Source organism: Tyto alba, unplaced genomic scaffold (assembly GCF_018691265.1).
Source record: "Tyto alba isolate M040663 unplaced genomic scaffold, T.alba_DEE_v4.0 Super-Scaffold_18, whole genome shotgun sequence".
Classification (NCBI taxonomy): Eukaryota; Metazoa; Chordata; class Aves; order Strigiformes; family Tytonidae; genus Tyto; species Tyto alba.
The window spans coordinates 34,688,879-34,833,057 of NW_024881280.1; the positions used below are offsets into that span (position 1 = coordinate 34,688,879).

At 45.6% G+C, this 144,179-nt stretch overlaps 1 protein-coding gene across 5 annotated transcripts; it reads right to left on the reverse strand.

The window, feature by feature from the left end:
* Window positions 1–10,272: 10,272 nt before the first annotated feature.
* Window positions 10,273–107,158, reverse strand: BCL11B (BAF chromatin remodeling complex subunit BCL11B). 5 transcript variants are annotated; one of them, XM_042791150.1, is made up of 4 exons: window positions 106,286–107,158; window positions 92,141–92,509; window positions 64,078–64,293; window positions 10,273–17,475 (listed from the first exon to the last, which is right to left on the reverse strand). In XM_042791150.1, exons 1-4 carry the CDS (start codon window positions 106,341–106,343, stop codon window positions 15,464–15,466), a joined length of 2,655 nt encoding a protein of 884 aa, XP_042647084.1. In that variant the 5' UTR covers window positions 106,344–107,158; the 3' UTR covers window positions 10,273–15,463. The 5 variants fall into 5 exon arrangements, with proteins under 5 accessions (XP_042647084.1, XP_042647085.1, XP_042647086.1 ...); XM_042791151.1 differs by having other exon boundaries at window positions 92,141–92,506; window positions 106,286–106,462; XM_042791152.1 differs by lacking the exon at window positions 106,286–107,158 and adding an exon at window positions 103,522–103,565 and having other exon boundaries at window positions 92,141–92,506.
* Window positions 107,159–144,179: the final 37,021 nt, after the last annotated feature.

Below are 144,179 nucleotides of genomic sequence, written 5' to 3' on the forward strand. Positions count from 1 at the left end.
AGAGTACATTGAAATTAACTTATTTGTGCCCAACACACGTGTAGATATGCAATGAAGGTGTAACACAGCATTTCTGTAATAGAAGTGGCCTGTACAACCAGGTCAGGAGAGCCCTTGTTGACCTTTTTGAAGCCACATGTCTCTGAAGCAGCCCAACAGAATAGGCAGAAGGTGCCAGATCTCAGACCAGCCCTTCTTCCCTATTGCCTTACCACACTAGTTCAGGTTGCCACTGCACCAAAAGCTGAAGCCACTTAAGGATGGCAGCAAAATATGCCTTCCTCCTAATCAGCAGGATGGCATGTCTGAGCTACCTGGGCAGCCTCACTCCACCCCTTACTCTAACCATAAATTATTCTCAGAGGAGGTGATTTTGCACTGCCCTTATCTTAACCTCCATTAAACCACCTTTAACCCTACAGCACCCCTTAATTTTAGTGAAATCAACCACAGATTAAGACACTATCCAGTGCAGGAGTGACCTTACCCTCCATTTTTGCCTCTATGAATCAAAGCCTGGCCAACTATTTCACAGCTGATACCTGTTACCTCCCCCTCACAAATATTTAAGAGGCCATTCTATTTGTTTATAGTATTCATTTGTCCTAGTCTAAGCAATCAAGTGCTATCCTGCCTAGGGAGCACAGCCACACTGGCAGAGCACTAATGGACAAACATTTACAGAAAAAAAAAAAAAAAAAAAAAAAAAAAAACAGAGAAAACCAAGACAAAATGCTTGCAAATCCTTAAATTTTCAACATCACCTACAACCCGCTCCCACAAATGCCACAGTAATTGCTAACACTGTGGGTAGGGGCTCCAATTAGGCAATCTGCAGAGGGTAAACACTTGGGCCAGATCTTAGAGCTTCTGATGATTTCTAGCAGCTACAGATCTGGCCTGGGATCTGCTGTTTACCCGCAACAAAGGCGAGAAAGGGTATGTCTTATACGTCCTGTTAGCATTAGAGCAAACATTGTGTTTAATATTAGAAGCCAGCATGCATGTGGTTGCTTAGGAATGAGAAACATCCCTTCGATATGCCCTCCGATACGCACCAGGCTGCAGTGGGATGTTTTTGTGCATTCTACTTGAGCAGTTACCAGGGTCTGGAGTCCACGGGAACATGACATTGTAATCTTGGTCATGTTTTATTTATGGGGAGTAGTGCAGCAGATAGGGTGTGTTAACAAACAAAGATGATTGCTTCAGGGGCACTCTCTCGTCCTGAGGTAATTAAGACAAAGTAGTTTCACTGGTTGGGGGATTCATACTGCAGACAACCTTTCCCTTGCTAAAATGATCTGCAGCAACCAGGCCAAAAAGGCTAAATCAGAAGCAACATGGGTAGTGTTTTATCTTTGGCTAAAGGTGCATCATTAAATGGCACTGGCATAAATTATACTTCTTAAAAATCCATATAACATTAAAAACTACTGAGAAGAAAATGTCAGGCTCAGAGATGTGCAGGTTTTCAGATGGAGGAATATCTGAAGAATTGCTGCTGTGGCCCAGCATCTCTTTCATGGCCTGAACTGAAAACAGTGACTGTCACCAAGGCCACCCTAACCACAAACCCTGAGAGATGCTGGCCTGACAAAACGTGTAAACTCAGAGTCAGGCTCAGCTGTCAAAGAATCTCAGCATCACGAGGGAAATCTATTCCATCATCAAAGGTCACAACGCAGAGACTTATAGCTGCTCACGTTTGTTGGTTATTTGCAGACTGTACGGCTGTGATCACAGCCCTGCAGTACTCACTCCAGAGGAACTCACAGAAATGCACACAAGGCACAGAGCAGTTTTTGCCAGAACGTACACTCGGGCCCTCCTCCTTGCCTCTCCATCACCTCTTCTCCCTCCTTTTGCCTCTAGCCCCATCCCTTCCACTGCAGCAAGCCCAGTAAAAGAGCTGCCCCCAGCTCCTTCCTGCTCTCCATGGCAGGCCAGGCTCTCGCAGTGATGGGCAGGCGTGTTGGCCGGGTGAGGTCAGGCTGGTCCCTCGTGCTCCAGCACTGCTGTGCTGTGCTCCCCCCGAAAGCAGAGAACGGCCTTGTCCTTTGCAGTTTTTAGCTGACCCATCAAAACCAATGGGAGATTTTTTTCATTGACTTGGACGAGCTCTGGGTGAAACTTGTATGGAAAAACATCTTTACTTACGCTTTCAGATGTCGCTTGCCATGACAACACATCTACCAAAGGACAGGTGTTCCTTTAGGACTGAAGAACAAGATCAAAACCCACTAGAATTAGACTCAAAAGATCTGCACAAAACTTCTGGTTACTTCGCAGAGTTTTTTGTATGACCTTGGACAAATAACCTTTCTGTGCTTCAGATCCCCATTCATAAAGCTACTATAATAACAATTTTTTCTCTTCCTGTTTATATGTGCTGCCCAAAGATATTACGTCTCTCACAAAGCCAGAGGTAGCAAGTTCCAGCACTGCTTTTCAGAGACAGTTATAGGCATATGGGGTATTTCAGAGGCATCAACAATGAAGTATTTCATTTTCAGGATTCCCCATCTTTCACTAATAGGCTACATTTGCTGTGTAGGATGATTACAGCAGTGCTGCTGTCTTCTGTCACCATTAACCCAAAAGAGTGGTCTGCTCGAATGAGAGACAATTTGAAAGGAAAGAATAAATACACTTAATGAAACCTGACAGGTACCTTTCACACCTTTCCAGGGAAAGACATTAATTGCCCCCTTTGCTTTTAACTGTCCTACGTCGGTATTTTAAAATAGATCAATATAGTATAAAACCAGTATCTTGATTGCTTGAACTGTATGTTTAATTAGGCTAATTTGCATTTTTCTCTGAGTTAAATTAAGGGCTAAATTCGGGCCTGGCAGAAGAAGGAGACACTCTTTCAAAGGTTACGTTGCACTAGCTTACACCAGGTCTAAATCTGGTCTACGGGTCTCCACTTATGTTTGATAACTTCTGGGTGAAGGTAAGTGTTGCCATTGAACTTCCTTGTTTAGTAAACATTTCAAAAAATCGTTGCTCTTTTAAGATGCCAATCAAGGGAGCCATGACCACTGATTTGTGAGGAAAGGAAAGTTTTGCCAAGAAAAGGATCTGAGAAATGGGTAAGGTGAAATTCCTTGTGAAGGTACAGTGGATAACTTTCTTCTTTCCGGTACCATGGAGGCATATGAAACCATGGATGGGGAGAACATCTTTACAACATGCTTTTCTCCACTTGAGAAGAGTTATCTCCCTCCTTCTCTTTGGCTCCTTATTCTGCTCTTTTTTGGATAAAGAACACAAATTATTTCAGTATTTTCATCATCAAACTTACACTATAGACTTCTGATCAATTCCTTTGCTCCATTCAGGACAACCTTCCAACTGGCCTACGTTTTTCTTGAATTATACTGGATGTCCAAAGCCCTCACCAGTGTGGGCCATAGTGGACAGAGTACATCATGTCATTTGCAAGCTACTCTCTTCTGGTACATCCCATGGTGGTACCTGCCTGGTTTTTTCAGCAGCACGTTGTTGTCTGCCTATCACATGTGATCCTTACCCTTTATTTCTGACCAACAGCTATTTACTGAACTTAGTGAGATATTAAAATCACTTTGAACACACCCACCAACCTTCAATTTTGATCTCTCCCAGCTTGGTTTGGTGTGCAAATATAATAAGTGTTGGCAAATATAATAAGAGTTGTCTCCAGCCCAACGTCTAAGGTTTTAAGGAAACTGCACAGAACTGATCCCAGTACTGACCCCTTAAAACTTGTTCCGTTTTGAGAGTGGCTCCTCCAATATGGCTTTGTTCCCCTCAGGCTGTACGTCTCTTTCTGTCCCCGAACAGAAATGGTACTCTGAAGAGAAAATCAGGAGCATGTAGGAATTCAAACTGAAAAGTGATATGTGGCTGGTAGACACAAAGGAAAGCCAAACACGACTTTAGTTGTCGGTATGAAGGTTGTTCTAGTGTCCTTTGTGCTCAAAGGATCTGAATTCATTTTTTGCTTAAGCTCCTATTTTGCTTAAGCAGCTATGTATGGGAGAACTGCAGAAGCAGATCACCAGTCCTCTGGGCCAGGAGTGGTTCACAGGAACCAAGAAATTTCTCTTGAGACACATTTGCCTGTACAAATTAGTCGACATTAACAATTTAGGAAGAAGTCAATGTCCAGTCTTGCCTGGCCAGAGGAAGAATGACTAAAACCTCATCTGTGGGAAAACAGCATGATGAGGAGAAACAGACTGGGTTTACACTGAGGAGTCACTCATCACCAGTATTAAAGTGGTAGCATGAAATCACATCTGAATAACAACTAACAAAAGAAACAGCCTCTGAGTATGGAAAATCATGTGAACTCTGCGGCCAGAGTTTCTGCATATCAAGACAAGTACATATGTCTGGGAAAAATTGCTTGAGAGATTATGTCAGACTGAAAGGACAAAAAAAGCTACTTAATTCTTCTGGCTGATCATTCATATACATCACAGAAGTTCCTACTGACACGCACAGTCAATTTACCGAGAGTTACTGCTTTCTACTACTCTTTTTGAGGACTGACTTACTGGGGAAGTTACACTCAGTACCACAAAGTAATCAAGGTAATTTGGCTTCAAACACTTCTTGATTTAAAAAATCTGAAGAACATCTTAGTCTTTTTGAAAAACACATCAGATATTAAAACCATTTACCAAGCTGAGGCAGCTAGCACAAATCTTGAAATAACTCTCAGGTGATAAGTAAGCCTAGCTGCCTTGGCCCAACAGAGCCGTGCTGAATTTGCACCAGGCAATGTCCCATTTTGGTTTGCTCCCCCACAATGTAGAATTAGAAAATGCATTTCTCTAACTTGCTATTAAAAAAAAAAATAAAATGAATTTGTCTTCAGATCCACATCTGGGAAGAGAGTCCATCTTCACAGACATATCCCCATCGCCATTGGCGATTACCCCTGTTCTGCACGCGTCTGCTGTGGAGTATTGTAGCACCATGGATGGGCAAGACATTCTACAGCCATGGTCACACATCCATTACAGAACAAGATGTGCAAACTGACGTCATATTGCTGAGGTCCTCTTCTCAGACTAGCTTGATCTGTCAGCAGACAACTGGTTAATCTACCTGGTTTTGCACTAGAGTGGATGAGGAGCGCCCATGAGAGCTATCTAGCAACTCTTTTATAGAACGGATAAGCTATGGCAGAGAAATAAACTGCAAATAGTTCACATACCAAACTTCAAAACTAGCACATACGTAGAAACATTTTCATCAGTGAACATTTTTCATACAGAGACATGACTTTTGACTCAAAATGTGTTTTCCTCAACAAGAAAGTTCATGATGCTAGTCGCTGGTAGTTTGGACATTTTAAATAGCTACGATTTCATACTAGTATTTCAAGAGTCTTTGCAATGAACCAAATTACGGATCTAAATTTGAACCTCCCGCATGTAGAGAGGTTTCCACCAGATTGTCATTTCAAGAATTTCTCCATAGGACTACTGGAACATTTATGAGCTGCATTGATCTGGAAATAACTCTGCAGCCTTTCATATTTAGTGAACTGATTAGACCACTGTCCTGGCCATACACTGCTTACCCTGAATTTGTGCTATCTCTTGGGTACGGTGATTGGCTTCTACACCTGAAATAAGGGGAGTCAGGAGTTACGTCTCTCTTTAGTAAAGAAGAGGTTAAACTGAGACAGGATGAGTCTAGCATTTCAATTTCTCTATGTTCAAAAATGTTCAGACATTAAAAGTAATAATTTAAGCCACTGGAAGATGATCAGAATAGTATCTATGACAGGAGATTTTTTTTCTAAAATAAATTTGGATCACTACCTTATTTTCAGAAGTCATTTGGAAATGCAAGGCTTGTTAAAATTCAGTGGGTCTTAGAATTCAAGTTACCTCTAAAATGGGATTTAAACTCCCATTTCACTTAGGTATTTTGAAATGTCTAACAGGCTTGATTCATCAATGATCCTCCAACACATTCCTTTCTCTGAACATTATTACCATGTGAAACATGATTTTCTCTCTTGTTTACACCTCTTAACATCTCCTTCCCTCTCCTCCTCTAATTCTGTAATTGTATCATTTTGTTCTGTCAGTCATTTGGGGGTATTTTGCAGGAATGGTGCTTTTCTCAGCAAAGCTGCATTATGTTACATCATTGCTAAGAATTCAAAGCATTCTGTGATAAGTGCCTGGTTTCTGATTAGGTTGCTGCAGCCACATCCTGAATAGAAACTACTATTGCTATCTATATCAATTTTTCCTGGTTTTGCTGATAATTCACACTGGGAATATATCATGTGAAGACTTTACTCCTTTGGCCAACTTCTTCACTCCAAAAGTTCTTCTCACAGTCACATCATGGAGAGTTAAATGATGAGAGTTTGTTCCATGTCTGCTCAGCTTTTGTAATTTATCTTAGTTTCACTCATCTCTTCACATCTCACACCAGTGGGAAGACCCACGCACCATGATGAGTGAAGCCCCACATCCCTCAAACACACAGGTAGTTATATCCATCTTTTCATATAAATCAATAAGTATAACGAGAAAAAGAGTTATAAACATACCTCCTAGTGGTGCTTTGGTACTGTGGAAACTTCACATTCCCCAGACGAGTCTGGCTAATCACTGAACTTTGGTTTATGATCTATTGGTTTCTAGTAAAAAGCAACATCTTAAGGATTTTAATAGTGTCTACTAGAATGTTATATGGACGTTGCCCACATGCAATGACTACTCCAATTGTGATTTCTAGAAGGGAAACAAGGGGTCTTCATTTATCACTGTACTATCCATTTTAAATCAGCTTTGCTGAAGTAACTGGCAATCTTAAGGATATAGCTCTGTGGACTAAAATGAGCTCAGTTACACTTGTCTGTTAATTAGGAGAAATGAAAATGAAAACAATATTTTACTCTAGCTTTCTACATGTACACTTGAAATTTGATTCTAAATAATGTACACAGAAAGGTATGCATAGTTTTTGTGCACTCACACACATATAACTTGTTAGTCATTGGACATCCATTTTTTACACTTAAAACATTTTTGAAGAGCAATGTGTATTGTTTGCATTATTGTATTTCCTAGGCATTTTATAGGAATCATTAAAACATGATTGTTGTCCTTCACATTTTCATTAGCTTTGGTGTTCTCTGATGATACCTATGACTTCTACTTTAATCAGCACTGGCACTTGCCAAATCTACATGAAAATAAGTAAGTGGTCTTCACCTGCATAGGAGGTATTTCACAGGTATCCTGAAAGAATAAGAAATAAATAAACAGATACAGATAAAAGGAAACCTACGTCTAACTTCTGTGCAGAAAAAATAATCTGTAAATCAGTCCACTGTCTGCATAACACAACGGGCTCCTGATCAGTGTGGAAAAGAGAAGAATTAGAACATCTTTTGGAACTAGCCTCACCCTCAAAGTATAGTCCAAGACCCGAAGCATGTGCCCACTCTCAGTAAATGTAGTACCATGCTGCTATATCCTCTGGTTAAACCCAGGGGGAAATGGACAGTGCCAAAACTGGGTGAAGCATCTTTTCTTACCAGGCACATTTTTTTTTTTTTGATGGGTAGCTGTAAAATTATATTTGATTCTGTTCTGCGTAATGTCCTGTTTAGGAAGTGTACTGAAAGAAATAACCTTGCGTTGGTAGCGGATAGGCAAGAGGAGTGAACAGGTCTGTTCCATCTTTAACACGTGTGATCCCAGAGAACCGTCCTTCATCTGTCAGACAGTGAAATGCGTGTTGTCATTGAGTAGCTAAAGGTCAGTGTTTAGCTGAGTTAGGAGAATAATTCAGAGCAAATCAACTATTAGGCAAATATCGCCTCTTTTTTGCTTACAAGTTGTCTGCAAATAGATCACAATTTTCTCAAATATATTCATTATTCAGAATTATTTCCTGAATGATTTTGGTGCATAATTATTGGTCTGTTCACAAGCCTTTCACTTTGATTCCTCAGTTTTCAAGCTGTTTTAATTGGATATAGAGATCACATGGTATCTTTCTGTCCTTTGATAGGGTAAATGTAGCTCTTTGACTCCACTTTCTGGTGGAAATATCTCAATTGTGGAGTTAGAGTTCAATGGTCACTGCTATTCTGTTATATCTTCTTATCATTTATGTAAATTTTTGTATGTAAAACCACTAAATCAGATCAATCAGATGGAATAACGTAAAATGTAAAATGTACTGTAAAATTCAATCCAATGTAAATCTGGAGTAAATCTATTGAATACAAAGAAGCAATATGGTATAGAATCAGTCTGAGGAATAAGGCCCTTGAGAAACTAAATCATCTTTGTAACATGTTTCTTCATTATAATAATTACAATGCTGACTTAAAGTACCTTTCCTTTCATAATGAAGTTTGAATTCTATTGGCTTCATTTGGATTTCACAAAGATTTCTCTAAACCTTTTTCTTTCTTCTTGGATTACACAAGCATGTGTGAAACAGGAGTTTGCAGCATCCTCAGGTTGGATACTCCTGTTTCACACATGCTTGCGTAATCCAAGAAGAAAGAAAAAGGTTTAGAGAAATCAACCTGAGGATGCTGCAAAGAGACTCATTTGGATTCAGTTGTCTGCAGCCTTGTTTGTGTGATTTCTCACATTTCCTCTCTCAAAAGGGCCTAATCCTGCTTTTTCCCTCATCCCAACATGTGTGAGTTATCAGGGCTCTGACAGACAAGCTCTAGCAGCTCCCATAGCGGTGAGTTAAGGCATTACTACTTCCAGGAGGTCCTTGCTCCTCCTTGACAGGCAGATACCACCTCCCCTAGCAGAGGCAGAGGACGGAAAGTCCCCTCGTGCCCCCAACCCCTCCCGGCCACAGGCCAGGATGCACAGCAGCAGCTGTTGCCCCTAGATCTTTAAACACCACATCAACATCTGCAAGGCCTACAACACCTCTAAAGCTGACAAAATGACACAGCAGTGTAAAGCTCCGCTAGAGTGAAGTCATGTTTATGGGGTGTCAAAAACACCCCATTCAAATGCAAACTGTACAGAATTTAGAAGTAAAATGTAACAGCCTTTACAGCTCACTGCAGAAGGCATTCAAAATGAATGTGGCATTTTGGGAATTACAGCGTGAACTATTGCCCAATATAATTGTCAGTGTCGGGTTCTGATTTCATTTTCACTGTTTTTTCATGAGTGCAACTTTTCAAAGCCTGTAACTTTTATATCACTCTGAAGCCTTGATCCAGCAAAGCACTTACACACATACCTAAATTTAGATTGCAGATTCAGGGAGCCTGAGATCAGGAAGGGACCATCTGTAGGAGCTCTTCTGTAGCACAAACCACTTAGCCTCCCCTCCTGACTTCTGAGTTGAGCCAAATACTTTAAAGTCCAGGAGCAGTTCCTTTGAAATGAATTTCAATTACCCACCTGCTTTGAATCACAAGCCTGTTACATGGTTTGTTGGACCACGGCCTCCAGGAAATCAGAATCTGGTCTCTGACACTCCAAATCCTTCCTGAGCTTTCCAATAATGGTTTGAGTAACGATTCTCTCATTTAAGATTTCCATGCATTTGCTAACAGGTTGGCTTGATAAAGACTATCAGGACAGTGAACTGCCTGTAACTGTCAGCTCTTATCCTCAATCTGCAAACTGTGCAAAATTCTGCCTTTAACTGTGCATGCCTTTGTCCCTAGCTGAGGAGGAGGAGCAGATGTTTAGCTGCAGTTACATTTTGGTGCTTCTCACATAATACACAGTCCATGGCCCAAATTCAGCTCCTGGTTAAATTGGTAAGTGTTCTCACTATTTGCATTGGCATCCAAGAAGTAAAACACATTAACAACCTTAGGTGCATACAGCACACAGTTAAGTTTATGGGGATGGAAAGAAACACAAGAGCAAAGCTCTTCTCACCATCTTCGGAAAACTGTGCTCATTGCCCCAAATGTAACATCATTTCATATGAGAACTTTGACTGTTTCAAGCATTATTCCACCATACTCTCTCAAGACCCGTACTCAGGAAATACTTTACGTCATATTTAAGTACAAGGGATGTAGAGCAGGACTTGATCATCTCCTTAGCATCACGCAGGTGCTCACATGTGCTCCCCAAACAAGAATTCTCTCCTGATTGACTCCCACTAGAACTGGCAGAAAATAGGACACAAGCTATATCACATGTACTGAAGCTTAAACTCCTCACTCCCTTTATTTTTCCCTTTCCCACCCCTCAATTTCAAAAAACCAGGAAAGACAAGATTTGGAGATCAAGTCAAATGTCCAATTTATTTTTATAACTTGAAACTGGAACAAACGTTGTTTTGAACGAGCGTACAAATGAAATGGTAGACACATGCTGAACTCAACATTGTGACAATAAGGGAAAAAAAGAGGCCAAAAATCTTGTACAGAGAATAAAAGGAACAATAAATATTTCACTAAGCCATATTGAAATGACCTCCAGCCATCTCAACATTTTATCCATAAAAAAAAAAGTGCTCTTGTTTTTTAAACAGAGCACAAATACCAAGCAATAATAAATAGTTCCAAACTTGTAGTAAAAGACAAAACCTCCAAGTAAACAACAAAAGCTCATACAATAAGTAATAGAAAAAGGTAATAAAAATATTTTGCCTTGCCGGTACAAATGCAAACAACTTAAATCAACGTTACTTTGCTTTGCAGTTCTAAAATACAAAGAGCACCATAAAAATGAGTTTGCCTGTGATAAACAAAACCTTGGACTGTCTTTTACATAGGACTGGGATGAAATGCTGATATTTTGACCCTTTCCTTAAAAATAGGTATTTTTCTTTCTAAAGCCAGGTTCTCGGACCTGTCCCGTTGCCAAGGGAGTTGACTGGATTTTTTCGCTGGACTTCAAAGGCAGCAGGACTAGACACAATGAAAGCAACAAATTCAATCTTAAAATAATAACCAAAAAACTATTTAAATTGTGAAAAATCTGTGGCAGCATTCTAGCTATTTTATGTCTATGTTATATTGTGCTTATGGCCTAGTAAACTACAGTTCTTCTAAGCTAGAAGAAAAGGAGGGCCATTTCATTATCACTACAGTCTGCAGAAACACAACCCTTGTGCTTTTGGGTGACTTATTGTTATTTTCAGTGATCTAAGTCACAAAATTAGACAACTGCTGGTGTTAGCTATCCTGGATAATTAAAAACAACAGGGAGACTGGAGCTCCTAAGCAATTTACACTAAAATAAAAAGCGAAACTCTTTCTTAAATCAACGAATTGTGGATCGAAAATATGCGGGTAACTTCTGACCTTTGTTACACTGATGCACGTCCAAGGGATTCTGCTGAGTTCTGTGACATGGCTCTGGATTTATACAAAAGCCAGAGATCTGAATTTTCACCAAAAAGTGAAAATTTGCCTTTAAGGGACCACATTCCAGCTTCAGCTAGGCTGGAGTAACCCAGGAGTAAGAGCGGTGAATAATTCCTGATTTGTATCAGTTTAACTGAGATCCAGAATTTGTCCAGAAGTCTTAAGGGTACGTTGTTCAAGCCAGGAAGAAATATATCTATCTGTTAGGTAGCTGGACCAAATTCTCCCTGCTGTCACACCCATGCCTCTCCGATTGCTCCAGCAGTCCTGCACCGATGAAACAGCAGAAGAATTTGGCACGGCAAATTTTTTTTGTTGTTTTTGTTTTAAGTTTTACCGTCATCTCCTGCAAGAGCGGCGAGCATTTTCTCCTTCTCCCCTTCACTAGGGCATCAGTGCCTCTTCTGCCACTCGTCTTCCCCTCGACCCAAAAGGGAGAGAGCGTGAGAGAGAGAGAGAGAAAGAACAGCAAAGAAGAGAGAAATCAAAAGGCACAGGATTTCATCCCAGTCCTTCAAACATTCAGAGATTTATGGAATGTACAATTAGGAGTGAACAGCAGCAAAGCAGCGAATAACACGGACTGGCAAGACCTGTACATGGAGTAGGTCCTGTTCTGACAGGGAAGAGGAGGGCTGTGCCTGGACCAATTTTACTTCAACCCGGTTGCAGCTGTGCCAACAGCAGACCATTTCACCATTTTATGTCAAAGTGGACACAACAGCTCTCGCTTTTTGCTATAAAACCGCTTTCTTCCAGAGGGTGGTGACAGGGTGCAGGGAGCCGTGAGGGGGGTGGCCAAGAGAGAGAAGACGTCTTGAGCATATTTGTGTTTGGAAGGGGGGGAAAAAAAAAAAAAAAAATCTCCTCTCTCTCTCTCAATTCTGTGGGGAAGCTGTGGGATGTAACCCCTGACGCCCTTACGGGAACGGAATTTCATTTCACACAAATAGGCAATAACCATCCAGCCTGGTTAAACCATACCTGGGAAAACCTTGATGCAAGGGGTCCAGGCAACTTTGAAGTTATTTAGAGCCCTGTGGGAACAGCACTTTTTTGTAGGCCATTTCTGACAAAAAAAAAAAAAAATATATATATATATACAACTAAAATTATTTGTGAACAACAACAACAAAAAAATTAAAAATAAAAAAGCACTTAATTATTTTGTTTTGTTTCTTTTACTCAGAGGTCGTCTAACAACCCCCTTTTTTCCTGTACAATAAGGACTTCACATACAAATTTTTTTTTATTTTTGCAATATTTTATCCTGCCAAATTAAAAAAATATATTATGGCAGCCTGTTTGTTTGTTTTTATTTTTATTTCCAAATTCACTAACAAAAAGGTACATTAAATCCCTTTAAAAGGACAAGCGTACAGTTAAAAAATTACAAGCTTCAGTAAAAATACAGCAAGTGCCTACATCATATGAATCAACCAATATCAATATCCATTCCAGAAGGGGAAAGGAAGGGGGCAAGGGGAGAAAAAAAGAGAAAAATAGGTACAGGTCAGAAACGTGATTTTTTTTTTCTGCAAAGCAATAACAATATTAAGCACTTTTTTCTACTTACTTTTTCTACATGGTGTAGCAATCACCTTTTAATCCCCAAATACAAGATTCTATACATTTTTTGAAATAAAAATTCAACACCCAAGGCAGAAAAAAATTTACTAAAACTCAAGACTTTACAGTTACAGTGACAAGAACAAATTTATAGACCCACCATTTAAATTTTACTGCAACATTTTCAAGGAAAAAAGAAAAGGTTTTTTTTTTTTTTTCTTTCTGGTTTTGTAAAATGCCCAGGCATTCTCCATTATTACAAATACTGGTCCACTTTTACAGTAATCAAGAAATTTTAATATATATAATATATACTAAAACCCCGTCACCAAAAGAAAACAATATACACATGGCCATTATGGCATTTTTTTTAATAACCTATTAAGCAAACTTTGAAAAAAAAAAGATTGCTCAAACACACATACACACAATTTCTTTTTTACCCTTGTATGTATTCAATACTGTAAACGTATTTTAAGACAGAGTGCACTAAATTTAACTTTTAAAAAAAATTAGCCGTTGTTCCTGAATTGTTTTTTCTCATTCAATGATAACAACTTGTAATTTGTGTCATTTGAGTTTTAATTCAGCAGTAAATCATTTCCATTCCATTTCCTAAGCAGCGTTGTCCTGAAAAAAAAAAAAGGCTGAGAATAATTCAGCTAATGGATGTCCGAAGTTGTGCTGGGTATACATCTTCATTTGATTGGGTCTTATGGCATTTTCATGTCCACTATCTTCAACCAGTAATTTATTTTTTTTAAGTAAATGTGGCTCTTTTTTTCTAAAGAATGTACTTTTCTTGTTTTACTTTTTTTTTTTTTTTAAAGTCTTTTCATTTCACAAAAACGTTTTGCATTTGTCTCAAGAGACTCAAATAGGAAGATCAGTTTTCAAGGCACTCACGTCAAATTGAATGGCAGTAGAAAAACTGTCCAATAAATTATTTTTATTTATTTTTCTTTATAGTGCCAGTATTGTGAATGCCATGCTTAGCAACACTGACACTTAATCTCAGCTGTTCCCTTACAGTTTAACCCACCTTTGGGCCAAATAGAAGAATATGATGTAATTTCTTGTTGAGAAGCCATTTTTCTCTTAACCACAAAACAAAAGCTTTAAAGTGCGGGTCAACATAATTAAAATCCCTAACCATAATTGTTCACTGTTTGCTAATATTAGTCTTAAAAAGCTTTTAAAATTTTTGAATTTGAAAGCAGAGCAGGTGCATTTTTCTTTTCTTTACTTTTTTCTGTCATAATGCTTTTATCTGCATACAATTCCATTCTGTTCCCAATTAAGTCAAGGGGAAACCTCTTACCAACTTCAGTAGGAGCAGAATCTTGCCAAGACCGGTAAATCAACTAGAATTTATTTTTCCCTTCCTTATAATAACATCATTGTACATCATACAAGATAGCTCTAATATTTCTATTCGTAAACCAAATGCCTATGAGTTGAGGCTTTTCATTGAGAAATTCACACTTTCCCACCCTCTAGCGATTATTTTAACTACAGCAAATCTGGGCTAAAGTAGATGTCCTGAACTCAAATTTATGATTTTGCCGTTTAAAAAGAAAAAAGATGGCAAGGTTTGAAAAGAATATTACAATACTCGAGATGTACTTCTACTGTCTCTGGGATAAGTGGCAGGAGGGGAAGAAGCAGGGAAAGACACCCCAAAAAGTGACAAAATGACACCATTATGTTGCCATAGCTTTTAACGAGAAGAAACTATCTGATAATAATGCACAATTAAGAGTGTTTCTAGGTTTCGTATGTAGCTGCCTTCTGCTCCTATGTCTTTTTTGTTGCCATAACTTTAGTGATGAAATCCATCTAGAAAAGGCCTCTATCGTCAGTGACATTGTCAGTGTTACATATTCGATCCAATTCCAAAAGAAAGTGCTAATTTTAAAGATTGTTATCCGCTGTACAATTTTGTTTTCCCTAATCTTCAATGTTATTTAAGAAGAGGAAAGGGAAAAAAAAAAAAAAAAAAAAAAAAAAAAGAAAGAAAAAAAGAAAAAATAATAAAGATTTCTGTTCAAATGCTGGCTTCTTCACAAGAAATTACACATGCTTAGCTTAAATTTCAACAAAGCAGCGGCCCAAAATTATAATTTTAAAAGATATGTTTCTCTCCTACAATGCAAGTAATCTCAGGCTACGACTGGGTAAAATTAAAAAGGGATACCCAACAAAATTTTAAAGGAAATTTAAACAGAAAGAATAAAAAAAAGTACCTGCACATGCCAAAAAATTACAAAAACCCAATAAATACAGAAATTATTGCACAGTTAAAAGGCTCCACAATTTTTACTGCCTTAATCAACCCTCGGGTTTAATAGAACTTTGTAGACACAGGTTATATTTAAGTGCCAAAGTCTGGCACCTACCATAGTTATGCTAAGTTATGTTTACGGAGGCAAGTTAGGTCATCTTTTCTCAGTTGGCAATAGTTAAACTGTACAAATAAAACGTTACCTAGACCCCTGAAATTTAACCTAGCGGGGGTGGGGGGGGCGGGGCTGGGGGGCCTTAGCTTCTTTCTGCCTGCTCAATTTTGACGTCATTTGTCAGCAAATGTTCTCCATGCCACTTTTTCATGTGTTTCTCCAGGGTGCTGTAAACACTGAAGGGCATCTGGCAAATGTCGCAGCGGTAGACCTCCTTCCCTATCTGGCCATGCGTTTTCATATGGCGCGTCAGCTTACTGCTCTGGGCACATGCATAGTTGCAGAGCTCGCATTTGTAAGGCCGCTCTCCAGTGTGGCTCCGACGGTGCACCGTCAAATTGCTGCAGTTCTTAAAGACCTTGCCACAGTACTCACATGTATCGCTCCTGCGCCCTTCCTTCGAACTGGGTCGCCCGGGGCCGGGACCGCTGATGTGGGGGGTGCTGCCTCCGCTCGCCGTGCCGCTGCGCCCTGAGAGCCCCCCGTCCAGCATGTCCCCCGGCGGGGTGGAGAAACGCAGGCTCCCGTTCTCCGACGAGTGCTCGGAAGAGGTCGCGAAGGGGGATTGTCGGGAGTCTGTGAATCCGAGGAACGGATCCTTCATGAAGTGCCGCGATGCTGCGTACCCTACCAGCCACTGGGAGTAAACGTTTTCGGAAGGTATTATCGTTGCTGGTGGCAAGTCCAAATCTTTCTCTACCTTTATTCTTTTAGAGGAGTTGTTTAAACTGGGGCTCGTGATAGGCGTCGGCTTGCGGGGGAACAAGTTTGGGAAGGGTTCACCCGGGCCAAAGTTTCTTCCGTTGACCGTCCCTTCCTCGGTGCGGTCCAGCTCTCCTACCACAGAGTCTTCGTCACCTGGATCTCTCTGACAGAGGTCTCGAGGACACAAGTCTCGCTGGTCAGAAGACCTTTTCATGAAGCTACTCCTCTTCTGTTTTTCAGCTAGCATGTCATTATATTGCTGGATGGCACCTAGACTGACGTTCTCGATGACTTTTCCCAGGACAAGGGACTTCTCGTCCGGCAGCGACTTGGAGCCATTTTCTCGGTTACGACTCAGCTCCGAGTCCATACTGAAGCTTGACTCTGGCCGGCTCTCATTCTCGAGCTCCTCTTCCTCCTCCTCCTCCTCCTCCTCTTCTTCATTGTCATGGCCCAGGGAAGGATCGCTCTCGTTCCTGAAATCCGCCTCACTGGATTTCAGTCCCTCTCCAGTGAGCTCGCTTGTGCCCGGCTCGGGGGAACTAGTGGTGGACAGTCCATCGTCTGACCTGCCCGTCATGGAGCCAGCTTTGTGCATATGCGTTTTCATGTGGCGTTTTAGCTTGCTGGCCTGGGAGCAAGCATGGTCACAGAGCTGACACTTGTAGGGCTTCTCTCCTGTGTGACTGCGCCGGTGCACGATAAGGTTACTCTGGAACTTGAACGTTTTCCCACAAAATTCACAGGACTTGCTCTTGGCCTGAGGCTGGGGAGGAGTAGTGCTGCTGGGGGGCATGGGGGGCAGTGGCGGGGTGCTCAAAAAAGGTGATTTAGGACTTGGCTGGAAAGGATTCAAGAGGCGATGCATAGGGTTGGTGCGACTGGGCGAGACTGGCGGAGGGGTGGAACTGTTTCCTGCCAGCTCTCGAAGCCTTCTGGAGAAATCCATCGCTGGGGACTCAATTGCCATGGGGTTTAAACGCATAACTCTGTCAAAGGCACTGGGATGCTGGGCAACTAACCCCATTTCTTCGGCACTAAGGCGATGTGGATCCAGATGATGACGAGGCGGTGGGCTGAACAGCGGAGGCGTGTTTGGGAGCCGACCCTCACCAAAGCCGGGGTGTTCGCGCAAGATGGGTCCTGTCATCCGCAAGAGATTGAAAGGGTTGTTGTCTCCAAGGAAATTCATCAGTGGGGACTGTGCAACAGTCTCCGGTCCCAGAGGAGGAGGGATGGTGATGCGTGGAGTAAGGGAACTGTTTGAAGGGCTTGTTTCCAGGTAGATGCGGAATCCATGTGTGTTCTGGGCATGCTGAAGCAAGAACCAAGCGCTATTAAAAGGCTGCTTGCATGTTGTGCAAATATAGCTTGAAGGCTCATCTTTACCTATAAAAGAAAAACAGAAAGAACACTCAAAAAATAATACAGCAGAGAACATTTAAATACAGTTGGCATGTGCTTTATTTTGCTAACACATTTCCTCCTTGGCATTTCTGAAAGAAGGACTTAATTGCAATGTATTGACTGATATAAATTGTTGAACAGCACATTTACTCACCACGCTTATTCACTTAACATGTATGACAAATATCACACATACGCATTGGTGCTATATACGTTTATATCCTCTAACTCGCAGATTAAACCTTCCTTTATGACGCATAAAGATCCAAATACTTTCACGTGTTTAATCCACAAAAAGGAATTTGTTTCAAGGGATTTATGACTACAGACAAAAAAACAGGGAAAATGCAGTGTGGTAGGTTTTACAAGGCACCTGCGACGAGCTTCAGTGTCATTTTCACTTTTTCATTTTGTATTTTTATATACTTCATGCAGCAGTCCCCTGAGATCTTGCTGAATTTAATTTATACATGATTCAGTTATGCCAGCATTTCCATTTTTAAAATACTATGTAGGTATTTAGCTGCACAAGTCCTATTCTAGTCAACAGGAGCTTGGAAAACATACCCTTGCATAAACCACTTTTGACATTCTTTTTGCCAAAACACCGAGAAGCCACTCAAATGAAACATCCGGTAATCAAAGCCGACAGCACAGTTGCAATTAACAGTAACAAATGTCGGGCCGTGCTTGAACTGGGTCCCAAGAATTTCTGAGCCTGAGCCTGCCCTCCAATGCAGAAACACTCACCGGAGCCAAAAACATTGTTCTGTTTGCCTTTCTATCCTCTTTGAACGGCTGCATAAAGGTGGAAAGCATTCCTTTAACCTTGATTCAGCTTTACATAAAGGGCAGGTGTGGACAAGTCTGCACTACAGTCATAATTTTGCTAGCTAGAAAATTCCAGTCCTGGGCACAATATAAACTATGTACTGTCTTTAAAAAGCACTTCTCCCCCCTCCCCACTTCCTTTTTTCAGTGGCTCTGCAGGACTCTGATAAATTCATAAATATGTGTCAACTTGGATTTGTTTTGTTGTTGCTTTTTTTTTTTTTTAAATAAGGGGGATGTTTCCTGAAAAAACAACTACCCATTTCGGAAAACCTAAAATTAATTTCTTGCTTGTTTGTTTGTTTATGAAAGCAGATAATTTGGCTAACGATGGCACCGCTGCACCTAAAGGCACTAAACTTCCTGAAAGTTCAAAGCCTGAACCAAGCTTCCCACCTGACCCATATCTGCATCAGGCCCGAACAAAGCCCGATTCTAGACCCTCGGCAGGAGCTCAGATCCGAAGGCGAATGACATAACCCTTTTCTAGATGGGGGGGACTGCAATTCACAAAAGCTTGTTGCTTGAGCTTGAAAATGAAAGAGTTTATAATGTGAACAGAATCGTATTATCGAAACTACCTTTGTAAAGAGGAATGACTCATAACAGTCAAAAAAAAAAGAAAAAAAAAAAAAAATTTAAACTCGGGCACACCAGACAAAACAGGATTGCTGCTGACTGAATTCCCCTCTTCTGGCTGTTGCAGGAATGGCTGCTGCTAACAAAACCTACAAAACCTTAGACAAGGAGGCTAGAAGATTATCTGCCTCCCTATCAGCCTGTCAGTCTATCTAATCTTATCACCCAATGAACATCCATAAAGACATAAAGGAAAAAGCATCTATTATAGTGAGACTTATTTACAAAGGTAGACGATAAATGCGGTGCACCTCCTTACACTTTTATTGATTTAGTAGGGCTATTGCTTTGGATAGCAGCCTCAGACCCCGGGTTCAGAGAAACCGGCTCTCCACAGCCAAGAAAAAACACATACAACACGTCGGGCGTTTCTGCCTGTCTGACACAGCCCCTCTGCCCCAGCCCTGCACGCTGCATCGCATGGGACAGACCCAGCTGCTTTGAAATCAATCTCTAACGACTGCTATGAGAAAAAACACAAGTTTGGGAGCTATACTCAGCTTGGAAAAAGTGCCCATAACTGCTATTGACGTTAATGAATGCCACATACAAACATGGAAAGGAACTGATACATTATCCCTTAAAAATCTACTCAGCACGGAGGCATACAGGGAGCTTTATGTCAGCTCTGTAGCCAAAGCAACAGTAAATGCTCCCATTATTACTTCAAGTATTTAAATTTCTGTTTCTTACAGAAATATGATGAAAATGTCTAGACCTTTAACTTTTCTTGCATGGCAACATGTGTAGTATAAAAAGTGACAGAAATCACTGAAGCAGACTAAAGTATATAACATACTCTGTCAAAAGCTTCTTTTAACAATATGTTTTACCTCAGCTCACCCTAGAATAGATTTTAATAAAGCCCCTTCTGAAGTGTGATCTAATAGCAAATGAAGTGCAGCATCTTACAAGGTCATATATCTTCAAATTAAAGAGTGCTCTGCACCCTTCACCTTCATTTTATCCACTCTAATTAATCGATTTATTACCCACAGCTGTTCGATTCTTTCATTTTTAAAGTCACAGCATGCGTTCTTTTTTGTTGTGGGTTTTTTTTCTTTTAAAAAAATAATGTGTGTGAGTGTGTGTGTGTGCATGCATTCTCCTTGCTTAGCTCAAGAGCTGACAGGAGGAAGAAGGCAGCTGTGTATTAGACAACAACGAAGACAGCAACACGTTTACTTCAGCAAAGGCACATACGTCAGGAGAAAAATTCCTGAGCAGGCTGAGGATCAAGGCCAATCTAAAACTGAAATGGCTGATTAAAAAAATTACCCTCAAAATGGCAGCTGGCTGGATGCTTGCTACTACATGTTACATGGAACTGAGATGTTTTGTTTTGTTTTATTTGGTTCTCCAAAACTTCACCTCTGTGAAATTCAAGTGAGGAAAGTAAATCCCCCTCCTTTTTAGTTTTCTTTCAAAGACGGCAAATTAGTGCTATTAGTGATCTAAGATTTACAAGCTAGCAGTCATAAAACAGTCTTCTCTTCCTTTTTGTTTTGTTTCACTTTCATGCTCCTTAACAGTCCTTTACAGGAGACCCCAACGTGACGGCAAAATTGACTGCAGGCTACCTGGCTACCAATCTCTGACTGCTTCATGAGTGTTCATGTGTGCATGCCTGTGTGTACATATGTATTTTAACTTTCATAACCCTCAAAGACTCTCCCCAGACTCCCCGTTTAGAAAATTAAAAAAAAAAAAAAAAAAAAAGTTTATTTCCATATTATCACTTCATGGTTATCTTGCCTAGAAGTTGCCCTGAGCAGTGTAGATCTTCACTTTTAAGAACAGAACAATGTCAAAAAGTCTTTGAAGATCCACTCCGAACATTTTTATATTCAAAAACTTACTAAATATTTTAAACATGCCCAGAAACAGCCACGCATTGCTCAAGAACGATCCTTATATTTAATAATGCAGTGCACCTACACTGTAAAACTCTTTGTTATAAGGCTGCTTTTGATATATGGCTATCTTAATCCCTTGCTACCTGCACTGAAGTCTGGCTAAATACCCACTTTACGACAACTACCTATATAGGCTTTGCTATATGCAGTCTTTATCACTTTAGCATGTGCTTGACTTTGAGCATGTGAGTAATCAACATCAGTGAAACTTAAGCATAGGCTGAAGTGCTCTGTTGGAAAGTGATGAAATTATTCACGTGCTTAGAGTTAAGCACAAACCAAGACTTCGTTAATACTGTTCAATGAATTGCACATGGATTCAACCCTACAGTCTGAAACTAGGCAGGATTTTCAGGGCTGATGGCCTGAGCATAGTTTTTTATCTTTACATTAGCCGGTAGTTACAGTGTTTGCACTGAGATGAGACACCCAGGCCACCAGCCCTGAGCAGTCAGTAGTAGCTTCGAGGTTGCTCTAAAGCCAAACAAATACTACTGGGAGTCCACAACCTTCCCAAAGTTTGCCTCATTCCTTCTCTCCTTCACCATCATGTAGGTTCCCCAAATGCCTAGTCTAAATCTTTCTTCCTCCAATTTAAGATCGTAATATTTTGTCCTACCTACGTGCACGTGAAAAACATAGGAGGCAATTTGGTCTGCATCTCACATACAGGTATCATCCAGCCCAGCAACCTGCAGCTGAATGACTTCATGTCTTCTAGCACCCCCTTCTCCCAACCTGATTTGGAATTGCCAAGTGAGAGAGAATTCAGCCTGTCGGAGCAGTCTGTGGTATTGGTTGACTATCTTTAGCATTAAAAAAAACTTGTGTTCTTTCCGATTCAAATTGCTGAGTTCAACTGCCGACCATTAGATCTCATTACGTTTTTATCTGGCAGATTAAAAATCTCTCTCTAGTATCATCTCCCTAAGCAGGTAATTATAAACTATGAACTTATTGAACACTCTTGCCTTTCTGCATATTATGACAAAAGACGGTCTTTTCCAGAAATATTAAAATGTGCTCCCTCCATTACTGCATGACAGATTATGTTCCGTTCAAAATGTCAAAGTAATAATGAGCTTTTTTTTCTCTTTCATGAACAGCACAAAACAAAGCTAAATTCAGATCCTGCCTCCCAGATTCTGCCCTTCCAGGGGGTAGCGAGAAAAGACGGGCCGGTTTGCCCAGCCCAGAAAAAGAGTCACCTGGGTGTGTGGACATTCACCCTGCTGCACCAGGCAGCCTGAATCCCCTGACTTATCTGCAGGCTGGTTCGTGCCATTTAGTCATACACAGATCTTCCCTGCCCCGTTGGTACATGGCTTTCTATACACCCTGAAAGCTGAGCGCCTTTTCCCTGGGGAGAAGTTTCCCTCAAAATATCCTCAGTTATTCTGGAGACCATCAAACCATAATCAGTGTGAGATAAGAACTGTTGAGAATTCATTATTTTCTGCTGGGCTACAGTGACATCCAGTGCCTTACGAATCCTCTCCTCCTCATGCCTGAGTAATTTCATTAGCTGTAACAGAGAACGAACTCCCCACCACCACCCCTTTTAATCACCCACCTAAAACCGCTGCCAGGACTGTGGTGAGGACCTGCAGCCGGGTCCGCAGTACTGCTGCCATTCTGTACCTCTAGCAATATTTTCCAGATAATGTTTCTTGTTCCCTTTACAAAGTTACAACAGCAGCAATAAAAATGTTAAGGAATTTTAATGCTGCTTTACTGCACCTTTAGAAGTTCAGGAAAAGTAGAAACTTGCAAGCTCTAAAGAAAGGACACCTTTCATTGTAAAACTCAGGAACAGACATGTATCAGGTTCCTACAGTCTTTCACCAATGTTACTCTCTTCTCCACCACTCAATTTTTAATGAGCATTTAAATAATTACTCCTTGTTATTATGATGGTTACTCTAATAATACCAATAAAGGTAGTGTGGATGCCCCATAAAAAACACACCTTTAATTGAATTATTATTAAATTAAAATGCCATAATTGAGAACACTAGTTTAACAAGTCTTCTTATAAGACCAGCTGACATTAAAGGGCATTAAATACTGGAAAGATTTAGTGTTTCATAGTGAAGAAAATATATGGTTATACGTGGTTTGACAGGTCGCCTAGACAAGGGCCAAATAGTTTCCAGGTGTCTGCAGTGTGGATCTGCAGTGTGAACTATATTGGTTCATACCCAATGCTTGACTGGGTATGCAAAAATATCTCTAATATAGGTATTTCTGCTGAAGAGGTTTTATAAGCCATATTACTACTCTAAATTATCCAAGTTAGCAAGAATATTTGCTTACATATGTTTATGATTGAATAAACATATGCTGAACACACCCAGCATCGAGAGTTTCACCCTCCATGCACTCCCTGGGGTGTCTGGAAGTGCTGCTGTCTCCATTTCGGAGGGACCGACAGTCTCAGTAACAAACACAGCGTGGGACAGGGCCCGAGCCCAGGTGAGGATCACCACTGCCGGCCCAGTGACAGTCACTAGTGTTAAACACCAAACACAAAGGAACTACTTCTCTTCCTACTTCCCTCCATTTTAATTTTGTTTTGATGGCAACGTGAGATGAAGATGTAAAATAAGCGCAACTCCTCTATCCATCCCCAGAGCTGACACAGTTCGTCTATCCTTACACTGCCTTGTCTAAAGGAAGGGCTCAAGAGAGTCTTGCGGCACAACCCTGCCGAGGATGATGGGGACTATCACCAACAATTCATGAAGCAAGCTTCAGCTGGCAAGCGAAGTTGGTGTTCTACGATTTAGTGAGACGCCTGCAGTCTCACAACCTCAGCACCCTCGGTTCTCCACTCAGATAAACAGCCACTCTCTCTTGTGAAGCTCGGCTGACCTGACGGGCACCTGGGTCAATAAGAGGACGGGAAGGTTTAGGTGCAAAAGCCCAAGCATGAGGGGCCACAGAGCCTGTCATCACCTGGGAATGGGGAATCTCGGGGTGAGCGTGGTGAAAGGAAAGAATGTGACGGGGAAAAAAAAAAAAAATGAGATGCTTTTAAGAAGTGGATGGAAAAATAAGGGTGTCTGAAGAAAGGAGAAGTAACTGAGAAGAGTTTCTTCTCAGTAACAGACCCTGTTTCCTCCCATACTAGGCCCTGTTCCCTTCTTCTGCCTTGCCTCCTGAACAGCCTAGCTCCCCCAGTGCCGTCTTCAAACAGAAGAAAGATCACCACTTCATGCAATGTTCTTCTCCCACACACTGCCTGCGTGTTCTACAGCTTTCCCACTCCTGTTTCTACCTTGACTAGTGAGACTGCAAGTTCTCTACAGAGATTATGCAAGAAACTTCATGCCAAGAGAACCTACAAACCCACAAGACCCTCTCATTCCCAGCACTGATTTTAATTAGCGATGCAAAAATTCTCAAGAGCATTTTCTACCTGTTGAAAAAGATCTACATTAGCACTGGTTGACACCAATATTAAAATATATTAATACTACACTACTATTAATAATGTACTATTAATTCTTTCTATGCTAAAGCCAACTGCCAAACTCTGGTGGATTAAATGCTGTCCCACTTTTGGGAGCCTATTTTATTTTCTGAAGCCACTTGTGCTTTTCAGCAGTGTTCCTTTTCTATTAGGCAGGACTGCAAATTGTCTGTTTGTCATTCTTGTAATTGAAAAATATCTTTTTTGTCAAATTAACTATTTTATCATGCGAGTGGAAAACCAAACAGATTAATTACCAATCACATAGCTGAGAAGTCAGACTGCCATGCTCTCTGTCTACAGCCAATCCTTTCATAATTCCAAGAACAAAGAGCATGAAACCGTGTAAGACAGAGATATCAACCTGGTACCTTAAAATCATGCTCTTAGTCAAACTCTGAATTGAATTACTCTATTACAAACTCAAAGTAGCTCCGATGATCTCCATGACAGACTTTGAATTTTTCCAGATAAGCGATACCAGGTTATCACAAGCAAGGATCTTAACTAGGTTTACATGCATATACCAAGTTCTGATATTTTTTTTTTTTTCATTAAACTTTCCCCAGAAGCATTTTATATGTTCTCTCTGGCACTTAGACTTACAAAAAGGAGACTGCAGGCAGACTATAGCCACGCATAACACAAACAGATGCTTCCTGCTTCTTAATGGACATAGGCGACCTTTGGCTGAAGATGCAGCTTGTGTTCAATAGTTCCATTTTCTGTGAGACTTAATCATACCTCAGATCTGTACTGCCAGATTCACATAAATGAGCCAAATGCACAGCTCAGTTTAATTTCTAGTGCATTACAAAATGGCAATATTATATTTTTAGGTATAAAATGTCAATAGTCATTTTGGGCAACTTCCTTCTGGATGTCCAATTTCTCATTCCTTAAAAGAGCTTGTGGCTTACTGGAAGTTAATATTCAGCCTACAGAAGTATAGGAAGTGCTTTTACTTAATGCAGAAAAAGAAAGAAAAATGCATAGCAAAAATTGGAACTTACAACACAGGGATTCAGACCCAGAAGCACTATTAAAATAGAAGATAAAAAACATGTTTGTCATCTCAGAACACCTTCTTCTAATTGGTGTTACATTCTAAAATACAAAGGCAATTTATAAAGCAGAGAAAGGGAGAAGTGTGAAAAGTAAGGAGCAAACAGGAAAATCAATTTTAAAAGATCAATAGTGAATGAGTTAACTTTTAAATTAGCCCTTTGTGATACAACAGTTTCAACTGACTCCACCTTTAGCACCTAAACAGCTTTGTGTCTTTTAGGTAGTTTCTCTGAACCTAAGACCTCGTCAGCTAGCAGACTGGAAGGATGCTGTACAAACCTGCTGTATAAAATAGTGAAAATTATCAGTGAAAATGGGGAATTTAATACAGAGTGGGGAAATGAACCCACTTGTGAGATGAAAAGACCATAGGACTACCCATGGCTGGTGGCTGAATATATAGGCTCCCATTGACAGCACTCATGAAAAACCCTTGTAGTGCTCAAGGACACTTTTAGGCCTTTTCTTTGCATAAGGTATTCAAATGCATTTAAAATAATGTCAGTCTTTTCTACAACGTATGAAATATGCCAGCAACTTCCCTTTAAACCGGTTTCCTGTAAGTAGTTTTGTTTGAAAACTGGCAAGTGCTGGGATTCTTTTTCCCCACAGATTTGTCTAAGGTGCCATTTTCTCATCTTACAACCAAGAATTTTCAGTAATCTGAATAGGAACTTAAAGGAGGACACATAAAGGAAATTGTCCATGTCATATAATGGAAAAATAAAGAGTAAATTAGGAAACAATAAAAAAAGCCGAAGGGTGAAAACAAATTTTCCTGTTTTTTTTTTTTTTTTTTCCCCAGGAGTACTTCAGTCTGTTTTACTACAACTATTTCTTAAGGGTATTAGGTGCCTATTCATAGTTAGTAAATGAAATAGCATTTTTGTTTTAATTCATTGCTTCTTTAACAAATGCTAACTCCCATCTCTGCTTCTTTAAATCCACAAAATCTCCACGTTCAATCCTAAGAAGTATTATAAAGGCTGTAAATCTTGTTTTAATGGAATGTACATTTAGCTATGAGGAGATAATTGACGTTATGGAGGGCCTAGATGCTGAATTATATAGGTTATCTAATACAAAGGGGACTCATTACTGAAGCACTACAAACAAGTAGTAATATATGTATATTGTTCTGAGTGGCGTTATAGCAAAAGTGTTCGGGTCTGCAGGGATTTATAAAACACAAGAAAACAGCAGACATGCACTTGTAAATTTGTCTCATTTGTCTCTGAAGTTAAAGGTTATTCCCTTGATCTGAATTTGTAATAAAAACATGCTAGACTAAGGTTTGTAGAGAATGTTTGAATATGTAAATTGTGTATAATGATAGGCAATTATAGGGTAAAAACTGGACCTTATGAATGTTACAGAATTGCATGGAGCATCAAAGTATTTTCCTTCAGATGAAATATTTATCTTTTATGCATGTTATAAGCACTTTTTCAAAGGTATTCAGCAACCTATTTGAGTGGAGAGTTGACAAAAATCAAACCATTACAACCGACTAAGACTGTGGGCTTATGCACAGGAGAAGCCACAGCTTTTTACAGAATATACATAATAAATCTCTTGAACTAATGGTTCCGGAGATGGATCCTCAAGGACAAGTTCCACTGATTTTCAGTCCCTTAGATGAAAGCTGGTTTCTGGATTTTTTTTTTTTTTTTTTTAAGAAGATGTGGGGGTGGAAGTGTGGGGAGAGAGACGGGCAAGAATAACTAGGTAAGAATGTGAATTTTCTTGGACTGATTCAATGAAGTCCCATTTCCTCTTCAGTTCATTGGCTGCTGTTTTCAGGGAATAATAGAGAGGGGAAAAAAAAAAAAAAAAAAAAAAAAAGATGCTGCATTGAGATAGAAAGGAGTAAAGCTGGGATATGATACTGTAGTTTATGCTACTGAAGATAAGGTTTTCTCCTTCTCTGAGCACGACAGTCTGTTCAGGTTAACCAACTGCAGTGTTAGAATAACTCCAGCCGACTTGTCACAGAGTACAAAAGTCATCAGCAACTGAATGTTCTTTTCTGCACCGCAATTAAGACGAATCAATACGACGTGCCACAAATGGTATTTTACTCTCAATAAGAACTCGGGCTGAGTTTATTCAGAATATTTTAGCGCTTCCCCAGGGGATTTTGGTCCGACGCAGATGGCAAATAAAGTACTCAGCCTAGGGCTAGAGCACATTATGCTAATTCTAATGTCAGATGTACTTTAATATACAGCTCTATTTAATCACCCCATTATTTCACATTTCCATATGAAAAACCTGCGGCACTTCTGCAGAGCTTTCACTCTGCGACAATGCCAGCTTCCTTCAACTAGCTCACTGCGAAAGAGAAAGGAAGACTGGTCATTCTCGCCAGTCAAAATGTTACAGTTTCAAAGTTTCAGTATTCCTGAATTTAAAGTGGGTCTTCCAGTGCAATTAGCAAATCGCTCAGCTAGAATGCTGATATGTTCAAAATGCTAAGGAGGTGTCATTGAAAAAAAAAAAAAATAAAAATACCAGCCCTCCCTCTCTACCTCATCCGCTTGCGCACACAGACATAGATAGGCAGGCACATATCTCAAATCTGCTTACAGAACAGTAATAATAAAAATAATGAAAATATTTTCATAGTGCAATTCAACCAACATTCTCAACACTTGTCACCAAAACACTGCTATTCCCGGCTGCGTGGCTTCTGTTACTTAGAAGAACAGACATGGCTGGCACAGCTGCCAACCTACAGATGTCTCTGAATAAAACCTTCCTTGTGTATCAATAATTTTTGCCTGCAACAAACTACACCTCTAATTAGGTTTAGAAGCCACACACCTTCAGATTGGAACACTATCCAAATTATCTGCAAATTTACCTTGATGCCTCATCTCTGGTGACCACAGAATTTGAACCCGTGGACTTGAAAGTAAAATGATTCAAAAGGGCATTTACATTGAAAGGAACAAATGAAAAAACTTTTTTTATATGGAGCTCTTTTTCAGGCCATGTAGGCTCTTGATGTGCAGACAGGGAAAGCAGAAGCGGCCCTTGGAGCACCTCTTCAGCATCCAAGCTCTCCCTTCAGAGTGATTCTGTGAAGGACCCTTAATTCTGCATCTGTGTACAGTCACCAGTGAAATGAGTTTCATGGTCTCAATAAAATCTCCCCCCCAGTTCAGCATAATTTGGGCTCCATGACAACTGTTACTGCACATCATGGGGAGCCAGGTCAGGACTGGATTACGCCAAGAAGCTACAAGAATAACGTACGAAGCTTGAGTCGGATCATTTTTTTAATTACTGGATTAAGCCTACCACATATTTCACAAGAAAATATCTATTTAGAAAAAGACCTACTTTTTCCTCCTCCAACCACCCGGTCTGCATCCTTTAAAAATTGTTCAGCAGTGCATGCAGCAGCCAGCACCTGGGGCCAGATCTCACCTGGTCTCAGCGTTACGCATCAACATTTAAAGATACAGAAGTGCCCTGTTGTGCCTTGACACGGCATATGCCACAACTTCCGTGTCCTAATTTGAACACAGTGGATGATATCCCTCATGTTCGAGGCACAAACAGATGCATTTTCAAGCTCGCTTTTATTTTTACATATATGCCTATATACGTGTGTGTACGCCTATATACACCGCTTGCTCTCTGTAGGACTGGCTGTGAAGACAACACTCTGCACAAAGGGGAAAGGGAGCCGAGCACAGGGCAGACGTCTGTCCTTCCCCAGCTATTCCAACTGGACCTCCAAACCCACAATCTTATCTTGGGAGAGGTATATACAACAGTTTCACCCTACTGGAAGTTTTGCCTGAATAATAAATACAGCAGAAGTTAATTTAGTAAATTAGGGCAACTTTAAGATTTGTTTAAAGTAGAGAGTAACACACTCTGAAAATGAGTAATTAAATACAAAAGAAGAAGAGGAAATGAATGTATAATATCCCAATACAAAGCCCACCAAAGTCAAAATGAGTATTTCCACCGGCTTCAACGGGTTCTGGATGAGGGTCTCCTTTCACACTGGGATTTGTTAGTCTCCAGACACTGCCTTCAATGTAGGGATAAAGCCGGTTTGTGATGGTGTAGTTAAAAGAAGAGAACTGAGTTCAGAGCAGCTATAAGCCTAAGGAATTCAGCTGCTAATATTTAGAGCGATAAATGGAGACGTATCTAGTAAGTATCTTTTGTATCTTTAGTTAAAAGAAAAACAGCTGAAATAGGAGAAATACATAAACTGAAATTAATCCTTGACAATTCCGTTGCTTTTTCTTATGCTGATATTACGTTGGGTTTTGCAAGTAAAGAAGAATAATAATAATTCTCCGTAGATCAATCCTATTTCTTTAGCTCACTTTAGATAAACTGACTGCATTCTTAAACTCTGTTATTAAGAATTCTCTGAAAAAAATTGTAGCTGAGACTAGCAAAATTATTTTTTTTTAATAACATATTTATTCTTGGCAATACACAAATTTGTGGAATCCCATTCAATTTCCATCATTATGGAAATTTTTTGAATGCCAGAATGTCTGCCGACACATCTTACACTAAAAGGTTCCTACAAGAGTCAAAAGTCCTGTAACAGAAAATCCCAGACTCGGTGAACAAAGCAGCAAAATGAGCAGAAGCTTTAAAAGCCTAAATATGGGGGGGTAAGGCAGGGACAAGGGAATGAGGAAGGTATAAAATCCTTCAGATGAAAAATAAAACCAATCAGTTACAGAAGCAGGGATCTTGGAGGCTGCTCTAGATTAAGCAGTTAAATTGCAATCTATGACTATGAAGTTGAGAAAGATGAATCTCCAATCATACTTCCTGAAGTGCAAAGATAAAAACACAATTTTTGCTCCTTAAATGGGTGGTGTTTTATGCCCCTATAACACTGCAGAAAATAATGGCAGTGCTGGTTTAAAAGAAGATCCTAAAAACTTCCTATTTTATTTCCATACAATCCAGATGGATCACCTAAGAGAAGCATAATTAAACAATGCTAAGCATCCCAACCCCTTTCAGAATGTGCTGACGGAAAATATTTTTAGAACAATCACTGTAGTAATTCTTCTTAGTTGTAGAAACACTCCAAATCAGAAAGTCAATTTTTCCTCTATTTGCAGAAGTGTGCTGGTTTTCACTGGAAAGGCGCCTGTGTTTTGTTTGGCTGCTGTTCATATACTGCCTTGGCAGGGTTTCCTTGGATTGCTTACAGTGAACATTGCTCTTGCATACAGTAGCACTCCCATTTTAACCGTCCCAGCCACACGTTTTCTAATAACACACGGAGAGCTGCAAAATCCCTATAAGCACAGCTCTTTAAAGCAGCAACAGAAGGGGGTGGAGGCGGAGGACTGGAGTGGGGGGAGGCTCTGCCCGTTCAAAATCCAGCGCTGCAAACAGAGGATAGTCCTTTTAAAAACAACCAATGTGAATTGTGTTTAAGAAGCAGCTTTCCAGGAAAAGAAAAAAACATCTCCGAGAAGAGGGCCTGATTCAGCTGATTCACTGAATCTGATCTGTGCTGGCTGGGCTCCGAGCATCACTGAACTGGGTCCTAAGCGCTGTTTATTTTCTTTTCTTTCTTTTTTTTTTTTTTTTTTTTTTTTTTTTTTTAATTTTTGCTGCCCTTCTCAGGGGCATGCAGATAACTTAATAATTCCTGGTATTACCTTGTACATTTGAGACCCTGCACCTGAGCCCGTGTTCCTTGTGCATCCAAATTTTCCACCCCGTCAGTGAGAGGCGGGGGTACACGGGGAACACAGGGCTCCACTGTGGGAATCAAACGGGCAGGCAAGATGAAAGAGGAGGACATCTATCTCACTGAAATAGTCACAGGAAACAAATGCAGCATTTCTACCTACGGCTGAGAGAGAGAGAAAACCAATAACAAAACCGTTATTCAGCTCCGTGCCCTTTACAAATAGGACTGACTTGTTAGTGGACAGCTGCGGCACAGCCCCCCTCCACGCCATTCCAACTTGCTGCCTTTGCCACCCTGCTTTTGGAGATCGACAGCAATTTGCATCTCCATGCATCTCATTTCTCGTTAAGTAAGTTGATTAATTTGGGCGAGGGAAGTTGTCATTCAAAAAGCCAGAAATTTCCACCGGCATTATTTCTGCCTTTCAGAATTCACCGACCTCCCCCCATCGGTCCAGCCCCCACTTCACACCTCTCTTTCTCCCTGTCCCTTTCTCCCCCCTGCCCGCTCCCTCCCTCTCTCTCTCTCTTTCTCCCTGTTGTTTACAAAGGTTTCATTATGTTTTCAACTAATCAGAAAGGCCTACTAATACACAATTAACATGTGACTATAAAAAAAAATAGCTTCCAGAAGAAGGAAAAGTAATTAAGTAGAGAATGCTTTTCTGTAAGTGCTCGCTTTAACCCATCGTCAGAGAACAGAGTCTAGGTTAGTCCACAATGGATGGAACAGATGCCAAGGGCGAAATGTTAAAAGCAAATAAAAAAGGACATTATTTTCTTTGGGAATAATAACCATCAAGGCCACAAAAACGAACATCAGACTGCAGTTGTTTTTATCTGACCTCCTCCTCTTTCCTCCACTTTTCTGAAGTGTCTTTTCTCTGTGTTTCAATAAAATAAATACAAAAATAAAGATATCATTTATTGCATCTTTGCTTCCCAGGTGACAGGAAGCCACGTGTCCTGGGTTTGGCTGGGATAGAGTTAATTTTCTTTCTAGTAGCTGGTATAGTGTTGTGTTTTGGATTTAGGATGAGCATAATGTTGATAACACACTGATGTCTTAGTTGTTGCTAAGCAGTGCTTACACCAAGTCAAGGACTTTTCAGCTTCTCATGCCCTGCCAACGGGGAGACTGGGGGGGCACAAGAAGCTGGAAGGGGACACAGCCAGGACAGCTGACCCAAGGTGGCCAAGGGGATGGATACTCCGTACCCTGCGCCCCGCATATAAACTAGGGGCAAAGCCTGGGGTGCCACTGCTTGGGAGCAGGCTGGGCAGGGGTCACTTTGTGGTGGGCAATTGTTTTTCATTTGCATCACTTGTCTTTCTTGGGTTTTATTTATCTTTTTTTTTTTTTTTTTCCTTTTCATTATAATTTTTCTTTATTTTATTTTATTTAAATTATTAAATTGTTCTTATCTCAACCCACGAATTTTCTCACTTTTACTCTTCTAATTCTCTCCTCCAACCCACCAGGGGGGAAATGAATGAGTGGCTGTGTGGTGCTTAGTTGCCAGCTGGGGTTAAACCACGACACCAAGTAATCAGCATCACCATCGAAATTAAAAAGATTTTGCTTTAAAATTGTTTAGGCCTGAACATACACATCAACTAAGCTCCCAGAAAAGTCGGTAGGAATTCTGCCCAAGCAGTGACAAGGGGTGTTGAACCCTCTGCAAGTTGTGTTGCGTTATCATAACGTATAGGAACTATAAGAGACAGTTCTAAAGGTTGCAGCACTTCAGTTACTATCTTTGGATCTATCTGATGATGCTGCCCTGAGCCTGAGAGTTCTCACACAGGTTAAGAGCCTGATGACACTAGCAGATATATAACATACACCATATATATGTGTGTGTGTGTGTGTGTGTGTGTGTGTGTGTGTATTGGGGGATACGTAAACTAAAATGGGATCTAAATAACCTTTTTTTTTTAATCCAGGGATTATGAAAATATGTCCAAATGCTCCTTGTGTTCTTGATGCATTCAGCCAACCTCCACAACAAAAACGGTTCCCTTTGGAAAAATATATTTTCCTCTACATGTCTGTCCTTGGAGTGGAACGTTTGGAATATTTTTTATTTCTGTTCTCATCCCTCAGATGAATTCTAAAACAAACAGACACTTAAGTGTGTATTTTGAAAACCAAATTCTGCAAGGAGCTCAGTGCTTTCAGCACGATGCTAAACACCACTTGGTCCCACTGAAATCGAGGGGGAGCTGAGGGGTGTTGGGAGGAACGGGTCCTCCGAAGTCACAAAGGACCATACATACGCAGTAACAGCTCCTTTTCCTTACATTCTCCCCACCCCCGATGAATTTACATTCCAAACTACGTATCGCATACAGAGTATTTTTTACTACCCAAAATCCCATTAGTTTCATTGGCACTTTAGGTAATAAGATTTGCATGGTAAAAATTCCGTTTCTATTAGATTGGGTCCATAGGACTCACCAGCCTGATATGATTGTCAGAGGAAAGGGAGGATGTGTGGGTTTGTTACAATATAAGGATTTGTCCACACAGAATTTGGCACCAGTTTAATCAAAAGGACTCACTTTAACCAGTGCAAACCCCAGTGTAGCCTCCATTTCTGCCAGCTTAAAACTGGCTATATCAGGAAATTTCTCACTGTAAATTTATATAGGTATGCTAAAACAGGTCAGCAAAACTGGGGTGGTAATCAGTTAAAACAAGCTACACCCTGAAGTATTTTGGATTATCTGTCTGAAAGACGCCTTTAGTTAAACTAGTGGAGAAGAGCGTTCAGGCCAGACCCCAGTGCTGCATTGGCTTCACACAGGAAGCCTGTAAGAGCAAGGATGGCACCCTGACAGGAACCTCGGGGTCTCTTTCAGGACAAGGTGAAATCGGTGAGACCCCATCAGCCGGACACTACTGCTCTTGCTCGTATGAAAACACAGAGCCCCTTGATCACTCCCACGGGCAGGACCCTGTTTTCAACCGCGGCCATCACCAGAAGTTGGGGAAAAGGCATGTGAATCAAAGTGATAAAAATTTCACAACTGGGCCTTCTGCAGACCTGCCAGCTGCTAGCAATCAATGATTTAGAGACTTTCAGTGTCAGGGGTTGATCCAGATCAGATTAACGTTTTCATTAACCACCCATCGAATCTTCCCGATTTTGCCTAGTTCTTTTCTGAACCTGTTTGTTACTTTTAGCCACTGCGACATCCTTCAGTAACGAGCTCCACATCTGTGTTTAGCGTGAGCAAAACATTTCATCAATTTTAGGTCTTCTGCCTGACTCACAGGGCATGTAACAGGGACACTCGCACTGGCGAGCGCAAGCCTGCCAGTGTCCCGGCAGCAGACCATCGCAAAACACTCCCTAGCACTACAGACAGCAAAATCACACTCCGCTTTTACACAATTCTTACTTCAGCCAAATCCTTGCTGATTCCACAGGAGACTGACTTCTAACTAACAGCAGATGGAAAACTTTAGGATTGGGCACAAGTCAGATATGGCAGCTCCTTCCCAAACCATCCTTCCTTTAGTTCTCTCTTGATTTCTGATGGACTGAATAGTTTCTTGTTCTGTTCCTAGTCTAGATTTAACATCTAATCTAGGTTTAAATGCCTCAAACAAAGGACACATTCACTAAATGTTAGGAGATGAGTTTATAATTACTTTACTGAAACTTGGCATTTTTCCACCTTGAAAACACTCTACAACCTGAAAATCAGTCATGGTCTGGAAGTTTTTCCTACTGCTTATTTCACACGTAGTTCAGTTTACCTATTATTCATGGCTGTAGCTCATTCTGGAAGTGCCCCTGGTGTGTAGCATCAAGCTGATACCAAAGCTCCATTGGCTTCAAGGACTTCATAGCCTCACTCCAAAAATTCTGGAAATGGGGCCTGGAGGGGGTTGTCACACTACTGAATCACCCCCAGTGTTCCTTGCAACTTGAATCATATTTCCTCTACCTGCTCCTTATTTAACTTGCTGATATATTTTTAGTTCTTTTCATCTTTCCCTATGAAATGGTCCTGCCAACATGTTAATCGCTTTTGTGATTTTATTCTCTGAATTACCTCCAATTTGACAGCACCCTCCAATTAGCAAGGTGCACAGAATTATACTCAGTCTTGGGTCATTGTTCTGTGGAAAAATAATTTCCCATTTAGTCTTGCTGTGGATCGGATTCTGACTTCAAGAACACCCTGGAAAGGTGAAACTGAGGACTGAATTTGGCCCATGTGCATAACAAAGGCTGACTGAAGCATACAAACTGAGAAGTAAGTGTTTTCCCCAGCTCGGTGACACTGTCCCTGGATCAAGCAGTGATCAATAGTCTATCCTCCCCTGTGACCCCTGAGACCAGCAGACGGGGCTGGGTGATGGAGGGATTAATTAACAACCTTCAGTTTGGACTGTTTTGCCTTTATCAATCTCAGGCAGATGCTTAACTCTATGGAGAAGTTATTTTCTAATCAAAACATCATGGCATGCCAGATTTGCAAAAAAAAAAAAAAAAAATGTGACTGAGGGACATGGGATGTAAAGCAGCAAGAAGGGCCCTGGACATACACAGAGCAGACAGCAATCGGGCTGACTTATAGCCAGAGTTTGGCAGGAGGCTCCAGATAAGCATCTAGGAGTGTCTGACAGGGGACAGATAGTGAGGATACCAAGGAATTGTTTGGGGGATCCCACTGGGGTATAACAAGAAGTAATGGGATTTAACTGGGCCAGTGATAGTGCAGGCCAATTATCAGGAGAACGTTTCCTAACTCTGAGGCTGGCAAATCCTTCAGAGAAGCCCTGAGCTGGTGGTATCTCAGACAAGGAGGAGCACTTGAGAGTACACAACAAAAATAATGTGACATTGCCAGAGTCAGGGCAGCATTATGAAACAGGCGTTTTCTGCTTTCTAAATTTACGGCCGTGATTCACAAAAATGAATCGTGTTGCTCCAAGTGCCCCATTTAGAAACACTGGACTCAGCATGAGCTGCACACACCCCCTCCAACCTCAGCAGAGGCTGTGCCTTATGGGAGCCTCAGCGTGCTCTAGAAATGGGTATTATCAATATCAGTCACTGAGACATCAGGTCAAAACTGTTAATAACTCATCAGTCACACAAACTGCATCTCTTTCCCAACACACACCTACAGATTTATTATTAGGGTACTTCAGCTCTTTTCTATTTTTAAATCAAGTTGATTCATATACTTTAACGTCCATTATACAATTAAAAACATATCACCGTAAAAGGTTTTTTCCTGACTCATTAGGAAATATATATGATATGTATTTATAAATTACATATTATCATCTTTCTAGACCTATTGATGTGTGCTGTCTCATGCAAGATGACCTGTTACTCAGACTAATTGATTCCGTTTCATATCTACAGGCACCAGGTATTTTTATCTAAGCTTGATCATTTGGCTCTATCCATAAAACACGTTCTTTGGGTTTTGCCGGGAGGGGGGATGGGAGGGAAACAAGACTGAACACTTGAGTCAATATTTATCCCTTTGTCAAGATGGATGAGGAATGGATAAATCTGGTGTATATGCTTTGTCTACTGAACTTGGCAACATGGACTCTGCTCAGCAGACCCATCAAAGTCAACAAATACTCCCCCAAATAACAAACAGTGAATGCTAGGTACCAGGCAAACAGAGAAGTCCTGACTGTTTCAGTGGATAGCATGAACTTTCCTGATGACAAAGCAAGCAGCCATATCTACTTCTCCAAGAGGTGAGATAAACACTCAAGGTCATTGAAGTGTTGGGAGAAATAACAAAATAATTTTTGAGGTACTGATTCAAAAATGCCCACTTCTAAGCCACTTTCTCCACCTAGGAAGATCCCATACATTTAGTGGCTTTCAATTCTTCCAAGCTCCAATGCATGCACAATTGTTCTCAACTACACGCTTGTGTTTGAAAAGAGAAACTGGAGTAATGATTAAACCTTGCCTTCCTGAGGACTAAAATGGGACAGAGGCATGAAAGCTCCCCCCAATTCTCTAGCCCTCGAAGCATGAAAAGGGACTTGCATATTTTTTTTCTTCAAATCAAAATGGTCACTCCTGCTTCAGCCTACGGGCCTGACCTTCCTTGGAGATTTGGAGCCGTTTGCCACATCTCTTTCACAGTGTGGGGTGCTCTGAAAACATAAAGCACCAACCAGCAGAGGCTGGACCTGTATCCCACGTGGTTCCACAGTGCCAGTTCTCTCCCCTGGATACACTGACGTGTTTTTGTTAGGCTTTGGAGCTGGAGGCGCACCAAACGCAGACCAAGTTCCTCTGCACCTCGGCCACCCGCTGCCCACCTCACAGCCATGGCCAGCTCTGCGAGGAGGAAAGGCTGTGGCCATGGAGCACACGATTTCAGCAGGACGGGGCAGGTCTGGGAGACAGCATGGGGGCCGTGAAAGGCAACCAGAGGTACTGCCTGCAGCAAAGCACAGGGCTCTGATGAGGGGATCCAAACGGAAGCAAGGGTGACATCTGAAAGCTGCCCACAGGAAAGGACCATGAAGTTCCACTGAGGCTACAGGGAACTTGAGATCTGAATTCCTCCCTTCACATCTCACTCTGTGACACACACGCTCCATTCCCATCTTTCCCCTCACTAATCATCCTTCCCTCCTTTGCCAAATTCCCCTTTGCTTTACCTCCTATCACCAAGCTTTCTTCTGGTGGCTTCTGTTTATTTTTACCACTGCTGAAGTACCGGTCAGAAACTAAGCAGATCAAAGTTTGCCCTTTTGTAAATCTACCAGAGCCTTTTACCAGAGATAAATGTAGCCCTGCAGACACAATAGGGTGCAACGGAGTGGCATATGGAGAGATCTGATTTTCATTACTTTAAGGATACAGACAATGCAGTTATGTGGCGATTATTATATAACCCACACCTCTATCATGGACAAACAGGAGTCAAACTTGTGCACTTAAGTAATAAAAGGTTTACAAATGGGCCTCTTCTATTAATGTAAATAGTCTTCTCTATTTTATTAAGATCCATCTACTGTACAGTGCACTGAGCTAACAAGCAATCTTCAGTTGCCACCTCGCGTGTCTGCATTGCATAGTACAATTCCTCCTAGATAAACATCTCGAGAGAAGCAGGAAAACAATTAAAACTAGAAGGTAATAAATGATGAAGCAGCCTATGAACAGCATGCTGGCCCCCTTCCCAGTCTTCATTCATGCATCAAAAAATCTCATAGCTCTGAGGCTTTGAGAGGGCAGCTGGGCAGTAGGGATGTCCACAGTAATATAAATGGGAATTAGATATGATCAAATGTGCTCATTGCGTTTTCAACAGCACATGTAATCTTCTCCCCTCTTCCCTCCAGTTTCCCCACCTCTCACCCTGCTACCCAAATAAATGACAAATGATCCTGTAACCAAGCAAATGGACAACTGAAGAGTTACGAAGTTCCAGTACATCATAGTTCAGCTGTGATCGTTTGGGTGATCAGGCTCTGACTGGAGATGCCATCCCTGAGTTAAATACCTTTGTGCTCTCCAAATAGTTTTACCCTGGCAAGGATTTTCCAGGGTTGGTGGAGGTAGAATTCTGCCCTCAGAGCTTAGCAGCTCTGTCCATTACTTCTGCTGCTCCCTGATACATGCGAAAGGATGACGACCACAGAGGAAATTAAGATGCACCTACTTGACAGTCACCTGCATGGCAGCAATGGAGGCAGCCTGGTTACTACAGCCTTGGTGACACCCTATCAGCAATACCCCAACGAAATTTCATCCCCAGGTAGCGAGTGCTCAGACAGAGTCCATCAGTAGATACACCTAACACAGTTTAATCCACCACCGTTATTCTATTTCTTTGCATAATGCAATAACATTATTTATAAGAATTAAGTCACTGAAAACATTTTGAAATATCTAAATCTTTTTCATGGGTCTATTCTAACTGCAGTAGCCCTTTCCACTGGGGGATGGATTGTGAGATAATTGATCTTGATGCCACCACGTGCGCCCTTGCTTTAGACTCAGGACACATAACTCACGCGGAGGTCAATTATCTCATAGCACAGTCCCCAGTGGCAGAGTCTATGGCTTAAAAAGATCCTATGCTAGAAAAAGTATACCATTATCACAGGCTGGCATTTGTTTCCAAACAAAAATTTAATGGCAAAATTGTTTATTGCCTACCCACATATACGTGCAGGTACATGTGTGTATATAAAATATATATTGAATATAAAAGAAATGTGTTGAATATATATCTATTTGTACAATTATGTCTATAACTCTTACCACTATAGTATCTTTGATGTAGATGTAGAAAAATGTACAGCAAGCATCTTTAACTCTTGCATTGCAAAGAGAATGACTATAGCAAGGATATTCAGTTCTACCGATTCGAATAAACAAGGCAAATAAGTGTCTTGAAAAGAAACACAGCCCAGAATCTGCTAATTGTTTTTTAAACTCTGAGCTGCATTAAGCCTTCGCAAATCCTTGAGTATCCTGGCAATAATGAGTCAGCATTCACATATCATCCATAATTGTTAACTAGCCACCGCAGATGAAAACTATTAGTAATAAAACTCAGCTCTATTAGGTTGACCCAAGATTAAGTTTTCTGGCTGATCACTGAATGAGGGTGGTCAGACATGCATTTGTACATCTCCATTTAGCAACAGAAGAATGTGGCAGTATTCTAAAGAGAATTAGTCATAGGTAACTAAACCCCCCAGAAAAGACTTGACAAGCCACCCTGAGACCACACTGCCAAATTCCAAAATGGGGTTAGTGCTTTCCAATCCCCAGCAAGCATTCAGGTTAGACTCTTCAGTGGTGTGGAGGTTAAATCAGTACCGGGTAGAGATAATTGGTGCAAACCGTGGCATCTTTACCAGGCTGGGATTCTAGGCTATGCAGTAAGCGGTGGCTTGCAGATCAGCAAGGGGATAGGGCAGCAAAATCAGACAACTGGAAAATATCCCATTCCCTGTCTTCAACCCAGCTCCTCGGTGCCTCTCCGTATGCACATTCTTCCAGTCTCAGTTTTTAAGCTACACCCAATTTCTGACCCCAGGTGAATGTTGAAAGTATTCACACCTTATCACTTACAACTCCATTTGTTTTTTACCACCTTAAACCCGCAGAACACAGCCTCATCCATCCGAATATCAAGCCAACAGTCGATGTCAGTCCCAGTGAGAGGTTTGCCAGAGGGACTGAGCCTCAAAGCGAAGACAGTGAAAGGCATCGGGAAAACTATCTTGGGAATGTGCATCGCTGGGACACTTTAAAACTAAACGGGATCTATGTTCCTTTTCCAAATCAGGTTTAAAATCAAAGAGCTTCAAGTAAGAGAGCACACACTTTGGGAAATTAAGAGGTTAGTGTAGCTGTAGTTTTTCATCACTGCTTCTTAGTGTAGGTTTATTGGCCACTTTTAAGTAGAGAAAAGAATACCTAGCAAAGATCATCTCCTGCACACAGAGCTTCAAACCTGGAACTATTAGTATCCTCTTCAGGGTGAATAATTATGGTCAATAAATTCACCCTCTTTATCCATGTTAGAATTATTGTGGCCATGGATAATGCAGATATGCTGGATGGATTTGGGGAGTAACCCTCCTCACTGCACTCCTCTCACTGAACTTACTTCTCATGGTAATTAACAAAAACAAAAAGAATAAAGAAAAAATATATATTAAATATATATATATATATAAATAAAAAACAAAAAGACCACAAAACCAAAAGAAAAACCCCTCCAGATCTTGTGAACTATGGGAGTGCAGGAGGCCAGGTCCCTGTAGAGTCTGGCTGGTTTAATAACACTAGTAAGAAAACAAGAGTAGTAAAAAGAACGATCAGAGCGTTCAAGAGCAAGGAACAGAATATCAATCACAGCGCAACTGCCAAACTGCTGCCCGTTCTCCCTGCCGAGACACTAACTCCAAACAATTTGCTGCAGCAAAGGAGCAGATTTAATGAAACAACATGGCCAGAAGGGCTGCGGTGGCAGGGCGCCCAGCAGGCCATGCTAGGCAGCACACAGGCACCGGTGCGGGGCCCCCACCTCCTCGCAGGGTGCTGATCCCCCCCCTCGCTCCCCAGCGGGACGGCAGTCCCAGAGCAGCCACGCCAGAGGCAGAGCCACAAAGCCACCCGCTCCTGCTCTCCCTCCAGACTTCCTCCTCCGGAGCAAACCCCGGGGACGCAGCTCGTGTGCTCCAGGGTCAGGCTGGCGTAGGAAATGCTGGGGTGAGCTGAAGCAAGAGAGGGATGGGGGGACGCTCTGCTGCCCGCTCAGCGATGCTGGGAGGGGCCTCGCTCTTGCCTTACCAAAAACATTCAGAAGCCTCCACAGATGATGACTTTGCTCCCCCAGAACTGCCCGCTGATGGTCAGGAAGACTTGTTCCTTGCTGGCCCAGAAAGCCCAGCACAAGTCACTGGAAAATCTTAATCCTTCGGCTTTTATCCCAAGCTGTGCCCACCTAAGTTTTAACACAGGTGACCAGCACGTCCTACACCTACTATTACAAGTCCCGCTTGATTTACAAACTGCTTGGTCCCCCTGAGTGAGCCCCGCCGCCCCGCACGCCGCATGGGGAACACCGCGGGCACATCAGTTCAGCGTGACACAAATTCTCACAGTGGAGTGATGTTTTGCACTGGCTATTGTCCACAAACCATTATTCGTCGAAAAAAACAAGCAAAAGGAGAACATTGGAGATACTTTTACATGATACTTTTTTGGTTCCTGAAAATGTGACATAATGAATAAAAATGTTCATTACAGAATTATTCACTTTTCTCCATGATTCACGTCCCAGTAATTACCGTGACCAGCCTAATAAAAACTGCTACAAAACGAAGGTCAACTAGCAGTTAGAAGTGTTCATTTTCATTTCAATGTATTCATCTCTGGCTCCTAATGGCCTCATTTTCTCCTATGCTCTTTAATAAATACCACTGAATTACAGGTTAAATAGCTAAATTAAATTATTGCAATTACAGCATGCGGAGCACTGAAACTGGTTTACCTTTCCCAGTTCAATTAGAGGGGAAGTTTCAACAGCCTGAGACTCCTGATTGCTGTCAATATTCTGAATCACTAGGAATCCACACTAAAGGCCAGGTTATTTGGTTACAGGCTGGGTAATTTCTACACCCCTTTTCCCTCCTTTATAAAGAGGAATGACTTGAGTGCTCTCCGCTAAAGCAAAATGAGGCAATCAAAGTATTTTGGGGGAAAGCAACCGCAACGCATAATTGATTCTTTTTGACTGAAGAGAAGGAAGCCTTGAAGTGACTCAGGCTGAGGGAGAGTATAGGAAACGACAACCTTCTTCCTCTAAAGAAGAGGCAAGTACATTTTAATAAATATGAATGCTTAACCTGCCATCGGCCCACAATTATTTTACATGTACAAATTAAAGATGTTCTTCATTATTTAAATATATTCCAGCATTTGTTGATGTTGCCCCTTCCACAGGCTTAATTATTTAACATCTCTTCATAAGAATGAATATCTTAATAATAAGGACTGTTGGAAGATAAATTTAAAATAAAAAAGGTTTGTTTCCAAAAGATCCCAGAGCATGCAGCGATATTTGTTGTGGAAGAGCTCCCCCTTACTTCTTCACTCTCATGTTTGCAAAAGGCACCAAAAAAAGCTATCAAGGATGGGGATTCTTTCCTGCAATGGTTACAGGACATGAAACACAGGCACACTTACATACAGTTAGAATGAGAGACTGAAATATTTTGACGGCTGTTGCTATTTCTAGCATTAAGGGGAGAGAGAATCTGTTTGTCTTCCACCAAAATCCACATGTTCAAAGTCACATGTTCTGTACTGCACTTAAACAGAGAAATGATAGTGTCACTGTCAGAAAAATGAGGTGGACCATGCAGATAAATCACTCACAGGCTTGGATTATTCCTTCTTAGGACAGCTACGGGAAGTAGTAAGAGAGGGAGTTATTTTGTGCCAAGTTGGGGAGCCACATTAAAACATCTCTACAGCCAAAGTAAAAATACATATACTCATTAAGGTAATTGGGAGCATACACAAAATCCTGTTCTTTTATTATCTCATCTTTAATATGTTCTGCCACTCCAAGTATTTAATTCCTGGTAATCAACTAAGTGTAAGCAAGACCAGAATACAGCCAACATACTGAAACAGAGCTGGGATTAATATGAATGTTCAAGAAGGGGGCACTGATAGTGACACAACCGTGAACTAAAAATGCCACCAAGTCCTTGCACGTGCCACATCAAGGCTATGGCACACAAATACAATTTTGCCTACTGGATTTGAGGTTGGGGTTTTTTTTTCAGATGTGGATCCTGCTGCAAAGAGCCTTATTAAGCCACAATATTGCATCGATGTTTGATCTCAGTAACTTGAGCAGAACTGTATCTATCATATTTTCTACAAATTATAAACCACATATCTCATGAACTTGGGCAGAGAGACAGATTCCACATATGAATTACCAAGAGAAGATCAAATCTGCAATGAGGTAACCTACAGTGCGGGGCAGATCCTGAACGTTCTTTACAACAGTGCAAGAGCTAATTAGTGGCAGCACTTAGAGCCCTGAAGGAGAGGAAAGCACTGTATAGTGCTTTGGGTGACTCAGCAGAGAAAGCCAGGCACACAAATAGAGAGAAAGTATTAACAGGATCAGTATGAAGTCCTGAGTAAAGAGCACTAAAGGGCTCCGTGCACACGTGAGTAGAAGAAAAGGCTGAGGAGTTCTGAAGGTGTGCATTTCTCAGACTCTTCCCTCTAAGCAAACTTGAAAGGTTTGATTCTTCGCTCACCTTGCTCAACCTTAGAGCAGGGTTCAGTCCACATACAACCTTGTGAACTGAACCTTGCAGGGCTTGACCAGTTCTAGCCAAAACTGTAGCAACGGAAATGAAATGAGTGTATTGTGATAGCTGACAAATTAGGTTACATCCTTCAAACTGTAAAGTACGTCCATTCTACAAGGTATGTTTCCACTGCTTTCCTCCCAGGTCTAAGAGGTCATCTGTAACACCCCAGGGCTTAGTGACCCATGTCTGGACTTTCAGATCCTATCTGAAATCTAGCTGGGATTTGCAGGACATGGAAGAGACAACTGGAAGGCTTTTCTTATGTCTACCACATTAAAAAAGCTCTTGGAGGATAACTGTACCAGCCAAGCAAATTAGTCAACGTATAAAGCCTATAACTTTTCACAGGACAACACAGATCCTAACTTACAGATTTGACTTATGTGGTTAAAGTTAAAACAAGTTTGAAGACCATGGACTAGAGCTGCTCATAACACTTTTACCAAAGGTTCTTGACAGCTAAGACAACCTGTGTTAAGAGCTAAGTTTCAGTGAGGCTTCATCGGAAAGACTGTGCAAGAGAGAGAAAGAGAGTTGTCTAGTGGTCAGAGACCTGCCCTAGTAGTCATGAGACCCATAGTCAACCCCTTTTGTCAGACTGCAAGTGATTTGGGAAAAAGATGCTGAAACAATACTGATACTGATTCAGAAGCTATTGGGTTTCAAGCAAAATACCATTGTTTTGCCTAAAAAATGGAAAAAAAAAAAATCTATTTCTCAGAAATCTTTAAGTTTGGTCTTCATTCCAGTAGGAAGAAAAACACGATTTGAAACTTTAATAATTGATGCAAAGTGAACATTTGTTATTCTCAATTCTTAGGATGCAAATCCTTGTGAGAAACCTGACAGAAGTCACCACAAAATTTCTAGTGGGTTGAACAGACCACAGTGTCACACCTAGGTCATAGGGGTTTTCTCCATAACACCAGGGCTATCACCAAAAACAGTGAAGGAATTTTTCTGGGCAATTTCAAGTTTTCATATCATTATGAAGTTCAAGTTTCCTCAGCTAGAAGCAAAGTAGGAAGGAATACTAGTGCGTTAGTAACAGACAATATAAGGAAATATAAAATGTACTTCTACAATTCCTTGAATTATAGGAACCAATCGAAGCTGAGACAACTTCGAAACATGAGCCAACACCAACGTCTCATTTACTTTTTTTATTTTACTCTGTGAAGCACAGTTTGTACCCTCTAGGGTGAAACCTTTATTATACTCCCCAGGGAAGACACACCAGCTTTCCAAAGTCACTCATTCTCTTATGGATGAATTGCCACTCCTGCCTTCAACTGAAGAGAAAGGGCAATATCACCATAACGCACTACAGAGATCTCAACAATTTCAAGAGACTCCAAGCCAGCCTCTCAGAGCTGGTGGCAAACGGCATTGCCTGAGGGAGGGTAGCGATAAAGTCTAGAGACTTCTCCAGGGCTGACAACTGTATCACTGCAGTCAAATGCAATTAAGGGCTGGAGCAGCGAGCAGGAAAGGGGATTGACAGTGACCAAGAGAGTGGAAAGGCCTGGGAGAAAGCAGACCAAACATTACTAATGCAAAGTCAATGCGTCGATTGCTAAATCTATGCGTTACACAAAGGACCTCCTTTGGCAACCGTTACTCAAGATGACTAACGTTTGCTCATGCTGACTTCAACGAAAATTAAGTGCCTGAGAAACTGCTACCTAGGGTGAGGAAGGGTATGTCTACACGGTATTTGGCAGGCTGACAAAGGCTCACCCTGCCTGCACTCCAACCCGGCCAGACGCAAGCCAGCACCAATGCAGAGGACGTGTAGCTGTGGTTAGTCCAACCCCAAACCCCAACTAACAAGTCCTGCAGAGAGCCGGGGCTGGGGCTCAACACCCTCCCTCGCCCAGCTGTACGGCTGCCGCTGCACGGCTGGCTTGTGTCCAGCTGGCTTGAAGCATGGGCAGAACAAGCTCATGTCTGCTTGCAAAATACCACGCACACCTACCTTCACATAGCTCTGACTTTCGCCCAAGAGGTTGAAGAAATTAAGAAATCCCACATAAAGCAGCCTTTCTGGATTCTTGGCTTCTTCAAAACCCAGAGATTCACACTGCAGAGCCAGCTCTGGTTTCCTTTCCTAGCGGGCTCCAGGTATAATGTACTTAATCTCAACAAAATAAAATTAGTTGTATTTAAATCGTTCAGGTCCTCTCTTTTTTTTTTTTTTTTTAATTTATTTTGCATGTTCTCAGTTACAGTAAAAGTTAAAAGCCAAGCAGATCCCATGATGTGCTCAGAAATCCTCCAGTATCTCCATGCATAAATTTTAGCCCGCCTAAATAGGAATTTTAGACATACGTTTGTTATGTACTTCCAATTCTGTCTACCTTGGGCCAAAATAGTCTTATCTTCCTCAAGATAATTTGATAACTGCTGATCTGGATTATGGGTCTAATCCAAACCCAAAGCAAATCACTTTCAACCGTACATTCATTTTATGCCTGTTGTTCATGTAGCAACGTGACCAGACCAGATTTCTAGAGGCCAGGAACTTATTAACCAAGTCTGTGCCCAAGCCTTTTTTTTTTTTTTTTTTTTTTTTTTCCCTGCCTGTAAAATGGTCATACTCACCTGTGAGGGCTGGTTAGGAAAAACCACAAAGGCGAACTATGCTACAAAAGCTCAGGAAAGTTGCAGCACTTTTAAGGATAATCACTCCATTTCTAAAGCACCAAAAGACTACCCTTCAGAGAGCAGAGTCAAGAAACAGTACACGCTCTGACCCTACACATCTTAAATTCTTAGGAATCTACATGTCAACATGATGGCCACTGTTCATAAGTAACAAAACTGGACACAGTACCCTGGTGCTTTCCAAACAAACCAGATCACTACACCCATTGCCAAAAATAATGACTAATGAAATTACTAAGAGGGATGGGTAACTGCAAAGTAGAGGCCGCAGGAGTGACACAACACTGTGAGGTATTAATTCTGTCAGGGAACCTGGCACTGTTTGAGTATTTTATATCCTTTACTCTTTGGGAACACAGTGCCAACCCAGTCTGGTAATTTTATTACACGGGAGAGGGGAATTCCTCCTTGCAGCAGGACCCTCATTGTTGCAAAGGAAAAAGTAAAGTCATCCAGAGGAACAACAAAATGTTAAAGCAAGACTGTGTATTATGAGCTTAAAGTCAGACTCAGAAAGGTAGCAAATGACAACTAAACCAGAATCTTCTCTTGCCACTTATGGTACACAGACATAAGAAGAGAGAGAAGTGAGACAGGACCGTGGCAATGGCAAAAATGAGCGGACTGTGCCAAACTTTCTCTTACTACCCTTGCCAAAATGCCCTGGTGTCTCCTGAAATACAACTTAATAGCAGTCAGGGAGCAAGAAGCCTGATCTAATGCTCACTGAATCAATAACAATTGATTTTTCTGATAACTCCCATGGACTTCGTCTATGTCCTGCCCTGAAAGATTCATTTGTTCCCTCGCTATTTGATCATATTTCTTCCTAGAGTGGATCTCCAAGGGTTGAATTTCTCTGAACATACAAGTCTATTCATAATAACCCTGTTTAGGTTCTTGCACTGCTTTCTTTATCCACATACCCGTTTGCCTGAGATTAAGCCACACAGGTCCCCACTACAGAGACACAATGGGGGAAAAGGCAGTTGGTCACGTTCACAGAGGGGCTGTGTGGTGGGGCCAGCATCAAGAAGCCCCAGTTTCCACTGGCTTCCCAGTTCAGCATTTGAGCTGCAAAACTACCCTTGCTGCAATGACTCGAATTTCATTGTTTGCGCACTCTTCAAATTAGAACTGTTCTGGGCTCCTTGGGATGAAAGGTTCTAGCTAAGCACATATTGTTGTTGCTGTTATCATTAAGATTATTCACAAGTGGAAGTGTCGAGGTAGATTCAGAACAAGTTCTGCTGAGGCTCATATATCTTGCAGGCATCTATCCATGCTGTTCTATAGTATTCAGGTGTGACCAGGGAAAACCATGTACCCAGTCAGCGCTGTGTTTAAGCGGCCTGCCAATTCCAGCTAATCACCAAGTTATTTACTTCCAGTTTATTAGGCCGAAACTGCCACTAGCTGTTGGCAGCCTCTAATATTTACACCTTACTTTCCTGGGGTCTCTTCAAGCACTGCTGTAATAAAAAAGCCATTTCTTCCAGGTTTAGACGCAAGAATTAACACACAGAGCACCACACAAGGCCAAGCCAAATCCTGATCTCAGTTACAAATGGGCAACCCCATTGATTTCCAATGGCTTAATTTGCAATGGTCTTGAGCTGCGGTACCTGAGAGCACAATTTGATCCACCGTTTTCACAGAGAGGAGTAACAGCAGTACCTCTTATACACTTGTGAATATTTTAAACACAGTAACAGTTGGACAAACATCAATCACTATCAATGGCTCTCAGTCTCATTTCCATCACATCCAGTAAAACCCAGGAAGAGCAATTCCTCAAAAATTAGCATAAATGATTCTTGTTCATTTCATATATTTCTGTAGCTTTTTATTATTTTAGTATTTGAGCACCTCAGAAACTTCTGCATCTCTATCCTCATACTACTCCCATCAGAGAGTAAAGAGTTGGAATTCCTTACTGAATTGGTGGAAGACTTACCGTGGAGAAATTAAGGGACTTTTCCAAGATCACAGGGAAAATTCAACAGAGGGTTGGATCTAGATTTCCCAAACCATAGGGAATCGGGCACGTAAGACAAGAATCTCCTTCTCTTATCAATACTTTTCACTGGATAGCAATAAAAGCATACAGAAATTCTCAAATCCACTCACAATATTTTTCAACCTGGATTTTCCTTTTTAGCCATAAAAACGAGGTCCTTTCATTGATATCACTGGGGGCCCCTGGACAGGAATGCTTTATTTTCTCCCACATGTAAACAGAGCCTGCTGTTGGTCCCCTAAAGCTGCCTTTTCCAAGGAACACTCCCTATGTGGGGCTCTCCTTTGATTTTAGATGCGTGATTAAAACTTACAGCCATGCCCTCAGTTGTGTAAGGCCAACAGAGTATCTGCCCATGCAGAGCAAACATGAGATTCCTGATGCTGAGCCTCTGATGTGCGCTGAGCTATGTGCTCCACTTGAAGTTCCCAGCCCCTTTACGCCTCTCTGCAGCCAACACAAGGGAGTTCCACAATTTGCTCAGGGCCAGGCACACCTTTATTCATAGGAAAACCTGCTAAGAAGCAGCCAGAGCAAACCAATACTGACTCACAGCACATGTCTACTTGCACAAGTGACCACTTCCAGAAACAATAAAATACTTTGGACAAGCCCTGTCCTGCAAAAATTACACATTCACAGCTCATTCAGCAGCCTGAGTTCATTGTAATGAGGAAAGCCACCATGTTACAAAGGCTAGCTTTCTTTACACTTTTTCTCAAGGATGTTTTCTCCAACCTCTGTCAGGATGTAGAAACCACCAGTCAGGAAACTACACCGGGAGAAACTGCAACGTATTTTGCTGACTGCACTGTAAACCGTGCCCCAACTCTTGAATTCAGTCTTGGCTTTTCTCCACGGAAATTAAGTCTACCTGGAACTACAGACTGACCGGTAATGGTATCAGCCACATGAGCATCTCACCAGCTTAATTTAGGATAGTCATATTTGCATCAAATACATTTCTTCCCTGGAAGAAAAGAAAGCTAAGGAGAAAGTGGAGAAACAAAGAGAAGTCAAGGGAGACAAAAAGCAGGTTTGGGGTTTTAATAACTTGGAAGTATGACCTGATAAGGAGAGAGCTACCGTTTCGTTAATTTTGGTCCACTTTCAGATTTCCAGTCACTTTGTGAGGTATATCAGTTGGGAACTGTTGATATTATAGCACAGTCAGGTAGATACAGGTCAGGAAAAACCATCAGAAACAATCTAAAAGGCCAGGTTTTACCCCAGTAGTGTAGTTACTTTAACTGAAAAAGTCTTGCTGCTCAGTTCAGTACCAGCTATGAAACAAAAAACAAAGATTCTAAGAAATACTTACATTTGAAATTAATGTCATTATAGTTACATCTCAAATGGAAAATCCAGCTAAATGTAAAACCATTCTCTCCTCTCTTCTCACCTGCCTGCTGTATGTAGAGTTCTCTTCGCGTACCAGGGGAACCGAAGGTCCCACTGGAAGTACTCTGCTGTAATTTTGACATGACTGCAGTACAGAAGCTGATGCAGCCAGAGTTCTGGGATGCCAGCACCTATCCTTCTACATGACTCCAGGTCCTTTCTCCGTCCCTTTTATCCTCCCTCTCTCCTCCTCTCTCTCTTTCCCTCTCTTTGCTGCCATACACACATCTCAAGGCAGCCTGATTTATAGACAACAAAGGAGATTTGTGTTAGCATTTACATCTCCGTCTGTCCGTCTGTGATATCATTTTATAGACATAGGCATTACCTGAATAACAATTTAACAAAAAGTAGAAATGCAATGGGTATTTCACCAAAAAAAAAAAAAAAAAAAAAATCAAAGTGACTAAATCTGTTAACTATTTTTTTCTCTTTTGTTCACAGTAATACTGGTGAACATGTTTAAAGTACAGGAAAGATTTTTAAAAGGAGCTTTAAAAGCAAGCACTCTCAGTTTATGGGAAACACTGACAATCCTACTGCCATTATCAGAAATGCCTGCCCTTGGCCAAAATTTCTCCTCCTCCGCTCTGACACGCACTGGCTGCTAACCTGCTGTTCCACACTGGCTGGGAAGGCGTACTCCAATGGCCAAGAGAGCACCACTTGGGAAAGGACTGTAAAACATCTCGCATTACTAAACTGGAGAGCCGATGCGAAAAGATCCTGCTTGTACCTGCTTTTATCTAGAAAGCTGTTGCACTTATTGCGTGCAGGTGTACGCCAAAGTAGGCTGGACACTGCAAAACCTGATCTCATGCCCAGGCAATTCAGTCTTTTGCTCCTTTTGCTGTCTGCTCTCCACAGATCTGAACTCTGAAAAGCATTTGGCCTGGCTTGCCAGAAATGCTCGAGCACCTAGCCAGTCCACAAATGGAAAAGAGAATATCAGCTGGTTTTTGGGTTTTGTTGGTTTGGTTTGGTTTGGCTTTTTTTTTCCATGCGTTGAATTAGCCTCAGAATCAGCACTAAGCATGCAATAGTACTGGGAACTGAACTCACCTGCCCTCGGACGACATACCAACACTGCTCCCTGAGTAAAATCTGAGAGGCAAAGTCCTGGCTGAAATCAATTCACAGGACATTCTTCTGAAGTGGAGTTTGTCAAGTACTTCTGACAATTTGAGGATAACACTGCCTTGTGTATAGATATTTCACAAGCAGAGAAACAAGTACTTGGGATACATTATTTGTTAACTGTTCACTCAGCTCATGATAGGTGTGTGACTCTGAACTGTATTTGGCTTCTAACATCTCTCTTTTGATAGATAGCGATATCTCAACAGCCTGGTCTCTGAGCCACTGCAGACAAGGAATGGGCAGCACACGTTCATCAAACTAACATCTGCTTTCAATTCTCATTTATAGATGTGGAATCCTTTCAACTGGACATTAATCATTCTCTACAGCAGCAATTAGATACTTGAGACAGATCAGAACAAATCGAATTAGCCTTATTTATTAAACAAAAAAATCCTGAGGAGTAAATAAAAAAGACACCAGACCATCCTGTGTGCAGCAACATAAAAAGAAAATTAAGCTACTAACACACAGGAGTCTAAAAGCTTTCAGGTGCTATTTTCCAAGCCTCAACTGTAACCAAATAGCAGAGGGCTCTACTGCACAATGCCTCGTGGATTATTTTAGCAATAAGATATAATTGAAAGGATTATCGTGAATGTAATGTTTCCCTTCCAAAAATTCTAGGAATGCAAAAATGACTCTCATCTGCACTGCATGACTCATGTTTTTAATGCTGGAACTTCATTTTCACTCATGAGGAATTCAAGCTCAGGGAAACGTTACCACAGAAATCCTCATTCAGTCAACAGAGGAAGATCTCTCTCTCTTTTGCTGCAGTTAAGCACAGCCTAAGATGCATACCTTTGGAAAGCCTGGCTTGGGTCAGCTTCAGGCACTGGACATGGAGGGGAGACACCACTCCCCCCCGAGGGGCCACGCAGATCACCCCGAGGAGCTCAAGTTCTCCAGACGAGCTTGAAGCAAGCCGAGTGGCTTCCTCTGGCTGGGCTTCCCCAGCTTAACGTGGCAGGCAGCCTTCAGCAAGCAAGGTGGGGCACAGTGGCACGGCTGCGTGGAAGTTAGCGGCAAAGCACCCGTAGGTCACAACGCCAATCTGCACGGGTTCACCGGGAGGCGCACGGCTGTCCACCACACACCTAATACTCTCTCCCCCTTTCCTTCAATTGCTTTTTCCAAAAATTGCTTTTATTTTTTAATGAGGAGACAACGTAGCATGTTTGTCACAGAAAACTGGCAGCGCCTGAGCGAAGAAGAGCTCTCGCCATCTAGTCGACATGTACCGGCAGCATTTCAGGGGGGGAGCTAAGTGTTAAGCAGAAGAGAAGTTTCACGAAACAATCCATCTGAGAACGGCAAGCAGGGTTTGCCCATCCGTCCACACACTAAATGCCCCCCGCCTGCCTGTCCCGTAGATCGTGAAGCCGATCATCGGCTCCCGCCCAGCCCGTCCCATCCCGCGCCGGGAAAGCACCAAGGTGGGGCGAGCAAGTCCAGAGGAAATGTGGTTCTGCTGCGCAGTCTGGAAAACCGTGCAGCTTCATCACCTTTCCCCTCAGCATCTATTAAGCATATCTACAGGTGGGATGGAGGCTTGCGTGGGAAGGAGCAAGATACTTTTTCCAGTGAACCTGTCAGACCTCTCCTCCTCCCCCTTCTCCATCCACAGCCTCCCATGCCGATCCTTCCCTCTCCCTTCCCCAGCTTCCCATACACCTGACTGCAATAACAGCAGAGATACCATCTGGGGTTAGCTCATTACAGGTTTATTACTCCTTTGTTTATTTCTTCATAAATATAAACTGTTGTTACCTGTGCAAGCCTGTGCATCCCGCCCAGTTCTGGTGAGCCTTAAAAGCCCCAAATTGAAAATAGCCTAAAGATGTGAAGAATCACGGCTGGCACTGCAGCCCAACAGGCAGCCGGTTAGCTGAGGTACGGAGAGAGAACCATTGCAACATGCAGCACGTAGGGACGGTTTTATATTTAAGATTTCCTGGCTCGGAGGTACTGTGTTAGCTAGTTAGATGTAGTTATAAATAGAAGTGCCTGCTGACATTAATCACAATAATTTGGCGATGTGGTTACTGATGTGAAATTATGAAAGGGACAGGTACCTTGCAAGCCTAAGCCCGGTTTATCGTTGGCCAGATCATTTAGCAGCCAGGGAAAATAACCTTTCCTCCATGTTCTGTGATCTCATGCAAATGGGAATCTGAGCGAGAGAGGGAAGAAGGGGCCTTGTTTTTCTATTCGATTTGATTTTTCATTTGGTTCAATGTAACTTTAAGAAATATTAATCTGCTCCTTCATTTAATTTCATCTGTACCACTGGCCAAGAGAAATGCACTAATTTATAAGTTGAAGCAAGCCTTGAGATAATGTCACCCACCATTCATCCAAATTTGTCACTAGCATCCCATTAAAGCCGTAATTATTTTTTAATTAAAACTAAGGAAGCTGGCATGCGTGTGCCTACTTTATACATCTGTTATGGGTTAAAATAGCTTTTAAAAAATGTTTTTTTAGACCGCAGTCTTTTGTGGCCATGGCCTATGCCAAAGAAAACGCAAACTTGCTTATTTTCTCCATGGGGCGCAACACTGCCTATGTGTGCCTGAACAGATTCGACTGGCCGTGAAAAGAATTCTAAATAAAACACAAACATGGAATTTGGCAATGCCACAGAAGCGAGCTTAAGACTAATTCCAGCATGCGGACGGCTCTCACACAGCAAGTCTGGCTCCACTATAAATGAAACCAGGCTCTGTAAAATCGCCAGTAAAGTTTGAGTTAGGATTTAAAGAGACAGCATTCTTATTCCAGGGTTTAAGGGGGGAAAAAACACACGCACGCGCACGCACACACGCATACCCCAGCTTATTAAGGAAATTCGTGCTGGCCCAATAAGTCTGTACATTGCAAGCTGTGTTTACTTTCAGCTTTCATTTCCATTTAAAAAAACGTGATGTTAAAAAATAAAAAAAAAAAAAAAACACACAAAAAAAAACCAGCACATTCACTTTGGACTTGATTTTTAGAAAAAAATTCCGTAATTATTATTGCAGGGACCACTGGCAGTGACAGGAATGAACGAAGGACCTACCCGATGGCAAAGTTGAAATGGTACGTTTAAAAAAGAAAGAAGTAAGAATGCTTGAGAGAGGGCAGGGGAAGGGAAAGGTGGGGATGGGGAGAAGCTCTGTGGCCCCGCTGGCCACGGACAGAGCAGCCTGTTCCCATCAGGCAGCCCAGCAAGCAGGAGGGCGACTCACTGGGGTTGGCTGGGAGGAAGCTATGTGACATACAGCCCCGTGCCACCATGCAGAGGGGCCAATCTAACCCTTGGGCAACGAAATCCCCTGGGTAATACCTCCCCGGCAGCCCCAGCCAGCTCCAGAGAGCAAAGACATCTGTGAAGAAAGAGTGAGGAGAAAGTGAGAAACAGCATTCGCTCATCTTTACCTACTAAAGAGAAAACAAATTTAAGAAATCTGTTTATAATCACAAGGCATGGTCTGGCAAACTTAGAAGGAAAGGGCAAAGAGCAAATTATTCAAGGCAGGGATGGCACTGTCTCCCACACACTCACTTACAGCTCCGGATGATACTAGGACACAGAATTAGAATTATACCTCAAGTGCCCACCTCAAAAACTGACCGTTGGGTTTTTCCTTGAAAAGGGGAGAGCAGAAGGGCAGATTTGCTGGCTAGAGGGCTCTAAATATGGGAAGAGCTCAGACATTTATGGGTGTGCTCAGCTGCACTAATGAACACTGACAGTGGAGGCAGGGTCTAGCATCACTGCAGCTTTCACACTGCTCCTCATGGAAGACGTGCAAAGTACGAAGGAAATTGGGAGAGAGTTTACAGCAATTTCACAGGATTATTTTACAACTATTCTAGATATCTATTGATAATCATCGTGGTGTGTTTGGTTCCAATGGGCTACAGAGTTTTTAAGATTCTACCTCAAATTTACAGTGGAGGTATTAGTTCAGTTTAAGGAGAAACCAAAAAATACAGAGAAAGAGCATATTTTTTTTTATTACTTTCGTATTTTATAAGGTTTTGCAAAAAGGTGAAGTTACTCACTAATCTTGTCCTCACTGTAGGCAAAACCACAATGATGCTATTCCCAGTTTAATCAACAGTTCACACATTTTTATAAAGGATTTGGATTAATCAATCCGTAAACACTCAGACCTAATTTTAGACAGACTTTGCATCAGAAGCCTGTCCGTGTCACAATAAACGAACTTACTTTCTCACTGTTCAACCAGAGGAGAGGAGAAAATAATCCAAATCTCTGTTAGAAGGTCCAGACTGAAAAAACCATTCCCCCCACAGGCAAAGGGCGCTGGTGCTATGCTGAGGTCTTACCAGGTTCCATGAATTTTTATTTTTCACCTTGATCGCCATGGACAGTTTTAAATGGTACGTATTTCCCAACAATACTCTGATTCTTACTTAAATCTCTGTACATCCCTGAATTTCACAGACCACGTCCACAGCTGGCACAACACCACAATGCCACAGAAATCAGAAAACACCTCGCAGAAAGATGCTCAGCTAAGTGTCCCCAGGCGGTCCCTAACCCATCCCTCGGTGGACTGCTGGAGCGGTCCAGCACACCCTGGAAGCACCACGCTTGTCAGGCAGCCACGGGAGGGGAGTGAGGATCGGGTTCAGATCTGGGTCTCACGTGAAGTAACCTGGGTCAGCACGGGGCGTGTGAGGAGACAGGCTGACACACTACAAGGACAGGATGCTCCCGTCGAATTGCCGGGGGATGTACTGAAAATAATGCACTTACCGTTGGCTCCAAATAGCCAAGTGATGTTTAAACAAGCATAAAAGCTGCAGGTATGTTGTGCAAACCGGCCTCTCTCTAACCAGAGATTCTTTATGTTAATAGCAAAGACAATAATTTAGACAGCACCATTTCACGGCATGACTCCAGCGCCTGTGTCTCCCCACCGCCTTGCTTAGTGCCTGCATTAACCTCATCCCAGAAGTCCCAGGACCTCCGACTCTTACAGCTGAATTCATAAAAAATGTAAGCCCTTGCTATGTGGGATTTTTGCCTGCTCCCTTCCAAGCGCACATTTGACTGACTCATGGAACCTGGCTTCCTCAGCTTCTGCTATGGCACATTGTGTTAGCTGGAACAGGGACCCGTAGAAATGGTTTGATTAAGACAAAAACAAGAGGGAAATAAAGATAGCAAAGGCATGTACCATCCTCTAGCCTACCAGTTCTGTATGTACTACAGAAATGCCTGGAAAAGCCTGTCCAAAGGAAAGCAAACAGCATAAAAACGTATGTTGCTAACAGTTGCTCAGCTGTTTACTGCTCAGCAGAAAGAAGGACCCACATGCAGCACAGAGGAACCCAGTGGGGCACACGCGAGGTGCATCAGCACGGCTTCTTTGACTCAAATCCCCTTCTGAACATAAAGCGTCCCATCGGAGCACAGAACTTCTCCTTTCATCTATTTTTATGAAGCACTCAGAAAAGAAAAAAAGAACCCAGGCAGCTCTGGAGGGACACGGGGTAATTTTTTTGCAGTTCTCTGGCCTAAACCTGAGCCACCTCAGGAATATGCGATCCAATTCCTCTAAAAAAAAAAATAATAATAATAAAACAAAATAAAATAAAGATATGTCACTACAAAATGTACAACACCTCACTGCTGCCTCCACCTTTCCCACTCTGGCTTGTGAACTAAAAAGCAGTTCTCATCACAGCTACCTACACCATACACCATGGCTCGCCCTACTTTCTTTGACTCTGAGCATTATATTTGTGCACAAGAGATTTATCTCTGTTCTCACAAACTGAACAGCCCGATTCACTTCCTGGCTCAGACACACAAACACATCCGCATGTATCTGACAGAAAGCGAGAAGAAAAGTGATGACAAAAAGCTACTGCTGAAGGGGCAGGAGAAAACTCCATCCTGAATATGCCAGGTGAGGCTGTACAAGTGAACTGTTTAGCATACGCTATGTACAAATGAATGGCAATTTACTGAGAGAAAGAAAGAATAATTGCAAACATTTATGCCTCGTGCATGTGTATTAAAAAAGGAAAAAAAAAAAAAAAATCAGCTCTTAGAAAGTTGGTGCGTTGCCCAACCAAAAGGCAAGGCACCTGACAAACACTACCCCTAATTTTGTCGCTTTGGAGGTGATTGCTTCCTTCCTTCTCTTCCCGCAGTTGATTTCTTCTCTTTTTTAGTAAGCGTTCACCAAGAAGCATTCAGCTCCCTGAAAGGGGTGGGGAGGAGGTAGCAGCGGGGAGGGGATGGTCCTATCCTGCACACCGTCCCATGTGCTTACCCTGCTGCAGAAACATGACAGCCATTCCCGTCCCCTTGCTGAATGCAAAGACACACCATGATACAACTTCAAAAATAGGTCTGCTCTTCCTTCGGATGACCAAGGTGCTCCTGGGCATAACAGCTGCAGACAGCTACAGCGCTGCCCAAACCTTGCCTGCGGCGCCCCGTTACTGCAGTCTTTATTTATGCTGATGTCTTCTGGAAAGTACTGCACAAACGCCAAGGAAAAAAAAAAAAAAAGAAGACTCTGTGATTTGTTTGGGTCTTCCGTCAGAGCAGCAGGCACCTTGCCATCAGTGGTGCCTCTTTCTAAGCAAGATACTCTCTCCCTTCCGAACTGCTGATGCGCCCAAATACTGAATGAATCGGGGGGAAAAAAATGGGGGTTATTACTAATGAGAACAAGAAGGCACAAGAAAGGAGCCCTGCAAAAAAAAACCTGCTCAATGAGACAGAACAGATATGGCCTTCCCTTGCTTTCCCATAACGTTCCCTTTTGCCTCCTCTCCCACCTGATACCACCAAAGCCTGTCTGTGCCTTAACAAAGAGGGATCGGTTGCTGTGCGGTCCCCCGGTGCTTACCTATACTCTGAAGTCACCTACGCCTAACCCAGCCATCACTCAGCAAACTCTAAAAGGAAATAAATTCGTTCATTCCAATAAGCAAATTATAAAATCACCTTCATCCATCTTGTTCCTATATTTTTAAATTTGATTGTGGCCAGAGGATTGCTGGCTGGGAATTACCCTTCCCCCCACTCGCACATACACCCTTTAAAAATGCAAAATCTAGCCCTCTATTTCAATATTTCTGATGTCAGTGACCGGTGTCGGCTCTCCCCATACAGTAACTGCTTTAAAGCGCTGCATACAGCACTGCATTAAAAATTAATTACACATGCTATTTTATTGATAGTGCATAATGTAATGAGCACCAGCTGTGCTAAACATCCAAACTCCTTTTTAAGACAGCTATAAAAAAAGAAAGAAACTGCACTTCCAAATGCTTCTCCTGTCAGAGGAGAAAAACAGCAACATCTTGGATGGATTTGAAACAGGATTCTTTGATTTAGCTCTCCATTTGGAGCGTTTGAAGAGTTCAGACTCTCGGGCTCAGCGTAGTGGTATGCGATCGAGTTAACTCTCTCAATGTTGGAGCCACTGTCTTTACTTCAGGCAACGTTGCCTTGAACCCTTTTGTCCCAAGACTACCGGATTGGGTTCCACCCGTTAATACTGCAATTAAGGGCTTTTCTTGTTTTCCTGGGATGTCTGGAAATGGCAGGCATCCACTTTAAAGCACCTTTAAATATCGCTATTGCTCCTGCTGGTTCTTAACTTGACATAATTAGGACTTACAAAGTTTTAGTGACCAGGGATCTGTCTAGAACAAAGCCTCAGCCACGCTCAAATTGCCAGCACCGCTGCCCCATGCAGCACCCTAATCTCAGTTGCCTCTTTGCCGTCTTAAGGTCTCTTCGCTGCCTCTTGACAAACACACCATTCAGTCAAAAAATCAGTTTGTGATTAGATCCATCTATTTTGAGTTTGGATCTGATTTTAATATCTGGTGAGACAGAGAGCTGCATAGACAGACAGGTCACATATGATTTTAATACTTGGATAGATGGATGAACACGCAGATTGATAGATAGATGGAAAGATGGATGCACACACTCAGACTGATGCATTACTGGGTTTAGTATATACATCTCTCACACATCCCTGCACTCTGTAAGTACTGTCCACAAAGTCAATTCTAGTATAGCATGCATTAAATATTTCACTAAAATAAATAAATACATGTAACCATGACTAATAGGGACATCTCTCCTGAATGTTAGCCAGTACTTTATGCAAACCTCTTCTTTATGCAGCAAAATGAAAAGATATATTTACAAAGAGTCTCAGGGTCTTTGTCTGCCCTCAGACACATGTACCCAATTCCTCTTTCTCCTCTCAAAAAGGCACCCAGTGCTGATCAGAAATCAAGTTTTAGTGGATGATTTTTTTTTTTTTTTTTTGAGATTCCACTCAATAAAAAATTAAGAGTATCAGCCATAGTCCTGGGACGTGATGAGTTAGGAGGTTTTTGCTGGATGAGTTTGCATTCTCTGCTCTGATTACTGTTTTGTTTTCCATTGATCCTCCTGTGTTAATAAAACCCAGTCTGGAGTGAACAAAAGCTTGCTTCTTGTTCTAGTAAGAAATCTGCCGAGTGCATACCATATCATTAACATAAAAGTTTTTGAAATAATACTGCTTTCTAAACAGACTGTATTAATTGCATCAAGCTTTTTAAAGCAGGGTGGTCTAATCTAGCTCTTCTTATTGGCTGACTCCAGTTATAAAACCAGCACAAAATGAATACAGTGATATAATTGAAGGAGGGAAAAGTATTCTTTTAAAACCTATTATTTACTTACAGGTACTGCTTTTATCTTTACTGTCACCTTGACATTTGCCAAGAAAACACCAGACTAGTTAAATGATGCAGTAAGTAGAATTTCAGTAGCCAAGTAAATTGATATTAGCTTTACAAGATGCCTGTGTGATTTTCAGAATGTTCTAATGACTAATACAGCTGATTCCTTGAATTAACAGATGCTTGTTCCTCTCTTCTGAGCTGTGGCCCCATGCTTTCCTCTGGTTTAGACCTTAAACTTCACAGCCCTGTCCATTAATCACTGCTGTCCATGCCCACTTGCTGTTTTTATACACGCAACTAAGTATCGTAATTGCTTTCCACCTCCTTCCATCAGCCTACATGTGGGAAGGAAGCAGTTTCACCCGTTAGCTGAATATATGTGCACTGGACAGATTTAATTATCTTTACAGAGGTATATAAAACCCTCACTTGTGGGCCCAGGTCCAAAGATTTTGGATCAGGTATATATCTGAATGCAGGCATAGGGGATAAATTATTATCTGTGTCATTACAATCCCCTTTGTCTTATGCCGATTATAATTCCATTTCTGGGGCTTTTGCACTGTAGGATCTTCAGGGCAGGGACTTTTTTCTTTGGAGAGCACACTGTAAAGTGCCATGCATTTCTGCGCTGAGATTTTCAAAGCTCATTTCTCGTTAACTTTAATGGGAAATGGGCATCCAAATCTCTTAGGCAGCTTTGACAATTTAGGCCTTAATGTACAATATTAATAAATCAGCATCATAAAAAGAGCCTTATGAAGATGTATTGGGAAAAAATAGCCCCACAAAAGGCATCGCAGTGTATGTGTGCAAGCATACAGTCATATACTTTTCTTTACATAATTGCGTCTCTCAACAATCATTTGCATGTCTCTGTTATGCAGAAAAAACTCTGTGTGTTTTACACTTACTCTGAGCAGTTGCAATTCATTGAAATGAAATAAAAAGCAGGCTCAAAAAAGCACCCTAATCTGGCAAGGGGTAAAGCAAAATGAATGCTTTGCCCATTTATATTTTAGATCCAAGCTACACAACCCTGTGAATTTCATGACTCTATTCCAACTTCTAATTAAATAGGCACTAAAAACATTTAAACGGGAGAACCCAATTCAACAGACAGAAGCCTCTGAGGCAAAAAAAAAAAAAATAAATAAATAAAGAGACTGAGAGGGAGATTGTTCCAGTGGTAGATTTTTTTTTTTTTTTTTTTTTAAATCACATGGAAAAACATAGACCTTTACTCGCAAATCCCTCGCCCTGTGGCGCCCTGAACACAAAGGACAGAGGGGACCACCCCTGCACACCCAGGCACTCCCCGGCCCCCTCCCCCTGACTGACACACTCCCAGCAGTGCACTTGCCAAGGAGGGCGAGCAGCGCGGCTTCCCCTGTGCACGACTGAACGCTGCTCAGCGCTCCGGGAGATCGCTCGTATCTAGGTCGGAGATTTCCAAACGCAGCCTCACACGTGTGTGTAGCCCAAACCCCACCAGCGGCAAGAAGTTTTGATTCCCCAGCACAAAGCTGATGGGACTCTTGAGGGCCCAATTTGTGAATGCCCAGCAGAGACGTGGGAGTACCTGCAACTTCAGGCCTTCAGAGTGGAAGCCTGCTTGAGAACTGCAGGGATAAAACTCCGGGTCCTGAATTAAATGAATGCTGAAAAACAGGAAAGGTAAGAAATGATGAAGGAAGAGGAGAGGAGGGAACTGTTGATGGCTTTTGCTCAAAGAAGGAAACGATTCCTCAGAAGCAAGAACAGGGCTGACAGAATAAAAGGCTAATCAAGTCGAAGAGACAAGCAGATCGCTAAAGCTGGAGCAAGTGGCTGTTGTAAATGTCTATATTAAAAAAGAGGGCACAATGCAGGGATCGTCACTAGATTATTAGTCAACACAAAGAACTCACTTTAATTTCCACAAGACATTTTGGGGGCTAGAGAGTTCCCACAACCCCTGCCGCAGGGTTTAAACCGTGCCCAGGCTCATAGACAGTAAATACTGCAGGAGCTAAGAAAGGGTTAAGCAGACATAATCTCCTTTTTCAAGGGAAGAAAATGTTTCTTTCAAGAAGAACTTGACCAACTACTGTCATAAACATGTAGCATGCACTTTGATGTAACCTATTCTCTGAGTGCCGCAGACTGCGGCGGTAATTACAGGAAGCCATGATAACAGGTCTCTCTCTCCACAGAGCTGGCATCGCTCTCCCCACAAACAGGCAATTCGCAAAACTTACAACGCACAACTCCAAAGTGAGGGCTCAAAGTACGCCGAGTACAAAAGCCTCGCCTTCCCACGTTCTTTAATAAGTTATTCCTTCCTTCCTTTTCTATTTTTAGTTGTACTTGCTTCCCTCCCCACTAGCTGCTGGCATAAGAAGCAACAGGGAATCAGGGCATCCAGTTCACTGCTACAGCTGCCTGCCTGCCAAAGACACCTGTGTGCCTACTGCACCAGTGAAGACAGAGAACAGCAAAACGTGAGCTCGGCTCCAGCTCGGTTGACAGGGAGGAGGGAAGGTGGGAGGCAGGGGAGCTATCTGGCTTTCTGATCCATTTAGATTCACCATTTAGGAGAGTCAATCTCTACAACGATCGCATGCCAGGTTTATCAGTCTGCTGAGGCTGATGAAGCAGAGCCTGATTAAAACACGTGTCCCCCCCCCCACGCTGCTTACGGTAGCTGGGCTTAGGAAACCTGACCAAAGGCCCCGGGTGCACCGACTGCAGCGCTCCGCAGCGCACCGCTGCGCGCCCGGCGCCTGCACCCCGGCTCCAGCAGCCTGCCCGGGCTGAGCCTCTCCCAGGCGGCACGGGGAGCCTTCCTCCGGCTCCCTGGGCTCCAGCCAGGGTCAGAAAAGGACCCTGGGGAACGCGCAGCCTCCTCCTGAAAATATTTTATCTTTGAAGGCCGAGGGCTTCCCAGACGCCAATTGAAATTTCTTGCAAAACTTTTTTGTCTTGCTTGATTACAACAGCGAGAGATGTACAGGAACAGCCTCATGGTATAGCATACTGCAGCCAGGTGGTACCACTGCTCGTGGAAGGAAAAAGCTGAGTGCGGTAAAGTCCTGCCAGCTTCAGGGGGATATGAGGAGCCATTTCCCTAAGGCTTTACTCCTGACAGTCATTGCTGTCTCTCTAAATCCCCTGGTTCTCACACATTACTTAGCCAGCATCATTAAAACTCCACGCATGTTAGCATGAGTGAGGGCTAAAGGGTTTGGCCCACCACAGTGAGACTTCATAAACGCTTGCGGATTTTGCCACAGCTGTATTTTCTTTTAAGCTCTCCCCATTTTCACCTCTCCAGCCTGCAGTTCACCATAGACCCAATCTTGCAACTGAGCCACGCTCAGAAACACCCACTGATTTCAAAGAGATCACTGGGTCTGAAATTATGGGGTCTGGCGACAATATGTCCACGTCCTCCTTGGTTAGCTCAGTGCACCCTCCTTTCCACATCACTTTCCCCTCCTCGCGGTGACAAAAGTCAGGCATCCAAAAGGAATAAAGGAAAAGAAAAGCTGACTGGGGAGAGGCGAAGGATGTGTGGCAAGTTACCAGGGAGCATTTTCTCAAAGCAAAGGAGAAAACGGCATGGAGCACATACATCCTGCGTGCACATGGACATGGAGGAGAGCCTTTAATATGAATGACTGGGGAGGGAGGGAAAGAAAAAGGAGGGGGGGGGGGGGGGGAAAATACCTCAGATGTTAAATGTTATCCAATTAAGCTTAAAATAAACAGCCCAGAGAGATGAAACCTTGATACTGGGGTATCGCATTCTGTGAGGAGTCTCAGACATTTGTTCACAACGTGGCACGAAGGGCCCAGCGTGGCTGCTGGTTACAGCTGGAAGCGGGCAGGCAGGAGGGGAGGGAGGGGGAAAGGGAGGGAGTCGCACACCCTTTCCCGCTCCCCGTCCTTCACCAGGGCGGAGGGGGAAGGAAGAAGGGAAAGAGGGTGGTTTAGGGCATGTTCTCTGCCTTCCCCACGCGACCCAGGGAAGGCAGCTCTCCCACAGCAAAGACGACATCACTTGGCAGCACTACTGACCTTCAGATAGCAACAAAAAAAAAAAAAAAAAAAAAAAAAATGTTTCTATTACCTGACAACTGACAATGACATCCAAATGTGCCTGACGTCTCAGTCTGAATCTCAGTCTGAGTCCCGCCAACTGAGACTGCACGTGCACCACAGCAGGGCAGGCTAAGGCAGGGCGGGAGGGAGGCCAGTGCGCGGAGAGGTGACGTGATCACGGATGTGTGAGGGTGGGAGGAGGCAGCTATGGGAGCCCCCGGCAGGTTTGCAGGCCTGGACGGCCCTGGAGAAAAAAACAATAGAAAAAACTGTCAGTCGGATCTAAGTTTGAAGGGACAGAGGAGGCATCATCAGGGGAAACAGGCGAGGCGGGGGCTGGCTGCCTAACGCACTACACGCTCGGTCTGAACCCCTCTGCGGGTACGGCTGAGGCTGGCGGGCTCGCGCCAGGCTGGGGAAGAGCAAGAAGAGACCCGGGACACCCACGAACCCGGGCTGGGGGCCCCCGGGGGCACGGAGAGGGGCGAAGTGGTGGGGAAGGGCCAGCGCTGGCGTGGAACAGAGCCGGCGGCAGCGGACACGGCCACCAGCGCTCGCTCGGGGGCCGGATCAAAAGGGGGATTATTGTTTTACGGCTGCGTTAGTGCGTTGAGCTGACAGAAAACTGGGCAGGCTTTCTGCTGAGCCGCGGCCGAAGCGGGCTCCGCGCCCCAGCCCGGGCAAGGCGCGGTGGCTGCGAGCGCAAGTGGCCTCAGCGAGGTGCCAGGAGCTGAGCCCCCCGGGAGGAAGCCTTCCCGCTTGAGCTGAGGCCAGCTGTGCGCTTTGCATGCCCCCCGCGACGCAGGCGGCTTCCCTATCGAGCCAGCAAAGAAGGGAGCAACCTTTTTCCTGGCAGCTAAAAGATGATATTGTAACCTCCAACCGTATTATTTATTTTTAACCCCTCTAGGAATCACCTGCCATTTAAAAGCTGTATTTAAGAGTTTTCTCCTGCTCCGCTGGAAATGCTCGCTTCTCCTGGCACTATTCCAAACTGAGCTCCGCAGCTTTGAAACACTAAGATACAAGTCTTAAATATCAATGTACAAAGGCAGATAGACGCAAACATACACGCGCGCGCACATGCAGGATCAGGTGGGAGTCACGTTTTTGACCGGTGTGCGCTAGCAGAGTTTAAAGGGAAAGGGAGCAAATGGCACCGCTTCACATCCACCGAGAATTCCACCCTCTTCATTTAAAACTATGCCTGCCACTTAATAATTAAATAAAGGGTAGCTACTAATCAAGGGCAGTTTCTAAATGAAGATATGTGGTGGAGTGGTCACCATTAAAAAGCTGGCATTTGCCAACAGTTACCACACAGTGGTAGCTCAGAAACCACAGTTTCCCCCTGTATTTAGATCAGGAAATATGTGTGTTAATTGTGGGGTATCTTCTGGCAAATGCTCTCTTTTTTTAATGGTGGCAATTCTGCCTGCGCGTGCATGTGCACCTTGCAGGTACATACAAACACTGTGGCAGGAAGGAGAAATATTCATCGGCGTTCCCTTCAATCCTAGACAAAACGGGATTCTCTAAAGGAGCCTACACTGTGGCATCAAGGAGAAATATTTATCCATGCTCCCTCCAACCCTAAAAAAAGCAACATTTTCCAAGGGATCCTCTCCACCTCAAGCGTCCCGATTCAGAACCTAGGCCTGCATGTTGATCTTACAGCTACACATGTGAGGCAAACGGGGATACTTCATCCTTGGCACAGCATCCAGAGCTCCAGTCTGCAAGGACTGCATTTGATTTTGTCGTTTATCTTAAATGGCTAAGAGACCACCAGTGCAAAACATTTGTGTGAAGCTTTTGCCAAAACCACAAGTGAAGAGTCTAAATTCCCTGAGTAAATACTTGAGCTTCAAGCATCAAGGATAAAATTTGTGCTCTTTTGTGAGGACTGGTTTTAAATAGAAGCCATCTCTGTGGCTCATGGGATGAGGAAGGATTTTTTTATTTTGTGGGCTCAGTTGCTTGGCTATTGTAACTGTTTGATCTCCCTGGAAATATAACACAAGCAGGTAATGATAACTACTATCCAGATCATACCTACGTTGCATTTTTGACAGGACTGTGCACTAGGCATGTGTAAACTGATATCAGACACGGATTTCTAGGTGTCTGTGAACGACCCGACAGCCACTGTAACATACATGAATAACAAGTTTGGGTTTTTCATAGAACAAGCAAAAAGTAACTGAGATTCCCTCCAATGACTTGACGATCAGATCTTAAATTCCTAATATTATAAAAATAAGTAGGCTAGCAGAGGCTGTGTTGAGCTGCCTGAGCACTTGCCCTTGCTGGGAAAGTTGTGAGCTTGAAATCAGGATTTAGAGTAGGACCACAGGGCAGCTACATTTCGGGTTACACCCAGACATGTCTGTGGCCCCACCAGGCCCAAGGGCACAGGTCCTGCGGTCACTCAGCCCTCCACACATCGTGGTGCCACCCTACGAGTTCTGAAGGAGCTTACCACGCAGAGGAACTATACAAAGCCCCCCCGGTGTACCATCCCCACAGCAGCACGGGGTTTTACTGTGGAGGAGCACGAGTCCAAGCACACAACACTGCCCTGAGGGCAACAGTCTCTCCTCTAGCCCCGAGGGGCCCCACCTGCCCATTGGCAATGAACCCGACCCACTCTGCACAACTCCGAGGTGTCCCAGAAGATGCTAAGAGCTCGCCAAGTGGGTTCAGGATGAGGCCCTCCCTGCTCTTACCCAGTACCTCTCCTCTAGCGTGGAAAGGGAATGAGGGTTTCAAGGAGGAAGTTTCTAACCACCTGGGCAAAGGGATCCTGTAAGAGCCTTCCAACAGGGGCACCAGGGACAAGCCAGCAATCCGCTCTGACAAGGCACCTAACAAATTCATGGGAAAGACTGTATGACCCAGTTGCCAGCGAATGGATGGAGCTGAACATGTCACCCAGAAGATCTTTTTCTGCCCTCTGATGTATATATGAGGAAATCTAAGAAGCGCTAACCTAGTGCCAGGAAGGAAAGGGTTGGTAAGGCAGAAGAAGAATGGACAAAGGGAGACTCTGGCAGATGCTCAAGAAGTCCCCTACCACTCTCCAATCGAGCACCGAGAGACAAAGATTGTGGGGCTGCCGGACTAGGAGGCTGCCTGCCCTTACAAGCAAGGTCAAATCAGGCGATTCCTCCTCTTTGCCAGCACTCTGGGGTTTGCTGCTTTGTCACAAATCCGGACAGTCCTATGGAGTCAGATCAAGTGGCAAATCATGAAAGGGGAAACTGTATCCGCCGGCCTCGAGGAAAGGCATGGAGAAAAGGAGTGCTCCAACATTAGGTACATGACACCTCTTCACAGCTATAGAAAAAATAACAGTGGTGCTCAGAAATGCACAGCTTGTGTTTTCTAGGAACATGCCCACGTTTTACCTCTCCAGCTCCTCTTCTGTGGGATTTTTTCCCCGTAAACGCCCTATTGAGAGCTGAAAATGAAGTCAGGAGCTCTACCATTCTTCAACTTAACTGCTACAGGTGATGGACAAACACCAAATGAACAAACATTTAAAAAGATAAATAGATATAGGTAGATAGACAGACGGTTTCCTAAGGTGGTGCTGAGAGTTTCCTGCTCAACCCACACAGCACCAGGTGAGGGAGGGGAGCCGGTCTCTGGAATTCTATGGCCGATTGACCACATCATGTTGCACACAGGTTTCAAAAAGAAAACTCTCCTGTGAGCCCCTGACTGCCACAAAGGGCACAGCCACCACCAGCACGAAGCGAAAGCAGACCTCGAGAACTGAATTGCAATCTTAGAGGCAAAAATCTGATCCGCCTGGGGCGAGCGGGCATGCACACGCGGCTCTGTGTCGCGCGGACGATGTACGAGACTCGGTTTCCCTCTTGGGTCAGCACTGGAAAATCACTCACCTGCACTGCAGATCTCAATTATATATTCTGCATTCATTCGGCTCGGATGCGAAGGGGAGTTTTGCACGTAGCATGAGTGTGAAACATGCACAGGGACTGCCACTGTGTAAATAAAAGATCTGCATTGCTGATGGTAAAGGATAATTTTGTCCTCGTGCTTTAAACAGGCTCAGCATACACTCAGTGCCTGTACACAGCAGCAGCTCACAGGTTATGTTGTCTCCCAGGCACTGCTAAGAGTAATTTTTTTTGCTCTCTGCTATCTTTAAACTTGCAAAGAAGAAAATAAGGTAAATTGGACATGGCCCCAGAAGATGGAAGTGAGCATAAGAGCCTAGATGAACATGACAAAAGCCACAATCAAGGCATAAATTGCATCCTTTTGTTGTCCCTCTCCCTGAGCCTAGGCATGACTGGCCCATACGATATGGTATATGTAAAACACCACGCTCCTCTGGCACATCTGCAGAAAAGTCCCTGAGCAAAGCACGAAGATGGAGCCGCAAGCAGCATTCACAATGTCCTACCTCAGGGTGGTTCAGACCAGGGGACCCGATATTAATAGAAGGGACCTTGCTTTACATCTTGCGTGGTGTGTAAATGCAGCCACGTGCAGCCGTGGAGCTGGTGCAATCCTGGGGGTGCTGTGTGCTTGCCTGGGTGGGTGCCCGGGCGTGTATCTGCGCACAGGCAGGTGCGCAGGCAGACGTGTAGGCCACTGAACAGGGCACCAACCAAGTTTTCCTGCCTGTCTGGCGATGGAAAAATCAATCAATAGCTGGTTAGAGAGTAAAGCTCAGTTCCATTATTAAAAACCTCTCTTTCAATAAAAAGAAAGACATCTGTTCAGACAGTGCATGGCTACAAATTCAGAGTGCAGGCTGCAGCCCCATCTCTGCCCTGTGCTCGTCACGTTCAGGGAAAATACTGCAGATGTTCTGAGATGGGTTTTACATGCACCGCTGCAGCAGCCTTGAACAGACACATCCAAAAGCGAGAGGCAGATCTATTCACTAATCTTTCCAACGGATTTTTTCCCAAGCTTTTCCTAAAACAAGTTGTCCCGTCCGTATTACACCCTCTCGTACAGCCTGATATCATCATCCTTCTGCCCCACCTTTTCACCCGGACTCCAGGAGGGCTGACGGAGCAAGCATGCCCAAGCACACGTGCGTACACGCGCAGGGAGCGCGGAGGCCCAAACGTCTCCGGCCGCCGCGAGCGGAGCAACGGGCGCACCCCGGGAAGGCGCAGGGCCCCGGGCCGAGGCGCCGGCGGCCGGGCCCGCTGCTGGCCCCGCACAGCCGCACAGCCGCCGGCGCTCGCCCCGCGCACCGGGAGCGGTTCCCGCGCTGGCCGGCGGTGCCAGGACTGGAACTTTGCTCGAGCTGGAGATGGAAAGGCAAGGCTGCGCTGGGGAAAGGAGGAGGAGGGCAGGGAAGGGATTTCTTGTTATATTTTGCTCAGGGATTTTTTTTTTTTTTTTTTTTTTTTGGCAGACAAGGATTCCCTTTGAATTAATACATTTCTTTCTCCCAAGAATTTAAAATGATAATGCATAAATGAGTCATAGATCAAGAACAGCAACGTGGTGAGCAAGAAGGAGAAAGAGCGTGAGTGAGGGGCACTGGCACAGAAATTTGACAGTACCCCAACTCCCCCCCTTCCTCCCCCCATGCCAAGACATTAATTCTCACAAGTCGGAGAAAATTACTATGCATGAATGCAAAAAGCATGATCAGGAGTAATTAACATGGCTTCATATGCAAATTTTATTAATGCAGAAGTACAAAGTCATTATGCAAATGAAACTTACGTCAACTCTCTTGACAAATATTCATCTCTAAAGCTCAAGTTTCTCCCTTCTAATTTTTTTTCTTTTTAATTTTTTGGTGTAAAACCAAAAAAACAGGAAAAAAAAGTGACGAGGACTGTTTGACAAGTTTGCAAAGTTGTTTTTCAACCGGAGAAATTTATTCTTGCATTGTTGATATTTTTTTTGCTGTTGTTGTTGGCAGGTACACGACAGCTCATGGAGGAGAGCGGGAGGATGGGGGACGCGGGCTACCAGCAGCAGGCAGCCAATCAAAACGCCAGCGGCTGTAATGAGCGCGATTGATGACTGTTTGGCTTTACTGCAGGGTAATGAACTAGAATCCAGTCTGAGGAGGAAAAAAATATGAATATTCATGAAGCTGTGCTCCTGCCTTTGATGATTAAAGAAATTTTTAATATTCAAATAAGCGCTTGCCAAGTGATTAACAAAGAACAAGCACGCAGGAATATGGAAATGGAGCTGTGGAAGATTTGGGAGTCACAGTCTGTGCAGAAAAGACAGCACAAAATTTCATAAACAAGATAGGCAGATAACCCAATTCAAATCTGAGCAAATAAAGGGGGAAAAAATCCCGTTCCTTTTCATCAGCTTGGATATTGTATCAGTCACTTTGTTTTAGAGTGCGAAGGAGAATAAAAGCAACCAATGCAAGAAGACAAGGGGAAAAAATCCAAACCCTGAGAAACCCAATCCAGCAATTACAAAGTAAGAATCCTGGGTGAGAAACTGATAGGAAAATGATGGCTAAGTCCACCGTCTGCTGTGGGCTATTGCTTTTCAAAAGCGAGAGTCTGCCCGACGCCGAGAGCCTGCCGGCTACCAAGAACCACCAACTTGTTGTACATGACAGGCAGGAGCAGAAAGTACCCCCAGATAACTGAGACCAGTCCCTGCCGTTAAATCCCTTCCCTCGGCTGGAGGGAGCACCGCGGGGCTTGACCACTGTCTGGGAAAGGAAGGAGGGAGGGAGGGAGGGAGGGAGGGAGGGAGGGAGGGAGGGAGGGAGGGAGGGAGGGAGGGCAACAGAAAGAAGAAATTTTGCCAGGGGGGAAAAAAAAAAAAAAAAAAAAAAAAAAAAAAGAGCCATAGGAGGGTGCAAGGAGGTCTCAGCTGCCCACCCTGGTAATCAGTTGGTAAGAAATGTGTTTTCCATGTGTGAGCCAGAAAGGTCCTCCACTCCCTACAGGTTTCTGAACAAGTAGACAAAAATCCAGCCACGTTACAAAATATCTGATAAGTTCAGGCTCTCACAGTTTAATAGCTTCACTAAGGATTCACACTGAAGCACATAATAACAATATTAGCTGCTAAAATGACTTTGCAGTTAAAATACATCTAATTAGCAGCCAATGACATCCTTTTTTTTTTTTTTTTTTTTTTCTTTCTTTCTTTTTGAGAGAAACCGTTAACTTCAGGGCTCCCTTATGCCAGAATGAAATGTGGTTGAATTCCTCCTGTTACTCAAAAGCCAGAGAAAGGATGTCTTCAAACTCTTAGGGCAGTGGAAAACCAACTCACCTTCTCTGTTATTAGATCCTGGGATTTCACAGTCCTGTTGGGCTTTTCCGCAGCTCTTTAAAACCTCTGGTTAATTATTTCCTATTTTAAAATCTAAAGATAGCATAGGCTAGGTGCCATTTAATAATTAGCTGGTGTCTTCAGAATGCAACATTTCAACTCTACTTAAAATATATATATGTATATATATATATATAAAATAATAACAGCTTGAGGACAATGCCACAAAATGGCCATGACCACAACCTTCAGAGCTGCCATGAAAACACATCATGGAGCTAATGAGATTTTTTTTTTTCCCCCCCTATACCTGCTCCATTTTTGGAGATACAAAAATACCCACTATTGATGTACAACAGGAAAGAAAAGGGCGACAAAAAAGGAGAAGGGAAGAGAAGAGAAGGAGAAAAAAAAAAAAAAAAAAAAAGAAACACCTAAACGTAAGTAAAGATAAGGTTAAACACCATGCAGGGGTATTGCTGGGAGTCTTTCCTCTGAATAATGCCAAGACCTTTCGAAGATGCCTGTTGTCTCTAGGTGTGGGTGGGTGGGTGAAGTGTGATATTACATAACGCACAGGCGGCAGCGGCTGTGCACAACCGTGCTGATTAAAACGCTTGACTGTGAAACTCAGCTCTCCGTTTCCTGGGCTGTTCATAGCTCGTGTCAGACCCTTGAACACTGTAAATGTTATCCTTTGTCTAGGAGATTTCTTGGCTTTAAAAAAGAAAACGCATTGTTTAAAATAATGACAGAGAAGCAACTACCAGCTCATACAGTTGGTTGCTTTGAAGCCCTTCTTAAATGGCAGTTGAGTTCTACCATATAAATGTGAATACTCAATATTTATGCCACATTTTCTTCCTTTCTGTAAAAGCACCCCATTTACATATTTCTGGAGAATAATTATACTTCAGCAGGGCAGGTGAACACACATTTCAGCATATGGAGTCAATGGGAAAAAGTATTAAGAGTCAATATTATAAAAATCAGCCCCTAAATTTAAGTGGCTTGAATTGAGCGTGCAGCTGTGGTTGCCTGTCAGTAGTTAGATACTGTAATAATAATAATAATAATAACAACAACAACAACAATAATAATAATAATACGCCTTTCATTTCTCTAGTGCCTTCCATGCAAAGATCTGGAAGCACTTTACAAAGATAAATAAACTGAGCTTGGAACACCCCATGTGGTTAATAAATATCCTAATATATCTAAATACCCTGTTCTGAGCATGCCTTCTCACTGTGTAAAAATCCACATTTCAGGTTGTCCGCATATTTGCACATGGCATTTTGGAGGCTCAGGCACCAAGGGCAGGCGGTGGAGATTTTTACTTACCTAAGAGATCACGTGTATTCCCAGAAGTAGCCCACCCCGTGCCTGCAAGACTGCTTAAGGAGGGACAAAACCTGCCTTTTAGGAGATGGGGGCTGCGCTGTCAGGGGCTGGGCTGGGCGGCCCACGGGAGCATCCAGGTGCCGTGCGGCAGCACCCCCACCAGCCAGCTCCCCGGGGGGCTTCCGCAGGACCACGCATCCCCCCCCCCCCCCCCCAACCTGACGCTCATCCAAACCTGCTCCTGGCCCCTTGTCTGTGCTTACAACACGAAGCTCAGTGAAAAACTGGAATATCTTGGCTCACCCCCCCACTAAACACACAAGAAAACGGACTCCTGCCCGCCCCAAGGCTGCACTCGTGGCTTTCTGCCGCTCTGCCCACCCCACCAACGCAGGGCTTTGCCCCCGGAGGATGGTATCCCTCTTTTGTGGGAGCAGCCGGGAGCGAGAGCAGGGAAAGCAAGGGCAGGACTGGGCCTGAAACATCATAAGGCAGAAGTAAATACGGCATGCCAACAGACGGGATCTAAACGTAACATGGGAAACCAGGGCGCTTTCTCGTCTCGGGAAGGTCTTGCAGAGGGGGCTTGGGGCTGGGAGGGGGGCCTGGGCACCCACCCCAAAGCACAAGTCACCCAGGCCACGGCACACCTCCTCCCCCAGCTCGGCTCTCCCCGTCCCACCCTCCGCCTGCTTGGTCTGCTCGGCCCCAAAACGCTTCCAAGCGGAGCCCGGCTCTCGCTCCGGGGGTGCCGAGTGCCTAACACAATGCTGCCCTGATCTGAGCTGCAGTGTCCAGAAGCTACCGCAATAAACTAACAAATAACAATAATCACCCTGATTTGTGGAGTTTGTTTTCCAAAAGGCATAAAGGGTTGACAATAAACAGTTCATCAATTTCCCCAAGTTTGTTCCCCAACTCTCGTAATTAAGTCCTGGGGAGTTTCAATGGTCGTAAAAATCCTTGTGGGGATTAAAATTTTTAGTCCTGATTATACCGTGAATATTTCTGTATATACCAGCAAATATTCCTGATGTAATTGAAATATATAACCGCTCCAACAGACGATCACAGCAATTTAGCAAGCCCTGGAATTAATAAAGGAGCTCAGTGGCTGGAAAGAGCCATTTCCAAAGGGCAAGATAATACATACGGGCAGCTAGAGACAGAAATACCACTGCAAACAATCAGAGGGCTTGACCACGAGAGCGTGGTCAAGGGGCTAAAGTGAAAGAAGTGGCCGGAGGCACCAGCACCAGGGGACTTCTCTGCCTGGGCTATCGGGGACCCAGCCCTGCTCGCCCCGGCAGGGCAGGCGCTGGGCAGCACGTACCTGTCCTCAGGCAGAACGGGGCCTCTGGAAAAGAGAACAGCAGGATTTGGTGCTGGGCGAAGGAGCTCCTCCTTGCTCTCAAGTTTGCCATCTACTAGTATTTCTGAATGTTTTCCCTACCCCACACTAAAATTAAAAATACGTGTCAAAATAAAAGCAGCAAAATTAGACAGGATGAGGCTTTAGCAGCTCTTCATCTGCTTGGTAGCAAAAACAATTCCTGCAAGGCGGGGGGAGCCTGGGGAATGAGAGGCAGATGAGGTCACCCTGCCCCTCTGTGCCTCAGTCTCCCCACCTGTGCAAATCAGCTAATGACATCCACCTGATTCAGTTAAATGTCCTGGAAACTAAAACCACTCTGTAAGGGCAATATAGTAAGCATCAGCACTGTTAACTCTTTCGCTGCTGGAAATGCGAAGGAGGACCATCAGGTGATGTCGATGTCCCTGCAAAGCACAGATGGATAAACTTAATATACAGACACAATTAGCTTGAGGAGAATCACAGCTCCTTTTTTTTTTTTTTTTTTTTTCGATCACCCCTTGCCAAAAGCAATGGAAGTGCAGGAACTTTTTAAGTGCTGAATTCCAATGTGAAAAATAGCCTAGTGTGAAAGCATATATTACACTTCAAGTAATATAACGGTGGTTGGGGGGAGGGGGGGGTTTCCTCATTAACGTGCACATTTATAATTTGCAAATTTTCCCTTGTGCACAGAGCACCTTCACACTCAGCAGAGCACTTTACGAACACCAAGCAAACTCAAACTAGCAAAGCAGGACAAGCGATCATAGGCGGGGGGAAAGCACCAGAGATATTTAAAAGTAGGATCCCCTTTGAGTTTTGGATTTCTCAGGGGAAAACCAATCCAGCTGCATGTGTACCAGCAGGCCCAAGTCCGATAACTGAATCTGTCAAATTGAATGAGCAGAGCAATCAACTGGAGATGGTAAAACAATCCACCAAATGAGGGGAACCCTCAGGATCTAAAGCTTCAGTCCTCAATTTACTGGCCATCAGCACAACTGAGTAAAAAATGCTCTCTGAATGAAAAAGAGGCTAGAAAATCAACTAGCTTTTAAATAATGAAAGAAAGTAGACAAGTAAACCAGCAACCAGGAATCTAGTTCAGGCTATAATGTAAGTTTAAAAAGGGAAATAATAAATCGACGTTTCCTTTGCACAAGGAAGCACATTGCAAACCTGCACCCAATCCTGCTGCTAAATAGCACAGTGAAAAGTTTCATCCAAAACCTTGGCTCCAAGCAGAATTTGACCAGTCACAAGTGCTAATTAGACAGGATAACTCAACCCTACACCAGGAGAGGTAAAACACAAGCACTGGATGAAAAGAAGCCCTTACTCCTTACAGTATGTGACACAAACCTAAGAGCGAAGCCAACTGCAAGAAACCAAGATCCATTTTGTGTACAGGCCATTTTTTCTGAGGTATATTTTTTCAGGGCCAGGTTTCCCCCTAACTCCCAATTCACCCATTTATTTGCACAGAATAGCATCCTTCTCCATAAGATAAAAGTATAAGACACAAAAGGGGTTTTAGTATCAGATCTGCTTGAAATGGAAGCTGAAGTTGACTACCCAGGAAAGTGTATTTAAAAAAAAAATATATAATAATAAGAACAAAACAGAGATACTGCACAAACCCGGGTGAAGCAAAAGAGTTCTTCCAAACATCCATGGTCAGGATGAGTAAGTGATATTAAATTCATGCCTATCACCCCAGTAAAATAAAGTCTAGTGGGATTTTGTTTTGTTTCGGATGAAAATGTCAATATACTCAAACGGCAGCTTATTGCTGTATATCACAGTCTAACCAAATCTTTCTATAACCTCTCGCATTACAAGCAAAATCTCTAAAATGTCACCAACTAAAAAATTGAACTAGCTTGTAATTAGTTTCAACAAAGTAGTCCTTTTAACCCTAATTTTCTCGATGTAAATGGCATTTCCAAAGTAAGCATTATGAACCTTCCTTAAGGACAAGCAGAATCAAATTGTAAAATCATAAGCAGCGATCTAGTAGTTCTTCCTCCAAGCAAGCCTTTTATTTCCCTGTAATAAATTCAAATCCAGTCTTCAGTCTCTTAATAGGTGATCAGAGAAAATATGCATGCACACCTAAACCGCTACAACAAACCTTATTTTTTAAATAACACTTCAATCACTAATATAATAAAGACTGTTGTAACACGTTAGCACTAGTATCATTATTCCTTATGATTCAATATTCTAATGACTGGCTGTAACAGAGGTTTATGTTCTGCCGAGGTTTATACCACTATTTAATGTAATTAAGCAAACTGGCAGCCAGTGCCTCTATGGAAATATCATTTCTATCACAGAGTATTCCCACCAGAAATTCAGAGGAATCATAACATACAAACTTTGATTCTGTTTATTTTTTCCCCTGTCTGAAACTGATCTGGCATTTCTTGGACTTAGTAGAAGGAGGAATTAATTTGGCTTCTGTAGACATGTTATTATTGACAATACTAATAATCTATGACAAATGGGCCATCCCCGCTTCTCTCTTTCAGCAGGCATTGCAGCCTGCAACATCGCTTTGCAAAACCCCAGAGCTGGACTCTCCTCATGCTGGGAGCCCTGTGAGTGTACCAGCAATGGGGTTTTAAGTAAGCCATCAAAATGCTAATATTCAGCACGGGCCAGATCCCTGTTACCACTGAAAGCAGAACTAAAGCTCCTCTGGAGACAGGATAAGGCCCTTCCAACATGATCAAAGAGTAAACGCATGCAAAGCTCTGATGGGAAAAAGGATCTTTTTTCTAATTTTAAAACCAAACAGGGAGAGTCCACCAGGCTCCTAATCCATGTTACAGTGACGTCTGGGACCACTGGGGTCTGGGATAACAGCAGCAAGACAAGTGGGCCCAGGCTAAAAAGTTGCCACCGGAGGTCAAAGAGGAGCGCTTAATACCCAGGATCGCATCAATATCGAGTTAGTTACCTTTTGGGCTACACTCCGCTCCACGCAGTCCTACTGATGACAGCAGATGTGCTGTATAGATATGCATGTGTGTGTGTATATGTGTATATATGTACATACACGCCCCTGTAACTGTGCGTGGCTTGGTCGCGTCTGCATTCACCCTCGAGCAAGAGGGTTACGGGGGTGCCCAGGGGAGCAGGGTCAGGAGCAGAATGCAGCCCCAAGACCTGAGTTCACCCGCTGCCGGCGACAGCAGAGCTCACAAGCCAACTCGGTTAAAATAAAGGCTTAGTTACCTCTTCCTCCCAGCTGTACAGCTCTCTGTAGAGGGGAAAAAAAAAAAAAAAAAAAACCAACAAAAACAATGCTGAAACAAAACCACACCCATTTGTGGGGGGAACGGGACAAGGAATGATAACAAGAAAGGGAAAATGTCTGGTTCCTATTATTGCTATCTCCAGCACTTTCACCTCCACAAACAGCTTAAAGGAGGGCTTCTGGAACAGAAGTTCAACTTTCCCTAATCCGGGCTCTTAAACTGCCAGGATCTGATTACATTTTCTCCTTCTCCAGATTTGAATACTTTTATTTTATATCCCAATATGAGGGGGAAGGAAGGGGGAGAATCTCAGTGTCACTGTAAGAAAGAAGTCACTGGGTTTTGCGATCCAGCAGCTTCCTTGGCAGAGGGAACTGCTGGTTGGCATAATCCACTCGTTTGACAAAACTACTATTTCTGGGCACGGGCTCAAAAACAGGTAGGAAGCAAATGCTGAGAAATAAGGAAGTAAAAACAGCCAACAGATTTTTCACTACCAAGAACGCCAAGAGTAAACATGATTTATTTAGCTGTGTTTAACATGTCTCTTCTGCACTAGACTGCAGAAATCTGCTTGCATTTAGAGCAGGGGGAGGAGGCGGGGGGAGGGGATGAAAAGGGAATCCATTACGGCGCTCCACTGATACTTTCTGAATTGTTCAGTCACACAGTTTTATTGAGTACAAGTATTTTCTAGCCCAAAATATATTCATGTGCCAGAAAAAAAAAAGCAGCACTAATCTGCTGTTAATTAACAAGCTGCTGCTAACAAAAGATGAAGGACCCAATTCATACAAACAATATTTACGTGGGTGTCGTGTGATTTTGTCACAGATCTTTTCTTTCCTTCCCTCCCCCCCTCACCTCCTCCTCTTCCTCAGCACCCAGTTGTGCGGATGAAGCACGGAGGGGTCCTGGCTCCCCTCGGGACCGGCACCCACCGTGGGGGTGAGGGCACCCAGCCACACTCGGACAGGGGCTCACCCGCGGCGCCCCACGCCGGGGCTCCCACCTCCCCGTGCAGGGAAGGGCCCGACCGCCTGCTCGCAAGTGAAATGTCCTCAGATCTGTATTCAGTTCGGAGGCAGAAGCCACCTTCTGCCAGCGTGCCCACGGTGGCAATGCTGCCGAGGGTCTGGGAAGCGGCACGGAGCCCCCCCCGTCCCGCACCCCCCCTTCCCGGCAGCGCGCAGGCTGCAGGAGGGGACGGGCGGCACCGCTGCCCTGCCCGTGGACTCGCATTTCTTGACTCCAGCCCCTTTGCCACGAAGTTTGGGGAGGGGAGGGACGTACGAACAGCACGGGGACCCGGAGGGACCCGGGCTTGTTCAAAAATGCCCACGCAAGCACGGAAGGGCAGGCTCCCCGGCCCCCAGCCCTGCTGCCCCCGCCCGCTCCCCGCCGTCATCTGGGCCGGTAGCGCTTGTGGCCTCATCCGGCGGGGTGCCGAGTGCGGTGAGCTGCCCTGAGCCCCCCGCGGACACGGCCGGGAACTTCGGGAAAAACAAGCCATTCGCATCTTTCCTGCCTCATCCGAGAAAGGCGTAGCTCCCGCGGGCGGTTTAAAGCTGGTGCTGGCAAAGGGGTGGGGGGGTTAAAACCGGCGGCAGCGAGCACTAAAAATTCCTGGACTTGCTCCACCCCCAGGAGCAAAGGTGGGGTCGCAGGGTCGGAGGAAGGGCTGGTGGTCCCCGGCGCTTTGCCCATCAAACCGCGCAGAGCTGCCCTGGAGGAGGGCTGGGGGGCAGCGGTGTTGGGCTCCGCTCAGCGCTGCCCTCACACAGCCCCGGCTGGGAGGAAGGAGGGTGGGGGGCAGGCGGGTGGGGGGCGGACCGGCCCGGCGGGGCGGTGGTCCTGCGAGCCCGGTGCTCTGCACAGCCCACGGAGGGTCCCGCCCCGAAGGCCGCAGTCCCCGCGGTGGGAGACAAACCCCGCTGGAGCATGCACACATCGGCCTTTCCAGGTTTTATCTCGCCGGACCCTCACCCTGTTCCCCAAAACGTGGGGGTTTCCCCGCAGCAGCCACAGCACATCCCCCCGCCCCCTCGCCAGCACCCAGCCCCACTCGGTGGCCGCGTCTCCCCCCACGGCGCTGCCCCCCCGCCGGACCTGGGCTCTGCCCTGCACACCGACGAACACCGAGCCTTCCCCTCACCCCCCCTGTTTGGGGACGGGGCCAGCTCCAGACCGGCATTTTAACAAAACCCTGGCTTGGGCTTTTTCAAAGATCTGCGGTTTCAATTTTTTTTGTTGTTGTTGTCGTTGTTAGCACCGATATTTGAAACAGACATTTACCGTTTGAAAAGCAGAGCGACTGCGTTTAAACGAGCGCCTCGAAACAGCGAATGAAAGAGAAACGGTTCCATCTGTATCGTGTTCTCCACTCGCTACCGCTCAAAAAAAATGAACTTTTCCAGACGGCAGGGAAGTCTCCCGACGGTGAAGACAACAGGAATTCCCCAGATTCCCAGGGAGGGATGAGGATGACCCAGGCGGCGGTGCAGCTCCCCACGCAGGTAGCCAGTGCCTGGTGGGGCTGGCGGTGGTCGAAAGGGGACACGCACCCACCGCCCCACGCCTTCCAGAATGAGCAGGGGCCTTTGCTAGAGGCCTCTGGCAGACCCTGCTGCGGCCGTGCCCTCCCCCTGCTTAAGTATTCCCAATTAATTGTCAGATAGGAAGCGGGCTGGCAGTGTTTCTCCTCACCCTCCTTGCAGGCAGGGCACGGGTGGGGCCGGTGCGGGGCAGTGCACTGCCAGAAGCCCCCTGACCCGAGGGGTACCTGCTGCTGGTGGCCCGCGAAGGTGTGCCCTGCCCCGGTGCACTAGCACTGCCCTGCGCATCCCTTCCGAGGAACAGCTCTCATCAGGTATCCTCGATCAGCCTCAACATCAAAAATAAAGCGCATCATCCACAGCGAGGGCAGCGTCCTTCAGTGGGGCCGGAGGGGGCTGGAGTGGGGGCGGGCTCAGGGGGTTTTTTAGGGGGCTTTGGGGGTTACTGTTTTAACTTCTTTCCACAAAAAAAAAAAAAAAAAGGCCCTGTACCATAAACATTAATCAAACAGTATATTCTGCCTTCTAGTCTTGAACAATTATGAGTACAGTTTTGTGATCTTTAGCCATATTTACTGATACTCAAAGGCAGATTCTATCTTGTTAGATTGTTATAAATGGGACCCAAGGGAATCGGCACACAGGCAGAGGCAGATGTGAGAGAGCCTTATCAGAGCTCGGGTGTGCTTCAGTTTTCTACTGCTGAAATTACAGATATTTTGGAGGAAAGAAACAACTTTAGATCCCTCTGCAAGATCATTACAAAGAGCTGTCCATAGACTGAAAAAAAAAAAAAAAATTCTATTCTGCTGAATTTAAGATTTTTTAAGATTAACTGTTAAATTTCAAAGTGTGGTTTACATGTTCTGGCCACTTGTATGCACAAAAGTTTCAGAGACAGATGCAGAAAAGGTTTCTGGTTATAAACCATTAAAGAAAGAAACCCACAAATTCTATCTCATTCTCTCTTAGTTAAATATATAGTTTCTGCTCCAGTCCTGTTTCATAATACCATAAAATAGAGGCACACTTCCGACACTAGATTTGAGAAGCTGTCACATTAAAGGTAAACTTTTAATCTGCTACAGACAAACAGCACACATTTTTATTTCCTGAGTAACAGCTCTGAAGAAATGTTGAAACAAGAATTTAAGAGCTTTGTAGTAAAGCTGCATGTAGGGGTCTCAGACAGCTACTGGGTTTGAGCTTCTTTTCTTTGTTGTTGTCCTTTTTTAATTCTTTAAATAACCTACTCAGAAGTAGACTTCTAGGAGCAGAGTAACCAAGATGCATGGTGAAGTGAACCTCTAAGCTTGCTTTTATTTCCAGTTAATAAAAAAGATGTTTAAACTGAAACGCAGGCCTGAATTTCTAGCTATTCATTCCCACCTTTTTATCTTCTCGGGGCTCACAATCGAATACTTTTAAGAAGTTAATTGTGTCACAATTAGTAACACATTAGTCCTCCGAAATTTTTAATAGCAACCCAGGTTTTTCCCCAAGGCACTTAAAAATGGCAGGCTCGGTTATACTCTCCTTTTTTAAAACTCCCATGCACTTCCTTCTTTAAAAACCTCCCACATGCATTTCACTTGGTCTGAAAATACCAGCACAGATCTTAATCCTGCCAACGCTTACAGACATGCTTAACTTTCTGCACATCAGTAATGCCGCTGCCTGCGAGAGGGCTGTTGGCGCACCTACAGCTCCGCGCAGGCTGGGATGAAATCCTGCCTTCGCTAAGGCCAGGGGCAGAACCCCCGCTGCCGTCAGTAAGGTTATGCTTTGACATCCAGTTTGTTGCGGGATCGGGACCATCCTCATTTCAAGGTACTTTCCCAAACTCTTTTTTTGCCTTTTTTTTTTTTTTTTTTTTTTTTTTCTTCCTGCTGTTTCTCCCCCTCACCTCCCACACTCACTCTTGTGGGGCCCCACGTTGAGACCACTTGAAAACTTTTGCCTTTCAAATCCCTCCACGAGGGAAACCCCCTTGCTGAGACAGGAAACATCCTTTGCAGGTAAAGCTGAAAGAAACTATTTTGCCCCGCTGCGTGCGTTTGAGTAAACTAATTAAAACCTGGGAACTTGGGTTCCAAACGATGCCAAGAAGCAATCGTTAATATGAGCTGAAGTGAAATAGGAAGCTGCAGAGGTTTAAAATTAGCTGTAGGGAAAAAGGGAAAAAAAAAAAAAAAAAAAAAAAAAAAAAGGAAAAAATCCCCAAATAGCAGAGGGAAAGGATTTTTTTGTAATTTTACCATAAAGCTGATGTGTTATAACTTGGACTGCATGGAGTTAAAATGAATTTAGGGGCTTGCTCTGCAGTGAAGGGGGGAAAGCGCTGCTGAAAAGCAGGGGAGGGGGAAGCAGCGGCAGCCGGCTCGGAAGCGCTGCAGTGCTGTGAAGAGCAGGCAGAAGTGAGCAAACCAGCTGAACCGCTTGCAGAATTAATCAGTAACAAAGAGGCTGGAGCTGTTGGCGGGCTTCAGCCCTTGAACCTGGACTCTGCTCTATAAATTTCAACTTGGAATGGCTCTCTACTTGTTGAAAGACAGGTTGGCTCTGGGCCAAGCCATAGGGGGAAAAAAAAAGAAAAGGCCAAAAGAAAAAAAAAAAAAAAAAATTCCCTCTTGCTCAGGAAACTTCCCTTCAGTTTCTAACTCTTTTTATGAGCTAGTAATAGGGCACTCTAGAAAACGGGAAACGAAAAGCCGGTATTGAAAGGAAAAAATGAGCTGGGAGTTGGTTTAATAAAGAAAATAAAACAAGTAGGTGCTAAATTTAAATCTGGATTTTGCCTGCGCGCAAGTACATCAGCTATAATAGAAGACTTCAGAGTGCTTCACCAATAATTCAAAGGAGACTTTTACAGTTACGTTAGCTGGCTACAGGTTTGGCTCTGAAAATAATAAACGTCTTAAAAGCAGAAAAGGGCTGTTTAATCCCTGTCTACAGTCTCGTCTTGTTCTCTCCTCCCCCATCACTCCACCTTGTTTAAATGACCATTACGAAAGCAGCATGGTACAAAAAAACATGTAGAACCATCATTTATTCAGCAGTATCTCTTTCCTTTCTTATTTTTCCCCTCTTCAAACAGGGGTGTGCAGGAGAACCAACGCTCTCCTCAGCCTCTGCTCATTGCCAAGGCAATTTCAGCCACAAATACCTTGCTGCTGAGGTGCTTTCCCAGCATGAGCAGACAAGGAGTGGGCTGGGGCAGAGTGAGGGGCTGGAGTGCAGGGTGGGGGAGCTGTCAAAGTGGGAAGAAAGAAGGCAAACATCTATTCAAAGGCCAGACACGCTGAGCAAGGTCAGCTGCAGAGGCACAGCACCTTGCAGCAGCTATGCAATTACACCCAAAGTCTGCACGGCACCGCGAGTCCCACAGCCTGCACGCAAGTGCTGGACCGGAGGATCTATGGCAGCTGGAAGAAGGTGTATAATGATTTTAATTGCTCTTCCGAGGTGCTAAAGGGTAGATGAGATGCTCTTTATCTAGAGCGGAGGGCTGATGCTCTTATAGCGTTTGCAAGAATACGTGCGGGTAAAATACCCTAATGAGAGATTGGAGAGAGAAATATGGTAAGTGCCAGCCGTGATCAAAAGGTGAAATAAAATATCGGTAAGAAATGCAGCCTAATCAGAGCATGGAGGACAGGGATACACAGTCTCTTCACCAAAAGTGGCTGTTAAGGTAAATTAGATTAATCACTCCCACCTCCCTCCCTCCCTAGACTCTCTTGTTTTTAATGAAGGGGCTTACTCCCCTAAGGCTGAACGTTGTCCAAAGCTGCTGGACATTTAAAGCTATATACCTAGCACGCCTGCGACAGACACGCATCCCGTACTTCCACTTTCCAGGAAAATTGGGATCTGCGACTTGGTAGGTCTTTTCCACCTGCAGCTTTTATGACCCCGCCGAGGGACCAGCGAGCAGTGTCCCCCTCTTCTCGCTCAAGAAACACACTACTGAATGCCAGAAGAAAGAGCGAATTTAAGAGCTATTGGGCTTAAGAGTGGATTGTGCTGATCGCGCTTGAATCTTTCTGTAAAGGCATACATGCAAAGAGGAAAAAAACAACAACCGCTAAGTAACCACTTCACATCTGCCATTAAGATTATTAAACTCGTTACAAGCGGTATTTACCCCACCTTCCCCACTACACACAAACATACACACACCCCCAAGCTCTGCAACATGGCAACTAGGAGCCAAGACAGCTCTCCTCTCCCCGCTGCAGCAACCACATTCATTCCTGTTAAGGGGTTAACGATTCGTTTCCACTACTTCTCTCGAGAAAACCTACAATGAAAACATTGGCTCACGAAAGCGTTCTCACTGCCAGAATGCCACAGCGCGAGTGAAAAGTCCGTTTTGTTTTCATTACATCTCTGGGATTTCCGGCTTAACTCCTGAGCTTAGACACCAAATCCCTAGATACCCCACCCACCCACTTTTTCTTCTTTTTTTTTTTTTTTTTTTTTTTTTTATAACATTTCAACTGCACGGCCCACCAATTACCATTTGGAGGGTGGGAGGGAACAGGGAGAAGGAACCACGATGAAAAGGATGCTCTCCTCGAAGCAGGCACGCGCATCTCCCAGGCTGAGAGCTACCTAGTTTCTCCAGGCTTCCAGGGTTGTCCACTGAGAAGCACAGCTTTATTTCTATACGTGGCCTGTCTCCTCTAGTTCTCACCCTCCAGGCTCCCATCTTCCCTCTCGGCCACCGAAGCCAGCATTGAAACTCAGCCCCAAATCTATGCCCTTTGAAGTGATGTGACATGACACAGAAATCCAAGCCTTTCTTGTACAAAAAGTATGATTACTTCACAGGGGCTTTTTTTCTCCAGTTATGATAGAAAAATGTTCCAATCTGCAAAAAAAACCCTAGAAAGGTTCAACCTTTATGTCACAGCCGATTTGGTCACCGTGTGTATAGGCAGCACAGTTCAAATACGGGCTGAGAAAGAAAAACAATCTATGGAAAAAACATGAAGAGAGGCAGCCTCATGCTATAGCAACACTTCTGTCCTGCTGAAGCAAAGGAACCATTTCTGTGCCTTTATGTATTTACTCACCGTCGGAGAGGAACAGCAACTTTTTCTACCTACATGGGAGTTTTTCTGTCTTATAGTACTTCCACACAACCAACTTTCCTTCAGCTACATCCCAGTGCAAAATTCCCCTGAGAATGCACACAAACTGCTTTCTTGCAGTCAATACTCCACTGAGCACAAGCCTATTGATATTAGTCACATCCACACAAACGCCAAAGCAGTCTATGGCATGGTTGGTCACTACTTTCATTTTGCTAGCAGTTGCTCTCAGCATTGTCAAGAAAAATGAGTAATGACTGGGTGACCAGTGCCTTTTCATCATTTACCATTAATGTTGTCTAAAAAAATCTACCAATCTTTCCATGCTAATAATAAGACAGATGCAGACAGTTTCTGGTCTCCCACACATGGCCGAAGTAATTTCACAAGAGGGCCCAAACAGAGGTAAAAAACACTTTGCTGGGTGACATTTTGACCGGGCTTTACCTCTGAGTAAGTCCAAAGTCCTTCTACTGAGTTAAAAGAGGGTAACAGCATTGCCAAGCTGGCACAAACAAGCAAGTTTTGCTCTTAACGAGTGACTCCTGATACACATCCACCCCAGAGCAAGAAGACTGGCCACGTGTACTGAATGACCTTCTTAAATCCCCTCTCATCAGGCTGCAAAATGGCACTTCTGTCGAAAACATTTTACCTAGCATTGTCATGCATAAAACTGAAGATGACTATAACTAAGAGATACCAGAGAGAGCAAACAACAACAGCAAGCCTCCGTTTCGCAGTTCGGCACCCTGTGCATTCAGGGGCAGGTCCCCGCTTGCGCCACCTGATCAATCTGGCACGGCACCGCCGGTTTCGGGGGAGTTACCCCAGATGAAACCAGGGTGGAGTGGGGCGAGCCAGACCCCCCACCGCTCCTCCAGCACCGGCACCTGCCATCCGCACGCAGGGCGCAGAAAAAAATTTGAAAAGCAGGATGGTCAGAGGAAAAAAAAAACAAACAAAACAAAACAAAACAAAACAAAAACCTAAAGCCAGCAGGGAGAATTGAGGGCATAATATTTCTCAGTGGGTTTTTTGTTTTTCATCTGTTTTTTAAAACTTGGTGTGACTAATGTCACGCTTGACCCTCGGGGATGCCGGGCAAGCCTGGGTGCCCGGCAGGGCCAGCCCCTGGGCAGGACACGGCTGGGGGCGAGCTCAGACGGTGGAGAGGGGAGTGTGCCTGGTGGTCCGCAGGGCCAGGGCTGAGCAGAGGGTGGTGGAGCCAGGCCACGCGGGTGTGGTGGACTTCGAGCAAGGGGAAGCGAAGGTTTTTGTAACCGTCAAGCTGCTCACCTTCCGCTCTTGCCGGGAAGAGCAGGGCGCTTCCCGGTGCCCCGGCAGGAGCCGCTGAGCAGCACCATCACCTGCGGCCCCGCCACCCCGCCCTGCCAAACGGGGGGGGCACGCCGAGGATGGGGGCTGCCCCCCGCACCAGCCTCCCTGAGGATCCCCTCCGGGGGCATCACATCACCTGGGGAGCCTCCACCCGCCCTCACCGGCAGCCTCGAGTCTTTAAGCCGTCAACATTTTTTGGCGCCTCCTCGCCATGCTTGAGGCCGCGGCCGGCCGGGGCAGGGCGGCCGCCCCCACGGGCCCTTCCCGCGGGCCGGGGGGGGCCCCGTCCCCAGGGCAGCGCCAGGCTCCCGCGACGAGCCCCCCCCCCGTCCGCCCGGGGCACAAGCAGGGCTCCGGGTGGGATCACCCGGCTTGTTTGTCTCCCCACGACCTCAGCCAAGGTCCCCGGGGGCAGGAGGCTCGCTCGTTAGCCCTGCTCCCGGGGGAGCCGCGGCTGACACGGCCCCTGTGTGTCCCCCCCCACGCTGCTCGGGCCGCACCGGTTAGCCAAACACGTTGCCAAACACGCGGTGAAGCTGCAGAGGAGGAGGAGGCGGCCGGATAACTCCCCTGCGCCCCGTGAAAGCCTAGCAGCCGCGAGGGAAGAAGCGCCTCTGAGGAAGGCCTCGCGGAAAGGATTTCAGCCGCACCTCAGGTTTCTCGGGCCCTGTCACCACGCGCTCCTGGAAGCCTCTCCCTCCCCGCGCAGCGTTTTTCCCGGCCTGGGTTTGACAAGTGGCTCCTGCAAGACGCCCCGCCGCGGGGAGGGCCCGGCGGCAGGACCCGGTGCCGCGGTGGCCCGGGGAAGGGGACGGCCCCCCCCGTGCCCAGGGCGCCTCTCCCCAACCTGCCTGGCACCGCTGCCACGGGCCTCGGGTGGCCGGAGCCCGTGTTGTGCCCCCGTCGCGCGTGGCAGCGTCACGGCGGCTGAGCCCTGCGGTTAATGTGGGTGCGCGGGCCCACCATGGCGCATTGGAAGTGAATGTCTCGGGGTAGGCAGCAATAATAATTAGCTGTCACGATTTGAAGAAAAAAAAAAAAAGGATAATCCACGCCGTTGAGTTAACAATCACTCACGCAACACACATGGATTTAACTAATCTTAATTTGGAGAAAAATAACAATTCTAAATATATCAAATAGCCTATTTCATGGCAACCTGCGGCGGTGTTTATCTCTGGCTTCCAGCACATGCGAGTTATTTAGTTTCTCTCACTGGCAGTTTTACCGTTCAAAAGCCTGAAATGAACATTCGTGGAGCAGGGGTTGCAGTTAAATCCTGCCTCAGACAGGGAGCCTTTTTTCACAATGCACATCTAGTTCAAGTACATAATGTATGGAGCCCAGCACTGGTGGCCAGGATGGGATGAACGAGGAATTCCAATCAATCCTCTCCCCTCTCCTAACACTGTCTTTGCAGAAATTAACTACACTGTCTCAATGAGCCTCTGCTGCTGGTGTGGTTCTCTGGCCACGAGGGTGCACTGCCTGGAGCACGCAGGCCCACCAGTGAAGCCGGAGAAAGTCTGGTCCAAGTGGTGCCTACCCCACAGAGGCTCCCTTCACAGCCGGGGTTCTCTGAAACCATCCCGCATTAAAACCAAGCTGAATGGTACTTTTTCTTTAATCTGGATCGTTTCAGAGAGCAGGGCTGAAGAGCAGCCTGGTGGCCCTCGAGCCCAGCAGGGCCGTGAGACGGACGGGAGATACCGGCAGACAAAGGGCAGCGGGAGCCACCACCCCAGGGCCTCCTTCAGCCAAGGCAGGTCACCCGGTTATGCCCAAGATCTGATAAATACGAAGGATAAAAAGAAGTATAAAATACAACAGTAGTCTAATTTTTTCCAAAATACCTGCCAGCGGTGAAGGGAAAGAAGCAGTGACTGATAACTCCTAGCCATCTCATTGGCCTGGCTGTGTTTTGCTGTGCAACAATCTGGTACATCTGCTCGATACTATCACACCCTCTGTATGAGAGGTAGAACTGATTTTCAAACAGGTCAGCCAATTTGAAAAAAAAAAAAAAAAACAAGAAACAAAAAACAACAAACCACTTAATAGGACAAACTGCTCCTAAGCAAGTCACATCCTCCCAGTGCCCCAGCTAACGTGCTACCACAGACCTTACGGACAGTGGTAACACCTTGAAAAGTGTGGATTTGCAAGTTACCAGTCAAGGTAAGAAGACAGACTTCGTTATCAGAAGATCTTTAAAAGCTGATTGCGGAGATGAAGTTGCTTTTGTCTCTACTGATATCTAGAAACGCTAGCTGGAGATCTGCGCTGTGTGCATGCTAATTCTTGCAGGCTCCTGAGCTCTACCTGCCCCCCTCCAAGCAGCACGAGGTCTGCTGCATGGCCAAGAGGCTTTCAGCGCCCAGGACAAGCAGAGTTACCAAGAAAGGAAGGAAGTCAGAAAGAAAGAGAGAAGGAAGGAGCTCAGGACTCCAGAGCACCCTGCGCCAGGGTGCAGGCTTGGAGCGGTGCTGCCCCCCGACATCCTCAGGCCCAGAGGGAAGGGAGGTGCAACGACAGAGCCGAGCTGGGCGCCTGGCGCTGCCTCACCACGCTCAGCCGCGGGAAGCTGTAAGGCTTGGCGGCTCAGTCACACTGCGGAAGGCTGCACGAAGCATTTCGACCAAATCAGAAGGCCTACAAAAATAACGAAAGATCAAGGAGAGAAGTTGAAACCTATTTGAGGGCAGCAGCGGTGGCAGCATATTTCAGGGAGCCGGAGTGGCGAGTGGGTGATTTCTGGTTTCCCTCTTCAAATATAAAGACTCAATTATCTTTGAACAGCTTGCTTTACACATGAATTGACACATTTATTTTACAATAAATAACTGAAAGTTATCTATGTTTCCTTTACTGTTAATCTACACAAAGAAATAATAAACAGAGCTTGTCTACAAAAATGCAACTACTGCAGTCCTCAGAATTCAATTAAGCTAAAATAATTAATGCTTCCACCATATTAAATTACTTTATACATTTGAGCTACTGAAGTTTTTTCATTCTTTAATCTTTTTCGCCTTTTTATTTAATAAAAAAAAAGTTAGTTTCAAAGAGGGGGGGGGGCAGCTAGGAGAGGGAAAAAGAGCATGATTTGCTGTTAAAATGTAATGGTCTCCTTTAGCTGACACAGCATGTAGAGTGTTTTGTGCCTTTGATTAAAATAACATTTTAAATGCTTTGAACAAACATATCTCCCCATACTTCTAAGGGATTATTTTACATATTTCTTGGTGGAATAAAGAAATTCATTCTTCCTGTCGCAGTACAGAAAGGCTAAGAATATCTTTCGTCACATATAAAGTAAAAATACTGTAGGCTGTTGCATTATTACCAAAAAAATAAAAAAATAAAGGAAGGGGGTGGCGGGGTGGGAGAAAGCTGCCTTAGAGATTAAGTTTCCCTTTTATGAAATCGTATTTAGTCTCTTTTTTTAACAAATCTAACAACAATGCTCTACAGCCGCTCACTGGGAAATACCTTTAATGTTAAATGCAGATTCTGATTTTCTTGGCTAATGCAGAAAGCCTTTCTATTGAAATATAAATAAGGGGTTTGGTATATCCCACTAAAGCCTTTCCAGTGAATGACTTCTGTGGGTTTTTCATGGCTACCCTCCATGGCTGTAATGTGAGGCTTTTATCCTACTATTGAAAACTATCCGCTGCTATTAAAAAAAATATGGAAGGACACTGCACCTTTTTATCTCAGAGCTGGGCTCCTAATTGAGAAAGTATTATTACTGCACTATTTAGTGGATGTCCCTATCTCTGTGCACTGCTGAGAAAATGCCAATCAAATGATAAACCCTTTTATTTTTCTCAATTCAAAATCTTTCCTACATATTTTCATTTGATATTCAGTTTAGTCTGAAAGAGATTAGGTGCTCCAGATTGGCTTTTAATTTTTTTTTTTTTTTTTTTTTTTTATGCCTTTTCCACGTGTGAACATCCCCCCCCTTCACTCCCTGCCCGACAGATTTTTTTTGTATGGCAAAAACATTAGTTACATTGATGCTGACCCCCAGAAGCTGGGGTGGGACGGCACCCTCTGCCCCGGGTACAGCCACGGAGGTATTTCACTGTGGACTGAACTTGGGCACAGACTAGTAAGGGGGGAGATCTGGACTGCAACAGCAGCATAGGTGCCCTGGACCCAAGCACTGAGCATCCTCTGCAAGGGGCTGCGGGCCGTCACCCCCTCGGAGCCCAGCAGCTGCTGCGAGTGCTCAGCGCCGTCCGGGAGGCCTCCGGCAGGCTGGGGGAGAACGCCCCGAGCGCTCCTCGTTGGCTCCCACCAAATGGGAAAGAGGTCTAGCCCTCAAAACTGCTACGCCGCGAGGTAGTCCTCCCCGCCAAGAAATGCATTCGCAACCGCGAAAGGGTAGGGAAAGCCGAAAAAGGCTGGGGAGGGGACTGGCCCGGGTCTCACGGTAGGGCTGCTTACAGGCTGCCACTGCTGATGCCCCCAAAGCTGCCCCGTGCCAAGATGGTGCCCGCGCCCAAAAACGATTCTTGGAAGACAACAAGGCGGGCAATGGGTGGCATGTGCCCTCTCCTGAGAGGCAGATCATCTGGAGAGCTGAAGGCTGCAGCAGTTCAAAGCCCACATCTTCATTTATATGGTGGCTAAGTCTGTCAGAGATGCTGGGGGCTGGCTCAGAGACCCCCAGTGGTGAAAGCGGCGGTCTATTAAAGCTTCGGCTGTAAAGATAGGAGCTTCTCACAAGTCTTCTGGGGATCCTCCTCATGGGAACATCTCTACCACAGGCAGGATCCTGGACCACCAGATCTAATCCCATAGAACAACTCCTAGAGAAATCGGGATAGTGGCAGCAAGGTCAAATTGCCACTGGCCTTCTGTATGGGATACAGTCAATTTGAACAGAAAAGGCCCATTTGAGGGGAGATCCTGCTGTGTAACATAAAACCCTGACTCGCTAGCAGGGAGCAGAGCCTTCCTTTCACTGCCGCCGGGGGAACACGCCACGGCAGGGGGGGTTAACGTCCCGCACGACGGAAGGGGCCCCACGCCAGGCGCTCTGCAGGAACCGCTGCACAGCAGCTCGCCCAGGCGGCTGCCATCGCCCGCCTGCCCGCCTCTGAGCTGGGGAGGCTCACTCGGTAAATGTTATCTGCACCGCGTGCGAGAGTTTCGGGAAAAGAAACGCCTGTAGTTTTCTCAGCCGGGCCAGCCTCTGCTCTCATCTCCTCGGCCAAAAGCCCCGTTTGGGATGTGCAGGTGAACGGAGGCGGCGCCCACCCAGCTCCAGCCAGCTGCAGAGACCCGGGGCGGGCAGCACAGGCGGCGGCGCAGACCAGGGAGCTGACGTCTAACCCCGGCAGAAAGAACGAGCAAGGACTTCATGAACCCCTGCTTTAGCCCTCACAGCCAAATCCTCTTCACCACTGCTGTCAGTGGGAAGAGGATTTTTCCACTGCCTTCAGTGGAGCCGGGATTTGGTCCTTCCCAGTGAGTCTGCATGTCACCAAGGGTCTCTGAACCGAACCGCACTGGGCATCTCACCACAGTCCCCTATCCCTCCGCCACTGCTCCCCGCTTAAGGACGCTCCTGAAATGGGTTCTGACCCCACCCTGCTGCTTTTTCCTACACGTGCAGGCTGTCCCTTGGCTCTCCGTGGGGCCTGAGGCCCCTCTCTCCAGGAGCTGGCCCTGTGCAGACAGCACACGGCATGGGGAGCCCTGCTGAGCCCTGCCTAGTGGCGAAGATCCTCCAGACTGGTGGCTCCTACAAAGACCTCTAACTGAAGCCTTTGTTTCATGGCACTTTCTAGAGGGCCCTTGTTGAAAGATTACCTAGGCAGTTGATTGAGTGTAAAACATGCTGTACCTGCAATGTTCTCCTGCTTGGGGCAAATTCCTTTTGTAGGCGTGAGAAGACGGTCTTCTTCATCGGGTGTGACTTGGATCCCGATTTCCACTGGCTCTGACACTTTCCTGAGCTCGGCACGTGAGGAGGGGGGAGGGCTGCTCTTATCCATGCTCTTTTCATAGCAGGCACCACCAGTGCCATTGCACTGTTTTCTCTTGTGCTCTATAAAAACCAAGATGTCTCCCAGCGGGAAGTTCATCTGACACTGTCCACAGGTTAACAAGTCGGGGTCTGTCCCGCCTGCAGCGATGCTGATGCCGCCTGGCTCTGCTATTGCCAGGCTCTCATCCTCGTCGGCGAGTGCCGGTTCCACATGGTCAGCCTCTGCTTTACATGGACAAGGAGAAAGAGGGAGGAAAGGGGCGAGGGGAGAAGAAAAAGAGATTGCTTTGAATGTTCACAGACTCTGAAGGACGCATCACGAGCGGCCCAGCCTCCCCCCACCCTCCCAAAGAAGCCAAGCCTGATTAGATCTTTCTTTTAGTTTTCAGCTTTTCCGCTCTCCCAGAATGATTTCAAGATATTTTGCAACCAAGCCTGCCTGAAACAAAATGGAAAGGCTGACCTGGCATAGCTTTCCTGACAGCTCCTTCCCACTGCTGCCAGCGCTGCAAGGATATCAGCAAAGAGCCATTTTGCAAACGTTCAAGCCCCGAGTCACTCTCTGAAATAGTTCCTCTCTCTTTATCCCATCCTCTCATTCCCACCACATCTCCCAGCCATCTGGCCAAGGCCTCAGACAGCAAAGCTTATGTACCCAAACCTCTCCTCCTATTTCAGAGAGAGGGGGACAGCTTGTGTGCTCCAAACACGCAGGACCGGGCTCTTTGTGCCATACAAAATTAGTACCACCTTGTCCCATTACAAAGATACCAACAAGGTTAAACGACCACCCATTAGCACAAATTACAGCAAACTATTTGCAAGAATAAAGTAAGCAGGATACCGTTCCATGAGAAGTTAAGGGGTTTCAAAAGCCTACACAGCGGGGAAAGAGAATGAGGTACTTATTTAACATACTGGAATACTGGCTGAGCCTGAAATCTTCCACTCTGTTTTCCTGATGTCAAATAACCCTGCAGTTGGTATATAAGTTAATAAAAGTTTTTTTGTTTAAATCTTGCCCACGGACATGATGGATTTCATACCGTTACCCCCAAGGTCTGGGAAAGCATTTCTGAGTGATCAGCATCAGTTTCTAAGAAATAAGTAACTTCTCATTTCACAATTAATAAAAGAGTGTGTTTTTAATGGGTATTTATAAGATAATTCTTCCATTATAAAATAATTATGAATCACAATTGATTTCTGGGGCAAAACATGTTTTTTGGTTTGTTTTCTCTTGTTCTGCCGTGTAACTGCCAAATCATACAGACCTTGGTCTTTACTCAGGCAAAATTTCCACTGACTTTTGCCTAGGGCTGTTTTGCCTCTGCAAGGACTATAGGATTTGGGCTGAACAAAACAGAGGAACTAACAGTATGTAAATCAGCGAGTGAGACCTCTAATCGAATCAGGATTAAAGGAATAGGAGGAAAAATGTTCTCTGTTAGCCCAGGCAGTTTGCTTATGGATTTCCTGGGGAAAGCTAGTCGCACAGATATCTCAGAGAAGTAAGACTGAGATAAACAGATGCTATAATCCAGATCTGGATACTCCTCCTGGCCAAAAAGAGAAGGAGTTTTGTCCCATTCTTCATCAAATAGGAAAAAAAAAAAAAAAAAAAAAAAAAAAAGTAGGAAAGGGACAAGAGGTAGAAAGTAAAACGTATTACCTGGCAACAAAAATGGTTGAGCCGTGAAAAGGGCAGTTTAGAAAAAGAATCAACCCCATTTTTGCCTTCCAGAATAAATAATGGATTGGTGTCTCTACCAGCTGTATTACAGGTTGCATCAGAGCCCGCTGCCAGCGAAGCGGAGAGCAGCAGCAGCACCAGCGACAGCAGGAGAGGACGGGGACCCCGAGGAGTGCCCGAGCACGGACCGTCCTGCCTGAGGGGGTGACGGGCACGGGCAGACTCCGGTTCCCTAACTGACACCAGGCTCACCAAATACACAGCACAACGTTCCTTCTGAAAACCATTAATTACCTCTTTCCCCTTAGCGTAAGTTTAAAAGGAGCTTGAAGACATTACTACATAATTAATTCATCAATGTATATCATGAAAAGATGCCTTCTTGCCTCAGTGAAAATGTAACCATAACCCTGTGCTGAACAGGGACTGCTGGGAAGGGAGTGGATGCCTGCGAACAGCGTGTCACGATGCAAAAGGTAATTATTTAGTGCTGCGGTTCCCTTTAATGATCTAACATTGAGCAATATTGTTTATATTGAAGAGAGCTTGCACCTTTAATTACCAATTACATATACATCATTTTAGAGCCAAAAGAAAAGGACTGTGAAAAGAGTCCTTTGGAAATGTGTGTGCTATTTCTAGGAAGAATTCCTATTAAGGGGGAGCAGTGTGTCAAAATATTAAAAAAAAAAAAAAAACAACAAAACCATACAGAAAGGCACACACAGGCATGCAGATACACACGCAGGAGATGGGACAAAGAGCTGGAAAAGACAACACAAAAACAGGAACTGAACCAAGGGTCGTAAGGAAAAAAGGGGGCAAAGGGGGAAAATTCTTGTTACTGGTTTCACCTAACACTCCTGTAAAGCCTTCAGATTAAAGTCTATCTCTTAAATTACAAAGGCTGAATTTTGGCATTTGTATATATATATATATATGTAACAAATAAAAAAGAAAATCACAGATCTGAACTCTATTATCTTTTTGATGTGAGGATTTTTTTTTTTTTTTTTTTGCCTGCGATTTAAATGGTGCTCTTCAGAAAATGTAGCAAAACTGCTGCATTTGGTAAGGGTTCTAACCAGGCGTCTGTGGAAACACGAAGGAGGTTTGAACAGCTAAACTGTTGCAAATTCTTTCTTTTCAGCTCTACACTTCATTTGAGTATTAGTTAAATCCACATATGCCTATTCGCTTACAATCGCTCACTCTCTCCTTCCAAGGACTCTGCAATGGCACTTTTTTAAAATAACATCTGGTATTCCTTCATATTTTGGCAGTCGTCACATTACCAAAAATCAGTTTTTTGTTTTCTTGGTACGCCGAGCCCTCATGATCAGTAGTAATTGGGTTTCAAATTATCAAAAGATTTTTTACTCGACTCTATTTCTGATTTGAGCTTAATAAATCATCAAGCATGAGACCAGCCATACACCCAACAATGCAGAAGCTGTATTACATCCCCTTATTCGGGACATGGAAAACAGACATAAAAGAATGAAAAACAAAATACTGAATAGATCTTCAAATGCATTTTATCCATGTCAATTTGCTTTGGGTTTTTTTTTTTTCTAAACTCAGAATAAAAAAAAACAAACAAAAAAAAAAAGGCTTCCTATTGACAACTCAATTAAGCCATTAAAAACCTACATTCAAGTAACATTACAGGAGAGATTTAAAACCCACAAAGGAAAAAAGAAAAAAGCCTGCAAGTCCAGCCCATAACGCATCGGGTCATGCCTGGTTAATACAGCAGCCAAGATCTTAGGCTGTTTAAGGAGTCCTTTAATACCAATGGGGCAATTTAGGCCACTCTCAATCTAAAGTTCTGACTCCACTTGTGTCTGTGGGTTTCAAATGAGTCGCTTCACATTATTCGAATTTAACTCTGTGGTTTTATTGCTGTTTGTTGGTAGCTGGGTTTGAGGGGAAGAGGGTGTTTCCTCACGAGTATTTATTTAAAATTAATTTATAATTTTTTTAAGAAGGAGAAATTAAGCCACACAAAAAGGGAGGATGGAAAACATCTCATCCCCCTTTACGTGGGAAAAGGAAAAAAAATGCAAACGAGCTATTTCCAGCCAGGACTCGTGCCCTCGTTCCTCCGGGCGTGTCGAGGTGTGCCCGGCACTTTCCCTGCGCCCGGAGCTCTGCCCTGGCCTTGCCCGCCCAGGGAGCGCCACGAGTGGGGCCGGGCGAGCCACGGGGACGTGAGGGACACCCCTTACTCGACAGCTTCGGGAAATCGATGCAACCGGACAACCTAAACCGTCTGCTTTGCTTTGAAAAGCATTACACGTGCTGGCTGGACGCTAAGCAGCATCGCCAAGCTCTCGGGCTGCCTACCACGCCAGACTACAGTGGACAAACTCCTTAATTCCATCAAGGCGCTGTCCCAAAACCACCAGCACTCCTGCTTCACTGTGGTGACATCATTAGAGCATATGTGCCCCATGCAGACAATACTCTCGTGCCCAGTATTAAAGCGAATGCACATGCTAACTGCCTTCTGCCTGTCAGATGTCTCGAAATCATACCCATTAATAGTGAAAAAGACCGCGTTACTAAAAATTACTACTTCCAAGGCCTCAAAGGACAGAACCATGGATGCTTGTTCACAGGGTTTGGGTGAGGCTGGGTCCAGGCGGCAGTAATTTATTTTCTTGCCTGTTTATTGCACTGCAGAACCAAGGCAAGAAGGGATCTAAAAGTTGCCGACCCGTTCCCTTCCTCATTTTTCACGTCCCACAGTATCAAAAGGAGGCAGAGGAAGGGGGAAGAGGGAACGGTTTGGTGCCGGGCCAAAGCATCTCGTGTGAACCCCCCCCTCCACGGCTGGTTTCTGCACGGATCGATAATGGGGGGGGGGTCGAGGCGAGCGCTGGCAGTGCCTTCGGGGTGCTGCCGGGCGCCCTGCCCGCCGCGGCACCCCGCCACCGCCCGCCCTCGCGCCCACCCGCGGGGCGAAGCACCGGCCACCCCCGGGGCCACCCCTCTCCGGGACCAGCCGGGGCTGCCGGGGGGTCCAACCACGGGGGCCACGGCGCCCGGGCTCGGGGTGCCACCCGCACGCGTGCCGCAGCCACACAGTCGCCGCTGGCTGGGGGGGCCACGTCCAGAAAGAGCTCAGCCGAGGTGGGGAGCGAGCACAGGGAAGCGCCTCGCTCTTCAGGGTGTTGGCCCAAAGCAGGCCTGAAAAACGATGTCCCTTCAATCACCACCCACATGTCACATTTTACTGTAACATCAACAAGCTTAACGGAAACAGCTCGGATCACACGCTCTCTAGCTGGGTTATCGCCGAGATCGGTGTCAGGATCCTCGCTGCACCCAGACTAGCGCGGCTCAAAGCGGGCGGCACAGCTCCTCGCCGCCGAAGTTTATCAATAACGTGTTCCCAGAGCCTCCCCCCAGCTCCTGCAGCTGCACGGTGCAGAGCTGAGCCTGTGCCTGCCTCCTGCCTCAGCAGCGCGCTCCGCGGTGCTGGGCGCCCCTTATCTCACATCAATTTTTAATTTTTCTGAGGACGGAAAAACAATTGTCTGTAGTTTGGGGTTTGGCGGCTTGGGGTGGTTGGTTTTTTTTTTTGGGTGGGTTTTGGGGTTTTTTTTTTTTTTGGTGTTGTTTTGTTTTTTTTTTTTGTTTTGTTTTCCTCCCTAAATAGAAGTCTGAGGCCGAGTTGGCCCAAAGAGGCAACTTGATGCGACCCCAGGGCCCACAGCTCTGCCCCGATTTCCAAGCGACCCTCCGGAAAGTGCGATGGGCCCAACGGCGGGGGGACCCACGCGAGCCCCACACCCACCCACCCACCCACCCACCCCTCCGCCCCACACGCCGGTGGGGGCCGGCCACGACACCCACGACACCCATAACACAGCCCCCAGGCCGCCCCACGGGGACCGGGACCGAGGGGGTCCGGACCCAGCGCGGGGACACACCCCCCCACACCCACCCCCCCACACCCACCCCCCCACTTGGCTCCCCCGCCACGGCAAGCCCCGCGCTGAGCCGCCCCTTGGGGGACCCCCCCCGCCCCGCCGGCGCGGAGCTGCCGCGGAAGGAGCCCGAACCGCTGGGAAAGCGCTTAAATCTCCGCGCAGCCCGGGGGGGGGGGGGGGGCAGGGGAACGCCACCCACGCCACGCCACGCCAGACCCACGAACGTCCAAGGAGCCGCGCGAATCCCCAGCACTTGTCGGATGTTATTTCACCAGAAAGTAGGAACAGCGTTAGAGAAGGGAGTGGCGAGTCTCCTCTTAAGTAAACTACACGTTCATAAAAAAATATTTACTGCTTTTGAGAGCGGGAAATGCACAGGCTCTCCTATAGACTGCAGAAGCTGTAAATCTCCGCAGATAAAATGGGATGCGATGATGTGATATAAAAGCACTCTTTGTTCCCCAGTGAATACATTTGTTTTATTTAAAACTAAACGACAACCAAGGAGAGAAAGGAGCCCTTGGTGCCACAAAAGAAGGAGCAGTATTTGGGTACAGGCTTTTAACTGGCGTAGAAAAGGATATGGGAAGCACAGATTATTACTCAAGGATTTAAAAGGCATGATCAAAATTAAGTAATTAGTTTTGAACATGTATTAAACACACAACAGCTCAGTTCTTTTCTTAAATATAAGGCTCAAAAGAGACTGTTTCTCAATTGTGTATGGAGCACTGTTGCTCATATACAATTTTCTTAAGCCTTTTTTTTTTTTTACTTTCATTGAAGCATATTCATTATAACATTCAGCAAATTTATGGCTTCTTCCAGTGGCTTAGTAAAAGGGGTCATAAAAAAGTTAAGTAAACCAGTGTGTTTTTTTTCTTCTCCCTTAACTTTGGATTCCTTTTTTATACTGTGCTGTCTAGTGCTTACTCTTTGGAAAGTACCTTGGGCATATCCAGTACACACACAAATTATCAGCTGCTCCAGGAAAAAAAAAAAAAAAAAAAATTTCTTGCACTGAGGCAACTACACAAAAGACTTGCATATGTCAAAAATACAGAACTAAGTCCCTATGAATGCTGCACCATTAATCAAATCCCCGATCTGGTGTCACTTTTGCCAGTAAAATTATGATATTCTTCTAACCCCCCTTCTCCTGGCGCGTGCCTGCAACGCATGAAGTGTGTCCCTCTGCTTTAATTTGTTTTCAAATAGCCCGCTTTAGGCATTTTTTATATATCATTTGAAAAAAAAAAAAAAAAAAAAAAAAAAAAAAAAAAAAAAGCTGCTACTTAAAGCTCCAGCAAGGGTCTACGGTACCAAGCAAGCAACAGCTTTTCGGGAGGGAGGGCAGACAGTGAGCAAATTTAACTGATGTTCAGGAGCTGAACACACAACTGCTTCTGAGGCTGTAACGTGGGTGCCGAGAAACGGTGTGCAGCCTGCCCAGATACATTTTAAGAAAGTAAATAAACACGAAAGAGGAAGGTGCTGTAGTAAGAGCAGCTGAATGAATCATGCATTTATCAATGCACGCAGTTATTGATGCCTTTTCCCTCCCTCGTTAAAAAGATACATATATATAAATCCGTCTACATCCAGTGCTGATGCTTCACCAACTGCTTTTACAGTATCGCTAACTTTAAAGCAGGCGGTAACCCCCAGCCCCCATTTATTTTCCTGCATGCTTTTTCTGGAGGCTTTCGAGGGGAGACCAAACTCAATCCACAACTGCAGCGCAACCCTGGAGAGACCAAACTGCAACCAAAAAAAGAAGGAAATGCTGTGGCAGGAAGAGAGAGAGCCATTTTGGGGTAGCAGGTTTCTGCAGGGAGACTTCTCCACAGGGCTTCGACCTGGGGGAGTGGGACGGGTGGGAGGCAGAGGAGGGAGCAGGAGGAAGGGGAGAGTGGGTGTGCGTGCACTGGGTGGGCAGAGGTGACAAGGGGGAGGGGAGGGGGATCGTTTCTCTTGGTGAAAGTTAACAGGGAATGGAAGGAAACCAACAGTCAGCAAGGTCTGTTTCGGGAGGGGAGAAGGGAAGGTTTCCCCCACGGCTGGGGAACAGCAGCATCAGCAGCGGCCCGGGCACTCTGCTCTTCAGCTTACCCGTCTGTCAAACGAGCTGGCTGCTGTCTATATGCTTCCAACTACCTCAGTTCAAACATTAAATGAAGTAGAGAAATCATCAGATAAATTGCTGGCCCTCTCTAGCCAAGAGTGAAGGGTTTTAGTACAGCTGATGACAGCCCTGATCTTTTGTCTGACCTAATTTACTTCTCTTTCAGGTTAGAATAAAGCTCTCTTTCCTGTCACGGGATAACCTCCATCCACATACTGCGCCCTAAAAATATGAAGACACTTGTGCTATGTTAACAGTCCCGTAACTTGATGAATTCCTCAGGTTGGGTGAAATAAGCCTCCACTGATCAAAGCTTCCCATGTGTACAGCATGAAATTATATGTTTGGGCAAGCAATCGTCCCGCTAAAGTCCATCCACGACGCACAAGGCAACTGCAGCAGAGAACAACGCAAGCCTGGTGCAGCAGCCTCTGAGCTGCTCAGCAGCAACTTCTACATGACAGATGTGATTTTGTGTTTATTCCTCTAGGAGAAAAAAAAAAAAAAAAAAAAAAAAAAAAAAAAAAGGCTTCTTTTCATTTGCAGGAACTCTCTGGATTTTTGCTACAAGAACCTGAGGATCAAAGTACAATAAACTATCTAATATCAGATCCTCTCAGCAGGGGTACATGTGGCTTTCTGACATGTAATCAACGCCAAATTATGTACGTGTTTGTCTGCTTTATTGCTGTGCACACCTTCCCCTAGAACTCCAGCTTCCTCGCTCTGTGCTTTTACATCCACTGGAATAAACAAACTGACCTTCCTGGGTCCCCCCCCCCCCCCCCCCCGACTCGCTCACGTACAGGTATCATTACCCCGCTCGCTATCTGACAACAACAAATTCAGAATTTAAACACCGCATGTTGACACTAAAAGGCACTGTTAAAAACTAATTCTAATGAGAAGCTCCTGTCCGCCCGAGTCAGTGAATCAGCCGCGGTTTGGCTGTAGAGAGCCCTGCCTCGCCCGCAGCCCCGCTCCGCGGGCGCCGCGTGGGTCCCGGCACCACGGCCCGTGTGCCAGCGCGGGGCTGAGCGCGGCGCGGAGCGGCGGGCGCCGCTTCCCACGGCCGCGCAGCCCCGCGCAGCCCCGCGCAGCCCCGCGCAGCCCCGCGCAGCCCCGCGCAGCCCCGCGGCCGTGGCCGCCGGCAGCCCGGCCGTGCCACGGGCTGTGAGCTCCCCCTAGTCGTCACCACCCGCCACTCGCAGCCGTGGGCACCCGGCGGGGAAAGCCAGCAAAGTTTATTTTGGAAAGTGTTTTCCGGCAGCAGGCAAGACGGGGCGGGAAGCGGTGCCGGTGGGAGATGGGGAAGGGACGCGCGCATCTTGCGCGAGGCGGATTTTTAAGCGAGGAGGTTGGCGAGCAGCAAGCTGCGCCACGGGAAGAGCTGCTGAAGGGGTGTCAGCCGGAGCCGGTGACTGCTATCAATAATTCGTGCTACTTCTGCGAGCGCACACTCCTCTAAGTCATAATTATTGTCAAATATGCCGCAAGACAAGCCTTTGTTCTGCCGAGGAACCTAGGTTTTGCACAAGACGAGGGCTCCATCCATTGCTGTTGAAGGCAGCCGGGTTGTAAAATCTTCAAGACTCTTATTTCTCAATATTTAGATAAGCCTGACAAAACATGCTCCACATCTGCCGACCAGCAAAAAAATGCAGAATGATTTCTCACCCGCTGTACATCTATTTAAGCCGCTGAGCACATCTGCCAAAAAGGATGGAACAACCTAGAGCCACAATCTAGTTACTCCGCACCAGTTTTTAAAAAATATTTTAAAACACCAGAAACTATGAAAATGTGCCAGTTTGCTTTTTTTATCTTGTAAGTCCAATACAAATATATTAAAATTAAAGGCAACCTGGATGTCGACAGCACACAACCTCTTTTTTTTATTATTATTTTTTCCTCTCCTATTTAAAGCCAACACGTGTAATGTCTTTTAAAAGCACGTTAAGCTTTTCTGTGCACAACTCTGCGGGTGTTATGAAAAAAGTCAGCCGTCTCCAAAATAATAATAATAATCTCCTCTTTAATTCTTCAGTTACAGATTACATCCTCTTTGTATTACTTGATGACACTGGGGGGGGGGGGGGGTGTCTGTAGGAAAAGCGCATTAATTGCACTAAATCTAAATGCATTTTAAGAGAAGCTCCTTGAAGCAATTTGCAAAACTTTGACATGCAAAAAATCGTAGGGGTTTTTTAATTATTATTTTTAATGACTACGTGCAAATACGAAGCGATAAAGGAAATTATTACTCTTCTTAGGGAACCTGTTGACCAGGTACTGAAGAGCCTCCTTGGGAAACCTGGTTCTCTACCTGAAATTGTATGATTTCACTGTGCCTTTCCCTCCCAATCTTTGCTACTGCTCTACAGAAATGTTCTTCCTTTGCCGCCTTCTGCAAAACTGCTACCAGCGAGCTTTTCACATGCTCTCGCCTTTCACATTTCCTTCAAATGCAAAATGCAGGGCTAGTTTGAAAACAGATTTGTCAAGTTAAAAAAAAAAAAAAAAAAAAAAAAAAAGACCTTAAGCTGGAAAATCAGCAATTTGAATCAAACCAAAATAACGTCTCTTTGCACAGAGCAGCTCAACAGCTCAGCCTCCTCCTCCTCGTCTCTACATAATCGCCTCTTTTGCTTTGTCCACCCATTTAAGTGAGCGCGGCCACCAAGTTTGTTATGTCCACCACCACTGAAGAAAGGTCCAGAGCTGCTCTTTTTTCGCCATGTGTTGCCCCTCTTTTTGTCCTGCACATGCACCCCTCGCAAGGCTGCGGGGCTGAGCCTGGCAAGGACAGACAGGCCACTCAAAGACCACCGTGCTAATGAGAGGCTGCGACTCCGGAACACAGCTACATTGCAGCCTCTCTGCTTTTTGTGTTTGTTTGTTTGTCTTACACTCGGGGTCTAAACGTTTCTCTGAACACCAAGAGCATGAAACCCAATAAACTCCAGCTGAGCAGTGTCAGAAAACCCTTCTCTCCCTCTCTCTCCCAGTCTCTCTCCCAGTCTCTCTTTCCTTGCCTGGCACAGACCTCCAATCCATCCTGAAATGCAACTCTCCTGACATGCCAAAAAGAGAGAGAGAGGGGCGGGGGGGGGGAAGCCCAAGCTAAACATGATATAAATTCAAGATTTCTGAAAACAGTGTCAATTCAACCCGGCTTTGGGGGCATGGCTTGGGCTTGGCTTTATTTTTCTGTAAGTGTTTTGGTTTCCCATGCCCTTGCCCGCTACTTCCCAAACTCTCCCTTCTCTCCCTCACAGAGGAGAGTCTCCCCGGCTGCCTTTCCCCCCACGAATGACACCTTCCCCAGGAGCGCGGGGATTGCCAAACCCCCTCCTGCAAGCCTGCAGCTGAGGCTCAGCGCCTGTGCGCGGAGATGCCTGCGCGGCTGCTCCCCCAGCCCCAGCCCCAGCCCCAGCCGCAGCCCCCCCCGGCTCCCACCCCCTCCTCCCCTCGATACCTTCATTTTTTTCTGCCACTGTTCAGTATGCAGCCTGATTTCTCCGCCAGCTTCCTCAGGATGGAGAGATAGATAAATACAAGAGGGGAGGGAGGGAAGCTGCGTACCGCTCTGCTCTCCATTCCTCCCCAGCCTCCCCGCTAAACCCATTGTACCCCCAGCTCCTCGGCACCTTTCCACGCTCTCCTGCCTCGTTATTTACTTTCAAGTAAAGCGATCGGAAAAGGAGATCAAGTTGGAAGAACAAACCTACCTGGCTCTCTTCTCCACCCCACCTCCCCCCCCCCCCCCAGCAGCAACAGCAGCGAGAAAATAAATGTTTCACCCCTTTAAACAAATTCAGACGTGCGCAACAAACCAGATTTTCCGCACACCCCCTTTCAACACCCCACATCTCCTCGCAAATGAAACAGAAAAGAAGCGGGACAAATTGCACAGGGCCATTTAGAGGGGTTGGTTTGTTGATGATTTTTCTAAAAAAAAAAAAAAAAAAAAAAAAAAAGAACCTAAGACGCCACCAACAAAAAAGAGAAAAGCATTTTCCAAAGCGGATGGTTAAAAACAAAAATGCAATTAACGAAGGGGAGAGAGTTGAGGAGGGGGACAATCCACCTTTTATGGTGATGCAAATCTGACTCCAAAATAACAATGAATTAAAAACAAACCCCCCAGAAAGACCTGAATACCAGATGTATCTTCATTTGTGTTTCACCAGCTGATGGGCTGAGGGGTGGGGGGGCAGGGGGGGCGAAGAACGGGTTAAAAAATAAAGGCGCACACCAAAAAAAACCCACAAAAAAATTAAAAAGAAAAAAAAGGGGGGGGAAAGAGAGCGAAAGAAATTGAAATTTCGGGACCCAGACCATCCCCTCACAACCCTCCGCTACGAAAAGAAAATAAAATCTCACAGGAGGTAGAAAAATGATATACACATATATATCTCGATTCCCAAGGAAATCTTACAAACAGAAATTTATCACCGGTAACAAAGAAAGAGAGGAGCTCGCAAGCACCAAATGCTCCTGGCAGATGGCTCCTATTCTTGGCTTTCAGGGGAGGGGAGAGAAGCCGGGGGAATATTTTATTTATTTATTTAAATTCTTTAAAATCTCAACATAAATATTCGGATCCGCCGCGGCTCAGGCTCAGCCCGGGCTGGCTCCGTGCGCGCCGCCGCCCCCCCCCCCCCCCGCAGCACGGCAACTTGCGGACTCGTGTTGCGGGGGGTCCGGCCGGCCTTCCCGGCGGGGTGCGGGACCCCAGCCCGGCCTCCGCCCCCCCTAAACCTCGCCACGGCGCGCCGAACATTTTCTACCAGCCCCCCCCCCCCCCCCCCAAACGGGTCCAATGCTATCGGAGGGAAATGCCCCCCCCCACTCCCCCTCTTCTCCGTGCCCCGGTGGCGGCGGAGCAGAGGGGAGCGCAGGGGGGGCCCGCGCCCACCACCCCCCCCGGCACCCCCCCTCCCACCCCCGCGGCACAAGCCCCGCGGGGACGGGAGCGGCGGAGCCGGGCGCTCGGCGTGGGGACCTGCCCCCGAGTGCCTGCAGGCGCTCGCCCCTCTCCCGGGGCTTTAGGGGTGGGAACGGGGAGGAGGGGGGATGCTGGGGTGGGGGGGGGGGCTCCTCCTTCCCTCCCCCCGCTTTATCTTTTCCTTCCCTTTTTTTTTTTTTTTTTTTGCGGGGGGGGGGGGGGCGGGGGTGGGCTGGGGGGTGGGAGATCTGTGTGTGTTTTCATTTCACAATGGGCGCTTCGGCAAAGCGCAGCCGCCGCTCCTGCCCCGTCCCCCCAACCGCTGCCTCTGCCCGGCCCGCGTTTCTTGCCCCCCAGCCCCGTCCCCCGCCCCGGCTCCCCCCGCTCCCCCCGCCACCGACAGACACCTCCGCCCGCCCCCGGCCTCCCTGCAGCCCCTGCCTGGCTCTAGCCCCAACCGTGCCCATCCTGCCTCCCCCACACACACACACCCCCCCCGCCCCGCTTTGCAGGAGTTATCCCCCCCGCCGGCGATGCACCTGGGGCGGGCAGGGTGCAGCCTGCCCACCTCCCTGCCCCGCGTCCCGGCTCCGGGGGGGGGGCTCGGGGGGGGGGGGGGGGGGGGGCCTCGGCGCCCGCGCTGCCCCGGCCGGCCCATGTGCTCCCCGTTAAGTGCCCCCCGGCCGCTCCGCTTCTCCCCCCACCTAACGCTGCCCACCTTGATCCGCCCCCCCCCCCTTCCCCCCCCCCCCCCCCGGCCCGGCTGTCACGCCGATACAAGGCGCTCGGCCAACTTTTCCCACCGCTCCGCGCTGCCCCCGGAGCCAGGAGCGAGGAGCGAGGCCGGGGGCGAGCGGGGGAGCCCCGGCGGGGGGGGGCTCCGGCCCGGCGCGCCCTTCTCCGCTCCGCTCCTCCGCCCCCCCCCCCCCCGCACACGCACCCGCTCCCCCGGGGCAGCCCCACGCCGCCCCACGCCGCGCCGCGCCGCGCTCTCCCCGCTCCACGCCGCCTGCCTGCCCGCCTCACCTCCGCACCGCTGCAAAAACGCGCAGCAAACTTCGGGCTTCTCCCCCCCTCCACCCCCAGCCCATCCCCCCTAGCCACACACCCCCCTCCCCTCTTTAATTCCCTTCTCCTCTCCCTCTCTCTGAAGTCATTTACCAGCTTTGGTTGCTTCTGGAGTCTTCCCCCCCCCCCCCCCCCCCGCCCTCCCCCCCCTCCAACCGCTTCCTCCCCTTCCCTAATTTTGCTCCTCGATTTCGGCTCGGTCTGGTTCCAAGTTCAAACTTACGTGTGATAATCTCTCTTTGTGACAAGTGCTGCGGGTTTCCCTGCTTGCGACGGGACATTGCCCTGGCATTTACACTGGCATCGCCTGGAGAGCTGCACTGGTTTGGGGGGAGGTGTTGGGGGGGCGATCCTCCTCCTCCTTTTTTTTCCTCTTCTTCTTCTTTACCGAGTTCTTATTCTTCTTTCAAAAAAAAAAAAAAAAAAAAAAAAAAGGAAAAAAAAGCCTCGTTTTTGTTGCTGCTGTGGTGCACTGGATGGGATCCCTTCTCAATTAAAAATCATCATCATCATCATCAGGAAAAGCTCTTTCTCGCTCTTTTTTTCCTCTCTCTTTCACACACTCTGTCTTTTCTCCACTGCTTCTGCCACTTGGACTTCCAGATCTCTTCTTGAACTTAGGAGGATATGCACCGCCAGTGACACTTTTCTCTTTCCCTCTTTCCAGAGTGCTTGGCAAATTGGCAAGTGCGCTTTTCCACCAGGAGGATAAAAAAGAAAAAAAAAAAATTAAAAAGCAAAAAAAAGCAGTAATATAAAAAAAAAAGTACTAGAATTGGGATTGCCCCCACACGCAAAAATTGCCAAAAAAAAATGTTTTTCAGAGATTGACCCTTGCTGGGTAGATATATAGAGAGAATTTTTTTTGAAAAGGGGTAGCCAAAACTGTGTCTCCTCTTTCCCAGTTCAAGTGGCACTGCTTTGCCCTGGTGCTTTTGGATTGCCAGTGCTCCTGCACCACTTTGCACTCTTCCCCCCTCGCCTGGCACTGGGACTGGAAGGAAGGAAGCCCCCAGTGCAGCTGGGCTGGTGCTGGCTATTACTATTATATATTGCAATGTGAAGATGGCGGAGTCCTGGTTCTCTGGGAGCGCTCTGTCTCTCTATGGCTGGGGCTGCCTCTGTACAATGGGATAAAATTCAAGTTCAAGTGCGGACGTGACGTTTAATCTGCACTAGAGACAAAAAGACCCAGAGAGTAGGAGCACTGGGGGCGACTAGCGGTGGCTTTTTAACATTGTACCCTGCAAGAGAACAAGAAACGCCACTCGCGCACACACACACCCGCACACGCACACCCGCACACAGCCTGAAGCACACGCGGGGCGCGGGAGCGCTCGGGGCTTTGTGCGGCGCAGCTTCCGCGGGGACGCGGAGCGCGGGCAGCGGAGGAAGGCGGGGGGGGGGAAGGTGAAGGAGAGGGGGAAGGAATAAATCCGCATCCTCACGCACGGCCAAACTTCCCCGAGCCCGGCGCCGGCCGCAGCGGGGGCGGCTCGGGGGGGGGGGGGGGGGGGCCGCGCTGCACCGCGCCGGGCTCCGCGGCCGGCGGCGGAGGGAGGCGCGGGGGGCGGCAGCGGCGCTGCCCGCCGGGACCCATCGCGGCGGCCGGTGCCCGGTGCCCGGTGCCTGGTGGCCCGTGGCCGGTGCCCGGTGGCCGGTGCCTGGTGGCCCGTGGCCGGTGGCCCGTGGCCGGTGGCCGGTGGCCCGTGCCCGGTGCCCGGTGCCCGGTGCCCGGTGCCCGGTGCCCGGTGCCCGGTGGCCCGTGGCCGGTGCCCGGTGGCCGGTGCCTGGTGGCCCGTGGCCGGTGGCCCGTGGCCGGTGGCCGGTGGCCCGTGCCCGGTGCCCGGTGCCCGGTGCCCGGTGCCCGGTGCCCGGTGCCCGGTGGCCCGTGGCCGGTGCCCGGTGGCCGGTGCCCGGTGGCCCGTGGCCCGTGGCCGGTGGCCGGTGCCCGGTGGCCGGTGGCCCGTGGCCCGTGGCCCGTGGCCCGTGGCCGGGCTCGGCGCTGGGCCGCGCTCCCCGGCCGCGCCCGGCAGCGGCGGCTCCCGCGGGGGCCCGGGCTGCTGCTCTTCCTTCCCGGCGCCGCCGCAGCTCCTCGGTGGCGAGCACGTTCCCCCTGCATTTCTTTCAAACAGTTTTACAACAACACAAATATCTGTGTGGGTTGGGGAGAGGATTTTTTTTTTTTTTTTTTTTTCCCTTTCTCCCTCCTCTCTCCCTACTCGAAGTGTGGTGGTAGCGGGACACGCGCGCACACCCGATCCGCACACGCACACACGCTCCGACCTTCTTCTCCCACCCCCTACCCCCCTTCCCTTAAAATCCTGGCAGAGAGGATTTTTTCCTCGGAGGAATTAAGTCTCAGCCACGAATCGAGAGACGCCGAGCTCCCAGGGACCGCATCTCAATGCACTTGTCCTCCTATTTCACACGCAGGTAAATGCCCGCAACTGCGTGCGCTTCTAACTTGGGAGATTCTTGGAAACCAACTTTTTCCCCTCTACCTCCGCTCTCCCAGCCCATCTCCTGCCATTATTATTTTTTTTTTCCCTCTCCCTCTCTTCCCAGACCAGGAAATTGTTCGGTGCAAACAGCTTTTCAGCACCAGGTCTGGACAGGGCGAGGAGAATGGGGAGAGGGGGAGGGCTGGGGGCTTGAAGGCAGATGGAGCAGAAACCCAAGAAACCCAGCCTCCACCCGGAGCACGCCAGGAGAGCCGCTCTGCAGTCGTGTCATTTACTTTCCATGTTAAATGAATTTTTTTTTTTTTGTATTAAATCGCATGAGAGCCTGGGGGAGGGGGGGAACCAGAATTCATCTCGGTGCCCTTAATCAACTTGGAGTCGAATTTGGCTAAACAGCAACGCTCTCGCCTCCTCCAGCAAATCTGCCTTTTCCTCCCCACACCCGTCCGCCCGCTCACAGCTCGCATTTCGGCGCTGCCAGCCCCCGGCCCCCCCGGAGCCCGGCCCGACGGCACGCCGAGGGGCAGCCGCCCCCCCCCCCCCCAGCCCCCAGCCCCCCCCAGGCCGGGCGGTGGGCACCGGGCCAGCCCGGCAGTGCCCTCCTCTGCCCCGGCTCAGCCCTCCGCCTCTATCAACCCACGGCAAACACGTAAAAGACATTTAACGGCTCTTAAGCCCTTCAGATTCCTCGCCCTGCGTGTCTGGGTTTAGTTTTGCAGGGTCCTGCGGACAAAAATGAGCGAGGGGTGGCAGGAGCCCCCCGCCGCCGGGCAGGGGAGGGGGGGGGGTGACCCCGGGGCCGGCCTATCCCAACCTGCGGGGCCGAGGGTCGGGGGGGGGGGGGGGGGCGGAGGGACGGGGCTCCCCTCCGCTGGCCTCCGCACCCGCGGGGAAGGGGGCCCGGGCAGGTCAGCGGGGACGGGGGCTGCCCTGGCTTCTCCCCGCTTTGATCCCTCCTCTCCTCCCGGCTGGCGAGGCCGAGAGGCTTTGCGTGGCTGTGCCTGCCGTGGGAAGCGCGGCCCGGGGCCGCGGTCACGGGGGGGGGTGGGGGGGGGTGGGTTGTGCGGGTATCACTTGCCGCCCTCGGGGGTGCAAAGTCCGGCTCGCAGAGGCTGCGGCCGTTTCTCGGCAAACTGCAGGAAGCTGCACCCCTTCGGAGGGCAGCTTATCGGGAAGTTACTGGGCATCATCTGTTGGTTAACCGATTAACCGGTGTCCTCCAGCGGGCACCGAGAGCGGGAGGTAAGGGCCGGCAATGACTGACCGGGCGGCGGGGGGTGAGCCCCCCCGCCTGCCTCCTCCTCCTCTTCCTCCTGAAAATACATCCCAATAGGGGGGGGGTAGGAAAAAAAAAAAAAAAAAAAAAAAAAATTCCAAAGTGATTTCTCAGTCTCCTCTTTCCTCCCCTGTCTGGCACTTGTGATCATTAGCACTGAAAGCTGTTAATGTCTTGTCTCACAGCTCCCCCTTTAGTCTCTCTGCTCTCCCTGTCTCGTGTTCCAAGCCAGATCAATAGCAGGCTCCTTCTAACCTTGACCTATCCCCTCGACCCGCCTCCCTCTGCAGCTTGTGCCCCCCCCCCCCCCGCAGCCGGTGGCAGCAGCCCCGCCGGAGGGGCCGGGGTCCCCGGGGGCTGCGGCCCCGCCGTCGCCCCGCTTTGTCCCGGGATGCGCGGCCGTGCTGAGCGCCCGCAGCCGGGAAAGGGGGGGGGGGTAGGGGGGGGGGCTGTGCTCCCCCGCAACCCCCCAAGCCCCCCCGCCTCGCCGCCCTGGGGGCTACGGCCCAGCGCCGGCCCCACGCCACCGCCCCGCAAAACTGGGGCCGCAGCTCCCCAAAACAACAACACACACACGCGTGCACACGCACTCCCCCCCCCCCCAAAAAAAAAAATAACAAAACCCAAAACAGCAACAACAAAAAATCCCCCAAGAAAGAAAAAAACAGGCAAAATGAAAGCATAACCTGCAAGAAGAGAACAAGCTTTTCGCCAGCTTTAAAGGTGCTATAGTGCCTTGTTTAAAACTAGGGGGGAGAAGGCACCCTCTTGCACAAAATAACTTGTGTTAAGGTAGTCACCTTGTACGTCTTCATAATATACCAGGGATTTGAGGAGTTCTTATCTAGAAACACCATCTTAACCATAAGGGAAAACAAGCTAATATGATGCTAAATATTCCATTTTACCCTATATACAACGAGGCATGCTGAGTCAAGAACTCTCCTCACACACATGTTCAGCTTCTGGGTTTCTCTTTTTTTTAATTTTAAATTGTGCAATGTCTTTAGCTAAAATTTGGCACAGATATAGATACATAAATATCAGTGGCTTCAGTGTAAAGAGGAAGTCCCAATATCCTCACAGAGGATAAGCCTGATGTGTCACTTGGACACATTTTGAATGCGTTTCCACTTTCTCCCCATTTGCTCAAATAACTTTTCAGTGGAAGAAAAATTGGAGCTGTAGATTCTGTGTGATGTGATTTTAGTTTGTTCCCAGTCTTTACTGAGAAAGCTCATGCTAACTTAGAAGTAAATTGTTTTTGATATAGATCTGGGAGCTGGGGGGGAGGAGAAAAGAAAGGGAAGGAAGGAAGGAAGAAGGTTTGAGACAATCTTGACATAAATGAGGCTGCTGTCATTCCCTTTTAATCTTTAAATGTTGTTGCTTGGGAAGAGGAAAAAAAAAAAAAAAAACCCAAAACAAAAAACCACCACACCAAAAAACAAAAAAACACAGGGCGTTGATCTGATCGGCTTAGTTAGCCGCTCCACCTTGTGAAAAGACACAGAAACACAGGATCTAACCAGATCGTATTTACATACATATTAATAAAGCTCCCGAGGTGGCAGTTCAGCCTTCACATACAGTGCAAGGATCTCTGCGAGTTCTCATTTTAGACCCATAAAAAAAGATAAAAAGAGGTCTTTTGGGCTTCCCTGAATATTTTTCTGCAGTGGTTTTATATCATTTCTGAAAATTACATAGTTAAGTGGCATCAAATTTCTGGGTGATATAATAACTCAAAATGTGTAATTTTTTTGTATCAAATCACTTTGCAGCCATAAACAGAGCTTCAGAACCTCAATCAGAGGAATGATTTGGTGGAGTTTTTCATTTATGGCAAACAGTAAAATTGTTCTTGTTATCTATTCAAATATATATAAATTGCAACATTTATTCACTTGATTTTCTTTTCCGTGACACTGGTATATTTGAGGGTGCAGTGAAATGAAGGCTTAAGAGGATAATGTATTATCCCCTGCCCCATTCCCAAGACTTTTTGGAGAGAGGCAAAAGCGATGCCCATTTTGCTGTGTTTTTAAGGCATTTGATGTCCCCTTATTTTTGGTGGCTGTCACTTGCTGATGTTTCCAGGAGTGAATTTAGAAAATGAGATTTTCTCAACATTTACATTCTGAACCTTCCCTGGAGTCCTGTGCTCAGTCAATGGTCTGTGGGGGTTTTTTGTGTTTTGTTGGGGTTTTGGGTTGGGTTTTTGTTTTTTTTTTTTTTTCCCTGCAGAACCCCTCATTTTTCCAACTCTTCCCAAATGTTAAATGCACCAGATAACAGCTCAAATGCTGGGGCCCAGTTTTCTCCCACACCTTTTTACAATTAAAATTAACAACATCAAAACAATACCTCTCCCTCCACCACCCTCCATCCCACCCCCACCCCCAAAAAAATAATCATGGATCCAGCAAGCCGGAGCAGGAGGAAGACACTGACTTTTTTTGTTTGTTTTTTAATCAGATAAAATGCAGGATTGGACCCTGTTTTCCTTCAGTTTAAAAGGTGCATTCCTGAGGGTAGAATTTGGTCTGTTTAAGCCCTCACAGTTCCCGACAGTAGGGGTTTGGTTTTGTCCCCACTGAAATCACTTGCAGGACCCTCAGGGACGGCAGCGAGAGCAAAACCTGCCCCTACATCTGTAAGTTGAGGGTCTCTCTAAAAGTCAGATAACAGTTTTCTGCAGCACCCTCTCCCATCCCGCAAAGGACCGCCTGCACCGGGGTGCACACGCCGGCAGGCAGAGGTAGAGGGGAACGTGCTCTACAAGCACCTGAAGCAAACCATCTGCCAGATGCGCCCCGTGCCACTACGGACACCATTCGGGCGTCCCGTAACGCCCGGGTTAGGGCTGTCGTTTAGCCCCCCAAAAAACTTGATGGAAAACGGACAAAATCTGCTGTTGCTGGGGGGGCTTTTTTTTAAAAAAAAAAAAAAGCTGGCACATCTTCTCTTACGACTTCAATCCAAGGATTGTTTGTATCTTTGGAAAACAAATGCCATCATTGCTCGGTGCAATAAGCTGAGTTTTGTGAACAAGCGCTAGTTTTGCTGTTAAAAAAGAAAAAAAAACAAACAAACAAACAACCCCCCCACACCCAAAACAAAACAAAAAAAAACAAAACCAAAAAACCCCCAGACCCAAATTCTGAACAACTCTTAGAAATTGAGGGATATCTTTATTCAAGGAGGTACTCTGGTACTTTTAAAACTTGCTTCATTACGGAAGCGCGTAAAGTTGTTGGGAGAGAGAGATTGATGTGCAACTTGGTTTGCACGTGGAGGGGACAAAGATCCCCTACTCCCTCCATAGGTGCTCCACAGAAGTTCAACCACCTGAAATGTGGGATCCATACAGCTCTCCTCTGCTTTCAGGTGCAAGTTTCCACCAATGTCTTCTCTTTCCCTTTTCAGATGATTTTAAGAGGATTTGAAATCTTTAGGTTGTTTAAAATAACAAAGGGCTCTAAGCTCTGAACGTGGCAATGAAATCTTCAGCTTGAACTCATGACAGAATCATTCCAGCCTGTCTCTTGTGAATCATGAAAATCCGAATCTGAACATCGGAAGACAACAGCACCTCATTCATTCTTGTTCTTCATCACTCTAAGTTCTTCCTACTTTATTGTATTTAAATAGGGCACATCCATAGTAACTTATTGGCACTGTTATTATTATTATTTTGATTATTTTAACTTGGGCAACAGGACTCAAACGGGGAAATTCATCAGTTTCTCGGTTCAGTACCAGCCTCCGCAGTTTCATTACTGCCGTTGACAATTACGGATTGCAGAAGTGTGGATGCCTGGCCTGGGAGTGCTTGTGTATTGCACCCAAATTACACATTTCTGTTCATAAAGAGCGGAGCAAAGTATGAATGCAGACGTCACTGCTCGTGTCTCAGGCAACTACTCACATCTTAATTGAAAATGATCAGGTAACAGCATTCCCTTCTACAAACAAGTGACAGCGTGCCGCCAGGCTCGGTGAAGGCGGTTGAGCTGAAGAGCCAGGGCCAACCGCCGGCCCCGGGCGCAGCACGCCCAGAGCACACGCGTGTGCACACACACCCACACCGTGCCCCGGGCCTGGGCCACGCTTCCTTCCCCCGCGGGGATGCTGCTCCCGGCCCCGGGATGGTGCTCGCCCCCTCCCCGCTCTCGGCTTCGCCCTCACCCCGGCTGCGGGCCGGCTGCTCGGCTCCCCCCGGCTCACCCGGCGAGAGGTGCCGCGGGGTGGCCCGGCCACCCGCGCCCCGCCTGGACCACAGGTTTGGCAGCGCCCTCGGCGGGGGCCACAGCGCGGCGGAGCACTTACGGAGCAGCAGACGAAGTCTTTCCTGAGCCAACCCTTCCACCTGGACCCCACTACAAATTATTGCTTTCAATTACCACCTGTGTACTCCTTCCCGTGCAACTTATTGATGTAAAATTACAACAACACTGGTATAAATAAGTTATGCTGCGGTTGTAAAATGGAAGAAATTTTGTTGTAGCAATTATGTTCAGCAAGATGACAAAATAAATTTCCAGTGCTGTGCTTGCAGTAACCTGGGGAATTTAAACCTCATAATTTCCATTCATTTCAGATAATTTGGAGTAATTTCTATATGTAATAACTTTGTAATGAAAAACACAGCGGTACTGAAGTGATTTCAACTTTTTTTTTTTTTTCCTATGGTATACATGGCACAAAATAAATAATAAAAATAATATTTCCTTTTCGTATGTGTTCGGTAATTCTTTCAGCAAAATCATAAACTAATACCGGGACTAAATCTCTGTCCATGAAATGAAAAATAAATTGAGTTAAAGAAAGTGAAAAAGTATGAAAGGCCTTGGATGTTTTATTGTGACTTTATTAAATTGTATCATCTCTATGCTCTATGGTATCCCCAGGGGTTACTGTTCTGGAGAAGGGCAGAGAGCTAGATAGGTACATGTCCCTAGATCAAAAGCAGAGATGGTTGGAGGAAATTCATATGAAAGTGTTTAATTCAACCCTTTAATTTTTAAAATGGAAACTGGAAGTAATAAGAAAAAAAATAAAAAATGAGAGAGGTGTGGGGTAGCACAGGACAAAAGGCACAAGGCACTTTGGGGCACCGATTTTCATTAGTGTATTTGATGGTAAGTTACTTAGAGACTGTAAACATGTGTAATCACAGGATATGTTCCAATACAAGGGAATAGCATTTAATTAAAGATAAGAGAGAGTACTGTACATCACTGAAAAGCTGTATCTGCGTCCTACTTACCACCACAACACAAGGCTATTATTGTACAATAAACAAGAAAACATGTGCTCTGCTTTGTGGAAAGTAGTGATTTCCTTGGGAAAAATAATAATACTATACCAATAATACTATTTCTGCATTTATGCCTCACTTGCAGCTCCAGGTGATTCATAAAGGGGGGTGATGGTTGGGATACTTCTCCGAGTAATGAGCAAAAGGAGGCATAAAAGGTGTTCCTGTAACCTTGAAAGGTTACCCAGCCAAGCTGCGGGACAGAAGCAAAAATGGAAGATTACAGAAGCTGAAAGCCAGTTCTCTTAGCTGCTAAAAATCCATCTCCTAGTACCATCTCTGCCTCTCTTCTTCAACAATAACAGTAATAAAATATCATGTTATTGCTCAGTATTAGGCTACCGAGCTGCGCAAGGGTAGCGTTACCTCGAGCAGGCTCCCCCGTGTCACACGGGGATGGTGCGCAGGGTTTGCGCCCACCCCTGGATTTGCGGGTGCCCCGGGACTGCGGGGTCTCACTCCCTTGCTGGCTGCCCCACGGGCCGGGCTGTGACCCGGGCTGCCCCACGGTGACGTGAGATGCAAGAGGACTGAAGATTTATGGCAGCCCACTGGAAACATCGTCCGGAGACTATGCAACAGCAGCACGGGGATAGTGAAAACCACTGTCTGCTCAGAGGGGAGGGGAGGAAAAGGCGTTCTAGAAAAGACACTGATTTTGAAGGGGACACGTCAAGCCACAGAAAAAACAGTGCACAGATTCTCAATCTGGGGATTCTGTGCTACTCGAGTCAGCGGTTGTTAGGGGCCTAAGTAATCACTGAGGCTCTGTTGCTGATTCGACCAAGTCAGGATTCCCCATGCAACAGTTTATCTCCCAGGTCACCAGGATATGTGGGCCCAGAGGCCACAGTCCAGCAGATGCTTTGGGCAATTCAGATCTAGAAACACGAGAGGAAATGTAAGGGAGGTAAAAGTCAGCCACAGTACAACAGCACACAGCAGTTGGCACCAAGGTTTTAAAAATACAGATTCCCATCCCCAACCTTCACACTAAAGAAATGGAAACAAAGTTCTAAAAGCTAGGAGCGGGTAGAGATCAACAGCAACACGGAATGGCAGGGAGCTGAAAAACTCTGATCCCTTCATCAAAAGCTGCCTCAAAAGCCAGGACCGAAAGAGAACCCACTTGTGGTCAGGAAGTTGAGGGGCTACATCTGAACAGTGGCTCCTCTGTCTCTGTACCTTTGTGCAATGATGTTGCAGCTACTGAGAAGAGGGAGCTGTCTGCTGCTGCTCAGAGCCTCCACACCAAAGCCCAGGAATGTTTTTTGAAATCTATTTTTTAAACATACGTCCGTGTATGTGTGTGTGTGTGTGTGTGTGTGTGTGTGTGTGTGTGTGTATATATATATGCTCATTCTACCTTTTGTGAATTTTCTGACCCCCCTTCAGAATTACAGGCAATTGCACTGCCTTCCACTAAATTGCTCAAAAATTCAGTAGATGCTTTCCCAAACGTCATTTTTTTTTTTTAAGAGAGCAAATTAATGACTATAAGCAAAGCAAACAATCATCTACCAAAGTACATACCTAAATTCTTCTCAGCCAGGTTAAGGCAAATCTCTCCAAATGGCAATGCCCTTGAGTATCAACTGCCATTCAAAGCCTGACCCTTCCTGAGCCTTTCCTGCTAGAGAAAGTGTCTTACATTGAATCTTTGCTGGGAGAGAACACAAACGGATTTTTTTTTTTTTTTTTTTTTGGTTTAGTGAATATATGTAGATGAGGTCAGCCTCTAAATTGAGATTAAAAAAAAAAAAAAAAAAATCACTATCTTTTCTGTATTCAAATTTTAATTGAGATACTGAGCTCGAATTAGTTATCCAGAAGCAAAAGTGTACTGGGAGGAAGGAAGGAGAGATGACGACAAAAGCAGGTGTCATTTTAAGTATATTACTAAGTCCTCTTGCTTTTTAGATTATTCATGTGTTTGCAGAATCAGGGCCTTAGACAAAAGTACACCCAAGGCCACATTTGCCTATATGCACAGCGATGAGCGCACTACCAGCGTTTGCCATGCAAAGGAGCACATCGAATAAGAATAAAACAATGCCAACAAAATCCCCCTCACCCCATGCGCAAATTAAATTCATGATGAGCAGGCCTGAGGGAGGGAAGCAGCAGTGGAGGCCTGGCATGCCATGTTAAACTGAATCTCCCTTCTGCCTACTCCTCCACCTCTTTCTTTCCCTCCTCCTCGCCATGTGGCATCCTACTCTCCTGCTGCTTGCCTGCTACGCCTCTGCATCCCCTCCGTGAAGCACCGCGCGGGAGCAGTAGCAGCAGCAGGAGCGCGCTGCCAGCCCCTGCCTAACCGTCCCCCACCGTGCCGCCCAGGAAGCCCCGCTGCCCCCCTCGGCCTCCTGTCCCACCGACCCTCACGCAGCTAGCTGGGGGGGCTCAGGGGCTCGCGCCCCAGCCAGGACGCCCCGGATCCTTCTGGGCTCGCTGCGGCTGCGGACACTCTCCCCCTCCCAAGACCCCGCCGAGGCCGTTGTCGCCGCCGCGCCTGGGATTTATTGGGCCGCCTGGGAGGGAACCTCACGGAGCCCCCACGAGGCACGTGGGCCTACCCTCCCTGCCCTCCGCGGCCGCCGGCGGGGATGCCGAGCGGTTCTGCGCCCTTTTCCAGGGCGGAACCCCACAGACACCTTCCCCAGGGCGGGTGTCGCCGTGGTCAACCCCACGCCGGTCACTCACGGCACTTAGCTGCCGCTTTATGGCTCGCTGCCACGGCCACGCAGCTGGGGGGGGGGGGGGGTGGCCGAGCTCCGCCGAAGGCCACGCTCCCCTCCGGCGTGCTTCTACCACTGACTGCTCCCCGAACCTGCGCGGCGCGTCTGTTTGCCGCCGGCTGGACATCGCTCTGAGATGACCAGAACGATGCAAATCGCAAATCAATTTACAGTTTCAGCGCGGTGCGTTCTGCTGGTATCATAGAGGAAATAAAATACGGACACGGTAAAGCCATCGTGCCTAAAAGCCCCTGTCCACGTCAGCTTTCCACCGCCGAAACCTGCAAATACTCTCGCCCCTGCGTACACACCTTCCTCGTGTTTGCAGCAGGGCATTCAAACAGGCCGAGGAGGGCTGGGCGTGCCTGCGGGCTCCGGGCAGGGAGCTTCTGCCTCTGGGCAGCCGGGGTGGCAGGCGCCACTCTCCCCAGCACAGGGCTCGCCGGCACAGCCACCGACCCTCCCAGGCCCACACTGCGGAGCCGTGAGACCTTACAAACTCAGCAGTGGGCTGGGGATCTCTTAATTTTATGACGCAAGCCTGCCCTAGAAACTGTAGCCATAGCCTTGCTACTGTTTCGTTGCTGCCACCTTCAGATTTTATTAAGATTTGGGCATTTTTCTTTTTTTTTTTTTTTTATGAAAAAAAGTTCACAGTTAAAAAAAGAGATTTTCCTAACTGCAGAGGGGAAAAAAAAAAAAAAAAATTAATGTGCCAAAAGCCCAAACTGTGCCAACCAAAAGGCTCAGCATTCCAGAGAAAAAAAAGGACACTTTACTAAACACAATAAAAGGAACTAAACCAGCAAATGCTCCTTCAGTCACACGCGCAGCACTCGGGCTCACCTCACGACTCCCAAGTGCCTGTGGTTACCACCTTGCTCTCCTGTATCAGCCCAGGCCTCACCTGCTTTGGAGAGTATGAACCCTGGAACCATTCCCCGCCGGCCAGCACCCGCCAAGACGGGGACTCGCAGAGCTAGGGGCGTGGGGTGACCAGGAAGGGTCCCCCGGGGCACGGGGATGGAGAGCACAGCAGTGAAGCCGCAGTAAAAGCCTGCGGGGTCGTGCAAGAGGCCAGACCCCAGCCGTGCTCCTCTGACCTGGCAGGTGAGTTTGGGTGCAGGAAAGGGGCCGGGAGGCCCAGGGCTGGCCCGGCCCAGCCCAGCGCTGGTCAGGATCGGGCTCCACCAGCCGCTGGCACCTCAGGGTGCCGCGCAGCAGTGCCCGCTGCTCCCCGACGCAGCACGCGTGTGCTTGCAGGCTGCTGGGCACGGCCCGGGTTTAGACGTCCGTCACCACGGGCTTGTTCCCACAGGCACGAGGTCTTCATTCTGCTGAGGAATATGGCGAAAGGTTTGGATTCCCCAAGGAGGCTCAATTTCCTTGCGTTTGGGATGCTTGGTGTTCAAACTGCATGTCCCTGGGGCACGTGCAATTCAAACCTTTCAACTTTTGGAGATGTGCCCATTGCCTTTGAGTACCTGGACGAGTGGGTCCGAAGGCTAGAGGCCACTTGCACAATGCAGGCAGCAGACCCTTACCCAGGCTTTCAAGCAACCAAGCCCACAGCTCCCATTTGAATTGTAGAAAGTCAGCAACAACCCTAAGTGAATTGTTGCAGTAACACTTTGCTTATCATATTAAAAAGCCAACGCACCTTATTGCCAAATTGGATTTGTCCAGCTCCAAACTGATTGATCTCACTAACTGATCTGTGCTAGGACAGAGAACGGAATCCTTTTCCCAATATCAGTCATTCCCCATTTCCAGTCATGACATTTCTAAACTTTCTCACCAGTAAATCAGTTGTGGTCACATCAATAAGAGGTACAGAATCCAGAAACCCAATCACCTCCTTACCTCTTTTCTAAACTTTTCCCAGCACTCACAAAATTACACAAGACTTCCTTTACAGTGCTAAAAAGAAACAAAACTGATGTTCTCACCTCACTTGCAGAGCCAAAGAAATCAGTCATCAGGAACCAAAATAGATTTATTATGCATAACAGACCTAAAGAGCTTGTTGTATTTATTTAAATGGACCAGTGAAGAAAGGACATTCAAAACCCCTTTTAGAAGCAGAGCTGTGCTATAACCAGTCTGCATCAAAGGCAGATTTACTGAGGAGGATAAAAAGGCTCAGCCCTCGTCCTCCCTAATTAGCTCTAATCAGTGAGAGATATTCCTGCCACAGGCTAAGGGAATTGCCACATCACTGCAGAGCCCTCATCAGCTTATCACTGCTGTCTCCAATCCTGGTGGTTTCACTGCACTTACCCTTGTCCTCCCTCTTCTTTGGTTATTATCTCCACTCTGCTTCGAACCAGAGGATGCCCACTATTTTTCTGTTTCTGTTCAAACAGATACCAACTAGGAACTTCTGCCCTTTGAAGACTCTGCTGAAGTGGTATTAATTACATTTTTAAGGGACACGTATACCTTTCAAAATCCTGTTGGCCAGATAATGAGGCTGGGACTCATATGAGCCAGGTGCGCTTGGTAACAACCACTATCAGCATCAGCATCCAGCTTAACAAACCTCTTTTTTTTTTTTTTTCCCCTTAGAATCTAGCTTAAGTATTACTTAGAGCAGAATGGAGTGACTGTCCTTACTACACAAGAAACTGATTTGTGCTACGTAAGCACTTTCTGCAAGGAATTGTCTTCTTGGATCTTGCTTGTACCTTGCCAGCACAAAAAGTCCACAATTCCTCACTGAAGAATGTTGTGAAGTGTAACTTTTCAAAGAGAATTGTATTTTTATCTGCAGTTGTTGCACAGATGTCTCATCTCAAGTTGTGCTTCAAAAAAATTGTATTTACAAAAGAAATGCAGGTTTAAATATATGTTTTATGCTTTGCCTAGTATGTATCGGAATAAAAAGGCAGATGTTCAATGAGGACATGTTTTAAAGCTAGGTCATCAGTGCTATCTTATATCTATTTGAGAGAATGTCCAGCTTAGAACCTCTCCCTGTTCCTCTCCTGTTATTTCTCAGTGATTCTTACACAGTCTTGAATACGGGTCAGCTGAGCTATTTTAATAGTGGGGGACCAACTTCACATAGGTAAGGTTTTGTTATTCATTTTCATTAAAATAAGGGCAGAGGTGATTCCTCTGAAATTTCAGCTGTCAGGAAGCGATGATTATTGTGAAAGTTATGTCTTTTATTGATAATGCTAGCATGTCAGTTACTTTGAAATGTATAGATACCTGCATAGGAAGTGTCAGATATTTATACATCCTGATGCCAAACAAAGAGGCAGTTGGTCCCACTGTGATTGTACTTGAGCTCGTGTAGACGGAATTGCTTCAGCTGTAGGATGGCACCACTGGTTTTAGAATTCGACCCCATAGTCTGCAAGGAGATGTGTGAAAGCATGTGGCCACTTGCCAGGCTCTTGGCACAGTAGGCAAACCACAAATTTAGCCATCTCTTACAAATGCAAACTGAAGAAATAATTTTTGATGGTTACATAAATTAGCAGCATAAGATCTATTGTAAAGTAGATAATGCACTTTCTGAAACAAGAACATACAAGCCCTGGACCTGATAGGTCTCTCACTGGTACCTTCTGCAGGCATTCAGACATGTCCAGGAATGAGTGACCAAAGCTATCAGGTCGGGAGAGAATATTCTATCTCCCGTTTGCCCTTTATACATGATGCACAGGGATGTACAGTCAGGAGGTCTTTTATCACAGTGCAGACAGTGTCTGGGCCAGATTTTCTGGGTGATGTTATCTTTTCTGATGTGGCGTGGGGAAAAGAGAGATGTCCTTTAGTCCTGTTTGAATCCAGAACATGGCCCACAGAGCCTGTCTGTCTCCTCATACCAGTGGAGGGTTTGTACTGTGACCGGGGGAAGGCGGTGAACGGCCCCAGTGCTCTGCCCTGGGTGGTGATCTTGAATGTCAGCTGTTATAAAGCCTGAGCAATAACATCTCCTTGTTTCATGGATTTATTATCAACAGCCTGCATTGCCCATTGACCTGAGGGTGGTTTTATTGTACATCACCACGATGTGGTCACATTTCTCCAGGTTAGAATTGCTGCTTATCTCTTCTTTCAACGACAGCGCGGCTTCGTGGCCCAGATGGCTCTGACCCGGCTGTTGCAGTAAGGACAGATGTGGGTCCTGGAGGCTGGTGGCCACACTCTGCCAGGTGTGCAGACCCCCAGAATCCCTCCTGCTGCTGAGGCCATGCTGCGGGTACCTGAAAAGCATTCTGCTTTTTCATTCCTTCGGGAGTTGCAGGATTGACGCAAATGTTTGTTTCTCCACCTGTCTTGCATCTTTGCCCTTGCCAGGCATTTTTCTTTCAGCCTTTCTTGTTGTTTCACTACAGAGCTCCTACACGCTCCTCTGCTGCCTGCATTATTGGTAGGCTGTTCCCTCCCGCTTGCTGCCTTCCTTTGCTGTATCGGTTTGACCTTTTCCTGGGATAGCTGGCTGTTCCCTTGCTATCCGGAGGTGTTTCTCTAGGGCTAGATCTCCTCTTTTTATACTTTCCTGTAAGAGGGATTCATATGTCCTACAGATGATCTTGGCTCCATTTAGAGAGTGTTTAACATCTCCAGAGCTATGGATTTTGCAGCTCTGCAGAGCGGGTGTCTATCTCAGCTCCTGCTTCTTGAGGTGGGGTAAAAGATGCAATATTTCTCCAGAGTCTCATTGTGTCTGCAGGGTCATGATTCTAATCAAACACCTTTATCAGCTATTCCGGTGTTTCAGGCATTATTCCTGGCAACAGCATCTCACTTGCTTCTTGTCCTTTAATTCCCAGTGAGACAGTAAAAATCTTTACCTTCATTTTCTCATCTTTATCTCTCATGGTCAGCTCTGCATACAGACTTGGTTCTGGCTTCCCTGCTACTATATGGGGGGGGGGGGGGGTTGTCTCCCATATATGTTACTTGTTTGCTCTCTTTCTAGCTGCTGCTCTTCCTTGCTTGCTATGCGTTCACTACCTGTGTTCATGTACCACATGCTGTGTGATCCCACAAAAGGGCTGTCATACTTTTAGGTGTGGCTCTTTATTAAGACAATTTATTTGTTTATGCTGATATGCCACAGGCACTGGCTTCCTGGTGCCGATAAACTCTTCTGTCCTGCAATTCTTGTCTCCCTGTTGTGTTCCCAGGGGAGGCTGAAAGTATCCCGCAAGGCATCGTCCATCACAGTACCCTGAACTGCTGCCAGAGCGGTGGGGTGGGACTTGCAGGGACAGGGACTCTTCTGCACTTTCACTGTGTGCTTGAACACAGTAAGGGGTCAAGATCTTTACCAGACAGCAGGATAAAACTGGCCAGACGTGATGGGACTGCACAGATGCAACGGGAAGGACTTCTGCAGTCACACACACACATTGGCAGGGTTTGAACTCTATCATACCTGGAGAGAAACAGACACTTTATGGTGCCATTCATCTTAGCCTAAAATGCATCCAAAGAATTACTCCCCCAAAAATGCTTGTTTCCCTCCTTTCTTCATCAAAGGAGCAGAATATCTCCAGAATGGAGACAGTATGAGGTGAGAGTGTTTAGGAAAGAAGGAAGCTTAGAGAAATGACCCAGGGAAGAATATTGATTTTGCTCTGTTTTGCTGGGAGAAGGATAATAACTCCTTGTTCTTTTGTATTTAAGAAAGGAGAAAACTCTGCTGTTCGCTGCAAATATTCAGGGCCCAGCTCTTCTCTCCTGCAGCCTTTGATGTAGTTGCTACTTTCCTTCACTCAGTGCAGCTATCCCAGTATAAGACCAGCAGCAGAAGAGAGAACCAGGCCACGTATATTTTTTTTTCAATAGATGAAAAAAATAGATGAATGAAAAGTCCTGCTCTCCTGGTGTTAATGGAAGGCTTCTTTGTATTTAATACTGTGGAGAAAATTTGTCCAATAGCAATACAACCAAATGTAAATATTGCCCCCTACTAGTACTGCCAAGATCAATGAGAAGCTGGATTATCTGCTTCATAAGTGCTACCATTTAGGTTAGATCAATGCTGGGGCTGGTTACATGTATGCACCTGATTTTTTTTTTTTTTTTTGTAATTTCCTCTCAGTGAATGCAATGCTGATGAAAGCTCACAGGTTGAAAGCTCTGGAAACTGAAGTAATCCGGTTATCAGGAGAGCAGCCTCAGGTGTGGCACCAGCCTGTCCCTGGGCTGTTTCCAAGAGACACCCCCCCCACCCCCACCCCCACCCCCCCACCACCCCCACCCCCGGGTAGCTCCAGTCTGATGCCCGCTGGGCAATTGTTCTGTCTGACAAAGACCCTGACATGAGTGTGAACTGCAGGACATGTCTATACCCCAAGGTTTTCTCACTCAGGTTAATGGGCTGCAGAGCTCATTCACTGCTCAGCTGTCATTGTTGAGAGCAGCCCTGCGGAGAACGACTTGGGGGGGCTGGGGGGGGGAAAACTGCCCGTGAGGCAGCCCCGTGTGCTGGCAGCCCAGAACCCACCCGTGCCCTGGGCTGCAGCCAGAGCAGGGGGGGCAGCAGGGCCAGGGAGGGGATTCTCCCCCTCTGCTCCGCTCTGGGGAGACCCCCCTGCAGTGCTGGGGCCAGCTCGGGGGTCCCCAACAGAGGATGGTGAGGCGCTGGCCCCGGGTGCCCAGAGCAGCTGTGGCTGCCCCCTCCCTGGAAGGGTTCAAGGCCAGGTTGGACGGGGCTGGGAGCCCCCTGGGCTGGGGGAAGGGGGCCCTGCCCAGGGCGGGGGGGTGGGACTGGGGGGGCTTTAAGGTCCCTTCCAACCCAAACCATTCTAATATTCGATGATTCCTCACTGTTCATGTAAGCTTAGGTCCTTATTGCTATGTTGAGTTGTTTGGTGAACACGATAAAGAAGTGGAAATTAATTTCACTGCATACTCACACATTTTTATTAATTTTCCATAAACATTTATAGAGGAATTTTTTTTGTTTCCTCCTTCCAATAACCTTTCCAGAAAGTGAAGGTCTTGCAGTATCTACCGATTGCACCCCACTCCAACAAAGCAATTAAACATGTGCTTGAAATTGTAAACTATCCCACTGACTGAAGCACTCTGTCAGAACCAGGACATCTTTCTCCAGTCCTGATTTTTTTGTTTTGTGATTATAAATTATCAAAATAAGGGAAGACAAGGCAATGACACAGAGTGGGCTTACACCACGAGTGCCCAAGTGTCATCCCACACATCCAACCCCAGAAGCAGTTAGTCAGGGCCTGGAAAGAACATTTGTGCTTTACATCACTTCCAGACCCAAACTCTCATGCCCGCTTAGCACTGCCCCCTCCGGCTTCCAGCTGGACCCAGTGGGCTTTGCCCAAGCACCCCTGGGAGACACGGACCCCATACACAAGCCCTCAAGGTCCCTACCACACCAAGACTTTCCCTGGAGGGGAGTACCTACACACAGACCAGAGGGAGATTAGCACCGGTTCTTTGGGGAAGTTCCTGTGAGACGGGGTCCCTACAGCTTCATCACGGCCACAGCATCATTTCTGAGCAGCTCGGGATGGAGGTGGCAGTGCCAAAGCTTCACAGGAAATCTGCACTATGTGGAGCAAAAATGGTTCAGGACACCCTGAGGAGCCTTAAAGCAATATGACATTTTGTCAAATTTAATCCAATTCCACATATTTTGCCAGCGCTTTCCAAACTTCGTTGTCCTACGAATTTGGCAACACTTCCTTGTCTACCCTTACAAAACAGGATCAGCTTTCAAAGAGAAATGTGCCCAAGCAAAATCTGCATCTTCCTTGCCAGCAATTGTGGGAACATTTTCCATCTCCTTCGCCTTTCTGCAAGAGCCTTCTCCCTCCTGTTTGGAATAGCCTTTATAGGACATTCAGTCCTTCACCCTGATCGCCTCCAGAAGGACTTACTAGCTAAGGAATTTCCTGAGCTTTCTGTTTTGGAAGCCGAATCTCCTTCACAAAAGCGGACACAGTTTGGAAAACGAGTTTTTACTCATTGCTGAGACAAAATATCCATCTTCCATAATAGTGATGAAAAGGTGGTATCTCTGAGGAGGGTAAAAGAGCCAAATAACCCTCGTACAGTCCAATGATAACTGAAAGATCAGTGGGCCGTACACATGCCCTCTCATGGGTGCGTTCATACCTTGCCATCCGCTGAACAGAACCTGAACTGGCAAGTTGTGTTGCCTATAAGTGCTAAGAATTAAAGGAATTTTTTCTTTGGCTCATGTTGTCTGAGTGTTTGTCCTGAGAAACGGAGAACTAGGACCACTGTTGTCACAGTATAGCAGCAACTCTGAAGTTTCAGTGAGCCAATACTCTTGCAGTAGTTTGCATTTTTAGTGCTTTTCCTTGCAGAGGTTTTTGGGTTTTGTTTTTTGTTTTGTTTTTTTTTTTTTTTCAAATCCCATCAGTGATAGGATTAGGTGGGGTGAGGGGAGCGATAACTATCTAAGAAAGTAAGAATATACATCTGTGAGTCATCACTTGTCTTAACAGACCAGTCCTGAGAGCAAAGAGTGCTATAGAAATGTCTATTTTAGTCCAACAGAAAAAAAAAAAAAAAAAGTTTGGAGAAGTGAACATTTCTGCACAGATTGTCACTACTTTGTGAATACTCACTGAAAAAGCCATGAATCTGGTACAGCTCTACAGCAGACAACTTTGGAGGAAAGCTTATTCTCCGGCCGTGAATTATGCACAGATAATTATACTGTTCTTTTTTGGCAGCCCACTCTGTGGTTCCCATCTTGGCACATCATCTTCTGTTCCAAGTCGTACACCCATTAGCTCAAGCCTGAGAGCCCTTCCCCGGGTCACACGCACAACACCCTCTGAAGGAGTGGAACCATGATGACAATTTGTCAGATATGATAACTAACAAATTAGTGCCTCGCGTCGCCGTCAACGTTTGGGGTTTCTGATACAGTGCATGTAGAGCTATTCATTAGGCATGTTTGACAGAGGGTGGGAGTGGAGAGGTTGTTTTGTCTTCCTTCACTTTTAATTCTGACAATTGCAAATACGCTGCAGGCTTCTCAGCTCAAACGTTCATTGCACTATCCTGGCTAAATCCTAGTGAGGAGAAGAAATGAGCTCTCTTGGGTGACCACTCCAGTGTGTAGGAGTGAAGCATCCTTTTCATATTCTGTCAGCGCTACAGTAAAAGCAAAAATCTTTCAAAACATCCTTCATGTATATATTCAGATTCCTCATACTTTTATTCCACTTTAGGAACATAAGATCATTGGAGACGTCCTAGTTCTAACAAGTATTGTGGAAATACATTGTCAAAGCCTTTTAAAATGTTCCCTTAGATACCTCATCTTAGAGGCAGCCGAGCTTTCAGCAGCTGTGAGGTAGTGTAGTTAGCTACAACTGCTACAATTTGTTGCAGCTCAGCCTCCTGGAATAATTCCTGTCAATGAATCATTATGGATTAGGCCATACTTAAAAGGTTAATTTATATACAACTGCTGGAGCTTGTATTGACCCTTCTTACACTGGTCTAAGGCACTGAATGTTTTATTGCCTCTCTGTATAAACAAAAGTTCCAGATAACTGCATATCCCTGACAAGATGTTCTTAACTCTTTCGGGGATGGGCAGCCTTTCTGAGGCAGCTCTGCCCATGAGGATGCCAGGAACAGCGTGCTTGGGGTGCATCAGCACCTCCTGTTTGGGGGCCCTGCTGTGCTTGCAAAGGCTGTCCCGTTACATCACGGCAGTGCCAAACTGGATTTTGTAGCTTTGCATCCCTGCTAAAAGTACAAGAAAGGAAAGCCGTGCAGGGAGAGCTAAAAATCTTTCGTTAGAGGAAATGATGTGATTTAAGGGATATGCTTATTGTTTGTTGCTCTTGCTTCTGCCTGGAGGAAGGAGTTGCGTGCCTTGGAGGTTGTCCATTTCTCTCCAAGTTTATCACCTTTCTAATAAAAATATGACTCATCCTTACAAACCCCCTGTCACCTGATGCATGGTTAGCCAGAGCACAGGTGGTTATCTGTGAACAAATTTAACCACGTGTCCTGGACATTTCTCCACGCCATGGCCACAAGACGACAGGTAGTGTTCAGGCATCCAAGGTACGCTTTGATCCCCAAACATACAAGGTGCTAGTATGACTTGGGAAAACAGTAAACCCACGCTGCAATGAAAGCTCAACAGCGGTTTAAATGTCTGCAGTTGCTCTGCGCAGTAGGGGCTGTGTTTGCCATCCTTCATGGCCCAACCACACGTTCTGGGAACTCGGGCTGATCTCAGCCGTGGTCCCTGTGCGTTAGCTGCTACAGCTCTGCCGCCTGATCCTGCCCACGGAAACGCCTGCCGGCACTGCGGCCAGCCCCGCCGCCCTGAAACGGCTGCAGTGGAAAAATCAGACGGGAGGCTCCCTGGGCTGTATCCACCACGGGCATTCCAGGTTTCCAGATACTACTGGAACCTGCAGCCACATCCCAGCTGGAGGAGCCCTTGCTGTGACTCCTGCCCCACATCTCTTTGTGCTACACAGACAGGGACTCTTCAGCCCACCTTAGACACCCTGCGCCTCACCGAACACCTGATTTCATTGTATGCATAGCACCCATCCGCCACACATGCTCTCAGCCATCTGTTACTCAGGCATCCACTTCCCACATGTGAAAGCATCCTCCTTGCTGCCGCTCCTCTTCCCGAAGTTTGAAAGACAAAAACATGGAATGCGTGTCTTTGTCAAGCTTTTCCTGGATGGAGAGACCTAGCCCTTTTGAAGCCATTTCAGTCCGTGTTTGCCAGAGTTATTTCCATTATCTCTTCCTTCAGACATGGGCTAGGATCACAACTATGATCTACAGTTTTTTCCCAATTCGGGATATTTTTTGTGGGAAAAGGCCATCACCTTCTCTTCCCAAAGGGATACCAGCCATCACAGTGTTGGGGTACAGGGAATACTGTTGCTGCCACGGGCTGTGTGCCTATAGCTGGGCGCTGAGGTCCCCCAGCTCCTGTGAGACAGGTGTTTCAGGGCTAGTCTGAGGAGCTTGTAAGCCAGCTTGTGTCCATTTCTGCATATCTGGGCAGTACTGCCACAAGCAGCCCGGTTTCCCGGGGTGGCAGGAAACGTGCACGGCCAGATGCAGACATACAGCTCAGAGCTAAAACCAAAATAGTCTTAACATACAACACCTTGGGCTACCTGGGTTAAACTGAGCTACGTTATCAGTACTCATAAACCTTACCCTCACCTATCTAACAGTAGTCCTCCCTTCTGCCAAGACAGTAGAGCATTGTTCTCCTCCAGGTATGAAGGGTATAAGCAAGACCTCCGTCTCCCCTTCCCATGTGCCCAGAAGGCACAAGCACACAGCGCCCTGCTGTAAAATACAAAGACCATCCCTCACACAGAGCCTGCCCTCTTCTCCCCACAAACATCTTGAAGATACAGAAAAAGTCTTTTGTCTCTCCTGAAGAAGCATTTTTCCCAAGTCCTACGCTAAGAAGTTTCCCTCCTTCATCTATGGGATTACCAGAGAGCTAAAGGGCTTTTTCTGCAAAAGCCACGTGTCAGACCCACAGAGTGGAAGGCCTCTGTTAAACCCAGCACCAACCCCCCCTGGGCAGGTTATCAGTACCTTTTTGCTGCTGTTGGCCCCTGTATCTCTCCTCTACATAGAGACTAGAGACCCCGTGTCTCTTCCAGGCTCAAGTGAGCCCACTGCAGCCCAGCACTGTCCTTCCTGGGGGTACTCACCCATGCAAACAGCGAAATTAAGAAACCAAAATGACCTCCCCAGGTCCTCAGACGTAAGGAGGTGGCACACCACTTTATACCGAAATGTACATTTAGTACCAGCCATACTTACATCAGATAAAAACTACCAACCTGGCTTCAGAATAAATTCAATACCAATCCGGAAAACTACAAAAAAATAATCTCAGCATGCCAGGGTGCCCTGTTGTGGCACCTCATTGCTATCAGACCCCTAGCAGGGCTGGATGGGATGGTGGCTGGGACAAGCGTTTGAGAGGTTTTCTCATGGGAGTGTGACTGAGCAAGAACAAAAGCTCCCCTTGATCCTGCTCATATTCCTCCATCTCCCGCTCTGTGCAGGGGGGACATGAAATGCCTGTTGGGGTCAGTTTTTCTTAGGGAGGGTTCACTCGCTGCCCGTTGCCACATCCATGCCCAGCTCTTGGTTGACAGAAGTGATTTGTGATGTGGTGATTTATTTTTGATGAAAATTGGGGTATTTCTGCTAGGAAGAGAAAATGGATATAACTCCTGCCCCACAAAAGCAAATAAGGATTCATCTTTCTTTGAAATTGGGGGCTGCTATAGAAGCCTGAACCAGGTCAGCCTTTTCTCATAAAAGCGACAGAGAAAGAAGAAAAAAGTCTCCTCCCATATCCCCTAGATAGAGATGCAACATAGAAAGGGAGTCTGGCTTTCCTCTCACCACCCCGTTTGAGCTCAAGGCCAGGTTTCCCCTGAGAAGAGGCCAAATCCACCATGCACTATTTTCAGCAGCAAGACATCTCTTGCAGAAGCCCTTCCACTTGTTGTAGATAATAAAATATTTAATTGTCCAGAGATTTGGACCTCTCTTCCTTATTTCACATTAGTGTGCTAATCTCTGGCAACAGAGTAAGTCCCTCTCCCCCTCACACGTGCGCAAGTGCTCTCCAGTTCAATGGACATTTATTTTTCATACAAAGTAGACTAACTGGAAGGCCAGAGTATCTGATTACCTGGGGGCAGTGCACGATGCCGAGATGATGTGCAGTGAGCAGACAAATAGTTTAACAGGTGGTCTCTACTTTCCATTTGAAATGGTGTGGTCTTAGCAGTCTTCTTAGGCCCAAATTCAGTGGGTAACTAAATAATTTCAAAGGTAACTCTGCTCCTCTGAAAGGACTTCCTCTAATGTGAAGTTTACTCCTACAATGGGACTGAAGTCACATTTGGCTAATATACTTTTTTTTTTTTTTCATTAAAAATGGCATGGAGTTCAGGGATGATGAAAAGCCAAAGACACAACCATGTCCTTATCTCTCTTGGCTTAGATGATACCTTTCTTCAAAACAGGGAAATTTCTAGTATATTTTTCATTCTGACATAGACCTCTTTCTGGGGAATTGCAGGGGTTTTGTCTGAGAATTTCTGTCATTGAATTATTGAGTGCAAGATTGGCAAAAAAAAAAAAAAAAGTTCTCAAAGATTTTTCCTGAATTTCTCTGCATTTGTGAACTTCAAAATAAACAGAAATCTCAACCGTACCACGAATGCTGTGTTCTTCCTCATACCCAATAATTTTAGAAAGTCTCACAGGACCACTTACGTGAGTGGACATTACAAGTGCAAACAAGAAGACCACAGTTTGTTTCCTAGAAAATCTTTCAAACTTAGACAAAGGGCAGGTCCTACCTCTTCTCACCCTTCCCCAAAGAAATCAGCCATTGTAACTACCTTGAAAGTTGGCTGTACCTAGAATGCTACTGAGAGCATTTTCCAACACTGAAAAAAAAATTGTCATGACAACATATTATTAATAACTAAACCTGCTGCTGTTCTTCCTCTGTGGCATCAAAATGCTAGAAAGTACTTAAAGCAGGAAGGATAATAATCTATCTAATAAACATGTTTGATTGTGCAAGACAGTACTTTTAAAGCTTTTCTAGCTGAAGAATCACCTAATCTATATTAAAAACAAAGGACAACAGGGGGAATCTAAGAATTTTTGCAAATCCAGTTCCTTTATTTTTGTCAAACTCTGATTGAAGGTTTGTGAATGGGAGAAAGCATATACTCAAGAATTTATGTTTATTTTTGCAGTATGCCTATAGCATGCTTCTGACCAAGGTTGACCGGCGTGGTGGCTCCTGGGCTGGAGAGTGAAGATGATGTGGCCTGGGTGACAGGATGCTTTGGTGATGAGAATCACTGACGTTTTTTGCCTCAGCTGCTGCTTCCAACGGAGCCCTGGTTTGCACCTGCCCACCTCTGGTGGCTGCTCTCAATGAGCTGATTGCTGTCTCAGACATGACCAGCACTAAGCTTTTGGCTTGGTTAAAGCTCCACAAACCGGTATGGCTGTGAGGCGCTTCGTTTTGGTGGAGACCAGCAGAGCCGTGACTACCGTTAAGGACTGACCACCCGTGCAAACCTCACCGAGGCTTGGTCTGCGCACCGGGAAGCGTGCTGGTGGCCACCTGCAGCTGCAGCCTCTATCGTACAGGGGACACGAGGGCCCAACCTGCTGCGTAAGCATCCCTGCCGCTAACCCTACAGCTGCAGCAGTCAGGCCGGGGCTCTTCTCCCCACAGCAGACTCCCTCTCAGAACAGGACTGAAGCGGGCTGGCAGGGCGTGAGACAGCAGTCTGCACAGTTGTCGTTCAACCTGCACCTATGCTGTGGCTGAATATACGCCCTCAGGTCTACAGAGAGTAATACACAGCCTCTCTTTAAAAAATATGTTGTATTGGAAAGCATTTAGTGTACTACAAAGCCAGTAACTGGGTGTGTCTGTTGAAACTCTGAGTCACTTCTGAAGTCCACTCCAAAGCCAAGTCATTTAAGTCCTAACGGGCAAAGGAGCAGTTAAGCAATTACTGCAGCACTTCAGTCCACACTGCTGATAAAAGAGAAGGGTTCGTGTTGTTGTCAACGCTCAGAGAAATGGCCATCCCCATTTTGATATTAATCAACAGGGCTAAGGTTTTAATTCACACCCTTGTCAATTTTATTGCAATAGGACGTAAAATAAAATTGGATACAGATTCATTTCAGTCAACCCAAGTTATAATTATTGGTCAAAAGTCACCATGCCAGACACATTTATTGTTAGCTAGCTCAGTAATCTTTAACCTTCCATGGCAAAAGATATCCAAAGAGAAACAGAAAACAAACAAGGGTTGGGCATTAAAACATAATGACTCAACTGAACCTGCGCTAGCTTAAGTCTCTATTTTCTCTTCTTCTGTTTTAAATGTCCCTCCAAACTTGTAAAGCAAGCTTGTCATCTGTACCAGGACACAAGAGGTGCTAGCTTAATACTGATCTCGTTCATGGAGCATCTGTGAAAGCGTTAGATTCTCTGAAATTCATGGGTCTGGTCAATCAAAAGCAAAAGCATCCCCTATCACTGTGTGATAACTTCACACATTGCTTAAAAGTCTGGTTTGAACTGAAGGTGTTCAGTTCATTAAGATGACTTAATGAAGTCTGTGCATAAGTTCCAGTCTCTTTCTTACATACTGAAAGGGTAGATACATCAGATACTGCGCAAAAGTGCACATCATGGTGCTGAATTCATATGCCACTTGATATTATGTGCACCAGAGCACATAAGGTATGTCCAGAGAGAGATCCCTCACCTGTTCTTCAAATATACAAACTGAATCGTGAAACGTCACTGGCACACACAGAACGAGACAGCACTTCTGCCGGCGAGGCAGAGGAGCTTGAGTTTACAGCTCTAAGGAGTCCTGGGTTCAGAGCTTAGCACCGACTTTCTGTTCGACCACACGTCAATTAATTACTCAGATAATCTTTGCAAAGTGATGTGAGATCTTTGAGTGAGGGACGGTGTAAGAGCAAGGTGATTCAAACTTCTCTCGATCCATGGTGTCTCTAAACACAATACTGAAAAAAAGAGCTGTGTGAAGCTATGATCTTATTTCACAGGGATTCATTTAATTTGGGTCTGGAAAAGAATTACACACCCATGTTTCATTTTGACTTTTAGGGTTCAAAAAATCCATCTTTGGCCCTAACACTAATCAGTAAAATTACTGAGAGACACTTTCAAAGATATTCAAGACCTTGATGAACCAAGTCTGTGGCTCACAAATTTGCAAGAACTGAGAGAATGTTAGTTGGCTGTTGTTTGGTTTTGTTGTTTTTTTTTTTTTTTTTGTTTGGTTGTTTGGTTTGTTTTGTTTTGTTTTGTTTTTTTTCTTGTAATGAATCACCTACTTTCACCTGGGTTTGAATTGACACCATGAGAGAGTACTTTTGGCAGGTTTTTTAATCCAGACCTGTGAGTCCTCCTAGCTCCTAAACACTGTGGAAATAGTTTTAGAAATTCGGGCAGATTAGAGAGAGAAAGAGAGAAAAGGAGTGCACAAGGGAAAGAAAGAGAGAAATTTCTCAAAGGGCTAGAAAATCTCAGTAACCTTTTGACAAATGTGGTCTGAGTTCCACGTTTGCAATGAAACCTGAAGCCAGGCAAGTTTCTTGTGATTTGGGGCTCTGCTATGAACATTTTGCACAGCTCTAGCTAAAAGGATCTGTCCTGCTGTGCTGCACTCTGTGCCCTGTGTGCAGTGCATTTGTCACTGTGCAGAACAGAGGAGGGGAGTACAGATCAAAGGCAGTAGAGAAAGATGGGCTCAGCAGCATCTGAGGATCAAGGTGTCCCTTAAAGTTTTTGTGGTTTTCTATTTGTTGTTAAATATTTTTATTTGGGGGCAGATGGGAGGGAGATGCAAAGAGGAATCCGCAGCCCTTTTGCTCTGTGTTTTGCTGATTGTGTCTGTCCTTTTTACACTGAGCCTTCTCATCAATTAATGCCCTGGCTCTCATATAGAAGCACATTTGTGATCTTCACATACAGAAAATCAATCTGATTCCTTTCTGAATAAACCCTTGTCTCCCAGAGCAGGCCAGCTCTAGAAGTCCATTTCCAAAACAGTGTTTGTGATGCTGTAAAGGAAGGATTTGGATTAATTTCTGTTGCCCTGCTTACGTGCCGAGATCTTCAGGCAATCAGAAACATCACCTGCAAATCTTCCTGACAGTAAAATTTTGCCTGTAGCTATGAGGTTCGGGCATACACAACATGTCTTCCTTCTAGTCTCATTGCTCTTAGAACAGTGCTGGGCACATTTTCTGTTTGCATTATGCTTAATTCATAGACTCAGCATTTGGCATTGTTTGTAAGTCTATCATTATCTTTGTTCATATTGACATCAAAAGCTTCCCTTCACGTGTGTGTCTATGAGCTCGATGGAGCCCCTCTATCAATCAATCAAGCAAGCAGGCAATCAATCAACGCGCGAGTATCTGAAGCTGCTAAATACAGCAAGAGAGCATGTCAGGCAGATACCTGGCTTCTAATTAGGACTAGGTATTATTCTAATTTCTCTGACTTGTTCTGTACTTCATAGGACCTGGGGAAGTACTTTGTCATTAACATGTCAATAAAGCAATACAAATGAGGCTGGAGGGAAATATCAGCTCCCAGCACCACAGTGTCAGCCCGGGTCTCTGGTGCATTCTTTTGCTGGGGGGGCGGGAGCAGGGAATGCACTTTCAGAAGTAGTTGATCAAAGAAATATCATATACAACAGATTTTCTTTTCTTCACTCTAGTGGCTGGGTGGCCCATTGCGATTGAATTTTATGGATTAAGTGAGTAAGTGAACACACAATGACAAGGAGTTTGTGTTACAAAAGCTAGGATGCCAGATTCTGCATCCCTTAAGCCAGTGTTAGTTGGGAATAATTCCACTGACAGCAATGGAGTTTCACTAGATTTCTTCTGAGGCAGCTTGGATCTGGCCTGCCTTGTTTTTTTGACAGCTGTAATTTCGTTTCATTATTTATGCTAACCCTTTATGCCATACTTAAATGTACTATGATATACTTCCTCAAGGTAGAGAAAATTTAGTAATATAGGTCATTACTGCAACATTAACACTGTTAAAACTTTGGAGAAAAGAGATCCCACTGCTGGTGGTGTGAAAATCATGAGGTATGTAGATTAGCACAGAGTAAGATAAAAACGTTCGACTGTAAAAGCAGGGAAAAAAACCCAACAGTTCCTTTTAACACATTATGTTATTTGGAAATATCAAAACCACCTATTTCTTTTTTTCTTTACGTGATATTTGTAACATAGAACCACAAATAAGGAAGAAAGTTTAGGGATCCTGAAAATACGTGTCTGGAATTAAAAGTATCTACCTAAAAACTCTTCTCATGACAATTTACTTTTCCCTGCCCCCTGAAAATTTCTCCACTGTGCTGATGACAATTTTAAAATAGCAAAATAATATGAGAAATAATAGCTTTGGTGTCTGTAAATCTGGGTAAGCAAAATTATTTTGCTTAGTAAATGATAAATCTTTATTCTTAGGTAGTTGCATAACACAACTAACTTTAAGGAAGAGCTGTTCCGTTCATCAGATTTAGGGATTGTTTAATGCATGAATGAACTGCTGCCATCTTCTGACTTTTCTGAGTTCTGCAAATTAAAAAGACAATTTTCTACTGGAATCAGGTGCCTTGGGGAAAATACTTGTAGGGTTAGAACTTGGACTCACCAAGGGCTTTTTTCATCATTTTTAAAGACGATTAAGTTCTTTGGGTGTCTCTTACAAGTATATAAAGAAAGACTAAAAGTGGGGTATGGATACAGTGGTGGGCTACGGTGAAGAGAAGCAGGTGAGAACACTTTCATCATTGCCTGAAAAATCTTCCTTATCACAAAGTTAGACCCTAATTTGCTCCTCTACAACCTTATAGACAACTCTCCTAAACCACTGGGCAATGCCCATGTGTAAATGGGGTGAAAACATGACGTAATGGACTGGAGGTGATACTGATATTAGGATGCCATTTCAGAATGCAAGCTCTAAGGGAAGGATCATACCTTACTCTTTCAAAAAACGGGAGCAAATGTAATGTCTGGCTGTGAAAAACCTTGAATTTAAGCAATCCAGTTTCAAATTTCTCACATGACTGTAGCTTTACAAAAGGCCAAGTTGGAATCTCAGTCCTGAGCATCCACAGCCTGGGGGGCATCTGAAATGAGGAGCCAAATTCTGCGGTTTGAGAACTTTTGAATATCAGTGCCTTTTTTGTTGTTGTTGTTGTATTGGGATTGTTTTGATGCAGTGTTTGCTCATAGAGGCTAGATATATAATCCCATTCCTTTATCTATCAGACTGTCATCTACCATCAGGGAAATTCAGGGCTCTGTCAAATTTAATAGGTTTTGGTGAGAAACAAAGATATTATGGGCTCATTTAAGTGAACTGTGGCTACTGCCTGGCATATTAACTAGTTTGGGATTGCCTCGTCCTCTAGTGTGGGCCCTACTCAGGTAGGATTGCCCAAAAAAGGCTCTGCTCTGAGTCTGACTTCACATGCTTCAGGAGGAGATGTGAGGCTATACCTGGCGAGAAAAAAGGTTTTGAGAAAGAAACTTTAGGTCCAACGGTAGGATGGTTTTGGCTACCTCCTCTCAGTTGTGCTCAGCACCATCTGTTCCCAATGTTTACAGCTAATTTTAGAGAGGTCTCTGCACTCAGCCCATAGGTCTGGGTATCTGGACACTGATTCTGGTACCTGCCGGGACTAAATCCCACCAGGCAGCCCCTGCCATCACACCCTGCCAGCAGACGCACCCGGCCAGGGCGAGCACATTCTGCAAGTGGTCATCCTGCTTCGGAAAACAGCCGTTTGAAGGAAGCTCCCCTGGAGCTCAACATGCGTCCAAAAGGGAACAGCTTTGGGAAATTTAATAAACCCGGAACTTCACTGGGACTGTGCACACAGTCATAAGGAGCAAATTACATGTCAAGAATCAGAGATACAAACGTTACCTGGTCAGAGAGCCTTCCTCTACTTCCCTAGGAGACATACCTCTTCCTTGTTTAATTTCTTTGGCTCCAAGGAAGAACAAGTTGACAAAGTATGTTCTGATCTGCAAACCAACAAGAAAGAGTCAAAGGACATAACACAGCTCTTTCTCACGTGCACCTTTACCCTCTAGCAGCTGCCCAAATTGTACAGAGATGATGTGGCTTTCAGTGGAGATCTCATACCTACCCTGGTACATACTCCCAAGTGAGATGAGGTGGAAATGGAAGATTCCCTTTGTAATGTGAATAGATAGGTAGACCAGGCACCAGAGCAGGTACAGGGCAGCAGGTGCTCAAGGGTGCTTCTGTCAGGGCAGGGAGAAACCCCAGGCCAGACAGTGCCTCTGAGTGTGGAGCTTTTCATGGTCACAACCGCAGGCAGCTCCTTGCTCCGGTGACAGAGCAAAGCCCAAAAGCTTCCTGAGATGCACCTCCACTCCCAGCAGCATCTGTGGCTGTCAAGCCAGACCTGACCCAACATCTCAGTTACCCACCCTACCCTTTGCCTTTCACTTCAGTTAAAAAAGAGCAAAGCAGTGCTCCTGGTGCCTTCCTGCGGGTGGCTAGGAGCCCCTCAAGGCATGGTGACCCGCTCTCACCCTGGCAGCTTGCACCATCATGCCTACACAGTATTTACAGCTCTCCTGTGCCAGCCCCACTGCCAGCTGTGAGAGTGCCAACATACTTCCTTTCTATTGCCTGTGGAGAGCCACGAGACGAGAAGGCTTCTGCCTGTGTGCTGAACCGGTGTTGGCTTATGAAGCATATTTAACATCCAAAGGCCAGCTGTGCTCCCTTCCATCCCTGAAATCTCGAGCCGGTGAATAAAATGAATGAAATGTAGGCGCTGCTTTATTAACTTCTTTTATGTAGTCACCTCGGGCTGCACAGGTGTGCTAGGAGCTGTTGGGATGTTAGATGTATGTGCTCAGTACGTGGCTAAACGATGCGGAGGCATTTCATCTCAGAAGCACAGGATGAGCTCCCCGGTCCCTTTGCCTGTTCAGAGAGGCCGTTGAACTGGGCCTTTAGGAGGTATAAGGCTGAAGCACTGACCACGTGTGGATGTCAAAAATACTCTCTTCTCAGCCCTGGTTAAATTCCAGGGTGGGTAAATATATTTTATAAATTCACATTCTTTCCATATGTTCCACAAGAATATAGTACCTTCTTCTTCCTATCTTAAACTACTGGCAGTTCTTCCTGGAACACCTGTACACTCCTGTCCCAAGGATTCCTGCAGCTTTTCTGAGAAGCTTCACTGTTTGGAAAGACCTTCCAAATACCTTAGCAGGTTTCCACATTATCTTTTGTTTAGGAAAGCTGTTTCTGCCATGTTATAAATCCTAATCCCAAGAGTCCTTGAGGAGAATTTTGTGTTATTAGATGATACTGCTAAGGGATGAAAGTGACAGTTTTTCCATATGCTGTTTTTGCCCCCCAGTCTTGTACCATTAAACTGAAGTTCCAACTTTTTGTCATTCTCCCCAGGAGCGTGCACAGCTACAGTCATCTCCATGGCTTCAGCAAGTGCCTTCTTGCTTGATGAGGAAAGCTCAGATTCCCCAGGACCCCCTTGAAAATTTGTTTGCATTTGCCCAATAAATTTACTTTTTGTGATACCTCCTGAATTTATTGACTGTGAAAGAAAATAAACTAAGATTTTAGAAACAAAGTACATTAAAAGTTGGTGTTTTTTCCTCATGACTGTTTACTGCAAAATGTCTTGAATCTTGTCCATTGCATTAATATATTGAGCCTTCCTCAAGAAATCTGGCAAGACCTTCTGGTGATTTACAGCCCTTGTTTGTAGATGTAGATGTAAGACTAAGGAATAACTGTACAACCTTGTGTGTTAGAGCCTCCATGCTTACAGCCTCCACCAGTGCCCGAGCCTGGTACAATATCTGATGAACGCAGTCATATGGTGCCTTGTGTGGCGCAGAGACCCGGGAGCCCAGGGTGACCACAGGTCTCAGCTGGGCCAGTTCAGAAGCAGATGCTGCCTGGGAGAGTGCACTGTCATGTCCCACAATTGCAAGTCCCAACTTTTCTATCCTTGTTCTCCTCTCCGAGAGTAATTCTGATACCAGGATAAATTCCTTCCCCCAGTGAAGAAAACAAAATTTCAATGTCCCTTGAGTTCATCTGTTGTGCCTTTCTACCAAGCTCCTATTGCTGTTCACCCAGGGGTAAAAAAACATAAAAGTACGACTTTCTCTACTAAGAATGGAAAATGGCTGGTCTTTATCCACCCCAGAGGCAGTTGCTTTCCAAATACAGTAGAGTCACTGCCACACCTATCTGCAAACTGTTCATCCTGAACTTCAGTGCTCAGGGTGCTTCAGGTGGCCCAGGGTCCTGTCGTTGAGGAGCAGGAGTGAGAACTGTGACAAAGCTGCTCCGTTGCGTAAACTCTCTGTCCCAGCTCCAGAGTGACCGAAGTTTCATCAGCAGAAAGCTCTTTGCCCCAGTGTGTTTGCAAATACAGAGAGGAGGTAACACGGACAGAGTTTCATTTGCATAGATTTTCAGTGCAGAATTCATTTCGTGACACTTCAGGAATTGCTATGCATAAATGCTAATTCAGAATTGTCAAGTAGTAAAACTGGAAAATGGGGAGACATTGCATAGTGCATCAGGATATTTTTTTTAATTGCTCAATTGCTTATTCTGTTCCTTGAGAAAGTCTTTCACTGAAAGGGAGGTTAACTTACATGTGATTGAATAACCCCGGGTGATATATATAACTCTTTCTGTGTATACTATAAATAAACACCTCAAAGATTAATATGTGTTTCTTTTTCCAGAAGATATTCCACACTTGATGTCTCTTTTCACAGATCCCACCTACACCATAGTGTCACTCATTTATTTACCTCCATTTGGAATGGATGCATCTCTGAAATATCTTTGAACATAATTTATGTAGAGGGTTGTCCAGCAGAGACAGACTGAATGTTAATTGTAATAATCTGGGTTTGATGACGACAACTCAAATAGTATATTAAACACCGTGGAAGGTAGAAAGGAACTCCATACTCCCAAGTACAAAGTACTTGACTAGAATTGGCTTGAACTTACACGGTGTAGTGTTGGTGGTAGAGGTGAGTTGAGTCAAATTAAATTCTTATATTTGAAATCCAGAGAAATTCAGACTTTACCCACTCTTACTTTCCATGGAAGTAAACAGAAGTGCATGAAGCTTCTGACTAACATCTGTCATCGGCAGTTTGTTCTAGAATAAATTGAGTCTGCTGTATTGCTTTTTAGCTCAAGCATCTCTTCTTTCATAATGCTGATAAGAGGACAGCAAAGTGCATCGTGCCCTGGCAGCAGAGGACCTTCTTGCTTCTGATGGTCTTGGTTCCATCTTCCACAGCTGAGCAAGAGCTCAGCCCCTCCTCAGCCCAGTTTCAGTTTTACAACAGCAAAAGTCAGGGAGCCCAAGCTCCGAGTTGCCAGCCCGTCTTTATCTAGGAGGTTGAAACAGTAGTCTGGGTTTTCTAGGGAGCAGTAATTTGAGAAAAGAGCTGAAGCTTGACATTCCCTTTAATGTTTATCCAGTAGAAAGCCGAAGATCACGGCGGACTTGATGTAGTTTTGATAATCTATGCACTGCTGTGGAGTTTCATATTAACTGCGTTGCCTTGACTGAGCTTTTAACTAGACTCAAGCTGCATATTATAAATTGATTTGTCAAAGGACATGGGGGAAACTATAAACATCAGAAGTGGTAACTTTGGACCAGCAAACATACATGCAGTTCTTTAGCTTTGCCTGGAGTTTCACAGTCCTCCGGGTGGGCAAAGTGATCTGCTTACCAATGACCCCAAACACATTGTGAAAATAAACAATAAGAATAAAATGCTTTATGCACACAGGAAATAATTAAGACATTAAAAAAATGTTCTCCACATGTTGTGTGAGAATGATTCCTCCCCTTCACTTTCCAGTGCACTGGGGAGATAGTAGCTGTATAAGAAAGCCAAAGGGGGTTGCTATGTTTGTTTGTTTGTGTTTGCTTTCAAATTGCAGCCTGAAATGTTTCTTTAATTAAATCCAAAGGAAAGAAGTTGCATTATTGATTTCCCCAGAGATGCTTCTGGCTGGTACAAAGGTGGTACAAGCCTTCTGACCTCTTCAGAGGCTGACTTCAGGTCCCTCCCACGTGTCATCTTATATTGCTGGACACAGACGCAAGCTATGAAGTAGATATCAAAAAGCTGTGGAGCTCTAAGTGTTCTAGCAAATAGCAACATGAACCGCTGGCTAAAACAAATCTTAAATCCAAGCAAATGTACCAGTGCAGTACTGAAACTTTTAGTATTTTCCTGCCTGCTCCGTCTTCTGCCGCCCGCTTTGTCTGTCCCTGAGGGCATTGCCACCCCTTGCCTGGCACTCTGTAACTGGCTTTTAATTATTGTTTTCTGAATCTCTCTCCTGATCCTGACCAGTACTGGAGGGGCAGAGCTGTAAACCGAGTGCGTCTCAGTACTGGAAAATCACCTGAGAAACGACTGTTCTTACAGGTCTTCTGACAGCATAAAAAGCAGAAAAAATATCTTTTCAGGTTAATTTTGCAGCCCCTGTTGTTGCAGGCCAAAGCTACTTGGACAGCCCACATAGCCATCTGCATTTCAGAGTGCTTACCTGAACTGAACTGACATTTTTTTTTTTAATTTGATTTCAGGCTTATCATTAGCTTTGAACAGAACTTTGTCAGGCCCAGGCAGGGAAGGCAAGGACACAGCTGTTGGCCAAGTCTGTCTCCCGCCACCCTCAACAGAAGGGACGAACCTGTCAGGGGCTGGTTTGCCTCAAGGTGTCCTATGGCAGTTATTTGTTAGTCCTGTTACCACTGACCTGCTGACAGTGACTCTGGCTCCTGGTTATGTTCATATAGAAATTATAAATTAGGCATTGGAAACCCAGAGACGGTGATTGTTTTGCAAAGAGCCAGCTTCCTGAGTATGTGTTTGCACACAACACTTGTGATTGTTGCGTTGAGGGGTTTCTCTGCTCACCATTTCTACAGATGATGAACTCCAGTTATCGATGAATCTGTCAAAGATCTGAAACTAATCTTTCAGAGACCTGCTCTGGGGCTTTTTGTATTAGAAGAGAGTTTACAAAGCAATGCGTTAAAAGATTTTACAGCCAGCAATGACTTGCAAGGAATCATGCTTTAAGAACAGAACTATTGTTTAATGGTGCCAAAATTCATTCATTCTTGCAAAGCCTCTGATTTTCTTGCTGCAGCACATTCATTCTTAAATGTCAGACTCCATGCACACAGCCCAATTTGGTATTTATATGATGAACACTGCAAACCAATGCTCCTTAATATAGTTGCAGCCTTGTGATGGGATTATTTCCCTTGTGAAAAAGCAGGATATTAAGTCCATTAAAAGATATGTGAAGTATGGCAGGTGCACAGCAATTTTGCAAGACTGAGGGAAAAAAAATGATACCTTGATATGCTGAGTTGAGGCCTTTTCTAATTTTTGACAGTTTACATTTCTGAGCTATCTGGTAAAAATCCTATTTGGTTAGCACCACTGGAGCAAATTCAACATTCAGCAATGTGGGTGTAGATCTGGAGTAATTCCATTCTGAACAACAGAGTTACTTCAGACATACTCTAGACCCACTGTTGCACAGGTGACACAATGGAAGAAGACTGAGAGAAATCCAGTTCATGAAATGATGATTACCAACGATCTGAGCATTGCTTGTGCTTGTCCCTGGGGGGATTACAACTGGTGAGGCAAGGGACGCATCCTCTGAGAGAAAAGCACCTTACTTTAGGCTCGTTTTGCCAGAAACAATCAGAAACAGAGACGTCACTCGGAGCCATACAACTCTGTGTCTATCAGGGGTTTGTGTCACTGGTCCCCACTCTACCTGGTGGGGAACCGGGGCACAGAGGTGGAAAGTTGCTCCAGGGCGCTGGGAAGCCACGAGCAGAGGGAGGACCAGAGTCTGGTTTGGAGGGCGAAGCAGGTGCACTAGCTGTCTTGGAAGGAAGCACTGAAGTAAATGTTAGGTGTGTACAAAACAACGGGTTGGGCTTTCGCATACGGTTGGGCAAACTCTTTGCAGGACAGGAAGAGTCTATGTGCGTGGGGATCAAGAAATTATTGTTCCATGCCAAGTTTCAGGTTGCCATTCAGCCAAGTTTCCATTCTTCTTCCACCCTCCCCCCCAGACAGTCAGATTAACAGTGGGGTGATGCAGTTTCCCACTTGCCAGGGCCGGGTTCCACAAGCCCGTCCATGGGGGCAGACACCGTCCCCCACAGGGGGCCATAGAGGCAGCGTGAGTGTGTCTTAGGGACGGGAGGAGAGATGTCCACCTGGAGGGGAGCCAGGAGCAGCCCCCCGATGAGAGGTGTCCCTTCCTCTTGACCTTCCCCATTCCTTCCTTCCCCTTCCTGTGGGCCTGCCTGTCAGGCACGCTGTGACTTTGCTCCCACAGGCACGGCTGCAGTGGGATGTTGCCATACGTCCTCTCTGGGTCGCAGTAGCTGCCTCTCATTACTACCCTGTTGTTAAGGTTTTTGTAACTCTTGTCCAAGCCTAGTAGCTGGATTTTGACAGCCTTCCAGGCACTTCCACTAATGTAACTCAAAGTTACTGCAGGTTTCCTCGGGAGGTTCAGGATGCTGCTGGACTCTTAGGGATATTTGCTTTTCCTGGCTGTCTTTCGCCAA

What these genes read in the sequence shown, in the direction of transcription:
- BCL11B (XM_042791150.1), bottom strand. Translation starts at nt 106,343, where the DNA reads ATGTCCCGTCGCAAGCAGGGAAACCCGCAGCACTTGTCACAAAGAGAG. An exon ending in CAAGCAGGAGAACATTGCAG is followed by an intron (nt 64,294 to 92,140) that starts GTACAGCATGTT and finishes TTTTTTCTCCAG; the next exon opens with GGCCGTCCAGGCCTGCAAAC. An exon ending in ATGTCATTGTCAGTTGTCAG is followed by an intron (nt 17,476 to 64,077) that starts GTAATAGAAACA and finishes TTTCTTTTATAG; the next exon opens with GTAAAGATGAGCCTTCAAGC.